Raw genomic sequence first — 144,179 nt, 5'->3', positions numbered from 1 at the left:
ACATCAAAAGAAAGCTGGGGTGGCAATCCTTACATTAGTCAAATTAGATTTTAAACCAAAGACTGTAATAAGAGATGAGGAAGGACACTATATCATACTTAAACGGTCTATCCCACAAGAAGTTCTAACAATTGTAAATATCTATGCCCCAAACATGACAGCAGCCAATTATATAAGCCAATTAATAACAAAAGCAAAGAAACACATCAACAACAATACAATAATTGTGGGGGACTTTAACACCCTCCTCACTGAAATAGATCATCTAAGCAAAAGATCAACAAGGAAATAAAGACTTTAAATGACACACTGGACCAAATGGACTTCACAGACATATTCAGAACATTCCATCCCAAAGCAACGGAATACATATTCTTCTCTAGTGCCCATGGAACATTCTCCAGAATAGATCACTTCCTAGGTCATAAATCAGGTCTCAACTGGTACCAAAAGTTTAGGAACATTCCCTGCATATTTTCAGACCACAATGCTTTGAAACTAGAACTCAATCACAAGAGGAAAGTCAGAAAGAACTCAAATACATGGAGGCTAAAGAGCATCCTACTAAAGAATGAATGGGTCAACCAGGAAATTAAGGAAGAATTAAAAAAATTCATGGAAACAAATTAAAATGAAAACACAACTGTTCAAAATCTTTGGCATGCAGCAAGGGCACTCCTAAGAAGAAAGTATATAGCAATACAAGCCTTTCTCAAGAAACAAGAAAGGACTCAAATACACAACCTAACCCTACACCTAAAGGAGCTGGAGAAAGAAGAGCAAATAAAGCCAAACTCAGCAGGAGAAGAGAAATAATAAAAGATCAGAGCAGAAATCAATGAAATAGAAACCAAAAGAACAGTAGAACAGATCAATGAAACAAGGAGGTGGTTCTTTGAAAGAATTAACAAGATTGATAAACCCCTGGCCAGACTTATCAAAAAGAAAAGAGAAATGACTCAAATCAACAAAATCATGAATGAAAGAGGAGAGATCACAACCAACACCAAAGAAATACAAACAATTATATGAACATATTATGAGCAACTCTATGCCAGCAAATTAGATAATCTGGAAGAAATGGATGCATTCCTAGAGATGTATCAACTACCAAAACTGAACCAGGAATAAATAGAAAGCCTGAAGAGCCCTATAACCACTAAGGAAATTGAAGCAGTCATCAAAAATCTCCCAAGAAACAAAGCCCACAGCCAGGTGGCTTCCCAGGGGAATTCTACCAAACATTTAAAGAGGAATTAATACCTATTCTTCTGAAATTGTTCCAAAAAATAGAAATGGAAAGAAAACTTCCAAACTCGTTTTATGAGGCCACCATTACCTTGATCCCAAAAACGGACAAAGACCCCATCAAAAAGAAGAATTACAGACCAATATCCTTGATGAACATGGACACAAAAATTCTCACCAAAATACTAGCCAACAGGATCCAACAGTACATTAAAAGGGTTATTCAACAAGTGGGATTTATCCCTGGGCTGCAAGGTTGGTTCAACATCTGCAAATCAATCAATGTGATACAATACATTAATAAAAGAAAGAACAAGAACCATATGATCCTCTCAGTAGATGCAGAAAAAGCATTTGACAAAGTACAGCATCCTTTCTTGATCAAAACTCCTCAGAGTATAGGCATAGAGGGTATGTACCTCAATAACATAAAAGCCATCTATGAAAAACCCACAGCGAATATCATTCTCAATGGGGAAAAACTGAGAGCTTTCCCCGTAAGGTCAGGAACGCGGCAGGGATGTCCACTATCACCACTGCTATTCAACGTAGTATTAGAAGTCCTAGCCACAGCAATCAGACAACAGAAAGAAATAAAAAGCATCGGAATCAGCAAAGAAGTCAAACTCTCACTCTGCAGATGATATGATACTTTATGTGGAAAACCCTAAGGACTCCACCCCAAAACTGCTAGAACTCATACAGGAATTCGGTAAAGGGGCAGGATAGAAAATCAGTGCACAGAAATCAGTGGCATTCCTATACACCAACAACAAGACAGAAGAAAGAGAAATTAAGGAGTCGATCCCATTTACAATTGTACCCAAAACCATAAGATACCTAGGAATAAATCTAATGAAAGAGGCAAGGAATCTGTTCTCAGAAAATTATAAAATACTCATGAAGGAAATTGAGGAAGACACAAGAAATGGAAAAACATTCCATGCTCATGGATTGGAAGAACAAACATTGTGAAGATATCAATGCTACCTAGAGCAATCTACACATTCAATGCAATCCCTATCAAAATACCATCCACTTTTTTCAAAGAAATGGAACAAATAATCCTAAAATTTGTATGGAACCAGAAAAGACCCTGAATAGCCAGAGGAATGTTGAAAAAGAAAAGCAAAGCTGGTGGCATCACAATTCCGGACTTCAAGCTCTATTACAAAGCTGTCCTCATCAAGACAGTATGGTACTGGCACAAAAACAGACACATCGATCAATGGAACAGAACAGAGAGCCCAGAAATGGACCCTCAACTCTATGGTCAACTAATCTTTGACAAAGGAAATATTTGACAAAGCAGGAAAGAATGTCCAATGGAAAAAAGACAGTCTCTTCAACAAATGGTGTTGGGAAAATTGGACAGCCACATGCAGAAGAATGAAATTGTACCATTTCCTTACACCACACACAAAAGTAGACTCCAAATGGTTGAAAGACCTAAACGTGAGACAGGAGTCCATCAAAATCCTAAAGGAGAACACAGGAAGCAACCCCTTTGACCTCAGCTGCAGCAACTTCTTCCTAGAAACATCACCAAAGGCAAGGGAAGCAAGGGCAAAAATGAACTATTGGGACCTCATCAAGATAAAAAGCTTTTGCACAGCAAAAGAAACAGTCCACAAAACCAAAAGACAACCGACAGAATGGGAGAAGATATTTGCAAATGACATATCAGATAAAGGGCTAGTATCCAAAATCTATAAAGAACTTATCAAACTCAACACCCAAAGAACAAATAATCCAATCAAGAAATGGGCAGAAGACATGAACAGACATTTTTCCAAAGAAGACATCCAAATGGCCAACAGACACATGAAAAAGTGCTCAACATCACTCGGCATCAGGGAAATCCAAATCAAAACCTCCATGAGATACCACCTCACACCAGTCAGAATGGCTAAAATTAACAAGTCAGGAAACGACAGATGTTGGCGGGGATGCGGAGAAAGGGGAACCCTCCTACACTGTTGGTGGGAACGCAAGCTGGTGCAGCCACTCTGGAAAACAGTATGGAGGTTCCTCAAAAAGTTGAAAATAGAGTTACTGTACGACCCAGCTATTGCACTACTGGGTATTTACCCCAAAGATATAAATGTAGGGATCCAAAGGGTTATGTGCACCCTGATGTTTATAGCAGCAATGTCCACAATAGCCAGACTATGGAAAGAGCCAAGATGTCCATCGACAGATGAATGGATACAAGATGTCCATCGACAGATGAATGGATAAACAAGATGAGGTATATATGTGTGTGTGTGTGTGTGTGTGTGTGTGTGTGTGTGTGTGTGTGTGTGTGTACAATGGAATATTATGCAGCCATCAGAAGGAATGAAATCTTGCCATTTGCAATGATGTAGATGGACCTGGAGCATATTATGCTGAGTGAAATAAGTCAATCAGAGAAAGACATGTATCATATGATCTCACTGATATGAGGAATTCTTATTCTCAGGAAACAAACTGAGGGTTGCTGGAGTGGTGGGGGGTGGGAGGGATGGGGTGGCTGGGTGATAGACACTGGGGAGGGTATGTGCTATGGTGAGCGCTGTGAAGTGTGTGAGACTGTTGAATCACAGACCTATACCTCTGAAACAAATAATATATTATATATTAAAAAAAAAAGACAGCAGGAAGGGAAAATGAAGGGGTGGAAATTGGAGGGGGAGATGAACCATGAGAGACAATGGACTCTGAGAAACAAACTGAGGGTTCTAGAGGGGAGGGGGTGGAGGGATGTGTTAGCCTGGTGATGGGTGTTAAAGAGGGCACGTACTGAATGGACAAATAATGAATCATGGAACACTACATTAAAAACTAATGATGTAATGTATGGTGATTAACATAACATAATAAAATAAAATAAAAACCCTAAAGAGCCATAAAAATCACTAATATTGACAAAGGGTTTCATGGTTCTTATCTTCAGAGTATATTAATAGAGATATTACGCTTTAGAGAAGAGGTGTGCAGAGGGCAAAGTTAACCGCCTTGTCTTCCCTACTTCCTCATGTGGACATAATATTACAGTTCACCCAAACAGCTCCCCATCGCCCGGATGTGCATTATGTCCTTTAACCTCTCCCTGTTCTTTCTCTTACTACTCCTTCCTTCTCTAAGGCCTGGTCTCCTTGTCACCCACACGTAACCCTCCTCACCACTACCTACCTACCTTATAGTCATTGTCCTTGAATTCCTACTGCACTTTGTGCATTTCCTCAAGACACCTAACACATCATACTTAATACTTGTTTATATGTCTCGATACCATATTTATCAGAAAAATCGTTAATACATGTCTCAAGGGTCTGTCCCAGCTCAGGTACTCAGGCAACACTAGACAAAAAGGTAAACATTGCCTTCTCTATTAAATTGCCACAAAACCAGCTCTCATTTCAAGCTGAGTTATATTTTTGCCTCCAGAGCATACCTGTATATATTTCCTTGATCCTGACATGCTGACACTTTTCTACCCTTTTCTTCTGGTCTTCTCAGGCAGTCTTCCCCACAGTCCCGGGACTCCTTCAGACTGCTTCAGTAACTGCCAAGTAGATGGTGGCTGCTACTCTGCTGCCCCCTAGGGGACCCTGGCTAACAAGGCTTTGCTTTGGTGATGTAATGAACTTCATCAACGGAAGCATCCGAGCAATTGATGGAGCTATGAGAACAGAATACCTGTTGCTGTGAACAACTGCAAGCCATTGACATAATAGTAAGCTAAGCCTCAGGGTTGAAACTGTCTTCCATAATGGAAGCAGTCTCTAAGTAGCTCAGATTCCATAGACTGTTGCAATAATTTGGTGTCAACTGGACTTCCTCACTATCTGGACATTATGTTTCTGATTAATTTTCAATATTTTCAAACAATTTTTCCAAAATGCTGCAGCCCAGAAGTATAAATGATAAAACAGTAGGTGAGTCTTTCAGCCTTCCCAGGACTTTAGTTTCTTCTGTTCCTGTTGGCCAAAAAAAAAAATGAAGTTGTATAGAATCTTAATTGTTGGGGATCCTTTCTAATAACATTCTCCACCAGACAAGGCCTATAAAATACTCTGAACATCTCTAATGAAAGTAACCAGTGTACAGAAATGCAAAATACTTTCTATATTACTGTTATGGGGCTGGAGGACTTTAAATAGATGTATTCCAATAGCTGTCATAGAAAGAACAGAAACCAAGGAACTGGGTATAAAGTGGAGACAGTTGTAAGTCACCAGACACTCACAATAAAGCCAGCAGAGAAATAAGTTGAAGAGATTTTTATAATGTTTAAAGTTCCCGGCCTGAGAAATTTTTTTTTCTTCTAAATTTGAAGTTATCTAAATTTTGAATTAGTGTAGGTGGTAGTCACTGAAGAAAATATACATACAGAAAAAAATATATTCTGAAATCATTGGTTAAATTCAAGATCAGGTTTCTTTCTACTAAAATGATGCTATCTTGAATATTTTGTTATAATAACCCAACTCTTGTCCCCAAAAGACACCATCTCTTAATAAAACTACTAGTTGCTGAACTGACAGAAGGGAGTATAACTGAAAGAAGCATACAATAAGGAACAAAGTAAGACCCTACATCCCTCACAAACTTCTTTTATAGAAGCACTTATGTCTGGGTGAGGAAAATCTAAGACGTTTAAAAATGAACAGAACTTGCAAACAATAAATCATGGAACACTACACCAAAAACTAATGACTTAATGTATGGTGATTAACATAACATAATAAAATAAAATTTAAAAATAAATGAACAGAACTTGGCTGGCCTCGTTAATACAAAACTATCATAAGAATAAAACAGAAAGTATGAATGAAAATATTTAGCTAACGAAAACTGTCCACCAAAACAATAGTCACCAAGTAAGGTAAACTGTACCAAAATGCTCCAATATGAATTAAAAACAATTAAACAAGAATTTGCAGATATGAAAGAGCATTTCAATTCAGAAACGTAAAAACCCAGAAGAGAAGTAAACAAAGAAGATTGTGAAACAAAAGTTCACTGAGATTGGGAAAGATTAGAGAAGACAGAATCTTCTGAGGTTAACACCATATTACAAGGTGCCCACAGAAATAGATTTCACTGAAAACATAATAAGAAAATAATTACTGGACAATTAAATTTAAAACATAACATTTATAAGAGCATGAAAAATGTCTAATACCTAAGAATAAATCTAATAAAATATGTGCCAAATCTTTAACTTAAAACTTTAGAATATACCTGAGAGAAATTAAGAAGATCTTTTAAGCACAGAGCTATACTATATTTATAGATTGGAAGATGCAATATTTTTTATTACATCTTCTTCCCAAATTATTAAATGTTCTTTTCTCCAAATCCAACATCATCCAATCAATCCCAGAAAGCTGTGTGTGTGTGTGTTTGTGTGTGTGTGTGTATTTGTGAAAATTGATAAGAACTGATTCTAAAATTCAAATGGAAATACATAAAACCTAGAATAGATTTTCAAGAAGAACAAGTTTAAAGGCCTTACACTTCCAGATTTCAGGATTTACTTTAAAGCCACAGTAATTAATACAGTGTGGTATTGGGCATAAGGATAGAGAAATCAACCATATAACAGAATTAAGTACTAGAAGTGTGTGTGTGTGTGTGGTCACTTGCTTTTCAACAAAGGTGCCCTTGCAATTCAAAGGACATAGGATGATCTTTTAATAAATGACACCAGGCCAATTGGGTAGTCATAAGGAAAAAAATAAACTTTAACCTCCTACTTCACACACAAATTTAATTTGAGATAGATTAAAAACCTAAATGGTAAAAGGTAAAACAATAAAGCATCTAGAAGAAGCAAAAGAGACTATCTTCATGACATTTTTGGGTAGGTGAAGATTTTTTGACAGGACACAAGTAACAATAGTCAGAAAAGAACTTGAGAAATTAGATTTTGTTACAAATAAGCTTCTGTTCATCAAAGACAGTATTAGGAGAGTGAAAAGACAAGGTATAATCTGAGCAGGATGTTGATATTTATATAATAAATGACTTGTTTGTGGAATATATAGAGAACACCAAATGTTAATAGCGAGAAAACAAACCAATTTCAAAAATGGGCGTAACTTGAACAGGCAGTTTACCAAAGAAGATATACAAATATCCAATAAGCATGGGGAAAATTATTCAATGTCATTAAGTATTGGAAAATGCAGATTTAAAATGGCAGTGAATCGCAATATATACCCACCAAAATGATCACACACACAAAAAAAGGCTAGCAATATTAGGTGCTGGCATGGATGGGGAAAAACTGGAAATCTCATCCATTGCTGATGGATGTATAAATTGGCACAACACTTTAGATAACTGGAATTATCCACTCTCATCTGAGTCAGAAATTCTTTTCATAGATATACACCCAGAAGGAACAAATGCATGTGTCTAATAAAAAGGTACAAAATGCATATAGAAATTTTATTCCTAACCATTCAAACTGTCAAAAATAGGCAAAATTTGGAAACAACCCTAATATTTCCAGATGGATTGTAGACATAAACTTTAAAAAGAAAAACTATAAACCTTTTAGAAGATAAATGGGAACAGGGCTTCAACCATCAGGTCCAGAAGAAATTGCTGAACAGGATGAAAATATTCATAAATTTTATATTAAGATAAAATTAAGAATTTCTGCTTATCAAACAATATCATTAAGAGAATGAAAAGGCAATTCACAGAAAGGGGAGGATATTTGAAACATTTATAACTAACAATTCTACTCCTGGATTTATGTCCAAAAATATATGCCTATAAGTAGCAGGAGGCATGGATAAGAATGTTCATACAGGTGTTATTCACAATAACTAGAACCTTTAAATAAGTCAAATATCCATCAGCAGTAAATAGTTAAATAAATAGAGGTGTATTTGTGTAATGGAATATCAGATAACACTGGAAATTAGCAAACTAGTTTCCTGAAGCAACATGGATGAATCTCACAAACATAAAGTTGAGTGAAAGAAATGACACAAAAGAATGATTCGTTTGTATAAAATTCAAAAACACAAACTAAACTATATCATTTAAAGGTGCAACAGCATACAGAGAAGCTATAAAGAAAGCAAAGAAGAACTTATAAAATTTAGCAAAGTTACATTTGTTAGAGCAAAAGGGGGTTGTAATTGGAAAGAAGCACAGATAGGTTTTGAGGGTGTTAGCAACGTTCTATTTCCTGATCTGGGTGATAAATGGTGTTTATTCTTTTTTTAAAAAAATTTTATTTATCTATTTGACAGAGAGAGAGAGAGCACATGTGTGCGTGTGTGAGAGAGAGAGAGAGAGAGCACGTGTGCACACACACACCCGCGCTCGCACAAGTAGGCAGAGCAGCAGGCAGAGGGAGGGGGGAAAACCAGGCTCCCCACTGAGCAGAGAGTTGGACTTGGGGACTGGATCCCAGGACCCTGGGACCAATGACCTAAGCCTGGATCCCAGGACCCTGGGATCATGACCTAAGCAGAAAGCAGACACTTCGATGGTGTTTATTCTTATAAAAATTTGTCAATTAACTTAAGTTGTATATTTATATTCACATTTTATGCATTTTTCTAAATGGTATTACATTTCACAATAAAGACAGTATGAAAATGAACTCTATTTTCATTATCTGTCCATAATTACATGCTACTTTTGAAAGAATTAACTGAACTCACTTAAAGACTACATTCCCAAAGGTATGAAATAATTTCAAAGTCTCCTTTCCTTATAAAATACAAAATACAGCAGAAATTATATATCAATGATACTTATAATCTCAATAATATAAAATTATATCTCCCTATTATTCTCATTACACAGACTGCTTTTCTTTTCCCAAGGGGGGAAAAATACAAATAATAAATTGGGATAAAATTAGACAAAGCTAGAAGGTTAGCAAGATGTCTTCATGAAGAAGCAACTCCTATAATTTCTATTAGGACCCAAATATTGAATTAGAAAGCTGGCATAATGGCTTTTTCCAGTTCATCTTTTAAAGATTTTATTTATTTATGTATTTATTTATTTGATGGGTGAGGGGTAGAGGAGGAGGGAGAGAGGGAGAAAAAATCTGAAGCAGACTCAGCACCCAGTGGGAGCCCAAGGCGGGGGGCGGGGCTTGAGCCCATGACCGTGAGATCCTGCAATGAGCCAAAACCAAGTGTGAGGCTTAACCAACTGAGCCACCCAGGCGCCCCTTTCCAGTTCATCTTTAAAAGGAAGGCTAGATGCCACTGCCAGACATTGAGCAAGAAATTTCTCAGTTACAAGATAATTCAAAAGGAACTGTAGTCACAGTAGAATTTAGGCCCGTACAGTCAGATCATCACTCCATGTAGTGGAAACTAGGTAAATTAAAAACTACTTTCTTCACAGACATGTGCAGTGAGGAGCCTGGATCCCTGAATGCTGGTTTGCAAAATGGCCAGGACGGGGAGGGCGACGAGGGGCGGGGAGGAAGAGCAGACCGCTCTGATCTGCAGGCGGCAAGAAACAGATAGGAGGACTGTTTTGGGCTCCACAAGACCAGCAGATCTCCACACAGCTACCAGAATCTCAGACATTTACTAGAGACCATACATACCCGGATTTAGTCATAGAAGTGGTCCTGAAGGTCTCAGCAACACCTCACTCTCTCAAGGCTGTGTCCTTCAAACAGCCCCACTGTGGGAATGGGGGGCAGAATGTACATTCCAAGGACAGGGCAGGGGGCCCGCTCGCAGGTCAACCGCAGGTCACATCCCCTCAATGACCTCCCCCCACATGCCCTTTAGCTACCACTCATCAGCTGTGTGACCTAGAAAAAGTCATCCTGTTCAAGCCATAGTTTTGTGAATTGTAAAATGAAAGAAGTAATCTTTGCCCTAACTCTCCACTAGGATGTTCTAAGAAACAAGCAAACAAACAAACAAACAAAATAATTGTGAATTCATCTTATACATAACAAAAGGATAAACATATGTGAAGGATTCTTGTGAGTTTTATAAGCTCTAAAAAGGGGATTTAATATGTGTGTAGTGGGTGGTGGGCAATCAACATGGTGTTTCTTAAAGCAATTCAAACACTAACCCAATGAATCACTGGCATTAATGGTATTGCATAATATCCCTTGGGTAAGCTGGGTTGGGACAGAGATTAGACTGACAAATGCTGCTCCAGAAATTACAATGGGGACTCAATTAGTAAGCTAATCAATGACTTATTTTAAGATTATAGCAGTCAACCTTCCAGAATTAGTTTAGGTAGTGATAACATCAAAAGAAGGACTTGTCAAAAGTACTGAACCTCAGATTATTTTGCTAGTTTGTTATTTAATATTAGCATATTTGCTAGTTTATTCAGTTAAAATAAATTCTAGAGACACTAAGAAGCAAAGAACATTTCTAATGTCAGTATCCCCAACACTGTGCAGTGCTTGGCATATGATGTTTATAAAATGACTGAATTAAGTGGATGGTTTTGTCTCTCTTATGCCCTATAAAATCTATTAAAAACTTTAAAAAAATGCAAATGTAGCTCTTCCACAACATGGCATTAGTCTTAGTTAGGTTTTAATGGAATTTCCTCAAATATTCAAGGAATAGAAAATTCTTAATATTTAAACTCTTTAAATGAATTTTTAATGGCAGTCTTTACCATTAATTTCACAAGGCCAGTCTTATCTTTTTTTTTTTAAAGATTTCATTTATTTATTTATTTGACAGAGAGAGAGAGAGCACAAGCAGGCGGAGCATCAGGCAGAGGGAGAGGGAGAATAGGCTCCCTGCTGAGCAAGGAGCCCGATGCAGGACTCGATCCCAGGACCCTGGGATCATGACCTGAGCCGAAGGCAGACCCTTAACCATCTGAGCCACCCAGGCACCCAAGGCCAGTCTTATCTTGATATTGAATTTTTCTCTATAGCTATAGTAACTATTAAGAAACTATATAATGGAACAAGAGTGGAAATTACATTTGCAGTAATAGGAACCATGGGAAAAAATCAGAATACTTTGCTGATATACTGACATAATAGAAATGAATTCCATGTTTCTGGAAGGGTGTAAAATAACAATTTATCAGTTTAATAAAATCCCTCAAAAATAGCTGGAGTGGCTAAAACAAATTTTGGAAAAATAAAGAGAGTGAGATAAACTTATTCTTTCAAATAACAAAACACATATTCAAGATAAAATCATTAAGACACTGTGGATCTGAAACAGAAATGGAATGACAGATGACTGGAATAAAATAGTACATTGAGCTCCAGAAAGTCCACATTAGAATTTAATACATTTTATGACATTACATAAGAGTGGGGAAAAGACAGATACAAACAAATGGTAGGAAGACAGACCAACCATTCATAATAGTACATAAATCAAACATATAATTTAAACCTTACATAACAATAAATTCCAGTAGGATTAGGGAATTAAATATTTTTAAAATGTACAAAATAAAACATGAAAAGGAAATATACATGAGTATTCTTACAATCAAAGTCCTCTCTAAGAATAATTTTAAAATCAGTAATCATAAATGAAAAGATTGTTTGGTTTTAGGTAAAAAGCCTCAATGCTTCTGTGCATAAACACATAAACAACAGCTGAAAACTTGTAAGTAGTGAAGTAAAGACATCTCTGTTCACTTTTTTAGCCATCAGTCAAAAGCAACAATTGAATGGAAAAAAAAAAACAAAAATCCTTTCTGAGACAAAACTAGGAAACACCAATGCCCCAAGTCAAATATATTCGACGAAGAGCAAGCTGTCAAGAGCGAGAGGAGTGAACTGGGGAAGGGAGGATGTGCAGGGAGCATGCTCACTGTGGAGCTCCAGTGGAAGTAGCTGACCTGGTTGCCTCTAAAATAGGAGGGGACATGAAAGGGGGCAGAATCAATGACCTTTTGTTTGGAGATGAGGAAGCAGCACCTGGAACGTCGTTGAATCCCTCTTAAAACCACAAAGAGGTGAAGGAAGTAAGGACCAACGAGGAAAGAAGCAAAAGAAGGTTCAACATCCAGCTCTGCTACCATGTGACAGACTAGGAGAGACTCCATGGTGCAGGAGGAACTCTGCAGGTGCTACTCTTTCTCAGCCAAGGGAAGAACAGGGCTTAACCCCTGAAAAACACAAACCATGTTTCACTGTGGGGCTTCATTCCAAACCTGAGAGAACTGAGAGAATTCCTGGCCCTGCTGTTTTATTCTATTGCCAATAACTGGCCCAGGAAGAATTAACTTCATTCAAAAACCAGGACACCGGTAGTGGGTTGGCACTGAATCATGTGGTTTTCGATTTCACCAACACTTCCTGAAAAGGAAACACATCCACTAATACAGAGAGGGTAAAAGGAAAACATCTTCAACAAGATCTCCCTAAAAGTCATTTGTGACCAAACCATCAATAGCAGCAGGACCTGCACGAAAGTGGAAATCCACCACTGTATCTTAAAAGCTATCAAACTAAAAAATTACCAAATTCTATCCACAAGAAGAGAAAATACCATCCTGATGAGAAACCAATATGGATTGTTCTGAGAAATACCAACAGGGAAAGACTCTCACAAGGTCAGAATTTTGGTAAGTCCAAAAAGGAAAAAAAGGTCATATGGTTCAAAAAATGCTAAGGACATCTGGGACCTTGAAAATCTCAGAAATAACTATCAAGCATTCATTTCCAAAAGGATAAATTTCATCTTTTTTTAAAAGATTTATTTAATTATTTGAGAGAGAGAGAAAAGGAGAGAGGGAGAGAAAGACAGAGAGGCAGGGAGGAGCAGAAGGAGAGAGAGAAAATTTCAGCAGATTCTGCGTTCAGCATAGAGCCTGACACGGGACTCAGTCTCACGACCCTGAGATCATGACTTAAGCTGAAACCAAGAGTTGGATGCTTAACTGACTGTACCACCCAGGTGCCCCAAGGATAAACTCCATCTTGAGGGAAAAATACTGGAAACAAAAACCAAGTTGCAAAGAGCAGGACAATGAAGATAAAAAAAGAGGAAAGGCTCTAAGGAAGCATATCCCAGGAAGTTCTGTAACAGCAAAGCACAGTCTATAGAGCAGAATTCCAACATGGAAGCAAAGGAGACTGGAGTCCACAGGGCTAGAAGCAGGAAAATGTTATTGAGTCCAACTTAGCCCTTGAATCCAATATTACTGAATCCAACTAGGCTACACAGAGAGGCCATATAGTAAGCTTTTCATGGCAGTAACAGAGAAGGGAGTCACTGAGTTCTGAAGCTACAAATGCTACCCTACTCCAGCTCTCCCACCCAATAAGCAATTCCTTCTAATAGCCCAGAAGAAAACTCCCCTTATCCAAACATGAAAGGAAAAAAGGAATACAACTTAACCCCATAAAACACAAATTATAAGAAAAAATATAAAAATAAACCTTATAATATTCTATGAAAATACAGAAAAATATGCCCACAAATCAGATAAAAACTAAGAATCCAAAATGAACTACAAGACATTAAGAAAATTACTGCACTTTTGAAAGAACAGCACATATCAGATATAGAAAATCTCAGAAGTTAAATAGTTGGAAATTATATGGAGGACATGAAATGAGAAGCAAGAGATCACTGGAAATAATTAAGAAAGAAAAAAAATTCTCTCTCTTCAAACGATTCAGTCCAAAGCTACTAGACAAGGCCAAGCATGGTAGGCATCCACAGTATGTGTGTGGGGTGTGTGTGTGTGTGTGTGTGTGTGTGTTAGCCTGAAGAAGGTGCACTACCAGGTAAGGAGAGTGTCTTACTGGGGAGGTCAGCAGCCCAGGGGGCAGGTCAAAGCTCAAGTGAGATGAGGAGGGCATCCACTTTGGGGAGTGGAAGTGGCTACGAAGTGGCTGAAGGAATAGGAGATTGGTTATATACAGAAACAATGCTCACATAAATGTATTCAGACCAATTTTCTCAGAGAATAAAGATACAGTATGAAAAGGTGAAAAGGGAGAAAACAGAAATCAACTCTATGGAGGTGGATTGGAATTGGAAATGTTGGAATGACTTAACAATTTTCAAAATATAGATAGAGAAATAAAAATAAGTGTGTGTGTGTGTATACCCTAGTTGTCTACACTGGGAGGGCCTGGGAGAAGTATTAATTAGCAGCCCAGCACCCAAATCTTGGCTTCTAATTACGATTTTCTTTTCTTTTTTATTGCTCATAAGCTTTATTTGGAGAAATGCTTATTTCCTATGGTTAATAAACTAGACATGAGATTATATTTACAATAGTAAAATCTCAGTGGTGAGAAGAAAAAAGTCACTTAGAAAAAAGAAAATGCTAATAGTGTTGTCTCCGGTTATTTGGAAGGGTTACTTCTTTACATTATTATTATTTTTTATTGTTATGTTCATCACCATACATTACATCATTAGTTTTTGATGTAATGTTCCATGATTCATTGTTTGTGCATAACACCCAGTGCTTCAAGCAGAATGTGCCCTCTTTAATACCCATCACCAGGCTAACCCATTCCCCCACCCCCCGCCCCTCTAGAACCCTCAGTTTGTTTTTCAAAGTCCATCATCTCTCATGGTTCATCTCCCCCTCTGATTTACTCCCCTTCATTCTTCCCCTCCTGCTATCTTCTTCTTTTTTTTTTTCTTAACATATATTGCATTATTTGTTTCAGAGGTACAGATCTGTGATTCAACAGTCTTGCACAATTCACAGCGCTCACCATAGCACATACCCTCCCCAATGTCTATCACCCAGCCACCCCATCACTCCCATGCCCCCACCACTCCAGCAACCCTCAGTTTGTTTCCTGAGATTAAGAATTCCTCGTATCAGTGAGGTCATATGATACATGTCTTTCTCTGATTGACTTATTTCACTCAGCATAACACCCTCCAATTCCATCCATGTCGTTGCAAATGGCAAGATCTCATTCCTTTTGATGGCTGCATAATATTCCATTGTGTATATATACCACTTCTTCTTTATCCATTCATCTGTCGGTGGACATCTTGGCTCTTTCCACAATTTGGCTATTGTGGACATTGCTGCTATAAACATTGGGGTGCATGTACCCCTTCGGATCTCTACATTTGTATCTTTGGGGTAAATACCCAGTAGTGCAATGGCTGGATCATATGGTAGCTCTATTTTCAAGTGTTTGAGGAACCTCCATACTGTTTTCCAGAGTGGCTGCACCAGCTTGCATTCCCACCAACAGTGTAGGAGGGTTCCCCTTTCTCCACATCCCCGCCAACATCTCTTGTTTCCTGACTTGTTAATTTTAGCCATTCTGACTGGTGTGAGGTGGTATCTCATTGAGGTTTTGATTTGGATTTCCCTGATGCCGAGCGATGTTGAGCACTTTTTCATGTGTCTGTTGGCCATTTGGATGTCTCCTTTGGAAAAATGTCTGTTCATGTCTCCTGCCCATTTCTTGATTGGATCATTTGTTCTTTGGGTGTTGAGTTTGATAAGTTCTTTATAGATTTTGGATACTAGCCCTTTATCTGATATGTCATTTGCAAATATCTTCTCCCATTCTGTCGGTTGTCTTTTGGTTTTGTGGACTGTTTCTTTTGCTGTGCAAAAGCTTTTTATCTTGATGAAATCCCAATAGGTCATTTTTGCCCTTGCTTCCCTTGCCTTTGGCGATGTTTCTAGGAAGAAGTCACTGCAGCTGAGGTCAAAGATGTTGCTGCCTGTGTTCTTTAGGATTTTGATGGACTCCTGTCTCACGTTTAGGTCTTTCAACCATTTGGAGTCTACTTTTGTGTGTGGTGTAAGGAAATGGTCCAGTTTCATTCTTCTGCATGTGGCTGTCCAATTTTCCCAACACCATTTGCCGAAGAGACTTTTTTCCATCGGACATTCTTTCCTGCTTTGTCAAAGATGAGTTGACCATAGAGTTGAGGGTCCATTTCTGGGCTCTCTGTTCTGTTCCATTGATCGCTGTGTCTGTTTTTGTGCCAGTACCATACTGTCTTGATGAGAACAGCTTTGTAATAGAGCTTGAAGTCCGGAATTGTGATGCCACCTGCTTTGCTTTTCTTTTTCAACATTCCTCTGGCTATTCGGGGTCTCTTCTGGTTCCATACAAATTTTAGGATTATTTGTTCCATTTCTTTGAAAAAAGTGGATGGTATTTTGTTGGCGATTGCACTGAACGTGAAGATTGCTCTAGGTAGAATTGATATCTTCACAATGTTTGTTCTTCCAATCCATGAGCATGGAACGTTTTTCCATTTCTTTGTGTCTTCCTCAATTTCTTTCATGAATATTTTATAGTTTTCTGAGTACAGATCCTTTGCCTCTTTGGTTAAATTTATTCCTAAGTATCTTATGATTTTGGGAGCAATTGTAAATGGGATCGACTCCCTAATTTGTCACTCTTCTGTCTTGTTGTTGGTGTATTCTAATTACCATTTTCTACTAAAATGAACCAGAGTTCTTTGAGAAAATGAATGACTGCAGGCCTGGGGCAGGGGAAGTACAAGATTAGCCTGGGACATGGTATTGTACATGAAAAATAAAGAAGTGCTCAAAGAGTGATGGGGTCAGGTCAAGAGAACACAGAAACCATCATTAAGTGACTCTCACTTGCCAAATCTGGGATTGTTTAAACATCAAAATAAAGAATGATAATAATGGATTATAGGCCATTAAGTAAAAAAAACCCCACAAACCCATCTTAATGTAAATAAATGATTTAAGTAGTAATATGATGAGGAATAGGATATTTACATAGTTTGAAAATACCTCCTTACATAATACGTGAAGAAAGAGGTTGCCTTTATGATGGAGAAACTTGGCAGACAATACTTTAATCAAGTGGCCAAGTTAACATTACCAGTAATAGGAAAATCTAAATAATGTATCACAGAATAGAATGCCTTAAGAACTCAACATAGATCTTACTTAGATCATGTGCTTTTACTGCCAATGATGCAAAAATTAATTCTAAACGTGCAGGAAAATTTTGACTAATAAGTCAAAATTGAGGGGCATTCTACAAATTTACTAGCTAGTAGTCTTCAAAAGTGTGAAGGCCCTAAAGCTGAGGAAAGACAGAAATGGTTCTGGGTAGCAGGAAACTAAAGAAATGTCACAATTAAATACAGTGTAAGAATCTGGACAAGATCCTTTTGCTACAAAGAACAGTATTAGGGATATTTACCAAACTTGAATGAAGTCTGAGGATTAGATGGTCATAACATATGAGAGTCAATCTTTAATCAGACAGTTGTGTTGTGGTTATGCAGGAAAATGTCCTTGTTGGTAGGAAATCCACATAAGTATTTGGTGTTGATGGGGCATCACATCTACAACTTAATTTCAAAAGGTTCAAGAGACAACATATCTTTGTATTGTACTTTCAAATTTTCCATAAGTTTGACATTGTTTCCCAAAAAAGAGAAAATAGTAAATTAGAAGGAAAATAAGAATAAACACAAAGAAAGCATAGCAAAGAAAATGAAAATTGTAAGAGATAAAAGTAAAAAATAAAACAAAATAAGAACAAGAAATAAGATTTTAAGACAATGACAGATATGGAAGACTAGCAAAGGAAATAGAATATGGGTATTGATAAAGCCCCAGAAGAAAAAAATCAAAACAAAAACAAATATTTAAAACTGTATCTTAAGAAAGCTTTTTAAAATTAAAAAAAAAAAGCCTAGATTGTATGCTGAAGTGAAACTCCAGGGAACTAGAAAATATTTCCCTTTGGTATTTGGAAATACCAAAGTGTTTCCTAATGTGGAATTTCAATGCTAGAGAAAGTGGAAAAAAACACACACACACAAAAGAAAACATGGGAGGGGATAATCTGAACAGAAGACAAATGACTTTGAGAGCAAAATCGATGGCCAATTTAAAAACAAGACAAATTAGTTTGAGTGGGTTTCCTTGCTCTGGAGGAGTTCATAAGTGTTAGTAATATTGCTCAGTTGTTTATTTGAGGAGTCAGTGCAGAGTCTGACATGACCAAAGAATTAGCCTCTTTTAGTTTGTATGGAAAAACTACAAGTGAACATATTTTCAAAGTTAAAAAGCAAAACAAAACAAAAAACTAATTCTGTACAATCTGAAGTGGAATCTGCCAAGATGTGTGACAGCTGATGGTGGTGAAAATAGGTATGGAGCAGAACCAAAGCTTAGATGGATAGATGTACAAAACTTGTGAAACTGGACTGTTCAAACCTATTATTCATTGGACTACTGATCAGCAGGTACTTTGAAAACAATATTTGAACTGATCATGTGTTATAAACACAATGGCATCAACAGCGAACTTTGGGTACTCTTATAGACTTAACCATTGGCAATTCTGAGAATTTTTGTTCAGAAATAGAAGTTGAATATCCTGAATTGCCCAACCACACAGAAACTCAATGACTTAGCACTGGTAAACATTTTATGACTTTTCACGCACAGGGCAGAGATTGAAATTTTTCTGAATGAGAAGAACTGCTCAGGATGGCTATTGTTTAACCTTGTGTGGCTTTGGAAAACAGCTGTTGCTACAAACTGATAATGTTTCTTAATGAACTGAACCAAAAACAACAAGGCAAAACAGTGTGAGACTTCTTCAGCAGTAAAGTCATTTCAGTGACAATGTTTGAATTTCAAATACTGTCAAACTGCTTTGTATTCTTCCTATGCTGTCAAAAAATTAAGCAAGAAGATTCCATTTCCATACAAATTTGCAACAGATATATTTTCCAAGTTCAAATTACAGTTCCAGTAGCACTTTTCAGACCTCAATCTGTGAAAGAACAGAACTATCTGGATTTCTTATCCTTTATTCCTGTATGTAGCCCCTCCATGCCTCCCTTTCTAAGACTCTCCCTTATTCTACATTTCCCCAGCCATCTCCGTGATTTTATAAAACCTCTTATCCTTCGAAGTGTTCCTTAAATGTCTCAGCCCAAGATTCTTAAGCCCAACTCCTGTGATAATTATTATCTGGTCTTTCATTTGACCTTTCTTTATACTCCTTTTTCTGCTAATATATATCCACTTATGCAATTAATACCTCCTTACATGCACTGTGTCTTAAGGAGAGAAGCTACAATTCAAAGATAACCCACAGCCGCTGTTGGCAAGACGTGAAATTTTAGAAAATGTTGGTTGATTACCTGCTTGCGCAAGTATTTTGGTAGTTACATAAAAGTGATTAGTGAAGGACTATGGAAAGACTCACCAACACGTTGCTCTTACAAATTTAATTCAGCTAACATTTCCTAGGTATTTACTTGCTTTCGGCTAGTCACAGAAATGAACCTGAAATTATCTCCATCCTCAGGAATTGAATGGTAGGGTAGAATTATTTACTCCAGTTGTTCTCCACTAATGACAGTTTTGCTCCTGAGGGGATGTTTGGCAATGTCTGAAGACATTTTGGTTTGTCAAAACAGAGAGGGGCAGGATGCTACTGGCATATAGTGAGTAGAGCCCAGGGGTGCTGCTAAGCATCCTAATGCACGGGGGAGTCATCCACAACACAGAATTGTCTGGTCCAAAATGTCAGCACTGAGGTTGAGAAACCCTAATTTACTGCGCCAATGTGGGTTGAGATGTGGGAAAACAGTTTTCAATACTTGTTTTCTTCATCTTCTAAATTATGAAATTGTCATAGGACTTTTTTTTATATCTGAGAATCTAGGGCTGATGTCTTCCACCTTATTCACCATCATTTCACTAGGCTTAAAACTTCACAAGATTGGAAACCAGTTCTCTTCTTTCTTTGAAGTGTCCAGAATGTTTGATGAGCCTATGTGCTCAATAAATATTTGTTGAATGAGTAATTAAGTGTTGAGGTGTTATCTGCTCTTCCTTCACTCCCCAGTGCATTCGTCTAACATCTGCTTTCTAGAACTACTGTGATCAGAGTTCTAGATGGACCTTTAGAGATAATCTCATCACACACAATTTACTATTCATTAAGATGGTGACACTTTTTCTACAAATACTTTCTCATGGAAAATTCTAACATATGAGGCAGATAAGAATAGAGATGCTCTAAAGGTGAGGAATCTGGAGCCCAACCACCAGCACATTGTGGTGTCTCCTAAGGCGGGCATTGAAAAATCAATGCAAATTACACTCAAATAATAATAATAGACAAAACTAAAGTAGGGAGAAAAGGTGACCAAAATAAAGTCACATAGCTAGGTATTGGTAGCTTGCTAACTGAATCCACATTCATTCATTAAGTACCCTGAGAGGCAGGTGCAGAGCAAAGATTCCTATTTTGTTGAAAGAATCTAATACCACACTATGTTAATGTGTGTGTGTGTGTGTGTGTGTGTGTGTGTGTGTGTGTGTGTTTAGAATCTCTGTTATTTATATCTGATCATCTAGGGCTGATGTTCTCCCCACAACTTCACTCCATTTCACCAGACTAAAACTCCACAAAGTATCTCTCCACAATGGGAATTCAATACTTAAACAAAACGTGTGGATTAACTAGCTATAGAGATACTTCTTTGTGAATCATTTTCCCCCCATTAAGACAGGTTCTTTAATGAGATCAATTAAAGCAGAAGAAATTTAGGAAAGTCCTTCAACATCCACTTATCCTTCCATGTAGATAAACGATTCTTAATGGAGAGAGGGTTGTTGCATAATGGTATTTTGGAATTAGGAGAATGTGTAGTCTGAAAAAGCATTGTCCCTAAATTTATTTTTAAAACCTCCTGATACCTGTCTTTTTCATAATACAAACCTCAGATAAAGCTTGTCAAAATATTTTTGGCTGGCTGGTGGGAATACTTAGAAGATAGTCATTCTCTAATGAATAATAAGAAAGTGAAAAGGGGGTGTCTAAGGATCTTACAACGAAAGGTTGAAGCATGAGGTTTTTGTGTTTATCAAAAAATTACAAGATATTTGAAGGTGGGAGGTAGAAAAGAGGGAATTTTATGTATGACCTGGGGCCATTCAGTGCCCTACATAGCTGTTGTTAAAAACAATATAAAGAGGGTTGAGTCTGGGCATAGAACATAGGGGAAATAATGCCAAAGTTCAGAGAACTTCCAGGCCAGGACCTTCGTGGTGAAGATGAGGAAACCATTCTTGAATAATGTTGCTTTGTTCTATTCCCTGTTATACTTTGTTATGATTCCTCTCTACCCTATCAGCATAAAAAGCCTCCACAGAATGACTGGAAGGTCATTATGACAGCCAGGAAGGATCCCACAGGCTGGAGTCATGCTGGGATACTGTCAGAATCACAGGATTATCATGGGAGACATAGCCCCAAAAGGTTTTATCATGAGGTGACCTTGTGGTAGGTAGAGATCAACTTTACACAGATTATATACCCAATCTAGATTTATCTTCTTCTCACACAAACCCCCAAATGGCTTCCTTTGTCTCAGAACTTTTGTATCAAAAACCTGAAAACAAAATTGATGTATGAGTTATCTCAGGTCAATGCTTGAGCTATATTTAGTGATCTGAAAGTCAAAAAAAGGTTTCCACTTTCCGGTAAAATCTTGTAAGCAATAGCTTTATAAAATACCACTAACACAGCTGTATGCAGGGCCCAGAGGGATCTATACCTATGAACATGAGATGAGCCCTAGGGAGCTCTCAGAACAATGATGTCATCCTGGAGAGCAGAAGAGAGAAGAAGGGGACAGCCAAAAAAATGTCCTATCATTAGTCTTGCCTGTCTGAGCACCCTCTGCCATTTCCATCCCCCTCAGTTCATCTGGAACTCCTGCCTGGGCCTGCTGATCCCATTTACCTGTTATAAATTGTCATTGATTAATCTTCCCTTGGGTCCAGCTTCTGTCTTTGTGATTTTTTCTTCTATAGCCAACAGTTCTTCACAGAAGGAGGTGTCCTTAGAGGTCACAAATCTCACTCCTCAATTTACAAATGAGAAGAGTCAGAGTAGGGACAGTCTTTGCCCAGAATCACACAGCTAATGTCAAACCTGAGTGAATCTAGGTGGTTCAGCTCTTGGTCTGGTGTTCTCACGACTGGTGCTGGTTGTCTCAGCCTGACCTTTCCCACCCTTTACTGTTGTTCTTGCTTCACCAGAGTCCTCTTTAGAGGACAGTCATTCCGTGAATCTCAATAAGCATTATGGAAAGTACCTGCCAATCACCGCAAAAGATCAGATGTGTTTAATTTTATCATGTGAAATGGAAGACTTCTTTGCATTTATTCCCATGAATAAGGAAGAGCTTGGCTCATGATGACAGATACTTGCTTCAGTCCATGAAGCGCAGCCTGTGTCGAGGCTGGAAAAAACGAGAATCGGAAACAAACATTTATTTAACCAGGAAATGCCATCTTGTCCCTTGGGTCCACCACTTAAGTCATCATGAAAATCATTTCACAGTCTTTAATTTGGTGATAGCCTATAAAAGCTGGTTTAAGAGTTTGATTGCTATGAAAAGGTTTATAAATGCAAATGGTAAGTGTATTGATTTATAAAACATAAGTGGTAAAATTTTGTAGTGAGTTTCATCAACCATAGTTCTATCAAATGCCCAGAAATTTTTTACAAACACCATATTACAAAAACCCTAAACTACAGAAATAGTTTTAAAAGTATAAGATGGTCTATTTACATATATTTCTTTTTTACCTCAATGCCAGCAGACAGATCCATTAAAATTGTCGGTTATGACTTGTAGCTAATTTTTTTTAATGCAATTAAGTTCCTGACGACACATTTTTTTTTTCTTTTTGAAGACAATACCTCTCTCCGTACATCTTGAAAAAAAATAGTGTTTTGCTACTCGTAACAGTTCTTCCACTGCACACGCTGTGAGCTCAGGAATCCAAATGATGGTGGAGACATTTGTTCATTCCCTACCTCAAGCAGAAACTTTCCCCAGAGTGATTATCTCTCTTCTACCAGAGACAGAGAATTAACTTTCTCTAAATAATCTGTTTATTCTGCTGATTAAAAAAAGCTCTAAAGGAAAGTTTGCTCCAGGTTCTGTTATATAAGGTTTACCTTTTAGCTAAAGTTAGGTCCTCTATAAATGCACATAATGGAATTTATCCTAAGTAATAGATTCTAATATGAGAGGCAGGGGGGGATTATAGAAAGTTCTTAATTTTGGAAACAGACTAATGGGTTCAGATCCTGGCTCTGCCCTACCACTCAATTATCTATGGAACCTTGAACAAGTTGTTTGATTTCTGAGTCTTGGTTTCCTTAAATGTTTAGAGGTCTCATGAGACTTAAATAGGTTCATGAGTACAAAGCATCTAGCAAGAACATCTGTACTAGAATATTAAAAATAATATTCTGGCAAAATGAATACGCTAGGTGTGTAAATAGATGGATCTGCAGATCCAAAATTGAGATTATTTTGGAAACAGAGGCAATCTTGGATTGACCCAGAAAGGAAGAGAATAGCTACCCCAATTCTGCATTTTACAAAGATATAAAGTCAAAAGATGTAAAATCAAAGTTTAACCTTCACCCACACTTACCACCCTTTAGCTTCTGTGATTAATAGGTGGAGAAGATTGCATATGAAAAATATATCAATGTGTCCATCCTTACCAAAGTCACAGTTAAGAGTCCACTCATCCTTAAGAGAGGGAAAGTGGTCTAGAAATAAAACATTCTCATCTCAGCTGCTATATTAAGGGTAAATATGTCTTTTTTTTTTTTTTTTTGAGAGAGAGAGTACGCAGGGGGAGTGAGGAGGGGCAGAGAGAGAATCCTAAGCAGACTCCGAGCTGAGCCTGACTTGGGTGGGGCTTGATCCCACGACCCCGACATCATGACCTGAGCCAAAATGAAGAGTTGGACACTTAACCAACTTAGCCACCCAGGCGCCCTAAGGGTAAATATGTCTTTAAAGATATTTGAACGACAGCACTTTTATATGGGGGATAGACTTTTCTCAAATTTCTTCATTATTCTAAACCACACTGACACAGGTATATGGTCTCCCTGATGTTTGATGAATTTGGGACCCAATTGTGGATTAAAAACCGTCAACCCAAACTTAGAAAACCAGGGTCACGCTACATTGGTCTGAAAGTTTAGTGCCATACAGCAAATGGTAAACTTTGTGAACCATAATGCTTTTGGATGTACTGCTAGTAGGGTATGAATGCTATGACATGGGCATAGAGAAACACAATTATTGTAGATAAATTATTACAAGCTTGATTTCTACTGTATATACTGTATGTTTTCTTAAAAAGAATAAAAAGTATATTTTCCAGCTAATTAACAGAAGGTAGAATTTTAGACATGTTGCAAATAATTCTCCAATGGCAAATATCTATTCTAAACAATGTAGATCATACGCTGTTTACCTATTGAGGAAACTACACACATTTCTAAAACTATTTTTTTCATAGAGGAGCACTAATTATATTGATTCAATCAGCTAAAAAATACATATTATTTACCTGATATTAATAACATAACAGTAACAGAAATGATGCCCATCCTTCCTTTAGTGTATGTAGTAGTTAGTGCTCCATTTAACGGCAAAAAGCTTTCACCCTCCGGGTCAGAATATGGGATGGAAAGTATGAAGTAAAAGCCTTTCCCTAACCCCTAATAACGACCAGTTGGGAAGTGAAATAGCCGTAACACCCCCTTGGGTGACTCAAGGGAAGAGGTTTTGGAGAGAGCAGATCAGCGTGGAAGTTCAGCTACTTCCCCAAAGACCAGTGCAGAGCTTTGAGGCAGCAGGAAGCCACCTAACCCCAGGACCGCACAGCTGCTGCTAAGCACCAGCTTCCTTTTCCTTCCCAGCAGTCTCTTCCAAGGCTGAACTCCAAGTCAGGAAATTTTTCTCAGCAAGGTAATGATCTGATCCAAAATAATCAACACTTAGCTGTGAACAGCCAATGTGCTTAATCCTCCCTGGAAGTGTTACAAAATAGTCTAGAGAAATTTCCAATTGGTGAAGTGAAGGCAAGCGTGTGTGCATGTGTGTGCGTGTACGTAAGGGGATGATACAGAAGTCACTTCAACTAGCCCCAAAAGACTGCCCCCTGCATCCTCACATCTCCACCCGAAAGTAAAATTAGCCACATGTGCCTGCCACTCTTCTCTGAAATAATTCTGTAGAGATATCTCAGGGGTATTTTTATTTTTATAATCTCTGATCCTAATTGGCTCCTTCTACTCTGAAACCAACCTTTATTTGCATCTTTGGATCTTCCATTTCAAATGAGAAAGGGAGAGTGTAGAAAATAATCTTCTTTTGAAATATGTGAAACCAGATCTCATCAGGGAATTAAAATTCTATTGAGTTGCAGCTTGTAATTTCCCACAACCAAAAAATAATCAGTTATAAACTATTTTGAAATTAGGACTCCAGTCTTAAGGCTTTTTCTATTGTACTTGAAACAGAAGTGATTTTAACCAATCTTCTGGGCTTCGGAAGGAGAGTAGGTTAGTAATTCAATTACTTACTAAGTTTCAGATAAGAAAGGGTATCAGACTACATACCATTTCTATCCATTTTTCAACAATTCCTGACCTGAGTCCTAGGTTTATGGTGCTGACAGAACTAAAAAATATTTAAGTTTTAAAATTACTAGGTCTCAGGGGGCGCCTGGGTGGCTCGGTTGGCTCAGTTAAGCATCTGACCCTTGATTTTGCCTCAGGTCATGATCTCTCTCTCCTTCTGTCCCTCCACCTTCTAATTAAAAAAAAAAAAAATTACTAGATCTCAGGAGCCTCTGGACTTTTTTTATGAAGTTTAACCAAGAATTTGGCGAAAGTGTTCTTACTAGGACTAGATGTGGCAAAAAGAAAAACACGCTAAAAGGATCACTGAAACTAGGTTTTTATCACACCTGGAATGAAATTTTGTCTGCAAACACAGCATTTAAAATATTGTAGATGTTGCTAATTGTATTTGAGAGGCCAATTCAAAGCACAGTTATGGCGGTTTATAGTTGACGTTAAAGGGAAACGCCTTTGAATGTGCTCGCTACTTTAGCGGTTTATAACAATTTCTTTTAATCAAGGAAGTGTAACATAATGGTCAAAGTATAATAAATCTGAACAAACTCTACCAGATGCATATTTATTAGTTACAGAGGCTGTGATACTCTTTGGACTTAATCAAGTCAGATAGCATAGACCAGCGTTTAGATAATAGGTATCTCTGATACCTATCCACAGAAAGAGATACACATCCACTGAAATAGTTTGGTATGTCAGTTTAAATATGTTGATGAATTGAACTAAATTCAAACTGGCTAAAAGAGCTAAATGTTGACTCATTTAACAAGAAAATCCAGTGTGTGTGTGTGTGTGTGTGTGTGTATGGCAGGGCGTGGCAGTGTCTGGTGGCTCATGGTTTTCTTTCTCTTCTCTCCATAGTATCACACAATGTCAGTTTCATCCTAAGGCTGGCTCCAGTCATGATTACACAATAGCTATCAGAGTGACAGAGGACAAGTGCTTCGTCTTCCACATCCAGAGGCCTGCGTCTTCCCCAGAATTTCAAGCTAGAATCCTGAGCATGTCCCTGATTGGAACAGCTCACATCATATGACAAATCCCTAGCTAATCATTGTGGCCAAGGAAATAGTTATGTCAATCGGTTTATACCATGTTTGGAACTGGGGATGGAGTCATTTCATGAGAAGGACATAGATTATGTGGCAGACAGGTAGATACTAGGAGGAAAGCTAGGGAAATGGACAAATGAATACTAAATGTTCACTACATGGACATCTGGTCTGAAAGACAATAGCAAACCCGGTGCTGTACTTTACTGAAAATCATTGTTGGTATTATTAATAACAGTTTCTGGATCACAAACTAATAGCAGCAATAACAACAAAATTCCAAGGCCAGTATGTTTCTTTTATTATTTTGTGTTTGACTTAAGATGGTTGAATGATTTCATTTTCAGTTATAAGCATTACATTAATTCCCATGCAAAAACCCAAGACTGCATATGCCGGATTTCAATTGGCCAAAATTCAACCTGTGAGTCTGGACATTCGAGATCAAATCCAAAATGTTGCTTGACCTTTCCAATAGTAGACATCATGGTCATCCTTTGAGATATCAGCAGGGCCCCTGACCTCTCAAACACCACAGTTTGCCATGAGTCCATACCAAAACAAGGAGCCAATGCCTTGCTGTATCTAAACCTGATAAGTGATTTCATTCATGAAGATAAGACACCTCCACACGAAGCTACCACCCATAGATATGTCCTTGTACCTGCTCTATAGAAACACCTGCTTTTGAACAGGCATGCTATCTTCTATTTGGGGATTATAAATTCTTTCTGCCAGTTTTCCCCACAACTCCCAGTAGAAGCAAAGAGACTTTACAAAAAAAGCTTACCTCTATAACCCCAAAAGCAGTACATACAAAGACACCTACTCTATCAAGTATATATTTTCTCCAGCTTTGGATGGTCACTAAGCAGGTGTAAAGCTTCACAAACTTCTCTCAGTGAGGCAGGAACCAGGAATATCAAAGAGGGCAAAACAGGACCCCACAATTAAAGGAGAATGAAACAAATGCAAAGAATCATTCTATTGATTGAGAGAAATGGGCTAAATAAAAAACAATGATAGCATTTCAACAGTGGATGTCAATTTATATTGAAACACACACACTGGAACTCTGACAATGGCCAAGATTTCATTAGTGCAAATAACAATTATAATGGTATGTTCTTTAATAGGATTTAAATAAGGCTTCAAATAATTACACACGCTAAAACTACCATTTGGAAACCTTAATTCTGTTTGGAAAGTTGTCAAACACAGCCTCCAAACCATCCAAAGTTCTGATCTGAGGACAATTACATTCAATGAAGTTGCTCCAAAACACAACTAGTAGCATTATCACTTTCAAAGTCTACATTGTTTGGTGGAAAGAGGGAAACTACTCTGGTCACTGGTCAAAAGAAAGAAATCCAGCTAGCATACCAGGTAGTTTCCAGGTTCAGATGATTTTGAAATATCTGTAGTGATGAAAGCTCATTTAAAAAAAAAAAAAAAGACTCCTGAAGCGTCAGAAAGAGATCTCTTGCCCTATCCTCATTAACAAATTTGCACAAAGCATGAAACAGTAAAAAGCAAGAGAATTCATGGGCATTTTCATCTATGGCTCAAGTTCTCCTTAAAAAAAAAACAAAACCAAAACCAGTGTGACAATACCGACAAAAAGTAAACAACAAAATCAGAGGCAGAATATGAAATAGTAATATACTGTTTCAGAGCCTGCACTGTCCTGCAGAACCAGGAAACTTAACATGTGTTCTTAACAGATCCAATCTAGGCTGGATATGTAAAAAACGGAAAGTCGGCATCACAAACCACACTACACATTATGAGAGTTTTAGAACCAGGAAAAAGAAAAAAGGCAGCAAAATGCTCAGAAAAATTTATCATCGATTCTGAAATGGGGCCTCGTGACATCATCAGGGTTAATAAAGACAGAGATGGACTTCCCCGGGTTCTCAGTCACTAGCTGTTGCAGTTTTTTGGCCAAACGGTCATCGGGCTGGTTGGGGTCCCCTCCGTCAGACTGCGGGGAGGGGATGCTAGTGGTGCTCCCTCGCCTCTGGAGCTCCAGAGTCAGCCGGTTGGCTGCCTTGACGTGCTCGATGGCGGTGCGCAAGTGCTCGGCTGGGTCTGAGCGGACGGAGGAGAGCTTCCGCGCGTGAAGCATGACGGTCTCCTCTGACAGGTGCTCCAGCATGTTGCACTGAGGGATGAAATAATTGGGGCACATCTTGTTGACCAGACAGTGTTGGAGGTCATCAATGAGGCCCAGCAAAAAGTGGGCTGCATAGTCTTCTTGGGCCAAGTAGTTGGCAGGAAGTCTGTCACAGGCCCAGAGCATCATGCTCCGCAGGTGATAGGGGCTGATAGCCTTGGGCCGGGACAGGAGTTTAATGATGATGGCTTTGCACGCCTGGTAGGCCTGCATGAGGCTACTGGAGATGCACTTCTTCAGCTGCACCTCGCTCCTGGCGAAGGACAGCCGCCATTCATTGTCCTTCTTGCCCTTGTAGGAGCAAGCAGGCACCAAGTAAAATCCACTGATGACCTCTTCCTCAGTGATCTTCCCATCCCAAAAGTGGTTCTCCATGAGCCAGCTCTGGGCCACTGCAGGCCAGCCTTTGAAAGATACCACGGGGACAATATCATACAACATGCGACTGCTCCCCACACCCAGGATGATGGAGATTATGGTCCCGTTCTTTTCTACCTTTTCCACCTTCGGCATCCCTCGCTGGGGTTTCTTCTGGATCTCGGACAGGACAATGCTGATGGAGTCATGGAACCAGTCGGCCACTTTGGTTGGGGAGAAGAAGTAGTTGGTGGCACCATTGATGTGATCCACAATGGTGCAGCAGTCTTTCCACTTACTGATTGTCCCCTCATCAAAGAGCCGGAGGCTCAGCCAGGAGTGGCACAAGGCTGAGTGGCGCATATCGAGTGTCACAGGCTGATTACGGTCATGCAGCTTAAGGGCTGGCACCAGAAGAGTGAAGTCCATATCATAGTCTGTCCCCCGGGCATAGACATTAAGCTCATCTAAGTCCAGGTCCACCACACCTTCCCGGACTCCCCCAGAGAGCAACAGGTACTCATTGGCCACTGGAAGTTTTTGGTCCAGCTTTTGCACCATTCCTAGAAACAGAAAGAGAAAACACTATTACAAGAAACACAGACAGCAGAGTCCTTTGCATCAGAATTGAACATGTTGAGTTTCTCAGACCCACTATTCATTAGAAGTACAAAATCAGACTTTAGGCTGCTACACGGGCCCAGTCAGCAGTATACTTTCTTTCTCATCAGTGATAGAATACAGCCTTTACCAAGTGGGAGAATTATGACAGATTTTCTCTTGTGGCAAGAGCAGTATCTTTTTTAATCATAAACCGGGGCTCTTCTTCCCCCGGTCATCACCTTGGTTAGTGGCATTGCCATCCACTAGGTCATTCAAGCTGAACACCTCAGTAAGCTTCAAGTTTTGTTGGCTTCTACAGCCAAATGTTATCTATATAACCCCTGTGACATTTCTCACTCCTTCCCTGTTCTCCATCTCTGCTGCCATCATATAAAGCCAGGCTCTTTTATCTCTTGCCCAAACAGCCTCCCACCCCTAGGCTCTTCCTGTTTAAACCTTCCTCTATCCTGGCGATTCTCAGTGTGGGCTGTGGACACTGAATGTGGGGCACTGTCAGGGAGTGGTGAGGTCACAACTCTTTCCATAATAACACTAACACGTTATTAGCCTTGTTTACTGTGTTGAAATTTGAACTGACTTGATGGGATGAACGCAAATGGCGGGTCAAAGTGCTAGGCATTCGTGAAGATAGTGGCACCAAACTTACAATGGCAGTCATTGGACTCTTTATTGATGACATGTACTAGCATCAAAAAAAAAAGTTCAGTTGCACTGAAGAAAATCCCTAATGGAAAAGAAAAATGGGTTAATTTTTCTTAAATCCCAACTCTAGAGCAACCTTTCTAGTGTTCTGTGCAACAAAATGGCAAGTGACCATAGAGCACTTCTGCCTCATACTGAAATACAAAAGCTGTCTTCAAGAAAGCGCCCGTGTTGGAGTTGTGAGCTAAGTTAGTGGCTTTGTTCATGGAAGACCATTTTTGCTTTAAAGAACAACTGATCAATTATGGGCATTCAGACTTGAGTATCTGCTAGACATTTTCATTAAAAAATGAACAAAGTTAGCCTGTCTTTGCAAAAACAACTAAAATATTTATTGATAATGAAAAAAACTGGAGCTTTCCAAAAAAATGCTAAATTTTAGAAAACTCATCTCTTGTACCATGAGCTTAATATCTTCCCAAATGGTATGTGTTCTGGTAAGATTGGTGGTGACATAAAAAGTGTGATTTTTGGACGCTAACGTGAGCTCTTTAAGAGCACGGACCACGTCTCAAATCTGTATTAGGCAGGCATTAGGCTCTGCACCCAGCAGGTGCACAACTGGAGCTAAGACTGGATGGCAAAGGAACAAACAGAAGGAATTAATGGGACTTAACCATGAAGAGCTTAAATAATTATGGACTAAATGTAAATGACTGCTCCATTGACATACAAATGTCCCCTCCCTGCCAGCATCACTCTCTGTGGCGTATTTAATCTTTTCCCCAAAGATCGCAAAGAACTATCGCAAACTACAATTCCCTTATTCACCGCAATTACTTTTAATCAACATAAGTTTATTATTCATAGGATAACTCCAATACAAATAAATAAGTCTTGTGTATGTGTTTATGCTACCATTTTATTTCAGAATTTAATACTCAAATGAAATAAAAATGTGCTCTTTTCATTCTTTAAAATCCTATTTTCCAAGCCATATTAACCATGAAAAATTCTTATTTAGTACCATTTCCTTACATATAGCTAGAAACACAGCAAACTATCACTTTTGTTTTAAAGCAATCAAAAACTGTCCAACTTTAAAGAATCCACAATTAGTCAGAAAGAGAATCCAGTGTACCTGACTTCTGAGGCTGTTTTTTACATGCCTTGTGCTATGCCACGCAGAACCCTTTTCAATAAAGGACTTCTTGTCTCAGTGGCTGGGAATCTGTCAACGCAATCCCTTAAGGATTGGCTGCAAAAAGTCAGCTCAACCACAGTCATGTCCTGTGTTTGGGGTGAGGGTGGGGGATACACATCGATGTGAGAATGCCCCGGTTCAGGATACTCCGAAGAATTATTCAAATCCAAAGTTCCCAGGGGGTCAGCTAAGGCTGACATTGTGGCCTGCAAAGAAACCTGACTTCTCCCTCTGCCTGATCCCGCTTTAGGTCCCTACCTTCCACAGTGGCTGATCCCAGGGGGGCGCTTCTTAATAAATACCCTAGGGGCACCTGTGTGGCTTAGTTGGTTGAGTGTCCAACTCTTGATTTCAGCTCAGGTCATGATCTCATGGGTTGTAGGATGGAGCCCAGCATTTGGCTCTGCCCTCAGTGGGGAGTCTGTATGAGATTCCCTCTCCCTCTCTCCGCCCCCCCCACTCATGCATGTGCATGCGCACGTGCACTCTTTCTCTCAAATAAATGTTTTTTAATAAATAAATATCCTAACTCCATTCGAAGGGCTGCTTCCTGAGGAACCCAATCTAAGACCCTATATTCTAAACAAGCAAAAAAAGCCTTCACTATAAAGTCAGCATGGAAAATTTATCTTTCTTTTAAAAGTGGTTTTCAAAAACCAAATTTAGTAACCAAGGATTGAAAGTTATCATAAACACCAAAAGCAAGATTCATTTCTCAATTGTCATGTTTCAGTATTAAGCTCATCTTTACAATTGTAACAAATATTACCACTCCAAGTATTAAGATAAGATTTGCTTCTCAGAATCCAGGGTAGGTTGGGAAAATGGTTTTCACTATATTATAGGTTCATAAATAGGTAGTTCTTTCAAAGATAAATGTTTGATAATGAAATTTATCATTAGTTCAAATATTTTTAAATTCTAGCATTTGGTGCCATAAATACACATAGGAACCATGTTGAGAAGTGTTATGATTAATAAGTAAGATCTGAATAAATCAGAAGTGGTATTATAATTTGGATGCCACATCATCAGTATTCCCTCTTAGGCATGACTCAAAACTCTGTACATTCTTTTTTGCCCTAGACAGGATCAAACTGGCTCTGAGCATACCAGCAAGGACTTGTCTAGACAACCAGAATAAGTTGTGCATTAACAAGCTGGGTAGAATTTGTTTACAAACATGCCACTGAATTTTGCCTTGGACTGTCAATTTTGGTTTGGATAATCACCAGGTTAAGAAAAAGCTAAAACTCCCTTCTGCCCTCTACTGGATTAAAGAAGTTTTAACATGTTTTCACTTGTTAGCATATACACTAGGAACATTCCTGCCAGTAATAAAATATTCTTTTTCCTCCCAGATGCAGCTTATGCACCTAGTTAAAATGTTGCCCCTCCCTTCAGGAGACATAAAAGTATTTGGCTAAATTCTGTTATGAGGAGTTCGGTTAATTTTGGACATTTACTCCTTTAAAAGGGGCAGAGAGAAGTTTAGCAGCAAAAAAAATATTGCAGAGGTTCATTTGCTAAGCTCCTAAAAGTTAGAAAGAAAGTCCCCAAGGCCACATATTTTGGGAAGCTAGTCCCCTGTGACATCCACATTTACATTTAGCCCACCTGAGCCCATTAGTCCGCAGTTTTACCAATGATTTGGTAACACAAACTGGAGCCTGCCCAGCATTCTACTCAAATGCCCTCCTTGAAAACTTTCCTGGGCTAAGTTTAAATGAAAATGAGCTGACATCAGCTATCATGGCAGATGGGTTGCCATGCAACTAAAACACAGCCAAGGGCTGGAAGGAAAAAGGCAAAGGAGAGAAAAAAATTCAACCATATACTTGGGCCATGGGTACCAGTTCCAACAAGTGCCATCTCTGAATTTATCCAAAGATTTCTGTGTAATTACAGGAGGGTGATATCAAGTGACTGGCTGCTTAGCTATTAGCAAATTATCCAAAACCATGAATGAGAACAAAAGGAAGAATCACACATGACAATGCGCCTGTTAGCAGGAGAAATGCCTTATTCCCCAGGGTGGGTCTCTTCTTTTTCATGGAAGTATGGGCATATGGGTGCTCTTAAAAACACAAAAACTGTCTCCCAGCCTCCCTTCCTGTAACTGATTCCTTGATTTTGCTTTATTTCATAGTTTCTACTTAAGAAGACCTTAATATTACTGGTGAAACAGGTAACTAAAGAGTTCACAGGGCAGCTAAGCCAGGCTACAACTCTTTTACCCAAATCTGCTTGTTCTCAGGAATGCTGTCTGCCACCACATTTCTGTAGCCTAATATTCTTGCCTGATATTGTGATAACCAAGTGTTAATTTTGTTGTTTTGCAGAGACTCAAGATTTCATCAAAAAGCCAGCCAAGCCAGTCAGGACCTCTGGCCTCCTCTTTGAGCACACGGAAATGAAATTAATACTCCCCTGCTCAGTAACTTCCTCCGTCCGATTTTGAGTCACCATAGCTTCTCTCCCCATTACCCAGTCCCTTTTCCACTTGCCTTTAGAAATCCTGGACCCTCCCCTCTGGGAGGTGGATTTAAGGCTTGCCCTCCCACCCCCTTATTTGGCTGCCTCTTGAAGAGACCCCTCCTTGTTGCACACTCTCTCAGTGATTGGTTTCTTGGTGCAGGGGACAGGGGAACTTGGGTTCTGTTTACACTGGAGCCTCGAGTTTAAGGAACGACTTCCACATCATCCACTTAGTCCTTTGCTGATTATCTTTAGAATATCAAGTGAAAAATGGAACTCTGTCCCTGACACCCTTATATTCTAGTGAATAAAACTTTTATCAATTTCCACTGAATTCAAATTACAAGCTGCCATCACTCAAGCACATAATGCCAGATTGTTAACACGGGCACACATGAACCAGGTGTGGTTTCCAGCCTCACAGCTTCTCTCCAGTAGGTATGTGGGGACTCAGGGAAGTAACTTATTAAATACTAAGTACATACGGGAAATTGGTGCTTGTACAGATTCCATAAAAAAGCAAAACAAAGCCGTTACCTATGCTGAGGGGAGAAAGATAGGCCAAAGAGGTAAAATGTTTATGTCTTACTACTGAAGCTACAGAAGTAGATACATTTTGTCTCTATATCTTTGTGTATATCAAGGATTTCTATGCAGATTAAAAAAGACCTGGGAGCCTGGGTGGCTCAGTTGGTTAAGCGACTGCCTTCAGCTCAGGTCATGATCCTGGAGTCCCGGGATCGAGTCCCACATCGGGCTCCCTGCTCAGCGGGGAGTCTGCTTCTCCTTCTGACCCTCTTCCCTCTTGTGCTCTCTGTCTCTCATTCTCTCTCTCTCAAATAAATAAATAAAATCTTAAAAAAAAAAAAAAGACCTGAGTATCTTGACAATATTCATTTCATTAAAAAATGTTATCTTTTCCACCCAAACTCATGTGGCACACTAATGACAGACAGTGCCTTATACAGCGGTGACGCTCAATAGTAGGAAGGGTACGGAATGGGATGATGCTGACAAAGTGCTTCTGCGATTCGGATACGTCTCCTTGGGGAACAGTCTATTGGTTGTTAATAAATACTATAAAACCTTCCTATAAAAACTGATTTCTACTTCAAAGAAATAAATATTTTTGTCAAGCTTATTGACAACCTGAGCAGTAGGCATGGCCACCTTCTAAGAAAGGCACCAATCTATGGGATTTTTAATGACTCTCATTTGGGGAAGATTTTAGTATTTTCCTCATTTGTGGCCAGAAATCATATATGTAGAATCCCTCACCTTGCAGGTGAAAAAACTGAGGTTCAGAAAGGAGAAATAACTCACTCAAGGACACACAGCCCTAGTGACAGATTAACAGCATTGTCTTTTTCCCACAATTGTTGCAAAGGTGAGAATGGCATAAACCTATTGCTTTCCTTATGACAACAACGGAACTTGACATTAATGCAGAACGGTCTGAAAGAGAAGCAGCAGGGGGTCTCAAGGCAAAGTGTCACTTTGTGCTTTCATTGGTCAAAGCTGTGGTGTGACCTTGGACAAGCAGAACATGTCTGAGCACCCACAGTTATCATAAGGAAGAACAGACCTTATGTCTTGTAAGAAGCTATTAGTATTACTCCAAAATAAATTGACTATAAGACACAGGAAATAGAGAAGGAAGACACAAATGGAACTTCTCAGCTTTTTCAATACCTGCTGAGTGATCATTAATATTAACAGTTAGAGCAATATATTCTTAGGGCAAAGAACCTGTTTTATTTGCCATAATTTCTGAGACAACCGCATATAATCTTATTTAAATCTTTTAGAAAACTGATTAACTCACGTATGGTAATGACCTATAATTTTTTTTTAAGATTTTGTTTATTTGAGAGAGAGAGAGAAGAAAGAGAGCAGGAATAGGGGTTGGGGGGCAGAGGTAGAGGGAGAAGCAGACTCCCCACTGAGCAGGGAGCCTGATGCAGGGCTTGATCCCAGGATGCTGAGATCATGACCTGAGCCTGAGCTGAAGGCAGCCGCTTAACTGACTGAACCACCCAGGTGCCCCTGGTAATGATCTATTGATCAAATATATATCGCCATAGGTCTGATTCAAAAGATGACTCTTCAAAGGAGTCTCCCTTGCTTGATCTCTCCTTGTTTCGATACAGATATGTGTGCGAGAGCACTGGAATAAGACAGGCTTGGGTTTAAATCTGGGTTTGTCATTAAGTAAGCCAGACAAGTTACTTAACCTTTTTGAGCTTCCAATTCTTCATATATTTAAAACAAACAAACCATAAAACCACTCTTTTGGAGTTGATATGAAATGTCTAAGCACATGGTAGATATTTCGCCCATTTTCCCCATGTGTTTTCCCCTTTCTCCACCACCTATAAAACTGGAAGAGCAAACAACACCTATTCCACAGAGTTGTTCTGAAGATTTAACTAAACCAGTCTAAAGCCTCTAGCACATGCGAGGTGTACAAAACATGTTAGATGAAGGGAAATGAATGGAGTATGCTCTCCCCTCGCTGCACTCAGGCTGCCGCTAGCCTACAGATGCTTCCTCTGATAAATGCCATCGTGTGGCATGGCGCACAGCTTGGCAAGTAGAGGGCAGGCTGGATTCCAGCCCTTTCTTGTTCCTTCTGAACGAGTGCCCTGCAGAATAAATAACCTGCATGCCCCTATGCAGGGCCTCGATCTGAATTCTTACATTAGCACTTTCTACGCCTATTGAATAGTGGGCTCTACTTCCCTCCTAAATAGGATAACGATATAAAGCATTTGACACAGTATTTGGCAAAGAAGCTCAGCAAATGGAAGATACTGTCACAGTCAATCATCCATAAGCTCCTATAGTCAGGTTTTATTACCGCAGTGGCAACACAGATCTTGGAATCAGAAGGTAACTGCTTGTTGAGTGTACCGATGGTTTCCATCAACTCCAATGCCCCAATAACCATATCTTGGGGATCATAGATTTTGCTGCACAATATAATATGAAATATTGTCAGCACATATCTATAAGATCACTTAGTAATAATTCAAAAGTCAGAGTGAAAAAAAGGCCTAATTTTTCATTATTTTCTTTTTTAAAAATTAAAGTTCTAAAAATTGGTGGGCTTTATCAAGGTCTACTAAGCTATTTTGATCACAGTGAGCATGAGTTAGGCCTGGATTCAAGTCCGATCCACCCATGACCAACATAATTAACCCACTCTGGGCCTCAGCTGGGGAATGAAGTTGGGAATGACAACTAAATTTGGTGGGGTGGTCACAGGGACAAGACAAGAAAATGCACACCAAATTACTTAGCATGTGCTCTGATACCTACTTGGCAGCCAATAAAGAGAGGGTTCTAAGCACATGCACACAACACACATTATCAATATATTTTCCCTATCTCATAAGTCTTGGCTTTTTTTTTTCTATTTAGTTCTTAAGACAGTTTAAAAACTCATGGTTTCTGCCAATCAGAACTTAATGGCAAGACCCAAAGGGGCATCTTATTAGTCCCACTTACCAGCTTCCCACAGCCACAACAGGGCACGAAAGCTACATATTGTCAATTTACAAGGAGTCTTCACTTTAGAGGGCTCATTCTTGAAAGATAAAAACAACAAGCAGTGGACAGCAAGTGTAATGCCAATATGGTATTAAATAGCTATCTAAGGATACAGAAATGTATCAATGATGACCAGATCACCTTTCTGCTGATCTGCAGAAGAAGCAATAAGCTTGTGATGATGTTCAGAATCAAGTCAGCTGTGCCCCATTCGCCTCTGCTTGTGATCCCCTCTGGGTGTGGTTTGCATTCCTTTCCCATCTGAGGATGTCTATGCTACGCAAACCATTTAACTTCTCTGAAACTGGAAAGCTGGGTTGGATTGGGGGAGACGGCTGTCTACAATTCAGAAGAGAAATAATGAAGTAAGCCAAGTTCAGGAACTGGCAGAAATGATGGAGATGAGATTCAAAACTCAGGTTTAATTTATTCATGCATGCGACACAGAGTCTTAGTGCCTCCTCTGAGCCAGAACTATGCTAGATGGTGAAGAGAAACACACAGCCTTCACTGCATAATGCTTCTCATGCAGTGAGAAAGCCAGATATAACTGTATCAGTCAGGAGAGAAGTAGTTATGTTGAGTAACAAAGCTAAAGCCTCAGTGACAGGAACAAAAGTCTTTTTTCATTTAGGCTTTGTGACCATCTGGGGTTGGCTGGGGGCTCCTCTTTTCTTAATCCAGGACCCAGGTGGATAGAGCAACCCTTATTTAGAACTTCACGGTTACTCTCCTGTAGGAAAAGAAAGCCCTAGAGAATCTCTTTTCAGCAGGTAAGTGCTCCAGCCTGGAAATGACAGATATCATTTTCATTCATAAATCACTGGCCCAAACTAGTCACATCGTCTCACCTCACCCCAGGGAAGAAAGTGCAATTCTCCCTCTGGCTGGGAAGATAGAGAGCCAGAAATATTTGATGAGCAGTGTGAAGAGCTCTCACACTAATCAAATAATCATACACTAATGAACATATAATTACAAGCTGAGATAATAACACTTAAGGAAATGAATAAAGATCCTAGCCAAAACACAGAAGAGGAAGAGGAGTGCAAATCATTTAGCCTGGAGAACAGAAAATTCAAGAAGGCCACGAGACCCACCTTCAAATATTTGATGAGTCGCCCTGGTAAAGAAATGGGCTTTATCTATGGGATTCCAGTAAGGAGAAGACAGAGAGAGAAACAGTCTCTCTCATGTGTCAGTGAAAGACCTGTCTTATCAGGTAGAATTTTCTGACAATGCTGCCAGTGGAGAGTGGGCATTTCCTGTCCCAAGAGATGATCAATCAGAATCCTGTGGGGTGGAATGGGAGACTAGAAATACAGCCATGTGATGGAGTCTGAGTATAGATGTCTTCTAAGGTGGCCACTCATCACAAAAAGCTACTACTAAAGACAGACAACTACAACACAGACTCCTAAAGCCACCTCTGGCCATGCCATGGGGGCCCAGAGACAGTGGCAGTAAGAAATCCAAGGGCGCATCATGCTGGATGCCACTCTTCTCTCTCATTGAGTTTACTCATCTGCATTTTTAACCTGCAGCCCAGCTGCGGTCACATCCTCTAAACTCCGCCAGTGTTAAAAGGGGAGCGAGCACAGTACTAACAATAATACATAATGGCAAAAGAAGCACTGACTTCATAGAGCACATTTTCAAAGTATGCATATCTCATGCCAAAGGCTCTCTGAGAAGGGCACAAACATTTATTGGCTCTACTATGCATTAAGGCACAAGTGGAATGTTTTACCTATTATCTCATCCAATGTTCTTGGCACTTTCAAGTACATAATATTGTCCCCATTTTACAGATGGGGAAATCAGGATAAATAAGTCAAATAAATTGTTCATGGTCACGATAGCTGAGTTGGGATCCAAATTTAAGTTGATTCGATACTCTTTTCACTATCCCATGCTCCTTTCTAGCAATAAGAGTGCTCTTCTAAGAGAACAAACAATTTAATATCTTCAAGCCTTTAAAATTGCCATGTACGACGCTATAGGAAATAGTGGAAGCTTATTTCTCTATCTAAAAATAAAACTGATTCTATTTTGGAACAAAATGATTTCTAAAGCAGATGAATAGCTGATTTTAGCCATCCCTGAGGAATGAAGTGCATGAGCAAAATGGGTCATGGATCATAGGAAAGGCATGATTATAAATAACTAAAAAAAAAAAAAAGCTATCTAGTGCTGTGACACATAGCTACGTGTGCATGCACGTGTATGTATTGCACACTCAACTCTTAGGCCATTTTCAGAGAGCATCCCACAAGTGTTTTCATCACAACAACATCCTTGGCATTCTTTCAGGACCCCAAGACAAACTCTGAGAATGTTCCCATCTATTTAGATGCACAGTCTAACTTAAGGATTTTAATCTAACAGCGAAGCCTTCATTTTAAAGTCAAATACCCTAAATTTCTATGACTAGGTTGGGGAGCCAGACTGATGGTGGCTGAGAACGTCATGACCACAGGAAGTCAGAACCACAAAGCCATAAGTTCTTTCTGAGTTCCGAAAGCAGGAACATCTTTTTCCTCTGTGGACACAGTATCTACCGTAGTCACCTCTCTTCTCTGTGTAAAACTATGCTCAGACACACTGAGAAAGCAAGAAAGCAAGAGGGGGAAAGAAACTTGAGGAATTCTGTGCCCTGTCTAAACACAGCCCCCTCCCCCACCAAAAAAAAAAAAACCAACTGGTATCCCTGAGCTTGTATGAAGAGATATCCTGCTTGCGACCCAGCAGCCTAAGAAAATACAACACGGTGGATTAAAACTGGACTTTATGGTTGTGATACCTAGTGTTGCTACATCATCTCAAAATGATCCCAATGTATATAAAGAAGGCCCCTCTAGAGGATTTTAAAATCATCATTGGCCAGCGACAACCTCGTCTTAAAATTAGTTTACTTTTGAACATTTCAAACAAACACAATAGCAGAGATGATAAAATAACAAGTCACCATGTGGCCATCACCCGGCTTCAACAATTATGGTTGCCATTGCCGTTTCATTTATGCCCCCAATTTTTTAATTTTTAATTTACTTATTTTTTGCTGTCATATTTTAAAGTAAATCCCGGGCATATCATCTCACCCCTAAACACTTCACGATATATGTCTAACTGCTAAAAACCTTTTTAAAAAGGCAACCACCATTCTCATATCTAAATAAAATTAATAATCATTGCTTATTATTATTGACTTCACTTTATGTTACCTCTCTTCCAATGTGTGTGAAAATACGAATGTGTGGTGTGTGTGCGCATGCGTGCTCATGCGCACGCGGGCAGCAGGCACTGCTGATGCCCTGCCCCGCTCGTACAGCTGTGTGGGGCAACTTCCTTCCTCGAGGCCGGGGATTCTGCTCCTTTGCCTGAGCGCCATCTCAACTCCAGCACCACCAGGAAGTACCTGGGACTTAATGCACAAGAATGGCCACCACTGGGGGCAGCCTTCACCCAGTGGAGGCCAGGAATCCGTGAACAAATGTACCAGCTTCCCCATACCTGCTGAGACAATTCTAAAATGGGTTCTACACAACTTCCAGAGGCTCTCACAAGATTACTCTGCGCATTAGCTCAGTAACAAACACTTTATTGGCTTTTCTCTCTTCTCTGTTTTAACTGCTCTATTCCCTTACCTGTGCTTCTTAGTACTACACCAAGGTAGTCTTGTTTCTGGAGCTGTGCGTGCGTGCCTACGTGTGTGTGAGTGCGTGTGTGCATGCCTGTGTGCGTGCATGCATGTATGCATGTGTAACAGTGCTAGACAGGCTCATCTCTGATAATTCTGGGTGAAATTATAACATGTCAGATGTATAATTGGCCATGTGAACAGAAGCATAAGCTAATGATAGTTACTTGTTCTTTCCCACAATCAAAGTATAGATCTAGTATATGTGGCTTATAAAACTGTATCTGAGCATAATTCTCAGAGTTCATCATCTTTCTTCACTCGGCAAGCCTGTTTTCCCCTGCATTTACAGTTAGTACCTTGCCTATTCATTTACTGCTTTGTTGATATTCCAATTCTGATTTCCCAAAGGACATTCTAAAACCTCTTCTAATTCTGGAAAACTCTGGAGAGATGAAAATTTATATGTTACTTTGGAATAGGCATTTCTTCCTCAAACTACAAAGAAAACAATGGGGAGTAAGGTTTGAAGAGAAAAAGCCTGGCTTCCCAGTTTACTGCAGGAACCAATCTTCAGAATGGAGCTTTGTTCAAGTGCACCAGCCTTATTCATATGTAAAAGGTCAAACCAAATTCACAAGCCAAAATAACATTTCTCTTTTAGCCTCCACCTGGGGTTATTCTGCCTCTGTTCCTCTAAACTGTATGGAAAAAATTGCGAATGACATATTTAGTCTCTCCATTCAATGACCTTTGTCCACACTTTCTTTAGTGTAGTGCTTAGACCAAATATCAATTATCTGTTGTCCTGTCAGTGTCCCTCTGTCTGATGACCGGGGTATCTCCTAACCTTACACAACAGAGGTTCAACAAATGTCAGTTGAATGAATAAAGAGATGGCAGAGCCCAAAGATGGAGTTTATAAGACTCTTCCAGGATGAAAATCGCAGGGTGATATGCTTAGACTGATAGAGCCAATTTGACATTGTCATTTCCAGACACAATGAAAGACTCCAGAGCCACTATATCTGCAAGCAAAGGAATCCTATTACATCCACAGAAGAGATGGCAGGGGGAAGCCAGGACCCTGTGAATGAGCTGACCATAAACTAACTATATGGTATCTATACAAAGGCATCTCTTATTCTCCAGGAATAATTTAAGTCTAAGACATTTTCCAAAGCACCAGTTTTTAGCCAACAATCATAGCCAGAAATTAGAAGAAAAGCTACGATGTAATTACAGTGTGATCTAAGGTCAAAGTCTAATACCTACTTTTTTAAAAAAAATGATAATAGTGCATTTTTCCTTTGATGCGCAAGAACAGATCCCGTAAATAAATGGATTGTCTCACCAAGCAATTTCTAATGACTACCAGGAGATGGCACCCACACCCTATTCATCTACCTAGCATTTCTAGCTGGGGCCCAGGGTCTAAAAATCCTAAAACAGGCTTAGCAAGGGGCTAAGATTTGATAAGACTGTATTACAAGCAAACCCCCTGAGGAGGGGGAGGGCTGTAATTCAAGATACCACCCAGGGATTCGTAACTTTGCCTTTTTGGTTTCCCAGAGAAAATCTGTTGGTAATTCAAGAGCTCACAGGCTCCATCTAGGTTGAGCCAAGACTAAAAGATGCTTTGTCTGGACAAGTAATGTGATTGACAGCTGATTCTCAAAGTATACTGAAGACCTTGCTGCAAGGTACAGGCTTGCAAGGCCCAGCTTCACTGAATAAAGCTTCAGGTGGCAGGAATAAGGGGTATAGAGAAGGTAGAGGAAATAGTCCTTGATGATACGAGGTTAAGGCACCGCTCTTTCTGAAAACGGATTCTGACTACAAGTAAGTAAGTACACCAAAAGATTTTAGCAGACAAGGTTATTAATAAAAAGGAAATTGATTTTGACCTGGCTTCAATCGATAAAATCAAAACAAATACTGATTTACACTGTATGCACTGTATGAATGCATGTTTTGCAGTTCCCAAAGAATGGCCCCAGTCTTTTTCTCATTGTTCCCAGTAGTCATTCTGGGAAGAGCATCAGAGTTCTCATTGCGTAGACATGAGAACTGAGCCTCTTGGCGGCCAAGTGGCTGGGCAATATAATTGCACAAAATATCTGCATGGCTCTTTGGCCTAAATTAGAATGAAAACTAGTCCGACCACCCTCCATAATCTTCAAGAAAGGAAAGTTGGGTCATTTGGATTCCTTACCAGGTTACTAACTGGTTTGTTGCGGGGCGGGCAGGAAGTTCAAGAAAGGGCTCAAAATGTAAAGCCTGCTCTGCTAGGGGCAATCGACAGATGATATACCCAGAGGTCTTAGTTATGTCTACACCGGCTGGGTTATTGATGACATGCCCTCTTTCTTTATCTACCTCAGCAAAATAAACATAGATCATTCCTAGAAGATAACTCGGCTTTAAGTGTCAATAGTTATTAATCAATTTTCCATATGGCTTGTTGCTGTAATGCCTAATACATTAATCATGACCCCTTTACTACATTGTCTTTATCTTCATTTAAATAAATCTTACTTCAAATACGAATACCCTCAATCAAGTTTCCAAACAACCAAGTAGTAACATCCTAAAAATCTGCATTTCAAAAAATAACTCCGTTAACAAGTCTTAAAAGTTTTCCCGTTACATAAAAGCAGAATGTTCCGCACCAAAGTTCGGATTGGTACAGCTACACCCATACCTATAATTTAAGGAAGGATTAGGGGATCAAATAAGTATTTCCAAGCAAAACAGACATAGAATAAAAGTACTGACAGTATGACAGACTAATAAAAGAGCAGAATCTACTTCAGAGCCACAATTGTCTACCTGATAATTACTTTCAGCATCTGGGTAAAAACATACTTTATTGTTCGAGCTGGGAAACGTTCACATCAAAAGAAGCCAGACTTAAAAAACAACCAGCCAAAGCCCTGTGCAGAGGTTGAAATCTGCAGTTTAAAAGCATGAGTAGATCATTTGAAAGGGGGTCAAATTGTTGCAGTTTTCTAAATCCACGCCCACACAATAAAGAAGGGAAAGTCAAAGAGAAAGTCAAAAAGTGAATCTCTTAATGATGAAGTGGGAAACTGATATTTTGAGAGATGGCTTTTTTCTTTACTTCTACTTGTCTTCCAACCATCAAAAAATGGGGCAAGGGTCAGTGGTGTGGGGTTGAAAAGGGTGATTCAATATTCTAGCCAGGAATTGTGGACTCACATGGTGGCTATTAAGGGCGAAATAAGAGGGCTCTTTCTTTCTTTCTTTCTTTAATTTTGTAGTGTTGAAGATTATTGTTTGGACTCTTGGGCTCCTGCGGACGAAGTTTAGGTTGTATGTGTGTACCCCACACAAAGAATGATGAATCATCGATGACTAGAACCAGATCGAACTTTCAAGGTTACATACTCCAACTGTCAGGGGACAGATCAGGTTGCTGAAGCCCAAAAGGCCAAGGTGACACAGCAGGACATCTGCCACAGGTGCTAGGAATTAATTTAAAATCCTGATCCTCAATCCAGGGCTCTCTCCACTCCATAGGTGGGTCTCTAACCAGGAGTTTGTGAAAAATATGGGTCCCCAGGCCCCAGTTGGGACTGAAACATAATCTCCGAGGATACATATGTGTTTTAAACTAGCAATGTTGAAATGCTTAAAAAAAAAAAAAAATTGAGACTGTCTGCTCCCTCCCTCAACTTCAAAGCAGAAGTTTAATTGGAAGGACTCAAGAAAGGCAAAGCTTTTCAGAGGAAGGGGTTTGCTGTCCCAGTAATTCTCCAAAATCTTTAAGAGCTGAGGTTACCTATTCTTCAAATCAAGAAAGACATAATTTTGATGAAACTTTTGGAAACATGACAGTATTTGAGATTCAGGAAAGATAGGACATCTCTAATTCCTCATGTCTCGGGGATTCGTTAACATCTGCAACCCCCCACTTGTTCATTTTGCTTTGAATGAAGAAGATCTGTTTTTTTGCTAGATTTCTTCCAGTTTCTTTTTTCACGCCCTTGATCTTTCCCCACCTGTCAGATAGTGGCTGATTTTTGTCCTCTACTTCAATCTTAAACTTGGACAAAGCAATTGTGTAATCAACTGAGAATCCTTAAGGGCTCTTGGCACACGCCACTCCTCACTTGGGAGCATATAGGTGGGTCAGTGAATATCGGCTGTGGGTCTGACTTGGCAGCCAAGCAATAAAACCTGTGGTGATGGGCACAATTATAGGTCCATCCCCGAAACCAAAGATTACACAGTTTGAATAGAAGTGTACAATTTCCAAAGCTATCAACTGACCCGAAGGCAAATTTAGACACAATGGATTAAATACAGACACTCATTTTCATACAGTGTCCCTTCCAAAAGTCCAGTCGGATTAGGATTTATAGTTAAGTGGGAAAAAGACTAAACGACAAGAATTCTTTTTAAGAGATGGTGCTTGCTTGAGAAAGGTCATTAAAAGACTCAAACCCAAGTATAGGGTGAAGTTGAGATGCAGAAACCCCCTTTTTAAGGTAGTGACAAAAATGGTCTTTGTGCACAGACCCAAGTCTTATCCTGAGAGGAGCTTTCAGATCAGAAATTCCAGAATTCCAGTGGTCTGGAGAAGGCCTCCAGCAAAACCACAGGAAGTCTGCAGTGTTTCCACTAGAGGTCGGGCATTCCTAATTTTCTTTCTTTCATTCTTTTTTTTAAACAGTTATTGGACTGACTCCAACCAAAAAAGTAAGAAGAAAAAGGCCTGAAGATTGGATAGATTGGACATAATTTTTAATTCACACTTGATTGTACTGAGATGATTTCAAAGTGAGTCATAAATGGATTTGGGTTTCAGAACAGTACTACTCACTGAGGAATCCAAAATGCCCACATGCTGTTTGTGGCAAGCCTGTTCAAGTGGTGGGATGTCATACATCCACTGACAGAATTCCTTAGCTTTGGGATGAAAAAGGCACATGGAAAAAGAAAGATGCCTGAGATAATGTGGCTGATGTGACAGAGAGATTATGAATTTAGGATACAGAAAGCTTGAATGTGAACACTTGCTTCATGATTTATTAGCTATGTGACACTCGGGTAAGTTACTTGCCTTTCTGAAACTTTAGTTTCCTCTTTTTTTTTTTTTTTTAAAATGAGGATACTACCACTTCTTTCACAAGGCTATTATGAGGGTTGGTGGAGACAAAGTTTCAAAAAGCTTTCAATACGGTTTCTAGAAATTTGCAGATGTTGAGAAAATGGAATTTTCTCTTTAAAATTGCATCTGTTCACACTTCTCTAGGTCAATAAAGAACACTGGTCTTAGTTGAGCATGTGACACTTTCTAAAAAAGAAATATAACAGTATTTGTCAATTCAACTATCTCCCTCCCTCCTTGTTCTTTTCTTTTGGTTTGTTTCCCCATGCTTTGTAAGTGTCAGGTAAGGTGGGCTGAAAGAATGAAAGCTCATGACAAACTCTGGCAGCTTTGTAAGGAACAGAATACACTTTAAATGAAAAGTTACCACAATGTACTTGGTTGGTAGGATGATGAAGGAAGGGACTAGGTGGGGCAGGTGGGAGGGAAATGGAAGAGAAAAAGACAGATGTACTAATTTTTATGGTCAGTTTTAGCTTAATACCATCTTTTCTGTTCTCTGATGACTTTGATATACAAGCAGAAGGTAGTGAAATCACGGATATGGAATAGATTCTGTCTTGTTACCACAGTGGTTTTCTTTTTCTTTTTTTTAAGATTTTTTATTTATTTGACAGAAGAGTGAGCAAGCAAGCACAAGCAGGGGGGAGTGGCAGGCAGAGGGAGAGGGAGAAGCAGGCTCCTCGAAAGTAGGGAGTCCAATGCGGGACTCGATCCCAAGGGATCCTGGAATCATGACCTGAGCTGGAGGCAGACACTTAGGCAACTGAGCCACCTAGGTGCCCACTACAGTGGTTTTCTAACTAGCATAGAGAATCATCTGGAGAAAGTATTAAGACATAGATTGCTGGACCTTGGCCCCCAGAGTTCCTGCTTCACTGGTCTAGTGCAGGGCTCAAGAATTTGCATTTCTAAGAAGCTCCCAAGTGATTCTGAAGCTGTTGTCCAGGACCACACTTTGAGAACCAGTGGTTTACCACAGCCACAGAATTTACAATCCAACTGTGGGAAAGAGAAGGGAATCATAAGAAACCTAGGCTCTAGTTCTGGATCTTCCATTAATTCCCCAAGTGATGGGGAAGGTCATTACCTGTCACACCTTCCTTCATTTGCTCACTTGTGAAAGGAACAATGTCTGTTTACCACTGAGGCCAAATGAGGGTCAAAAAAGAAACAGGTAAATTAAAACTTTGGAAAGTTAGAAAATCCTCTGTAAGAACAAAGTATCATGGCAAACAATTCCAAACAGCATAGGACAGTAAATTTGCCTTGTCAACCTGAGAACATCAGGGAACGCCCAGATTTCTGGTTGAGTGTTTCTGTGTACGTCTGTGAGGGTGTTTCTAGATGAGATTAGCATTTGAACTGGGCTCAGTAAAGTAGATTGCCTTTTCCAGTGTGGGTGGGCGTGGATCAAAAAAAAAAAAAAAAGGTGGAGGAAGGAGGAATTTGCCCCTTTTTTCTGCCTACTGCTCAAGCTGAGGCATCTCATCGTATCTTTTCCCAGCCCCAAACTAGGGTTTACATCATAGACTCCCCCTCGTTCTCAGGCCTTCAAAGCAAATTGCCAAATCACACCACCAGCTTTCTTGGGCCGCCAGCTTGTAGGCGACAAGTAGTGGGGCTTCTCAGCATCCATAACTGCATGAGCCAATTCCTCATAATAAATCTCCTTTTATATTCTATTGGTTTCTGTTTCCCTGGAAAATGCTAATACACAGCCATTACTTAAGAGGTTTTCTAAAAATGAGTGAGTGACAGTCCTAGGTTCTATTCTGGTTTGGCCTCTGACCTACTCTGGATACACACGTGACTTTTCTGGGCCACAGTTTCCCAACCAGCAAAGGTTTTAAAGATGATCTCTAAGGTCTTTCAAATCTAAAAATGCACGGGTCTATGGTCAGAACATGAGCAGGGACAGGGGCTCCAGGCAGGTCTCAATACAGGGAACACCAGAAGCTGGCATGGATCACCCAACAGTAACCTCAGGGGCATGAGCTTTGCCCACACTTCAGTATTAACCAGTCACAGAACCCAGGTGTGCCCTAGCCCTGCCAGCCCTCAGCATGAGCTCTCCAACATTCCAAAATCAGGCTCCACACTAGCTATCATTATGATACAGTAAACATCATCACTGGAGAGGTACTAAAGCCCTATACCATCCCCTCAGTTGTTCAATGCTTGAGATTCTGCTCTAAAATGTCTCGCATTGTGCCCTCCCCACACACCCCACTGGCACTGTGTGTCATCATCACTGTGCAGCCCAGGCCCTCACATCTCTCACAGGGACTACTTAATTGGATCCTACCCCCAGCACTATCAGGCAGCATAACCTGCCAAAAGGAGCTTCTTACAGGACAGCTCTAAGCATATCATTCACCTGCTCAAAATTCTTTGATGGTGCTCCCATCCCCGTCAAGGCCTCCAACATTCAGAGGCCAGCCTCTATTTCAACCTCCTCCTCCTGTTCCCTTATGTTTCTTGTGGCTCCAGCCCCAAAGTGAAACCCCCAAACCATTCCAGTTCCCCCAAATAAGTCCTGTGCTTTCTGGCTCCCAAGCCTTTGCTCATTCTCTTCTTTTTGCCCTCTATTTTTGCCTGGTGAAATCCTGCCAATTCTACTCCTTCTATGAGCTTTTGCCTCCTCGCCCCCCCACCCCCACAGGCATATTCTTTCCTCTCTTTGCACAGCCTTTTGATTCACCTGATATAAAATTTCATGAAATTTACAGTGTGACTGGCATTGCCACTATTTGAGTTCATTTCCATGTCTCACACAAGATCATGATGTTTTCGAGGACAGGGATGGAGCCTTATTCACCACCTCTGTCCTTGAGTTCGCTGCAGAGGGGTGAGCTACTGAGCCCTAAGAACAGTCTGTCTGGATACAGAATGTGTCGCTGTAACATGAACTAGCCTGTACAGGAATCGCATTATGTCTGCACAATGAAAGTAGTGTTAGGTTCATATGCAATTTTCCAAGAATGTTAATATTTTGTACAACCAAGGAACAGCCACTAAACAAAACATGCTCAAACAACAGCAGAATGTAGCACCCCACAGAGAGAATGATGCTCACATTCCTCTTCACTCAGGCTGGAATGTGATCTGTAATGGAAATGCTTTTCTTTTCTATTTATGATTTCAGGACATTTTATCTTTGTCTCCAAAATTCAACAACTTTTTTTTTTCCTAAAATGCTCTTTGTCAAGGCTTCAACCTTTTTCTGTTCAAGGTAGAGTCCTATATTGGAGTGATATTTATTTTTAAGTATTGTTATTGCTTTTGTGAATGTCCTGGTTACAAAGTCAAATAGGTTTTGAGTGATTGGCACACAAGCCCTGTCACTTTTGGAACGCAATTCGGCAGCATGCGAGGATTTTAAGGAATGCTCCTTATTCTGTAACTGCATTGTTACATAAATGTCTAGACTAGTACTCAACCAGGCACAGAAGTCAGAATGCTGTTCCTAAGAAAGGAACCATTACCAAGTCCCTCAATACAATTCCCTTGCATGTCAATTATTCGGCCAGTTCTCAAGGAACTAAAACTCAGAGAGGCAGAAATGGAACTGTTCTGCTAGACTCCAGAAGTGCCGAAGGAAATGCTCCTGGGGACGACAGAGCTGCCCCAGGCTGCCACTTGAATACAAGTGACTCAGTTTTCCTGGAGAGCTGAGCGTGTCTGGAGAGTGCTAGTGCCAGAGGCCTCTGGGTTTTCAAAGAGGGAGGGGACATCTAAGGGAAAGCAGCATAGACAAGGGGAAGGGAAAAAAAGATAAAAAGAGAGGTGGGGGAGCAGGTCTCCCTTGAAGCCCTGAAGGACTTGGAGGTTGGGGGTGGTGAGCAATGTAAGGAACCCCCCTGCACCCCAAGGGCAGAACCTGGGACTCCCATCCCTACTTCAGCCACCTTTTTCTGTTTTACATATGGGGCCTCCTCTGCCACCTCTATTTGAAGAAAGAGTACTGCAGCTTTAAAAGAGAGGGAAAGAAGGTTTGAAAATCCCTGCATCATATCCAGCTGGCTAGTCCCCAATTCTGCCTGAGACTGGCCTTTAGCAGAAAAATAAATCGGTGCTTACAAAAGATCACTCTATACCGAACGCTGTTGGGGGGGCTCCCAATTCCCTGCTCTAATCATTCTAAAGCTGTCTAAAAAAGACTTCGCTTTTTGCCAGCTTTACTCTTTTGCCAACTTTACTCGCTCATTTGACTATTTCTACCCCTTCACAGACCCTGCAAGGCAGGTCAGGAGCTTGCAGAAGTGCAGGCAGCATGCAGAGTGGACCCTCCAGCCCCGCAGCCAGTGCTCAGGAGAGAAGAGAAGCCGTGGATCCCCAAAGAGTTCCGAATGTGAAGCCAGACACCTGATACTCCCGAGGTGCTGATGCTCTCTAGGAGGACGTCACTTCTCCTCTCTGGTCCGTGTCCTCACTACCAAGTGAGGTGGTCAGACTAGATGGTCTTTACTGTTCTTTCTGACTCCCAGGAGTCCAGGCAGAAAAAGGGTGCTGTGTTCCCGAGTGGAGGGAAAGCAGAGCTGTAGGAAGAGTGAGTTTGTAGCAAGGCAGAGCGAGCAGGTGTAAAGCACATGCCTCCTGGATCCATGCAGAGGCAAACACACAGACCCTCCAGACAGATGATTTCTCTCCAATTCATGCATAGCAAGGAACATGTGGAAAGAAAAAGGAAACGAAGACATTCTGAGTGCTGATATAACTTAGCAGAATGGAACAGAATACATCTTTAATTCCCTTGAAATAACAACTCCTAACAACCCAAAAGGTAATTTCAGACCTTTCCAAAGTCCTTTCAAAGTCTAGAGGTGAGTCTCTGTGTTGCAGGGAAAAGACAGGTGTGGAAGTTTCTTCAGAGCAGTTAGAGAGAAAATAGCAGGCGTTGGATTTATAGACAGTCTCTGGTCAATGAACGATCTGGCAACTTCTCCTTCTGGTATTGATTCTTGCCTCAGACAGACGATGAAGGCCTGCCGAAGAAAGTGTGCGGTCCCAGGGGTTGCTCAAGCTGGGCGTGAGCTCTCCTCCAGCATCCTGCCCTGGGCTTCTCAGCCGCCCCTCCTGGGGGCAGCCTAGCTGGCTTCATCTGCACACATCTGGAGGTACCAACCCCTGGGCTACCCGCATGGCACTCAGCTTCACCACCGGTTTCTTTTCCCAGAAATTGATTTAAAACAATCAGAAGGGTCTCTGACATTAGGCACCTTTCAAATAGCAACATCTGAAATAACAAACCACTTATCTGAAATCTCTGATGCTGCTGCTTTCCAGATATTGCTAATGCCACGATCTAACCACCCCTGGCCTCCTAATAACATAACCCATTTACTGAGCATCTACTTAAGGCCAAAGGTTGTTTCTGTATTAATCTTTGTGATGCTCCCAGATAGTGTGAAGAAATGGACGCTCTGACGTTAAATAATTGCCCAAAGTTACATAGCCTATAGATCTGATCCTTGAACCCAGGTACATGACTTAAAAGACAAAATTAACTTACAGATGTCACAGGGGTTAGTGGTGATGACTCTCCACATCTGCTTTCCCCATTCCTCCAGCTCATCCTCACAACACATCCTCTGCTACTGCCCGGGGAGAGGGCCAAGTAACTGAAGCTTTCAAACACTAAGGCGTCCAGAAATGAAAGAAACTGGGAAAGCTGGGGGCAGACAAGGAAAGTTGAACCAGGAGACAGACTTTCAGGCCAAAATTTTCTGTCTTTTCCCTCTCCTCTTGCCAGAAATTCTACCAATTCGGTTCATTTTCACAATTACAAAAAGAAAATGGAAACTTGCTTCTTGGGAGTTAAGGCTCGAATTACCATGTACCCCTTAGTATAAACGTGTTCAATCAATCAGAGTGCAACCTTCTCACTGCAATGGAGAATGGAGACCACCTGCCCTGCCCGAATGGGAGTTCTGATTCAGAGCAGAGGGAGTGATCTGTCGATTAACAAAGTACCATGGTAGGGCATCGGAGTACTGGAGGGCCCCGAAGTACTGGAGGGCCCCGAGGACAGAAGTTAGAGACAGGGAGGCTGCAACAAGGGGGTGCCAGGGAGATGACTCTTGTCAATTTCCAAACTGCTCCCTTCTTTCCCTCCCCCTCCCTGCAGTACCAACTCCCACTCCCCAAACACAAGCTGGTCAGACTAGTATTACAGTTCAGCTGCAAATGGAGGTAACATGGCACTTGGGAACCTAGACGCTACTTGGGATGTTTTTACATAAAATATGTAATTTGAGGGGTGCCTGGGTGGCTCAGTAGATTAGGCATCTGCCTTCGGCTCAGATCATGATCCCAGGAACCTGGGATCAAGCCCTGCATCAGGCTCCCTGCTCAGCGGGGAGCCTGCTTCTCCCTCTCCCTCTGCTGCTCTCCCTGCTTATTCTCGCTCTCTCTCAAATAAATAAATAAAATCTTGAAAAAAATAAAACATGTAATTTGATTCTAAACAAATGAATACATACCCATCATATTGCTAAATGTGAGGCTACCAAGAGACATCGTTAGTAGCAAGCCAATAGATGCTAATTACACATGCCCCAAACAAGCTTGATGGTATTAATCCAAAGGAAAATAGGGAGTGGGGAATCTGCTTAAATTCTTCGTTCTTAATAGAAGCTGTTTCTAAATGTAGTTGAGGAGAACCGTGGAGAGTGGCTTCCACTGCTTCACTTTAATTATTGGTTTCTCCCCAAAATAAGACTCAATAGAAAAGGTATACAGGACCCCAATTTTGATCGCATGGTGGACTATTAAAATGGGATTTTGCCAACTAACTACTACTCTCACACTTTTTTTTTTTTTAAGATTTCATTTATTTATTTGACAGAGAGACACAGCAAGAGAGGGAACACAAGCAGGGGGAGTGGGAGAGGGAGAAGCAGGCTTCCCGCGGAGCAGGGAGCCCGATGCAGGGCTCGATCCCAGGACCCTGGGATCATGACCTGAGCCGAAGGCAGATAGATGCTTAACGACTGAGCCACCCAGGCGCCCCTACTCGCACACTTTTAAATACCCACCTAGAAGTTATCCTAACAGACATAGGAGCAAACGTCAATGACCAGGCTTTGTAAACAGCACAGTACAATCCTGTAGGTGTTACCAGGGTGGCTGTGAGGGAAGTATGAGGTCCAAAGGGATGAGGAGCACCAAGCCAGCTGGAAGAGTCTGGCCACTCCTATTGAACTGGTGAGTCTCCAGTTGTCTGTCGGGGCTTTTCCTTCTCTGTGTGCAAAATGGAAACATTCCATTGCTCACATTCATCCATTCAAAAGTGCACGAGTCCTTAGAACTTCCCTAACCACTTCATTTAGCATTCATGAGAAGTGATTGCCCAAGAGGCACCAAGAGTAGAGGAAACTCACAAAGCTAGTGAGCACTGGAGTCATGATTACTAGACCAAGGTTTCCAAATTCTTCAACCTGTGCTCTGATACCCTGGTTTAAGAGTCAGGTACTACCACACAGAGGTGCTGAAATGGGCTATAAGTGTACAAATATAAAACCTTTATAGGACAGCCTGACCAACATACTAATGTCAACATATCAGCTGACATTTGACTTCTACAGTTTCTACTAAACAGAGGTGATAGAATATGATAATATAATGATAGATTTTTGACACATTTATAAGCTAGTAGTTGTTCAAAGTTGAATCTGCATTATTATGCAAATTATTTTCACACTGACTATTCTGAGCTCTGGTTTATTTACAGGTGGCCTTAACCAAGCACATTTAAAATAAAGAAAATCAAGATTATCTGCAAAGAAATTCTGCTTAGAACAGCTTTAATATTAATTAATGCCATACAAGAAAAAAAAAAGGGATCCAGCTGGCTTTAAAAACATTGAGTAAATAAATGTCTGATAATCTCTAGAATGACTTGCAGCTGGAGAATGCCTAACTGCATCTCCTCACAGCTTAACAAAATGCATTTCTCCAAGATAAATCTACTCTTCTGACTGAGATCTGAAGAGAAGGAAAAAGATTATTCATGGCTGGCTTGGACTTCAAGATGATACAAAATCATATATGTAAGAGGTTAATTTTGAAAGTCCAGGACTCATGCCAACCCACTTTATTCAAATTGATTTCTGGCTTTGAATAAATTAACAGAGTAAGAGGATGAGAAAATATAAAAATCGTGGAAATAGTAACAGAAATATTTCTACTAGAAGGGTATCCTACAGACAGCCTACTGATTTCTGGTGCAAAAAAGACAAAAATCACTGTACCTCCTCTCTATGCTGACACGTTTCGTTTCTGTGGGAGCTCTGGGAGTACAAGTAGCAATGTCTTGTGTTGGCAATACACCCAGCTTCATCAAGAGAATCCTGGACAGTCAGAACAGGGTCAGATCACCAAGGGACTTAAATCCCAGAGGAAGAACTTAAGAGTTCATCCTACAAAACCATGTCATCCATCTTCCCTCAGACTGCAAGCTTGCGCAGTGCAAGAACAATGTTCCTTGGTACCTAAGGCCCTCAGTGTAAAAGTTCAGTGGACATTTGTTGGATTAAAGAAGAAAAAATAAATTACTAAAGAATATCAGGAAGTGTAGTAAGACTTCAAATAACTTGGCAAAAACTATGAGGGAAAGTTTACAGTTGGAGTTTGTTAGCAAAGTGGGAAAGAGTAGCGTATGGGAGAAAGCTTTCTAGAAAAGGTAATATCTTGAGTTAACCTTTGAAAAAAGAAGGTGGTTTGGCTATGTGGGGTGACTTCTAGAGCTACTTCTGCTATTAAACTATCTGAATTCTGGGGAAAAAAAGCAATTAACTTTTCTGGACAGTAACGGCCGTGTATAAAATGAGAAGAGACAATGTATAAAGGATTTTCAACTCTAACAGTTTGATTAAAATAGCTGATGTTCATAAAGATGTGATCGAATTCATGTGTAGTACACAGACCATATTTAAGGAGGAAATTATAAAATAAATATTTTTAAGACTGTCATTTACAATTTTTAACCTTTTAAAAGCATCAGCACTTTGTTAACTTTTGCCATCCCTTCTCCAAAAATCACTTTTTTTCCTCCCTACTTTGTGTTCCCACATCAAGCCATGCCTGTGTTTTAGGATATTATTATAATCCCCTTCTAGAAAAGATGCTCACAAAGTCCTGGGAGGGACACAGAAAAAAGTCCATCCAAACACATCTTCTTCCCAGTCTTCATCTTCTTATTTCAAGGGGCAACTTAAAATATTACACGCTCCAAATAGCTTTCTGTGAAAATGTCCAGCTTAGGGACCCTCCTGTGTGCTTGGATACTGCCGTGTGCACTCCCAGCACGTCCCTGACCTTCTCTGCGTACTTACTTGTCTCCCTGTTACAATATAAACTCATGCGAGAAGGGGCCTAGTGGTGCCCTGGCCCACTTGCCACTTTATTACTAGTTCCTTGCACTGTAACTGGCACATCGTAAGCATCCCGAATGCTTTTTTGAATGAAGAAGAAAATGAATGGCCTGGATAAATGTGTGCGTAGGGGAATGCAATTCATTCCAGGCAAATTCTCTTGCCAAGGAAGTAAAAAAAATGGAGCATGGAAGGGACCTCAGAGATCATCTGCTCCAACCCCCTCATTTCCCAGAAGCCAAGTAATCTTGGCATAGTGCCCCATGAAATAGAATATTTCAGGAAACATGCAAAAGAATATTAGGAAAACCAAACATTCTCTCTAATAAGTGAGGATACCAGCCCACACAATCTGCAAGTGGAACTTAAATAATTAAAAAAATTTTCACGGCGCTAATTTTATTTGGTCTTTATTACTGCCTTCAGCGAGTCCACCTATTACCTAGCAGTGTCAAGTCTACATCATGCAGACTCAATTACTTAGTATGTAGATCAGGCAAGATTCTCCCTTGTCTCCCTCCTGTGTTTCTCCAGCCTTTCAATGTTCATTAGCACCTCCAACAGAAGGCTGAGGAAATGAAACTCCAATTTATCAATGTCAACTGTTGAACCAGCAAATTGCATCAATCCCGCCCCCACATGGAAGTGTTTGGACAATTCTGAATCAACAAGATGTTGGCAGCTGTGTTCCTATGGTTCAGTAATTGCATTGTTTCCTACTGTGCTCTACGGGTTGTGAAATGAATTTATTAAATAACCAACACAAAAGGAATGTGGGGTGGGCTAGTGGAAACAGCTCTGGGCTGGTGTTGGGATTCTGTCTTTATAGTCTCCCACTTTGACCACCAGCCTTGACAATAGCTTTTCCGGTCCTCAGGCTGTTTAAGAAGACAATTCTGCCCTGGGTTGTAAAGAAATCTACGGTATCTAAAATATCCTGTGCTTTTCACCCCACGTACAGATTTAACACCGATCATATTCTCTATCTACTGGAACCCAGTATGCTTACTTTCAGCTCAAATTATGCCCTGTGTGTATAATATCCATGACATGAAAACGGTACCCCATTCTTGATAGGATGCACTAGGATCTATATGTCTAACTGGCCACGTCACACTGGAAGACAATGGTTTGGAAAAGGAAAACTGTAGTGTGCCTGGGTGGCTCGGCTGGTTAAGTGTCTGCCTTCGGCTCAGGTCATGATCCCAGGGTCCTGGGATTGAGCCCCATGTTGGGCTCTCTTCTCAGTGGGGAGTCTGCTTCTCCCTCTCCCTCTGCTGCTCCCCCCTGCTTGTGCTCTCTGTCAAATAAATAAATAAAATCTTTAAAAAAAAAAAAAGAAAGAAAGAAAGAAAGAAAAGGAAAGCTGAGTCCAGGCACATGAAGCACATAATGGAGAAATTTAAACATCCAATTGTATGGTCTTTGGTAAGTTTGCCAGTTGGTATTTTCCTAGTTGTCTTAGGTTATTAAAACGAGTTGGTGTTTTGTAAATCTAGGCTGATACTGGCTGTGTGACAGACTGAGAAAGATTTTTAAACGAAGATGGAAAACTTACTTGGTATGTTATTCCAGCTATCAAAGAAGAAAAACAAACAAGATGATAAAATCAACCCTATTCAGTTAAGTCTTAAGCCAGCCTCTGAATCTCAAAAGACAGGCAGGGTTTGAGAGTTCAGAGAATGTCTGCAGAGGGTCAGGCTGCTGAGGGGTAGATGGAAAGTCTCCTTGGCTCCCCGGTTTTAGCTGGGCCCTAAATAGCACAAGGTCTCTTGGGCTGTTGGGGTATTTCTCCTGGACAAAGAGAGGAGGCTAAGTGAAGATGAGACCGGGGCAGACACCTTCTCTTCAATTGGGAGTTAAACACTCACTCAGGGCCCTCATTTTAGCCTCAATTGTTTTCCCATTCTTTCTTAAAAAGCAAATAATAATAACAATAATAATGCTTTCTTTCAAACTAAGAAGCAGAATTTCACTTCTTCCCAATCTCCCTACCCAATTATTTTAAAAACAGGGCTCAATTCGGATCCACCATCATTCACTGCAATCTACACACAGCCCAGTGGTTCTGGCCAGGTGGTCTAATTGCTGGCAGATAATCTACCGTCAGCTGATCATCTCCACAATGGGGATGGTGGCTGTTAAGGTTTCAGATAATGTATGTAAAGCACATGGCCCAGTGATGAATGTCCTAGAGAAGTTCATCACACCCAGGCTTGGAGTTCTATTTCCCAATCTCTGATTTACACATCATAAAAACCTTGTGAGGTAGGAATTATGGTCACTATCTTGCAGACAGAGAAATTAAGTGGCTACCCATGGACATGATATTAGAAAGGAAAAGATTTAGGAACTAAAATCGGGACTGGCTTCACTCCAAATTGCACCTGCTCTCTGCAACAAGATATTGGTGTAAATCTCCATGATATTTTGTTCTTTCTGGACTGACTGGGTGGTGATGTCCTACAAGGCACCATTCCAAATCCATTAACATCCTGTTTTGCCATTTTCCCCCCTTTCCCAAAAAAGTGGAATGGAATATGTACATAGAGGTTTATTATTGGATTTATATATTCTTGGATTCTGGCTAAATGCAAATTTACTTTTTTTATCCTAATTAGGAGCCCTCCAGCCCACTGCAGGTCAACAGCCTGATGAGCAGCACAGTAGAGGGTGTTTTTTTAAAAGTCACACTCAGTGCTGCACTGATAGCTGGGCATCAGCACTCCTGGCCTACCTACAATGTACTGTGTGGTCTAAGACAGGAGGCCGAGGTTCCAGCTTACTGTGGCCTCAGGGGTGGGGCCAAGAAACCTGTATTCCCAACTCCCATCTGCTGTAGCAAGTCATTTCCTCATGTGGGCCAAGTGTTCCCATCTAGAAAATGGTGGGTGTGGACTGGCCAATATATTTTTTAAAGTTATGTTTACTGAGGTATTAACTTATAGACAATAAAATTCAACCCCTTGATACAATTTGATGAGTTTGACAAAGGTTTAGTTTTATAACTAGAGCCACAATTAAGACACAGAAAATTTCCATCACCCCCGCCCCCCCCCGCCAAATTTCCTCATGCCCCTTTGCAGTCAATCCCCTTCCCAGGCCCCAGGTTTTTCTGACTTGATTTCTGTCCCTATAGTTTTGCCATTTCCTGACCCAAGCATAAATGACAAAGCATGTAGCCTTTCATGGCTGGCTTCTCTCACTTAGTGTGACACTTTTAAGATTCATCCATATCAATGAATTCATCAAATCAATAGCTTGCTCCTTCTTATTGCCATCCGTTGCATGGATATGACACTTTGTTTATCCACTCAATAGCTGACACACACTTGGGCTGTTTCTAGTTTTTGGCTAATATGAATAAAAGTGTTGCAAACATCGGTGTACAGGTCTTTATGTGGACATATATTCCACTTCTCTCACATAAATACTCAGGAGTGTGACAGCTGTGCCATTTGTTAAGTGGTGTGTTTAACTTTCTTACAAAGTGTCCCACTGTCTCCCAAAGTGGCTGAACCATGTGGCATGCCCACCAGACCCGCATGGACTGGTTGGTATTTAGTGGGCAGCCTCAGCTAATGACCGCGATGTCTATCCACGTCCCATTAACGTGTGGACTCTTGCAGCTCAGGAGCCCCCATAGCACCAAGGGCAGATGCAGAGTTAAGTAAAGCAACTCAATGTGGAGAGCCCGTCCAGCTTTGATAGTCTGCCATTCTGTTGTCTTCTCTGGACATCTTATCCTGCAATGGCGGGCACCAAGTAACAGCTTTAGGCTGAAACCACCATAATTTGGAGACAGACCCCACAACTACCACCTACTAGCTGTATAAGGAAATCTCACACGCCTGGTTTCCTCTTTGCAAACCGGGCATAATTATCTTCCTCTCAGGCCGCTGGAGGATTAATGGTGGACGTGCTTGGCACATAATAAGTACTCAGTAAACAGCTTCTACAGTTAAGGGGGACTGGTGTGGCTGATAAGGAAGTGGTAAGTGGTAAACTGGATCCCCTTCCCAAGGTCCCCACCAAGGTCCCCAGCGACCTCCGTCTGGAGGTGCCCGTGTTCCATCACCAGTTTCAAGGTCTCCCTTACATGTTCGGATGGTTTATTCACTCCTCCGTTCATTTATAATGTATGCGCATGTGTGTGGTATGACATAGAGAGAGATGAACAAAAAAGACACAGCCCCCCCCTTGCCGAGCTTACCATCTAATAAGCTCCTCTTAACTGATGTGTAGAAAGACACAGGGCAGGAGGTTTGCCGTGGGCAAGAAGAAAGGCAGAGTGCCTGGACCAGCATTCTAGATCACAGCAAAGCAGCTTAAAGTGGGAGCACTTATGGGATTTCAGCTCTGATTTTCAGTTTATTCAGGGAAATATATATTGTGGGTCTAGAGGTTTCCTGAGTGCTCATGTGTGTGCATAAGAGGGAGAGGGGAGAGGCGAGAAAGGAGGATGAGGAATCCACCGATGGGCATCTGAGCGCTGAATAATGCACTGACACGTTTCATTTTAAGCACTGTTTGTGTTCCATCCCCCCCAGCCCCCCCGCCCTGCAAGCTAATTACCTCACCATTTTGAGCACCCAGCTGTTGCTGTCTGAAACCTGACCTTCACCGTGAAGAGGCTCACAGCTGCAGTGAACTGCCTACCCAATAACGCAGGGGCTCTTACCCGCGCTGTACCTCTCCTTCCCTCCACCAACTTAGCGAAATAGGCTGGTTCCCCGCGTTCCTTCTCCCCAAACCATCTGCCTCTCAGACAAAAAAAAAAAAGGAGGAGAGCCAGAGGCAAGGGCATTATAGGGGAGCCGGTCAGAATGCAGAATCTCAGGCTGCCTTTTAACCAACCAGGTCAGAGTCTGTTTTAACAAGAGGCCCAGGGAATTTGTAGGCACATTAAAATTTCAGAAGTGCCAGAATGGGACATAAATCCCAGAGTTTTCATTCATTCCATTCAAGAACCTGACCTAAGAATATGAGAGGGCCAAGCTGATCAGGACAGTACAATATTGGAAAAGCAGTCTGGTGTGAAGGAAAGAGCCAGCCCCCAGTGGGCCTCACTTTCTGATATCCGTGCCCTTGTGCGGTCCCCTTGAACAGAGTCAGGTCTGTGTTCAGCACTGACAGCATGTAACTTGTGTAGTGAGGTCATAAAAGGCATTTAACATTTCCCGGCCTCGGTCCCTTGGATCACCTGCTCTGGGGGGAAGCTGGTCATTATGTTGCGGGCACTCTGAAGAACTCGTGGAGAGGCCCACACGGAGATGAATGGAGGCCTCCCTCTGGTATCAGCACCAACTGGCCAACCACGTGAGTGAGCCCGTCTGTACGTGGAACCCTCGGCCCCAGTCAAGCTGTTAGATAAATGTACATCTGACACCATATCTGCAACTTCATGAGTGGCCTCAAGCCAGAAGACTCCAGCTAAGCCAATCCTAAATGCCTGGCCCCAAGAAACTGTAGGAGATAATAAATGTTCAATACTGTTTTAAGCCACCACATCTTGGGAAAGCCATTAATAACTCCCTCATTAATAACTACCTCAAGGACAGAGTGCTGGGTCTGAGACTGGGCTCCCCCAACTGGTGGTGGATCTCCACGGTCACATCACCTCCTTGGTGTCTCAGGTGCCTCCTCTGGAAAAAGAGCAACTACCGTTTATGAGATCTCTGACACCGTTTGACTAGAAAGATGCACTATTATTTTATATATCACTAAGACAAAAAGTGCCACCAAATTCCTACATCATCAATTCTAAAATGCATATGAATTTTAGAGATGTAAAATGGATGAAATACGGTATTATACTTGTTCTGCCCACCACACGGAGATGTTCTAAGGATCAATGGCGTTACAGATGAGAAGGCACCTGGAGGGGCTGACGGGCAGCATCCTGAAGCACCTCGGCTGGAGGAAGCGGAATGACATTATGGCTCCAGACCAGCTAATTAAACTGGCTCTGCTGGGCTTCCTCACCTCTCTGGCCTCAGGCGCCTATCACCATTTATGCTCAAAATGACTGTTACAAAGCCCAACTGAGGGGGGGAAAAAGTCAAGGAAAAGCCATTTGTGGCAGTGCTCGCTAAACTTGCTCGAGCCTAAGAAATCACCCGGTGCATTTGCTAAATATACACCCGGGCCCCTTGCTAGAGACTTTGATTCAGCAAATCTGGAGCAGGCATTGGATCCATATTTTAACAAGGCCCCCAGGCCGTTCTTGTGAACACACAGGTTTTCAAACATGGATTGAAACACAGTGATATCCATCCACTTACTGATATTTTTCCTTGTATCAAATCATAATAGAAAACTGCAAACCTGGACTCCTTAGCTATGTCCCCACATAAAAAAATGCCTTCGACCCAGTATAAGATTTTACCGAAGGTCAATGTAAAAAAGCCCTCTCTCACTGTCTGTCAAATAAAGAAAGAAAAAAAAAAAAGGCTGTCTCACCCAGGAGAGTTTGCCATTGGCTGGAAAACTTACGGAAGCTATGGAAACTTCTATGCTTCAATGTTTACAGTATAAAAATCAGCATAATAAATGTATTAAAGACTAGATCTCCTGACAGGCTGACCTGCTTTCTTTTTTATCAGTCAATGCAAGTTGCTAGGCAACCATTTTTCCCTTTTTTGCTTAGACTGCCAGGATTCTTTCACCTAAAATTCATGCCCCCAAACAAGAACAATACTAACAATAGTTCTATACCTTGGTCAAAAAAAAAAAAAAGCAAACAAAAATCCAGTTGCTGCTAGACAAAACTTCTTGTGAGGTTTCGGCTCTGTCCTGTACTTAATGTGTATACTCAGGTTTTTTTTCTTTCGAGACCTTCTAGTCCTTTTGGAAGGTAGGAAAGGGAACACATTTTACAATCAGTCCTGTTAGTTTTGTTTTGTTCTGTTTCTCATCACATTTAGATTCAGCGACCACAACCCAGTTTCCAGCAACACTTCAAGCTGCGTGGGCTTTCTCCTCTCATGCCAATCCCTTAAACACTGCAGGAACGCTAACTGTATCTTGGCAAGGAGACTCTATTTCCTATTCAAGCCAAATACTTAAGAAAATCAAGAGAAAATAATTTTAGAGCATCTCTAAAAAAGCTCTTCTTGTCTTTCTCTGGTGGATAACAGAATATTCTGACAATCTGACCCAACCATGGAAGCATAGAAAAGCTTCCTGACAAAAAAAAAAAAATTTGAAACAAAACCCAAAAAAACCCACAAACAAGACAAAACACCCTTTGCACTTATTTTTAAACATCTTACTTGTGTGCCTTCAGTTCTGCAACAGAAATTCATCCTTGACCTGAACTTTGAAATATCCCACAAACAATAATTAAGTGGCTAGCACCCCGCTGTGTAAAGGGCATTTTCTGACAGATGGGAAGCCAAGCCAGAGCATGGGAACCATTTCCACTCTCCCCAGCCTCCCCAGCAAGGAGATTAGGGGCAAGGATTTCCACAGCCGTCCTTGGAAATTGGGGTGCATGCAGAATCCCAAAAGGACATGCCTACATTTTCAATACTTCAGAGTACAGAGTAGTGTTACTCAGTATTGTCCCAATGAGCATTTCCAACCTTCATGAATTGTTTCATACCCTGCTGGCTGCCCAGGCTGACTTTGCCCTGTTTTCTGGGGAAAGGTCTTTTTACTCAGTGAAGTCCTTCAGGCTGCCATTCTCCTCCCACTAGGGCGAATCCCACTGTCATCTGTCTTCCCGTGACACTCACAACACAACACCACAATTGGTTGCCTCACTGTTTGTCTCTATGGCTGGATCGAGCTGCTTGAGGTCAACGATCCCAATTAACTTCACCTTTGAATCACAGGACCAATCAGACTGGTACACAGCAGGTGCTTGAGCAATTTGTGTAAATAAGAGAATCTAGTTCAGGGCCTCTGAGGTCCCTCAGATTCTCTGATTCATGCAAATAAGGACATGAGGTCCAAATAAGTGAAGTGATTTTTCCCAGACACACAAAAATCCAAATTCTCTCCTTCCCAACCTGGGGTTTTCCAGGCTTCCTCCTCCTCTGTGTGACCCCTGCTGCTCTGGCCTTCCCAGCCCAGAATGAGGTTCCCAGGGAAGCCTTCCAGCCTGGGGCAGGCTCCTTGGTTAACTGCTCCTGTAGCTCCTAGAATCAGGTTCCTTTCTTTTGGGAAATTCAGCCTGACTTGCAGTTTTACTTTCAAAAGTGAAATTATCTTACGAAGTCCTATCTTCCTCCCTAAAATAAAAGCTCCTGAGAGCAGGAGTGGGTCTTTGTGGTGTTTGTTCGCTGCTCTGTCACTAGAGCCCAGCACAGGAAGCCTCGCTAGGTAGTTGTCCAATGAACAAATCAATTTGGAACCCTCTACAAACAGGGAGTGGATCTGTGGTGCAAATATTGTGTCTCACGAAGAGCAGACATACAATAAAAGTGGCAAATCATTCTTGTACACTATTAAAGATATCTCTATTTCTGCATTCAGATGATTCACTTTATAAATAATAGGTAGCCAGCGCTTAAACACAGATGTCCCTGTTTCAGACTCTGGGAAAAGTTGGCAGCCTTTCTCTCAGTAGGTTAACAAGGATATATTATTTTATCTCGGGAGTAAGACAAACAGGGACCACCAATGTGATGCTCACAGAATTTCTTTCAAAAGACAAATGGAAATGTCTGTTGAATTAGGTAAACAATTGTTTTCTATCACAGGTACAGATATTTGACAGGATTATTCTTATTTGATTTACCCGTGAGCTTTAAAAAAAAATTCTTAAAAGTATATAACAGTATTCGCAAATTTTATTCCACTTAACCCAGAGAAAGTGCCAGGTCACATCTCCTATTCCCAAGCCACTTATGGATTCCAGAAAGAAATAATAACAATTTGATGTAACTTCTCAAAACATTTCAACAGTCTGTTGGTTTCTAAAAGAATTAGACATCAAAAATCGTTCCCAGTCCTAACCCCGAAATTAAACTAAAAAATTCCAGTGGATCACTTCTATTATTTTTTCTTGCTGTTCTTCACCTGTTTAAATATAACAAGACTCTGCCAATTTACAGATTTACTACCCTTGATCCTATATCTCATGGTGAGAGACCTGCCCTGCTCGGGAGACCAAGAAGAAAGTGTTGAAAAAGGCCCTCTCCTGGACAAAAAGCTTTTGATTACAGAATGTCACTATTTTTGGAATGTTCTTAGCACATCCCAGTGAAGTACCATTGTATCCTCCCCTCCTTGGAGCTTGGAAAAATGTCATACCACTCCTAAATTGGGGTGTCTCAGAGGTACTGGAGTGAAGCAACACTGAGGTCAGAAACTATGGTTATGAACTCTGATTTGTCTTTGAGCAGATGTAACTGGATTATAATCAAGAGACCTAATTATAAACATAGTGCAATCCCTCTCTCTAGCCCCCCCCCACTTCCTCTAATGTTAAATAAGGGCATTACTTGAAGGTCCCCTTTATTGCTAGCCTTCCATGACTTTGACTCTTCTGACATACAGCGATACTCTCAGAACCTGTTTCTAGAAAAGCAGGGAAAGGACCAGGTGTCTTGAGGGGGTTTACGCTGTCTGTTCTACCTCTGCTATAAATACCCAAGGGGGCCCCACACTTACCCCCAGGCAGCACTGCACGGTGGACCTCTAGTAATCGTGAAGGTAAATCCGGATGCTTGTTATGGGCTGAACTGTATTCCCCCCCAATTCATTATTTTTACGCTCTCACCCCCAGTATCTCCAAATGTGACTGTATGTAAAGACGGAGCCGTTAAAGAAATTAAGTTAAAATGAGGCCACTAGGGTGGGCCCTAATCCGATTTGACTGGTGTCCTTGTAAGAGGAGGAAATTTGACGCACAAAGAGACCTAGAGAACCCACGTGCACAGAGGAAAGGCCATGTGAGGACACAGTAAGAAGAAAGCCATCTGCAAGACAGGGAGCGAGGTCTTGGGAGAAATTAAACCTAATGACACCTTGATGTTGGATTCCCTGCCTCCAGGAACAAGAGAAAATAAATCTGCTGTTTAACCACCCAGTCTGCGGTATTTTGTTAGAGCCGCCCTAGTCAGCTACTATGGTGCTGAACTGATACACCTGTTTAGATGAGAACTTGGATCATCTGTCTACATCTCTCCCTTCTTCAGTGAAAAGACTGGAGTTCTAAAGCAGGAAAGGACTTTCCCAAGGCCACACACTGACTTAGTGCCAGTAGAGATTCTTGATCAGAGCTCACAGGGGAAATAGGTACACTCAACCACTGGAGTTCCTCTCTTTGAAAAATGCAGATGAGACAACAAACATTGACACTTTGGCATAGACATCCAGATGGTGCACATCACAGAAACTACACCCAGGGCACAGTAATAATGTTTGAAGAACTAATTTTATTTGTTTCTTTTGTTTGTTTTTTTGAGGATCGGAGTCATATTTAGGATCTTAGCCAAAAATTACATTTTCGTATCCTAGATGTTGTCTGTGTTATTTCTCCTCACCATCGTCCATAAGAATATGCAGGTGCAACTCCAGGCCCAGCTTCATCTCCACCGTTGTGTTAAAGGCCTGTACATCACAGGGCTCCTCTATGGCTCCTGGACCCAGGAGCATCCACGTTGGATGAAGAACTGATTTTATATTAGGATTATAATATTTCATTGAAGAACTAAAAAAACACCTTCAGAACATGCCCTGTTTCTGCCAGAACTCTGTCAGCATCTAGTGACCAGACTATGGGATTAGGACTTCTTCCTTCATTTTAGAAGGCGAACAAGTTTCCCCCAGAGAGTGCTCACCATAGCTACCGACTCTCCTCTGTGCTCCTTCCTTTCTCAAAGGAAACTTCTGAAGTCTGTATACATAAGGAGATACTCAAACATAAACACGCCTGATTTTGAGACTAATCCCAGGCATTAGACTCAACATTTACACTGGAACCTGTCTCTGTTCTCTGCTCTTGGTCGCATGCGGTGCCTGGACAGGCAGTCCCCCATCCCTGGTCTGACATGGGCTCAATGCGAAGCACAAGATGGAGCTTGTGGGGAATCAACCTGCAGATCTGACAATGATTCTTCATTCCAAGACACGCTTCCCTACCGTGGAAGACTCTAAGATGAGGTGCTGCAAGAGAACTCGATGCAATTATCCATAGCAACCTTGATGATTAGAACTGAAATAAGGAAAAAGCATTCCAGTCCAGTGGTTCCCAAACGATACTCCTTGAACAAGCAGAGGCTGTCTGCATCTGAATCATCTCCACTTTTTTTTTTTTAAATATAAATTCCCACAATCCATCCTTAGGATGTTCTATTTCATTGAGTTAGATTGTGGGTTTTTAAATGATCCCCAGGTAACTGTATAATTTGGGGAACCCTTGAAACTGCTGTGCATTTTTTCAGAGTTGAAAGAAAATAACAGAGAAATAGCTGGTGTCTGTAAATCACAGTTTGTATCATTAAGTCACTAACATTAATGACCAGAAACATCATGAGCCTGGAGCTCTTTGGGTGAGTGTCCATTCATTTCTATATTAGTTCGTGCATTATTACATAACAAAACTTAAACCAAGCATTTATCTTTCAGTTTCTGTAAGGCGGGACTTTGGGCATGGTAGGGCTGGCTATTTCTAACTCAGGGTCGTTCGTGAGGCTGCCGTTAAAGTAATTAACTGAAGGCCTGACTGGGGCTAAATAATCTATTTCCAAATTGTTGACCAGGGGCTTCAGTTTCTCACCACAAAGGCCTCTACATAGGACCTCCTAAGTGTCCTCATGACATGGCAGCTAACTTTCCTCAGAGTGAGCAATCCGGCAGAGAGAGCAAGGAGGAAGCCACAGTGCCTTTTATGATCTAATCTCTAAAGATACACTTTGCCATTTTCACTTTTTTCTACTTGTTAGAAATGGGTCACTGAGTCCAACCCACATTCCAGGAGAATAGGCTCCACCTTTTGAAGGGATTGTCAAAGAATTTGTGGACATATTTTAAACTACCATGATTTCTAATGTCTGTCAATGCCTGTCGTAGTCTGAGAATGGAATAGAAACTAGAAATACAAAAGGATCTATGCTCTTGACTTCATGAAATATGGGAGCAGAGGTGGAAGAAAGAAGCAATAATAGAACCAAAAATATATTATCCTCCATTTATGAAGTCAAACTAGTGAATGCACAGTTAGGTTAGGGACAGAGACAGGTGAGTATACTAAATCAGAAGTCAAAAAGGCTTGGGTTTGGGGGGGAGATAAAAAAGGCTTGGTTTAAAATCCTACTTTCCCAGTTTGAGCTAGGTACATCATTTAGCCACTGAGCTACTACTACCATCTCTCTTTACAAAATGAACAGGACTTAGTGCTTCATGGTGGTGAGGGAGTGGAGTTAGGGGGCAGAGATTCTGTGAAGCCAAAAAAGGTGACCCATGACAGTGCTGGACAAATAGCTAAGTGCTTTACATACTCATAATTATGATTGCTAGCATGTTTATTATATTTGAAGGTAGACATATCAGAAGGGCCTGAGGACAACATACCACGTCATCTTCATTCCTTTTGCATCCAGTCTCTGGATTCGTGTACTTTCCTTCTAGGGGCAAAGCAGCCCCTTGGGTGCTAAGGAAATCTTAACCAAAAGGGAAACTCACCTTCCTGCTCCAAACTGTGTTTTCTTTCTGGTGGGCATGTCTTACCTGCGGCATTCCTAGGAATTGTGTCTGGGTAGGCCCCGTAACATGTACCTCAACTGACCAAAGCTACCTGACCAGGTAACTTCTCTCAAGGATTTAGAGTTGCTCCCCTGAATATTTAAATGCCCATTTATATCGGGGGTGAGAGTGAGAAGGAACTGCAAATACACATGGACGTTTCTGAAATAATTTGTGCTTAAGGGTATGTTTCCACATAAATATTTAAGTATTATTTGCATATAGGTATAGATACACGCAGACCTGAAAACAAATAGTGAGACAGAATTCTACTGTTATCAGAATGGGAACTTTCTCAGAGCTCCAGAGAAAAGAAATTGACTCCTGAGTACTCAACTCAAGTGAATGTCAATCTACGCCGGAAACAATTTATAACGCCGGAAACAATTTATAACCACCTAGGAGTATGAAAGTATCTGAGAAAGCTCATTCCCAGTTCTCTTTCAAATCCCTTTCTCATCCTCTCCTCCTCCCCAGTGTTTTTGTTCTCTTTAAAGAGATCCAAGAAATTCCACAGTTTTGGGAAAACTCAGTGTGGTGAGACATGTAATATTTAAACCACTCCATGGCCATGACAGGGCGGGGGGGGGGCGGGGAGTAAAAAATAAAAAGCATACCTATGCAGAGATAAGAAAAGAGCTTGAAAAACAATACTGAAAACTTTTCCAGGCCTAAGGGTTGGAGGACATACCTAAATCACGAATATTAAAAGAAAAAAAAAAGTATCTTTAGCCACTAAGTCAAAAATCCAAAGGAGCATTACTAGAATAATTCTAAATGCCCCCTGCAGACATAAAAGATGATCATGAGAGGGAACACAAAAACTCGAGGGGTTCCAGTTTTCGAAAGCCACCTGCCGTGTTCCCCTTTCTGCAGAGAATAAAGGAAGAATGACTGAAATTAGAAATACTTGTACTCATTCCACACTTTGAAAGTCAACTCTGGGAGCCAGAGTTTTGTTCAAAATGAAAAAGAAAATCAAAGTTCCTTTAATTCAACCACCAGAACTTGTGTTCGAGGGCACAGCAAGGACTTCCCTTTTCCCCTTTATTCTCTTCTTTTCTTCCCTTCCCCTACCCCACCATCACACCAACCTCCCTGTGAACGGAGTCACAGTATCTAGGACAATTTATCAGGGGATATTCCAACTTCAATTATAGCTCCATCCCACCAAACCCAGAGTCTGTTCTCATTCTGTTTGAAGCAGATGAGCAAGGTTTTGTGGTAGGCAGTGTCTTATGATGGAGGGTACCAGGTGAGACCTCCCCCAAGGACCGAGTGTGAAAAACCTGATGAAACATGGCACTACTATGGGCCTCCTAAGCATCCCTGCCCAGCAGAAGAGTCAGATAGGGCGCCTGGGTGGCTCAGTCGGTTAAGCGACTGCCTTCGGCTCAGGTCATGATCCTGGAGTCCCGGGATCGAGTCCCGCAATGGGCTCACTGCTCAGCAGGGAGTCTGCCTCTCCCTCTGACCTTCTTCCCTCTCGTGCTCTCTCTCTACCATTCTCTCTCTCTCTCAATAAATAAATAAAAATCTTAAAAAAAAAAAAAGAAGAGTCAGATAAAATCAGGGCTTTGATTAAACAGTTGCTGAATAAATGAAAGCCGAGAAGATGAGGTTTCAGTTGATTAGGACAACTTCTTAGAAACTCTTCCTGTCTTGGAATTGCTTTATAGAAATACTTCCCTGCAGGAGGATCAAGATGGCGGAGGAGTAGGAGACCTAAATTTCCTCTGGTCCCAGGAATTCAGCTGGATAGGGATCAAACCATTCTGAACACCTACCAAATCAACAGGAAATTGAAGAAAGAATAGCAGCAACTCTCTGAACAGAAAAGCGACCACTTTCCGTAAAGTAGGACGTGCGGAGAAGTGAATCTGAGGCAATATTCGGGAGGATAGACGGTGGGGGAGGGGGCCTCCTTCGGCCGCTTCTGGCAAGTGCTAGAGCCGCGGAGCACAAAATCGGACCTTTTAGAAGTCGGCTCTGCTGAGGGACGTCGCTCCAGTGGCTAAGTGGGGGGTGGAAACCTCGCGGGAAAGTGGGGTCTCAGGACCCTGGGGGTCACAGAAAGACCAGGGGTGCCTGAGTGCGGCAGAGCTCCCAGGTATGGGAGCGGGGAAGCCGGCTGCAGAGACAGAGCCGAGGAGCGGGCTCTCAGCTCGGTGTTGCCATAAACCGTGATCCGCGGCACAGTCGGGCCACTGCTCCTCCAGCAGGGACCCAACAAGCGGCAGATCCGGGGACACTCCCCTTCCTCCCCTGGGAGGAGCGGCGCGGGAGCGCACCTCAGGGATCTACTGGGTTTGAAGACTCCAGACGGGGTCGGGTGCCAGAGATATAAATGCTTGGTCACAGGCCGGGTGAGCACAGAGTGCGGCTGGAGACTGGGGAGACGGGAGTGATTGACTGCTTTTCTCTGGGGGCTCACGGAGGAGCGGGGCCCCGAATTCTCGGCTCCTCCAGGCGGAGACTGGGAGGCCGCCATTTTCACTCTTATCCTCCAAAGCTGTAGGGAAAGCTTGCAGGGAACAAAAGCTCCCGAGAGCAAACCGGAGCAGATGATGTAGCCCGGACCCGGCAAGGGCAGGACAATTCCGCCTCCGGCAAAGACATTTGGGAAACACGGTAACAGGCCCCTCCCCCAGAAGATCAGCAAGACCTGCCACCCAAGACCAAGTTTACCGATCAATGAGAACGGCAGAACTCCAGCACTAGGGGAACACAGCACATAGAATTCATGGCTTTCCCCCCCCTGATTCTTTAGTCTTTCAAAGTTAATTTTTTTAATTTTCTTTTTTTTCCTTTTTCATTCAGTTTTTTTCTTTTTCCCTTTTTAAACCAACATCTTATCAATCCCCTTTTTAAAAATCTTTTTTATTTTTCATTTTTAGAGTCATACTCTATACCTTCATAGTTACTAGTTAACCTTATTTTTGGTATATATATATAAGTTGTTCTCTCTTTAAAATTTTGGGATAAAGTTTCTTCTAACAGACCAAATATACCCTAAATCTCTAGTGTATGACTTTTTCCTAGTCTTCTGCCTAATCATATTGTCTCCCTTTTTATTTTTTTAATCCTCTTCTTTCTTTTTTCAACCAACTTCTTATCTTATAAATTCCTTTTATAAAATCTCTTATAATTTGCATCTTCACAGTCATATTCCATCCCTTCATCATATTTACCCTTATCTTTGTACATATATAAGTTTTTCTTCTTTAAAATTTTGGGAGGCACTTTTTTCTAAAAGACCACAATACGCCCCAAATCTAGTGTGTAGCACTGATCTATGCACCAGCCTGATCATCTCTGATCATATTCTGTTTTTGTTTGTTTGTTTGTTTTGTTTCTTATCTTTTTCTTTTTTCTTTCTTTCCCTTTCTTTACCCCCGGTTTCAGGTCTCTTCTGATTTGTTTACTGTATATTTTTCTGAGGTTGTTGTTATCCTGTTAGCATTTTGTTCTCTCATTCATCTATTCTCCTCTAGACAAGATGACAAGATGGAAAAAATCAACTCAAAAAAAAAAGAACCAGAGGTAGTACCGACTGCCAGGGACCTAACCAATATGGACATTAGTAAGATGTCAGAACTAGAGTTCAGAATAATGATTTTTAAAGATACTAGCTGGGCTTGAAAAAAACATGGAAGATATCAGGAAAACCCTCTATAGAGAAATAAAAGAACTAAAATCTAACCGAGTTAAAATCAAAAAGGCTATTAATGAGGTGCAATCAAAAATGGAGGCACTAACTGCTAGGATAAATGAGGCAAAGGAGAGAATTAGTGATATAGAAGACCAAATGATGGAAATAAAGAAGCTGAGAAAAAGAGAGAAACAACTACTGGATCACAAGGGCAGAATTCGAGAGATAAGTGATACCATAAGACAAAACAGTATTAGAATAATTGGGATCCCAGAAGAGAGAGAGAGGGGGGCAGAAGGTATAATGGAGCAAATTATAGAAGAGAACTTCCCTAATTTGGGGAAGGAAACAGGCATCAAAATCCAGGAGGCACAGAGAACCCCCTCAAAATCAATAAAAATGGTCAACACCGCGACATCTAATAGTAAAACTTACGAGTCTCAGAGACAAAGAGAAAATCCTGAAAACAGCTCGGGACAAGAGATCTGTAACCTACAATGGTAGAAACATTAGATTGGCCACAGACCTATCCACAGAGACCTGGCAGGCCAGAAAGGACCGGCATGATATCTTCAGAGCACGAAATGAGAAAAATATGCAGCCAAGAATACTATATCCAGCTAGGCTGTCATTGAAAATAGAAGGTGAGATAAAAAGTTTCCAGGACAAACAAAAACTAAAGGAATTTGCAAACACAAAACCAGCCCTAAAAGAAATATTGAAAGGAGTCCTCTAAGCAAAGAGAGAGCCTAAAAGTAACAGAGACCAGAAAGGAACAGAGACAATATACAGTAATAGTCACCTTACAGGCAATACAATGGCACTAAATTCATATCTTTCAATAATTACCCTGAATGTAAATGGGCTAAATGCTCCAATCAAAAGACACAGGCTATCAGATTGGATAAGAGAACAAGACCCATCGATATGCTGTCTGCAAGAGATTCATTTTAGACCCAAAGACACCTCCAGATTGTAAGTGAGGTAAATGGAAAACCATTTACCATGCTAATGGACACCAAAAGAAAGCTGGGGTGGCAATCCTTATATCAGACAAATTAAATTTTAAACCAAAGACTATATAAAGAGATGAGGAAGGACACTATATCCTACTTAAAGGGTCTATCCAACAAGAAGATCTAACAACTGTAAATATCTATGCCCCTAACATGGGAGCAGACAATTATATAAGCCAATTAATAACAAAAGCAAAGAAACACATCAACAACAATACAATAATAGTAGGGGATAGGGGACTTTAACACCTCCCTCACTGAAATGGACAGATCATCTAAGCAAAAGATCAACAAGGAAATAAAGACTTTAAATGACACACTGAACCAAATGGACTTCACAGACATATTCAGAACATTCCATCCCAAAGCAACAGAATACACATTCTTCTCTAGTGCCCATGGAACATTCTCCAGAATTGATCACATCCTAGGTCACAAATCAGGTCTCAACCAGTACCAAAAGATTGGGATCATTCCCTGCATATTTTCTGACCACAATGCTTTGAAACTAGAACTCAATCACAAGAGGATAGTTGGAAAGAACTCAAATACATGGAGGCTAAAGAGCATCCATCCTACTAAAGAATGAATGGGTCAACCCATGAATTAAAAAAATTCATGGAAACCAATGAAAATGAAAACACAACTGTTCAAAATCTTTGGGATGCAGCAAAGACAGTCCTAACAGGAAAGTATATAGCAATACAAGCCCTTCTCAAGAAACAAGAAAGGTCTCAAATACACAACCTAACCCTACACCTAAAGGAGCTGGAGAAAGAACAGCAAATAAAGCCTAAACCCAGCAGGAGAAGAGAAGTAATAAAGATCAGAGCAGAAATCAATGAAATACAAACCAAAAGAACAGTAGAGCAGATCAACAAGACTAGGAGCTGGTTCTTTGAAAGAATTAATAAGATTGATAAACCCCTGGCCAGACTTATCAAAAAGAAAAGAGAAATGACCCAAATAAATAAAATCATGACTGAAAGAGGAGCGATCACAACCAACACCAAAGAAACACAAGCAATCATAAGAACATATTATGAGCAACTATATGCCAGCAAATTAGATAATCTAGAAGAAATGGATGCATTCCATGGTTGTATCAACTACCAAAACTGATCCAGGAAGAAATAGAAAACCTGAACAGACCTATAACCACTAAGGAAATTGAAGCAGTCATCAAAAATCTCCCAAAAAACAAGAGCCCAGGGCGAGATGGCTTCCCAGGGGAATTCTACCAAACATTTCAAGAAGAATTAATACTTATTCTTCTGAAACTGTTCCAAAAAATTGAAATGGAAGGAAAACTTCCAAATTTGTTTTATGAGGCCACCATTACCTTGATCCCAAAACCAGACAAAGACCTCATCAAAAAGGAGAATTACAGACCAATATCCTTGATGAACATGAATGCAAAAATTCTCACCAAAATACTAGCCAATAGGATCCAACAGTACATTAAAAGGATTATTCACCACCACCAGGTGGGATTTATCCCTGGGCTGCAAGGTTGGTTCAACACCTGCAAATCAAACACTGTGATACAATACATTAATAAAAGAAAGAACAAGAGCCATATGATCCTCTGAATAGATGTGGAAAAAGCATTTGACAAATTACAGCATCCTTTCTTGATCAAAACTCTTCAGAGCATAGGCACAGAGGGTACATACCTCAATATCATAACAGCCATCTATGAAAAACCCACAGCAAATATCATTTTCAATGAGGAAAAATGGAGAGCTTTCCTCCTAAGGTCAGGAACACGGCAGGGATGTCCACTATCACCACTGCTATTCAACATAGTATTAGAAGTCCTAGCCACAGCAATCAGACAACAAAAAGAAATAAAAGGCATCCAAATCAGCAAAGAGGAAATCAAACTCTCACTCTTTGCAGATGATATGATACTTTATGTGGAAAACCCAAAAGACTCCACCCCAAAACTGGTAGAACTCAAACAGGAATTCAGTAAAGTGGCAGGATGTAAAATCAATGCACAGAAATCAGTGGCATTCCTATACACCAACAACAAGACAGAAGAAAGCCAAATAAGGAGTCGATCCCATTTACAATTGCACCTAGATACCTAGAATAAATCTAACCAAAGAGGCAAAGAATCTGTACTCAGAAAACTATAAAATACTCGTGAAAGAAATTGAGGAAGACACAAAGAAATGGAAAAACGTTTCATGCTCATGGACTGGAAGAATAAATATTGTGAAGATGTCAATGCTACCTAGAGCAATCTACACATTCCATGAAATCCCTATCAAAATACCATCCACTTTTTTCAAAGAAATGGAACAAATAATCCTAAAATTTGTATGGAACCGGAAAAGACCCCGAATAGCCAGAGGAATGTTGAAAAAGAAAAGCAAAGCTGGTGGCATCACAATTCCGGGCTTCCAGCTCTATTACAAAGCTGTTCTCATCAAGACAGTATGGTACTGGCACCAAAACAGACACATCGATCAATGCAACAGAACAGAGAGCCCAGAAAGGGACCCTCAACTCTATGGTCAAGTAATCTTCGACAAAGCAGGAAAGAATGTCCAATGGAAAAATGTCTCTTCAACAAATGGTGTTGGGAAAATTGGACAGCCACATGCAGAAGAATGAAACTGGACCATTTCCTTGCACCACACACAAAAGTAGACTCCAAATGGTTGAAAGACCTAAATGTGAGACAGGAGTCCAACAAAATCCTAAAAGGAGAACACAGGCAGCAACCCCTTCGACCTCAGCCGCAGCAACTTCTTCCTAGAAACATCGCCAAAGGCAAGGGAAGCAAGGGCAAAAATGAACTACTGGGACTTCATCAAGATAAAAAGCTTTTGCACAGCAAAAGAAAACAGTCAACAAAACCAAAAGACAACCGACAGAATGGTAGAAGATATTTGCAAATGACATATCAGAGAAAGGGCTAGTATCCAAAATCTATACAGAACTTACCAAACTCAACACCCAAAGTACAAATGATCGCATCAAGAAATGGGCCAAAGACATGAAACAGCCATTTTTTCCAATGAAGACATCCAAATGGCCAACAGACACATGAAAAAGTGCTCAACATCGCTTGGCATCAGGAAAATCAAAATCAAAACCTCAATGAGATATCACCTCACACCAGTCAGAATGGCTAAAATTAACAAGACAGGAAACGACAGATGTTGGCGGGGATGTGGAGAAAGGGGAACCCTCCTACACTGTTGGTGGGAATGCAAGCTGGTGCGGCCACTCTGGAAAACAGTATGGAGCTTCCTCAAAAAGTTGAAAATAGAGCTACCATATGATCCAGCAATTGCACGACTGGGTATTTACTGCAAAGATACAAATGTGGATCCAAAGGGGTACATGCACCCCGATGTTTATAGCAGCAATGTCCACAATAGCCAAACTATGGAAAGAGCCAAGATGTCCATTGACAGATGAATGGATAAAGAAGATGTGGTATATATGTATACAATGGAATATTATGCAGCCATCAAAAGGAATGAAATCTTGCCATTTGCAACGACATGGATGGAACTGGAGGGTATTATGCTGAGCGAAATAAGTCAATCACATAAAGATATGTATCGTATGATCTCACTGATATGAGGAATTCTTAATCTCAGGAATCAAACTGAGGGTTGCTGGAGTGATGGGGGGGTGGGAGGGATGGGGTGGCTGGGTGATACACATTGGGGAGGGTTGTTGAATCACAGACCTGTAACTCTGAAACAAATAAGACATCATATGTTTAAAAAAAAAAAAAAAAGAAGATAGTAGGAAGTGAGAAATGAAGGGGGGGAAATCGGAGGGGGAGACGAACCATGCGAGACTATGGACTCTGAGAAACAAACTGAGGGTTCTAGGGGGCAGGGGGGTGGGGGGATGGGTTAGCCTGGTGATGGGTATTAAGGAGGGCACGTACTGAATGGAGCACTGGGTGTTATATGCAAACAATGAATCATGGAACACTACATCAAAAATTAATGATGTAATGTATGGTGATTAACATAATGTAATAAAAAAAAAAAGAAAGAAATACTTCCCTGCATCGTTGGGTGCCACCAAGTTGTTCTTAATTATCACCAAAGCTGACAGATAGGAAGCAGGTTGTAGCCAATATTTTACAGAAGTCAAAATCAGAAAATTATTTGTAAAATGCAAAAAACATAAGTTTTAGATCAGAAAGACCAAGGAGTGAAATCACAAACTGTCATATAGTAGCTGATTGACTTCGATTAATCCCTCTGGGCTTTAAGTTTCCGGCATCTGTTTTAATTAATTAGTTTTTAGAAAGCCCAACAGGTTACGGTGAAGACAAAATAAGCATCTCCATGAAAAGCACTTTGAAGTATGGCAGTAACAACAGTGAATGAGACTAGTCTCTGATCTCTAACAGTCCCTAGGCTTGCTGGAAAATCAATATATACACATACAGAAAGACAAGGCGGGTGTAGTGGCCAACCTCGAAGGTGGCCCCCAATGACCTCAGCCTCTGCTAGTCACATTTTCGAGGGGTCATCTTCCACAATGTACCAGGGTTCGTCGGTGTGCCCAACAGATGTGATGGTTTTTACTTCCAAGCTTAGGTTACACAAGGCACTACAGCTTCCATCTTCGTCGGCTTCTCTCTCTCTCGTCGCTCTCTTTGGATAAGCCAGCTGCCATGTCACTGAGCAGCCCTATGATGAAGACTAAGTGGAGAAGGACCGAGGTCTCTTGCCAAAAGTCTCTTGAGTGAGCCCGGAAGTGGATCCTTCCCCCAGCCAAAACGTCAGATGGTGCAGCCTGACTAGAATCTCATGAGAAACCCTGAGCCACAACCACCCACCTAAGCCACTTCTGGATTCTGAACCTTCAGAAACTACGGGAGACAATATATGTTTGTTGTTTTAAATTGTGGAGGCATCTGTTACACAGCAGTAAGTAACCTGTACATTAGGCCACAATAAGAGTTGCAAGGTTTGGAAGAGGAAGAAATCCCCGAAGGCTGGGAGTTCTTGGTCCCAGAAGTAGGCTTGGAAGGGAAGATGAGTTTGTGAGGGGCGGGGGAGCGACAACAGGCTGCAGACATGAGTGAATCAGACAGAGGGGCAGGGAGGTATCAGACAAGTTCATCAGGTAACGTGGAGAGGGGCTCAGATGCCAGGCCCGAGGGTCATCTTCTCACTCAGGCAATGGGGAGCAAGGAAGGATCCTTGGGCAAGGGGATGACTCGGCAGTAACGAGGACCGGGAGGTGTGACTGGTGGGCTAGGTACAACCAGAAAGTCAAACAGGAGCCTTCTGTAATGACCCAGGGGAGGAACTAAAGAGCAGCACCAGAGTGTGACTGACATAGGAATGGAGAGAAGAGATGAATGAGAGGTACGTCATGACCATGGTCTAGTGTGTCCACACTGGTCTCCCACGGCGGCCTGCCAGAGCCTGAGGTTTCTGAATGCTCACCTGGTCATTGAATCTGTGTGCATATTTAGTTACATGCCTGAGGACAAAGCTACCACGGGACACATACTTCAGTCAAAGCACCACCGTTCCTGTATATAACATGCTGCTCCGCTACACAATACGTTGCCTACAAAATTAACGCCATAAATATCATAGACATTACAGACACAGAATTAGAGTAAAGGGGTAAGATTTGTTTTCTCTTAAATCACCTCAACCTCAAGAACTGACTCCAAATTACACTGTTATCTTTAATAAAATGAAGTCAAATATTAATAAAAGAGGACCCACTGTGGGAGTGATACACAGGAAATTCAAAAACAATCCTTCACAACAGTGGCAGGTCTGAGGAGGAAAGCACTGAGAAACAATATTGATATTATCAATCTCGCCCGGTCATCCTACGTAACAGGAGGAAAATCATCAAGATGCCAATGGAGATTCAAAGAACATTTAGATTGTGGGGTCTCTGGGATCTCAGGGAAGTGGGTGTGTCCAATTAGTCAGAGGCTTTCGAACTGCTGCTCATGTTGGGTGCGTAGTTAGGGCCATTCTAGTGAAACGGACAAAAGGGCCCCACTCTAAGGCACACAGAATCTTACAGGATGGAGGCAAGGAAGCCAATGGGTGGACCGATGCATAAGGCTAGAGCCCACCTGGCTTAGCGTGCATAGAGGGTTGTCGGGCTCATATTCATCTCATAGCTGGGGGAACCAAGGCTGCTCTGGCCCAGGTCACAAAGGCTGGACAGTAGATCAGAAGTAGCATCCTGGGGGCGCCTGGGTGGCTCAGTAGGTTAAGGGTCTGCCTTCGGCTCAGGTCATGATGCCAGGGTCCTGGGATTGAGCCCCTCCCTGCTCAGCGGGGAACCTGCTTCTCCCTTTCCCCCTGCCCCTCCCCCTGTTTGTGCTCTCTCGCACGTGCTCTCGCTCTCTCTCAAATAAATAAATCTGTAAAAAAAAAAAAAAAAAAAGAACTAGCATCCTGGTTTCTCGAACTCCCAGCCCCGTACTCTGTTTCACTCGATCCTGTGGTGGAAAGGAGGAAGACGATGAAGGAAGATTCTTCCAAAGAATCTCCAAGGAATGCACCGAGATTTATTGATCTCATGCAGAAACAAAACCTGAGCCCTTCAAGTCAGCAAACGCTTACACCCAGCAGTCTGCGAGGTCCTGTGGGACAGGGTTTGGTATGTGAGCTGAGGGAAGCAGGGGCTGGGGAAGCCCAGGAGAGACAGCAAATGGTCACAGCAGATGAACCAAAGGCTGGTCATCAAGGGCGAAGCGGAAGCAGACCCAGTGGAGCAGGCGAAATTCAAAGGGCAGTTAGTGTCCTGACAGGGAGGCAGTGGCAAGGGCCATTTGGCAAGCCTGGAAGGCTGGCTCCATGGTGGCCTGAGATGGAGCTCCCTGGGAGACCGGGTGCAAAGGGAGGCTTGGAATTCCAAAAGAAGTTTGAGCCTTACGTCATAAACAATGGGGGGGGAACACGGACGCTTTAGTACAGGAGTAACGTGATTCAGCCCTGGCCAAAATGTGGCTCAACCAGCCACACCTGTAGCTTGCTAGAGGGTGGTGGTCTGCCGCTCAGTCAGTCCTTTCGGGGGAACTGCAAAAGACAAATACTGAAAGCAAGCTCCTTCCTGTCTCTGGCCTGTCGGAGAAGAATGCTGACCAGCCTCCCCAGGAGGGAAGGTGCGGAGAGCCCCGCTCGAGGAACCCGTGCCTCTTGGCCCGCCATGATGAAACAGGACTGTCAGCGCAGCTTAGGGGCTGGCTCCGCAACACCGCACTGTGGGCACCACAGAGATGCATCCTTCTCAGTTCAAAAGCAATCAAGGCAGGGACATTTGCTCATGAAAACTGGATTTGTTAAATTCACAGAACTATAAACATATCTGTATTTGGGTAACATTGAAATCTGTCAAAGGAAGTGTGTACAGTATGTACATATAAACTAGAGCTGGTGAGGGAAGAAAGCACTCCGGACACTGAAACACAACACCTCTATTCCCATCCTGGGTCCGCCACTTCCCAGCTCCATACACTGCAGGTTATTTTGCTTTCCTGTGCCTTGGTTTCCCCATCAGTAAATGAGAAATAAATACCCCCCTCCTTGTCCGCCTGTCAAGAAGACCACAGAACAGAGAGAGGTGCCTACACAGTCCCCAGCCCAGGCTTGTAGGCAACCGTGGATGGCCCCCCTCCAAGCATATCAGACAAGGAGCCTCCTGGAATTTGCTCCCCATGTGCAGACTGAGTCCAAACTGCCAGACTGGGGCAGAGCTCTGTTCTCCTGGCTCCTTTCATACCATGCTCACTTCATCTGCTGATTATGAAATATGCTCTTACGGTCCAGGGCTTGGTATCTGCTCAATCCTGTTCCTTGCAGTTCAGCCTCCCTTGGCCAGAAACCCACACCCAAACCACCAGAATGGGTCCCTTCCCAGCCAGCAAGCCCGAGAACAAAAGCAATGCAGCCAGGCCCTCTCATTTACCTTGTCCCTGCCTCTGCAGTGATGGGGCCCGGAGGCACAATGCCCATCAATGTTCAAGTTCATTTTTATTTTACTTTCAACCTTTTAGGAGGGAATGAGTTTAGACAATTATTCTCCTTTGCGGCCCTCCTCATCTTCCCCTTTCCCTCCCTTTCACAGACTGACTGATGGGTAAATTAGCAGACGATACCCCATAGCTACCGTAATGCCAAAGCTTCAAATGCAATCCAAAAACAGAGGTGAGGGAGGTCAACAAAATGGCACCACCTACTTCTGTTTACAAGCAGATCGCCCCTGTCAGTTCTCTCCTCCGGCAAATGGAGCCAACAAAACCCACTGAGAGAGATTAGGTGGATGTTTCAGACACCCCCATGACAGTGCTCCCAAATTCCAACAGGTTGGGAACTCCAGAGGGAGGGGAGATGCTTCAATACCCTTCCCCCCAACATGACCCCTTCCCCTCATTAACTCCCCAGCCTGATTCCTGCCGGTTCTTTCACAAGGACACCATTCACACACACCACATTTTGCCTGAAAAAGAGAAACCTGAATTAAGCAAAGAGTCTCTCTTTGATCTGCGGGAGAAAGTCCACTTCTAAGCCTCCCATCTCTCAACCAGCTGGCTGGCAGACACTCCTTATTTCCTCCAAGGGAACTCCAGCAAGACTAAAGCTCTGGCCCATCAGTTCCCACTTGGAACTTGTACAATTGGTGATTAACAGCCTCTTGAACAAGTGTGATCCTCTACTCACTATAGACTTGGCTGCTAAGTAAATCGGATTCAAAATTAAAAGAAACACATGTATTCATTGTTCCATTTCCTTGGGAAGCTCAAAAGTTACAGAGTAAGTGAGGAAGAAGCCTAAAGAATGTGAGAGGATTATAGGGTGACCAGGACACATTCTTCAACTGACATAATTTACTGAGTAGGGTTTTCTCCTTTTGTAATTAAGAGCCAGGGACAAAGAGACTCCAACCACTTTCATTAGTTAGGAGTCACAGGAGGAACAATGTACCATCCCTAACTCAGGCAGGTGGTCTTGGCACCCAAAAAGGTTCTCCCGTCACAGTACCGAGTCACTGGTGATCTCTGTGGTGGAGACTACCTTGTGTCTATGATCGTGACCGCCATTTAGAGCACATTTCCTTTCCATCCCCTGACTTGGTGGATGTCCTCATCTACACTCTAGTCATAAATTTCCACCACAAGACAGAAGGGTCACAAAGGTGAGGAGAGTCTTGGCCCCCTCAACCCATAATTCACATCTCAGCTTGTTAGTGTTTCTCTACCCTACCAGGTTGTTCCTCTTTGCCATTTCCCCACACCCCAAAGGCCTCGCAGGAAGGAGGTTCAAATTTCACTCTGGGCCACTCACTTTGCCCTCTCCACCAGAGACTTTGAGCAAGTGGCACCCAAGAGTCCACACTCATTTTATTGTCTAAAATAATGCCCTTCAGCCAAATCATTATAAAGATCTCATGGGATACCCTCCTTCGTCTGGCTTATACCGTAATCACAGCCATCACCTAATTCTATCAGTTATGTTATAAAACACAGCATATCTTAGTAATTCAGAAGTCTTTCTCCTGTGTACATTTAATGAACATATATTAACAGTAATAGAAGTAATAGAACAGCATCTATTGAGTACTTACTAGATGCCATTCATATGTATTATTTCAATAAATTTTTATAATAACGTAGGCTCTTTTGGCATTTCTTTTGTTTCGTTTTATTTTTATATCTAATTACCTGGTGCACCACTCCTTCTTCCCCCTTCCCTCACCCCACCACCCCGACAAACCACACACTCGGGTCAACATGCTCTCGTGCACACACATAAATCCATACCCCTGACCCCTCTCCCATCCACCCACAGCATTACCTCTGATAGAACTCAGAGATTTGGGACCCCAGACAAATCTCTTCCTACTAGAAACACCAGAAATACCCTGAACAAAGAGTCCAGGCAATTTCATTTAAAATGAGAGAAACAGCCATCATCTGACCAAGCTGCTTTCAGACACTGCTGGGAAGAGCTTCCTGAAATAACAAAGCCAGGGACCACCTATCACTCCTACTCCACATATCATAACCTTTTAGTCTGTGTCTTCTTAGGACTTAACCATTGTTACTTTTCTATCACACCTGTGTCAAGATGCAAGCGTGTGGTACAAGCCCAGGCAAGTGTGTGTGTGGGCACCTGATCCTTGCAAACATTTTTATTAAAAGCCAATTAAGTTAAGAGCCCCCAGGTGATCTGGTTTCAGGGTTCCCTGAACCCTTTTATTTGGAGGTAGCAATTACAGCCCAGTTGGAGAAGACGAACCACCACATGGAGGCAGACACTCTAGAAATATCCTGGAAGGAGCCATTGTTGAGTCTTCATGGTCTTGGGGTCACAGCGCTGGAAGAAACCTAAGGATTTATTAGTCCCCAAGATAATCACACAATTATTTGTCCGAACAAGATCTGGATGATGGGTCTCTGAGGACCAACATTACTTTGCTGATTAAGTGTTGAACATAAAGTCATAATCAGGTAAAGTCCTGGGTTCTCCATTAACTATCTAGAGATTAAGAAACATAAGATCTGTCAGACAAAATCTTTTGGGGTGTGATTAACAAACATGACCTTGCTCCTTCCCTGGAGATAACCAAAGACAAAGGAACATGGGCTTTTGAGTAGATTAGAACTAGGTCCAAATCCTGGCTCTGTCACTAACTCTCAGTTAGGGATCTTGGGACTAGTGTCTCTCAAAGGCTAATTCTCCTCATTATAAAATAGGAATAAGATCCGGGCACCTGAGTGGCTCAGTCGCTTAAGCGCCTGCCTTTGGCTCAGGTCATGATCCTGGAGTCCTCAGATCGAGCCCCACATCGGGCTCCCTGCTCAGCGTGGATTCTGCTTCTCCCTCTACCCTTCATCCCCTCACCCCGCTCTCTTGTGCTCTCTCTCTCAAATAAATAAATAAAATCTTAAAAAAAAAACAGGAGTAAGATCAACCCACCTAAAGAGATGGATTTAAGAAGACAGTATGTGACAGGACCGTTCTTGATCCAGAGCAGTGACTTTACCTTCCTTCAGTTTTAGGTTATAACACTATTCCTCATAACACCCACAATCAAAGTTCTTGCAGGACAAGCAACTCCCAATTCAACACAGCAGACCAGTTGCCCATACTCGTAAAAACTCAGTAACCTACCAACTCAGCGGACAATTTCCTTTAACTACAATATCCTAAAGCTGTTTGCAGAGCACTTTCCCCAGGGAACCAGAGATGGAAATGATAATCTGGACACTATCTGGAAAATGTAAACATCTGTATTCATTTTACGTTGGGAAAAAAAAAAAACCTAGCCAATAAGGAAGGTAAAATGGACACAAATGAAAGCTCCATCAACAAAATTCAAATAGAAACTCCGTTTGGGCTTCGCTTCAAAGTCCTGAACACTCTCAAAAATAAAATATGACCAACCAAAGTGTATTTATGTCTACAGCTGTAACATTAGTGGCAGCTTGTTTACATTTATCGGCCAAGAAATGCTCTTCCATCTGGTCACATACCCAACATTACACACATATTTCAAAGTTATTCAAATATTTCCTGTGTGAAAACAGAGAGGTTATTTCATGTAGACAAATTTGGAAGAAGTCAAGTGCTAAATATGCTGCAAAGATCCTGCCTAACCCACAGAAACTGACATTTCCCTTTCAGTCTGCCAGTTAAATGCCTACTCTGCTTTTTAATTCATTCGCCCACCTCTACAAACATTTGCATTGACATTTTGCCAAGGAACTATCCCACAAATCTCTAATGGGGAGGGGAGAAGGCAGTACAACAAATGTAGCATGAATTTCAAATACTGGAGGCATCTTTGAAAAATTCTGGCCTAGAGAAGGCCCCACAGTAAGCCAGACAAAATAAGTGACATCAGTACTTTTATACATTTATGCTACAAGAAGGTGTCCATTCATAGAGGAGATAATGTGACTACTGTCTGATCTATTTCCTACTCCCAATGGAGTAAGTTGGGATTGCATAAAAGACCCAGTATTTTTGCAGACTTACAAGAACACTTTTGCATTCATATTTCCAACCTGAAGAACACCTTGTGAAATGGAATAAATCAACCTAGAGCAAAATAATACATTAGCATCCAGGTGTGATGTGCTATATACATATATCTGTATTTCTTTTTTTTTAAAGATTTTATTTATTTATTTATTTATTTATTTGAGAGAGAGAACACAAGAAGGGGGAGAGTTAGAGGGAGAAGCAGGGAGCCCAGTGCGGGACTCGATCCTGCAACTAGGGATCATGACCTGAGCAGAAGGCAGATGCTTAAAGGACTGAGCCACCCAGGCTATATCTGTATTTCTTAAAGTATATGCTTAATGTATGTAAATGATTCAGTACTGACTGCTAAGTCTGACTGTAGCAAATAAAATCCAGAGCCTGGTCATATATACAGCCAGCAGCAGGAAAACACATCCACCATGACCAAGGCATGGCAAAGCTTCTGCTGCAGAAGGTAGGCACGTCCCCCTTGAGGTTCTGATTGACGACAGGCAAGAAATGTATTTGGAGGGACCCTGAGGGTCTACCAGAAGACTCCAGAATTCCCTAGGCTCTGTACCTATCACAGGCATGATTTTTAATTTTTTGAGCAGTTAATCTGTCTACTCAAGGAAGTGCACTTAGCATATTACAGATTCAATATCACTGTAAGATTCTCACTGCTGCAGCCAGGGGGATGATTTTAAAGTTCATGTGCAAATGTGCCACTCCTCTGTTCAGTCCTGAAATGCTGCCCTTTGTTCAGAGGAAAAGCCGGAGTCCTCCCAATGGCAGAGGGGTGATTTAATCTTGCTCCTACTACTTCCCATCCACGCTCACACTTGGTATACTCACCTTCCCACTGTTCTGTGAACATCTTGAAATTCTGCCCTGGGTGGAACACTTCCTCTGATGTTCCCATAGCTCATCCTTAACCATCTGCAAGTTTTTGCTTCAACATCACCCTCTTATTCTATTTAATATTTCAACCTCCTCCCATTCCCTTTACTCTACTCTTTATTTAAGAACACTTAATGTATTAAATAAAAACCAAAATGACAATGTATTATCATGTCAATTGTTTATGGTCTGCTTCCCACCATAGAATGTCTAAGTTCCAAGGGAGAGAGAGTCCTTATCATTTTGTTCAATGATGTGTGTCTCAAGGGCCTTGAATACTTCTGGGCACATAGAAGGGCCTCCAATATTTGTTGAATGAATAACTGAACTGCCAGGGACAGAAGTATTCTATCCCACAATAACACCCAGGGGCTCCACTAAAGCAAAGACTAGGCCTGGATCCAATTCTCATCTCCCAGACATTCACTCTATAATGCCATCGGAAAGGACCTGGATAGTTTCCCCCCAAGCCAGATGCTGGACAGAAGCTCCAGCAGAGTACCAGAAATCTGGATGGACTTGGGCACGACAGACACCACTCAAAAAGCCAGTATGGTATCACCACAAGTTTCCAAGCCCCTCAAAGCCCCTCACTGCACCGACTCTTCAACTGGATGTTCAAATCTGGCACCCACCCGTGGTTATCTCTCCTTCATTCCATCACTCATCACACATGCGATGAGCTGGATGTGACCCTTTGCCCTGCATGTACTCCTCTACATTCCAGCAAAAAAGAGCTGCTTGCTATCAAGTTCCTGCCTGCCCAGCCCCACCCAGGTGCACAGACTGTCTGAAAACTCGTGGCCTGAGGCTCAGCCCCACCCACGGCCTACGTCAGTTGTGACCAAACCTGGCAGTGAATTGAGAGCTCCACCCATCTCCATGTGGCCTAAACACTTTTGCTGGCCTCAATCCACTGTGTGCCATAATCCAAAGGGGGCGTGGGAATGGTTCCGAGTACAACACACATTACATCAGCCACCCCACACCTCAGGCCACCCCCAACTCTGAGCTACTCACCCTCACAGTAGAGACCTGTGTAACTTTCTCCCATGTTTATAATCGTTTTTAAATATGTCTTACATCCTCTAACTTGTAGGGTGGTGGGGGAGGGGTGTAGATTATGAGGTGGGTAAGAGCATAAGACCGTAGTTACACCCAGCCTACTCCGCCAAGTATTAGCTGTCTGGCTTGTCTATGCCTGCTTCCTTTGGTATAAAATAGTAATTATAATTGTGGTTACCAAGTAAGTTTGATGTGAAGACAAATGATTTTAAAAAGATAAGGCTCGGGGCACCTAGGTGGCTCAGTTGGTTAAGCATCCGCCTTCAGCTCAGGTCATGATCTCAGGGTCCTGGGATTGAGCCCCACGTCAGGCTCTCTGCTCAGTGGGGAGTCTGCTTCTCCCTCTGCCTCTGCTCCTCCCTGCCCTGCTTGTGCTCTCTGTCAAATAAATAAATAAAATCTTTTAAAAATATATAAAAAAATAAAAAGATAAAGCTCATGGAACAATGAGTATAGAAAACATTCAAAGATACTACTCAAGATATTACTCCTATAAAAGAATGTGATTATCCACACCATGGAATATTATTTGGCTACAAAAAGGAATGAAGTATTATTATGGCCTACAACATGGTTGAACTTTGAAACCATTACACTAAGTCAAAGAAGCCAGACACAAAAGGCCATGTATTACATAATTCCGTCTATGTGGAATGTCTAGAATAGGCAAATCCCCAGATTCAGAAAGTAGATTAGTGAATGCCAGGGGGTGTGGGGAAGGAGAAAGGGAAAGTGACCGCCACTGGGTATGGGCTTTGTTCCTGAGGTTATGAAAACGTTCTGCAATTAATTAGATCGTGGTGATCGCTGCACAACTTTGTAAGTATACTAAAACCACGACATCGCACACTTTAAGAAAAAAAGGTATCATTCCTCTTCTTTCTCCTCTAGAGCTACTTCCAGGACTGTATCCAAGTCTTATCACTGTATCCCCGGCAGTTCCTAACAGAAAGACAAGCTAAATGTCAAAGAAACTAAGTAACCAATGACAAATGTGGAGGCAAAATTTTCTAGGAAATATCAACAAAGACTACAACAACCGAGCGGCTGTGAGGAATGACGGGCCAACTTGGGCAAAGTTTTGTCCCCCAGGCATCTGGAATAGCGCCAGCACACACTCATTCACTGTGGCTGAGGGTTAGAGGCAGGTTCTGCCAACAGGGCAAATGACCAAACAGCAGAACTTGGACAAACCAGCTCAGGAGGAGAAAGCGGGGAGGGGGAACCTGTCTCATCCTTCTGGCTGAGCACATAACCAGAGATGGCAATCGGGATGCACAGCACCAGTTCCCAACATGAGGCAGGATTTATAGTCCCTCTTTAATCTGTGTAATGGCTACAAAAATAAAGGAACTAGAAAGGACGCGTGTAAGGAGACAGAATATCATAGGAAACAAACAGGCCCATATTTCAAAGCAACGGTTTCTTTGCCTGAGCAGGCAGGCAGTAAAGAATTCTTAAGTATTTTCTAGCACTCAGCTGAACCATCCTTGCAACCCGTTCCATATAGATGTCCTAAGGTCGCTTTCTTAGAAATTTTTAAAGAAGGGAAAAACAGAAGAAGGGAAAGTAAAGGATCACTTCAAATAAGAAGAGAAAACAGTCTCTTCATTTTATAATGGAGAGAGAAAAAAAAAAAGAGGAAATGTTCTTTCGTGCATTTCCTAGAATCCAAAGGCTGTAAACATAGGAAATTTAAAACAACTGGAACAAAAGAAAATGCACCAGTGTGGTTGACATAATCAGGAGATGGCTAAAGAAGCCGGCGAAGCCCAGTCGTGCAGCAAAAGCTTAAACTGTGTCTTAGAATCTTCAGAACTACGTCCCCACCACAGACCCTCTTGCACAGTGTTTGCAGGGTCACTTTAATCACCATGCCCCTGATTCTCTGCCTGTAGCACTCTTAACTACATTTCCACGTTACCCTGGGTTTGCCTGTTTCTACTTCCATGACCACCCAGAAATCCAGATCCTTGAAAGTGCTTTGAAATCATCTTACCACCTTTGATTTCTCTCAGCTACTTTTCTTCCCCATCATCACTGCCCACGAGTCCCGCCCTCATCAGCTCTCTCCCACTGAGCCTGTTTTAATCACCTTTGCCGCAGTTTAGCATACTGACTCTGCTCCATCCTCCACACACCCCAGCATCAGAAATGAATGAATGATAATGCAACATATGTTAAGAAAAAAGAAAAAGAAGAAGATAGCAGGAGGGGAAGAATGAAGGGGAGTAAGTCAGAGGGGGAGACGAACCATGAGAGACGATGGACTCTGAAAAACAAACTGAGGGTTCTAGAGGGGAGGCGGGTGGGGGGATGGGTTAGCCTGGTGATGGGTATTAAAGAGGGCACATTCTGCGTGGAGCACTGGGTGTTATGCACAAACAATGAATCATGGAACACTACACCAAAAACTAATGATGTAATGTGTGGTGATTAACATAACAATAAAAAATTTTTAAAAAAAGAAATGAATGAACGAAATGGGCAGAAGACATGAACAGACATTTTTCCAAAGAAGACATCCAAATGGCCAACAGACACATGAAAAAGTGCTCAACATCGCTCGGCATCAGGGAAATCCAAATCCAAATCTCAATGAGATACCACCTCACACCAGTCAGAATGGCTAAATTAACAGGTCAGGAAACGACAGATGTTGGCGGGGATGTGGAGAAAAGGGGAACCCTCCTACACTGCTGGTGGGAATGCAAGCTGGTGCAGCCACTCTGGAAAACAGTATGGAGGTTCCTCAAAAAGTTGAAAATAGAGCTGCCCTACGACCCAGCAATTGCACTACTGGGTATTTACCCCAAGGATACAAATGTAGGGATCCGAAGGGGTATGTGCACCCCGATGTTTACAGCAGCAATGTCCACAATAGCCTAAAACTATGGAAAGAGCCAAGATGTCCATCAACAGATGAATGGATAAAGAAGATGAGGTATATATACACAATGGAATATTATGCAGCCAATAAAAAAAACCACGAAATCTTGCCATTTGCAATGACGTGGATGGAACTAGAGGGTATTATGCTGAGTGAAATAAGTCAATCAGAGAAAGGCATGTCATATGACCTCACTGATATGAGGAATTCTTAATCTCAGGAAACAAACTGAGGGTTGCTGGAGTGGTGGAGGTGGGAGGGATGGGGTGGCTGGGTGATGGACATTGGGGAGGGTATGTGCTATGGTGAGCGCTGTGAATTGTGCAAGACTGTTGAATCACGGATCTGTACCTCTGAAACAAATAATACATTATATGTTAAAAAAAAAAAGAAGAAGAAGATAGCAGGAGGGGAAGAATGAAGGGGGGAAATCGGAGGGGGAGACGAACCATGAGAGACGATGGACTCTGAGAAACAAACTGAGGGTTCTAGAGGGGAGGGGGGTGGGGGATGGGTTAGCCTGGTGATGGGTATTAAAGAGGGCACCTATTGAACGTAGCACTGGGGGTTACACGCCAACAATGAATCATGGAACACTACATCAAAAACTAATGATGTAATGTATGGTGATTAACATAATAAAATTAAATTAAAAAAAGAAAAAGAAGAAATGAACAAACAAACGAACAAATGAATGAGGCCTAAGTTCCTTAGCCTGGACTCTAAGACCAGTCATTCCCACTGGCCATGTCAGCCTTCCAAGCTCTTCTTCGCGTTCAGGCCACTGCAGTCCACAGCCCTACGCCAAACCGCAGCCACTCCAGTCCATGACGACCCTGTCGGAACTCAACCCTCCTTTCTTCATGGGGCACTTCCGTGACAACTAGTTCTTCACACTAAGGTAGCATTTAATGAAATGTGACTTTCATCATTTGACACTCAACCAAATTTCAGTTCACCACAAATGTAACCACAATAGAAAAATAATGCCTGCAAATATTTATTCTGCACTCTGCTAAATATTTCATATATGCGTCTGTGTTGTTACTAGGTCTGTCAACTCCAGAACCCATTCTCTTTAATGTTAGCCTCTCCTCCCTCCCTCCCTCCTCCTTCTCCAAGCCCTTCCATTTCATGGATAGACAATGGAGCTTCAGAAAAGTTGTAAAGCAAGAAAAAGGGAGCACCAGAGGTCTACATGCCATAATGCTTCCAGTGCTCAGAAGAGAGGAAATGAGGAGAGACTCCACCTGCACTTGGGAAGGGCCGCCTCCCTACGCATCCGATTAGAGGTCAAGTTGGAATATCCCCCTTGAGCACGGGCTCTAACACTTTTGGGACCTCCACATTTGGGACCTCCACATTTGGGCCTGAAAGCCACCTCCAATCCTTTTTGACTGTGTGAGCTCAGACAGATGCTGTCAGCACTGTTGGCCTCAGTTTCCTCACAGGTGAATGAGACTCACAATGCCTCCCCCACAGGAAAAATGAGGAAATACAGAGGAACCCAGACTCTGAGCACCATGAGGACAGAGACCCAGATTATCTGTCCCACAGCTCTACCCCAGCACCTGGAGTTACGCTTGGCACGTTTTATGAAGTCTGGAACATGGTTTCCTGGGTGTTTTTCTTGTTCACTGATAACCTGCTGCCTACTTGAGGTCTAAGTGCAGGAACAGACTTAAAAAGGAAACATTTTAATCATGATGATCATCATTATCATTATCATGAACCCTATCCTAAGGCATAAAGAAAAATACTAAGCTCCCAAAAGAATCATAAGCTACGGTGGCCAGAACAGAAAAAGAAATACTTGCATTTCTCACGACTGCATGTTTTTCACCGTGGAGGAGATTTAAAGGGGGAAGAGAAAGGCAAAAATAAATATGAATAAATAGATTAAGAAACCTAACGGATACCCTAAATGCATAATCAGAAAGAACAGGCCTTGGAATATAAATTGAAAGATCTGCTCAGAGAAAGCCAATTTAAGGCCCAAATTGAACAGCCTCAGCAAATGGTGGGAGAAGAGATATTTTGAAATGGCATAATGCAGGAACAAAGAACAAAGCATTTTTATCTGGCTCCCAAACAATTAAATGCACCTGCCAATTCCATGTGGAAGACGGGCTTTAAAGAACTGCAGCTGAGTGGGGGGAGCATTCAAAGTCACTCAGAATTCATTAGTTGCCAGAGGAGAAGCAGCTACAGATTTCCTAAGAGGCGTCTCCAACCCCGGCCAGAAGGAACCCAAGGCAGTCCAGAGCCGCCGAAGCCTCAAAGGGAAACCACTCTCTTATTATCCGTCCAACATGCACATCTTGCCAGCTCCTGGACAAGCTTCTCTCCCCGTAGGCATTACCAGTCCACTGTTACGTGTCCCCCGAGGAATTACAAAAACGAGGCTCACGAGGAAGAAGCCCTGGTTGCAGGTGAGGAAGGCATATGACCAATTCTCACTCGGCCTCCCATGCAGAGAGAGGAGGAACATTCCTCCCTCCAAAACCATTTCCTCATCTGTGACGTGGGAAAAAGTGGGAATTTTTATACTAGGAACTCAGTTCCCAAGTCATAGGTAAGGCAAAAATCACATATGTTAAAAGCAGCCCTGGAAATCCCTAAAATCACCCCAAAGGTAGGGACCACATGATTTAATACATATACCATGAAAGGCACATGGGACCTGAGACCAAAGCAGAGAACGGACCTATGTCTCCATCCCCATCTCCTGCCTCTAAGGACACTGTCTTACGGTGGGACTCCAGACACCAGGCCACCAGCACAACTGAAATTGATTGCTCTTGTGTGCTCTCTCTCTTTCTGCCAAGTCATATTACTGCATTCCTATAATTTAAAGGGCTCAAAATATAACTTCGTATTATAAGTTCTGCCTCAATCATAGGGATGTTTGAGGATCAATAGGGTAGCAAAAGTGAAAGCACCAGGAAAACAACCAAGTGCTTTACAAATAATATTATTCATCTGACATGTTGTGAACTTCTAGAGGACTCATGGGAAAAGTATTTCCAGTATCTATCACAGGGCCGATCAGACTCTCCAGGCACTCAATAAATAACGGAGAGAAAGATGCATGGAGCTATTAATTAACTAACCCTGAACACAGAGCCTACTACTGCAGGTTATAAAGGGGGCAAGGTATGTTCCCAGGCTTGGCACGTGGGTGCTCATGACCTGGTTAGAGAGGACACTCTCCTAGGATGCAGGATGCTGTCGGTAGGAGGTGCTCCCTACAGGGTGCAGACTGCACCATAAGCAGTGGGGCAGTCTGTGAGCTGGCATCATCAGCCAAGGATCTTGCACACCATGCCACCTGAACTAGAATTTCATAGGATCAAGTGCAGGGACTTCAGAACTGGGAGCATGCTCAGGAGTCATATATTCAACTCCCTTATTTTAAGGTTGAGAAAAAGAAGCCTTTGGAAGGGGCTTTTGTTTGCTGGGCTTACAGAACAGCACCATCACTAAAGACCACGGACCCAGAGGGATCCCTGACCCCTCCCTGAACAAAAGGACACAGTACAGAACACATCTTGCTTCAGTTCACTAGGAATGTCAGTGAAATAAGCCGAGGCAACAATAAAGGCTCCAAAGTCACTTCATAAGCACCGAAGACAAAATGATAGACAGCAATGGCAAGTGTGTGCACAGCTTCCTTTCTCCTGACCCCCAACATGTTCCCATTCACATCAGAAGAAAGCAGAGGGAGGGAGAGGAAGGAAAGTCAGAGGAAGACAGTACTTCTATCTTCAGATCCTAATTCAAATATGACCTTGGCAGTAAGGCCTCCCTCCTGGACCATTCTACTTCAAATGACCTCCCCGTCCCCACCTTACCATCTGACATCGTACATATACATATTCTCTCTCTCTCTCTCTCTTCCTAAGTAGAATGGAAAGGCCATGGGCAATGATCTTTTTGTTTCTTCAGTGCTTCATCCACAGCACAGAGCATAGCACAAATGAGATATTCAATAAAATGTTTATTGAAAACAATGAATCAATGAATAAAAACAGAAATTAGAGGCAGCTTTATGAAGCAGACAACACTGATCTCATTTTTAAGTGATGGATGGTCTTTAGAAAAAAACAGACACTGATGTGAAGTGGGGACCAGAGCAGACATCACAGGTGGAGGGAACAGTGTAAGACCAGTGAGGGGTTCCTCTGTCTGAAATGTAAGATGTACAAAGAAAACTAAAGCAGAGATCATGCAGACTGGAGCCCCAAGCCTCCGGTAAAATGTATACAGATAATCCTGTATAAGTAAGGGTGGAAGGGTATCACCCAACTCAGAAGGCTACTTTTGTGTCCCCAAACTCGTAAAGCCCTGTAAGAATATAGCAATCCAGCTGGTGGGAGAGAGGGGCCATGACTCCTGAAAGCCAGCGAAGACAGCACAGGCCTTCAAACTGTTGTGCACAAGGCAGCCAAGTCGTTCTCTGAGCCAAAACCCCACCTCCCTCTTCACTCTGCCTGGGCTCCGAGTTGACTGGCCCAGAAAGGCCAGCCAGGGTCTCTCCAGCCCCGCAGAGCAGTGGTTTCTTTACCCCCATTTAGATTCAGCCACAAAATTCCAAGCAGAAACTCATGGTGATATAGAGAGGGCTTTGATTTTTTTCCTTTTCTTTTTTAGTTATTTTATTTTATTTTATATATGTAGGTATGTATGTATTTTAATGTTGCAAAGACTGATCTGGGAAACAAGTACATTTCAAAAGGAGAAAAGCCATTAGCATGCATAAGAAATCAAAGCAGTGGAATACTGATTGTGGCAATTTAGGAAAGCTGGTACAATACACCTCTCCAATTCACAGGAGACTGAAAGAAAATATAGTCCACACGGCACACAGAAAATGGAGAGAACATGGCCTCAGGATGCAGGCAGTTGCTGAGTGCACACAGACAGTGGCCAGGGCTGCCTGGCAGAAGTGGGTGACAGGACCAAGGTCTGGGGCAACTTCTTCACTTCTGCCCCTGTCCCAGAGGGCAGTTGTGCCCCGCTGGTAATCTGGACACATGTGAAATCCATCCAAAGAGGCTAGAGAGGAACTCAATCCACGTTCTGATGAGGGAGGCTTTAAGCACCAATTTTATTTCCCTTTCTTTATTCTATGGACAAAAGCAGATTGGTAGACAGATGATTTCTGAAGTGCTGGAGAGGGTTAGACCAAAGAGCCTGGTTTGAGGTGGCACACACCGAGTGACCTTGGAGAAATCATTTGACTTCTTTGGGCCTCAGTTTCCCTTCCTGACTGCACCTTAGCAAAAATTATTTGGATCCTATTATCTCATTTAATTATAACAACCCTCTGAGTTGACACTATTATTATAATCCTATTCTACAAAGTCATATTTTCCAAAATCACAAACAAACCAGGAGTGCAAATCTGCCTGATTCAGGCTCATGTACTTAATCTAGACCCTTTACTGCCTTTAGGTTAATAGTGCCAAGTCTTTTCTGGTTTTGACCATCTATGGCCTTCATTTATTCAAATTCATTCAATGTAAATGTAAATTCATTCCAAGAGAAAGAGTTGGGACCACCAGAGTCTACTTGTATCCAACTAGTACCTAAGTATCAGAGGAGACCCCCCCCATCCAATGGTATGAAGGAGCTGCCCCCAAATCCTAATGCCTTTTCTACAGTTAGCGCCCAATCATATCTAGGTTCTGTGCTGGTGAGCTGCCTAGGAGTGGAGAAGCAGCACAGTGGCCTCTAACACGGACCCATTTCTAGCGATGGTCCCTCCCTCTACCCTCCCACAATGTCATCCATCATCCTCCAGTGTGCAATGACGATTCCGTGATAAAGCTGCTTCAGCAGGCTGGGGCTACGGGCCAACGCCACAGGCCAAGGGCAACAGAGAAAAGTATAATCACACAAGGGCCAGGTCCTCCTCTTGGGGTCAAAATGCTAAATGAGAGGAACAGGGCTTAGCAGCATCACATACGACCAAGAGTCGGTGTTCCGGGGTGCATGCTGGCCGCCAAGACAGTATGACTGAAGCTATATGAAAAGAAGTGGATTCCCTGGAAGATGTGTTGGCTTCGATCTGTGCTCATACCACACCTGGGAGAGTCTCACCTAGTTTCATCCCCACACTGACAAACAGGAAGCTTGGTAATGAAACTATAACCTGGATGAAGATTCACAGAAATGGAAAATTTCAAGAGGGAAACCCCTGGAGGACAAGAGCACCATCTCCAAAAGCTCCCTTCCTCCCCCTAAAGGAAGCAAGCGCATATTCCATATTCACCCCAATTGCACAGTGATGGGGATGGCAGGCAGGTAGAGTCGGGCCCAATTAGAGGAAAAATTCCCCCCAACACTGCTGTCCACATACAGAAAATCTGCCTCTGAAGGAAGTAACTGCCCAGTACCAGAGATGCTGAAGCAGAAGCTGGACAGTCACCAGGAGGGGAACGCGGAGGAGTTAAGGAGTCAAGATTCCAAGACAGAAGCTCAAAGTGCTGTTGTGTTTGAATTGTTCATTCAATGAACATGACCTTATGTGGAAACAGGGTTTTTGCAGATGTAATCAAGTTGACATCTTCCCGAAGTAGGGTGGGCCCTAAATCCAATGCCTGGCGTCCTTTAAAGAGGAGGGAGATGTGGACACAGGCACGTTTAGAGGAGAGGCAGCTGTGTTAAGACAGAGGCAGACACAGAAGTGATGCAGCTAGAAGACAATGAAGGCCAAGGTCACAGGTGAGCACCAGCAGCCAGGAAGAGGCAAGGAAGGCCTCTCAGGAGCCTTCAGAGGGAGCAGAGTCCTGCCACCTCCTTGCTGTCAGACTTCTGGCCTCCAGAACCGTGAGGGAGGAAATTTGTTTTCAGCGTCCAATGAGTGATAATGTGTTAGCACAGCCTCAGGAAACTAGTGTATGTACCAAGGCCCGAACCTGGTAACATTCTGTCCGTATCTTAGGAAAGGAAAGTTGCTTTCCAAGTGGGAACTTGGATGGGGCACTAAGATTAATTCTTGAATCAGAAGGAATGTTAAGAAACTAATTTAGCTATTTTTCTTTTTAACGCACTCATGTACTGATTAAACATCCGCTGAGTCCTTAATATGTGGCAAAAATTCTGCTAAGCCCTGAGGACACAGGCACAGATGACAGGAGTCCCGCCTTCAAAAAGCTCACTGTCCACCTTCCACCATTACTTGGCAGATGTCTTCACAGGGGTGCTGTAACCGAGGCATTTACAAACACAGAGCTAAGGAAAAGACGAATGGTCATCTGTGACAGTGGGAATCAGGGAAGACTTTCTGCCAACGTTACATCTGCACTGGATCTTTAAAGTTTGTGCTCTGGTGACCAAGACGCAAGCACTTTCTAGACGTGACAACCCATATTCAAGGGCCTTGACCTAAGTCCCAGGTATGGGTAGAGGTAGGGTAGAAGAAGGGACAAGAAATGAAACTCAAGATCTATGGAGAAGCATCTCCAATTGTACACAGACTAGTCCGGGAAACCTCACGGGTGCTTGGACAACCCCAGCTCCAGTTTTGAAGAGTCCTCTTTAGTTCCTACCCCGATAACCAGAGCATCATGTCATTTTCCTGTCTGGTTTTGGAGTGACCAGACCACTACGTTCCTTCCCCAACACTGGATCTATACTCCCCCTTACAGCTTCAAAGGGAATATCAAACCTTAAAATACTCACTGATGAAAAGCTAGGCAGAAGACACATCAGATGGTCTCCCCCACCCCCAACAGAGTTTTAATCCATTCATTCCTCCTTGCTCTGGCATATGGAGAAGGGAGCGGCAGAAATGAAGCTAACAGCTGCTTCCCAACAGTGAAGGAGCAAGAGAGGATGTCAGTGTGTCATATTTGACAGCTGGGAGCGTTCTCAGAACATAATTATATAACCTCTTGCGTATAGAGGTTCCCCCCTTCCAGAGCACCCTCACATGTCACTGGGTTTTAGTCCTACAGCAGCCTAGGGAGCTGGCAGCCTAGATGAGGCCAGGGGGTGGCCCAGGGTTACGTGAACTGCAAGTTAGAGGCTGACCCAGATTAGATCTCAGTTCCCGACCTTAGACGCCATTGCCTTCGCAGTTTTGTGTATTCTTCTTTTGAAGTGTGTAAACGGGCTTCTGGGATTCCCTATGGAGACAGGGATTCAGAGGGACTAAGTGGAAATTACTCAAAGACACGAACAAAGAGTCCACTGGAAGGGCAAAGAGAGCAAATCCTATTCCCTTCACCTGCAAGTAGGAGGCATTTCCTGCACATGATCAAAATAACCACAGCTTGGAATTTGGGGGTCTTAAGAAATGAGTTGAGGGCTGAAGTAGGGTGCAAAGCTGTGGGATGTATGCAGCTGTGATGGCACCTGGGGGGCAGACCTGGCTAGAGCCCTCTTAACTCCTCCCTGACCCGGCCCGCCATCCAGTATACGACCTCTCTGTCCAACGTACCACTAGATCTGCCCCCTTTAAAAAGCAAGGGCCTAGAAGTGGCTGGCACCAAGGGTAACAATGAAATCAACTCATCAAAAACTGAGAACTGAGCCAGTGACCCTTGTGCCCCCACGAACTTTCCCCAAATATCATTCTATTAAGCTAACTGTTCATCTCCAGGGATCAGAACTTCTCCCAAATGCTCAGGTGGAGAACGAAACTGCAAACTTTAAATACAGATTAAAACTATCAAGTGCAAGTAGGAACCACACTCTTCCTGAAGAATGGAAAACACTGTTGGCCTGATCCCTTCACTTTGTGAAGATTAAAAAACAAAAGAACATCCAGTAGATTGCATCTTCTGGTTATATCTGATTAAGGAAATTAATGCAAGGAAATAAATGAGCGTTGCTTGCATTTAAATAATCTCCTTGCTTTCTCCTACCCCCCAACCCAATATGTGTGTTCTGGGGATTTCTTTGTACCCAATCTACGATGTTAAGGACATGGCGTATCTCTGCGTGCAGGTGCGCATGCGTATGTACACATACACACACATGCACATGGGATTCACAACTAGAATCTTCTTTGCCAGGTGTCCCAGATTGTAAATAAATTCTAAACTAATTTAATTATCTTATATTTCCATGAAGACAGTGCCTGCTTTGGAGGCATTCTGGGCGATCACATGAAACATAAGGATATAAAGAACAATATGTCCTCACACCAGGTATGAGATAACTCACAAATGGGAGAAAGCTCCCATCCTTAAAAGAGGGGTGTTCACTGGTTTCCTGAGAAATTGCTGAAACCCCTGCACGACCACGTTCGACTAGCTCTTTTCTGCCTCACACACGTCTAGAAGGAGACGTCAGGCTCTGTGTGAGGAGAGGCTGCAAGTGTTCCCTCCTTCCAGAAGAGAAGGAATGGGGACTCTCCCCCTTCTCTCTCATCTCCCTGAGTGCATGCACACATAGCACATGGGGCACAGCCACAGGCACAGGAGACAATCAAGTCAGACAATATTGACATCATCAGGTTTTGAAATGAATGATTTCACACAGAAATCTGTCAGTGGTCCAGTAAGTAACAGGAGGAGCACTCGACGAAGGGAGGAGGAGGCAGCTCAGACAAGCCGCACGTTGGGAGCGTCTTATTCGCAAAGGGGAAGATAGATACCCGGGCTCACCCTGCCCTGTGATCCCAAGACTCATGGAGACAGCACAAAGAAGGTAGCAAAAGATGGTGAGTGCAGGTATTCTGGCTGGAGAGGGTATGGACTTTTCCCTCGGTTGTTGTTGGCTTTCATTTTATTTCTGAGAAGAGGACTCTGAGAAATTAGGTCAATCACTGCTTCTCTGGGGGGGGCCTCAGGTAATTCCATCTGGGGATAGAAGAGGTCCTCTCCCCTGGAATCTAGGTGGGCTCTCTGACTGCCAGGTCAACCGAATACCATAGAAGTAATGCTTCGCAGATTTTCGGGCCCAGGACTTAAGAAGCTAGCAGCTTCCACTTCCTGTCTCTTGGAGCATTCTCTCTCGGATCCCTAATTGTCCATGTCAAATCTCTAACTTACACTGAGGCTGTCCTGCTATGAAGAAGGCCACACTAGTCACAAAGGAAGACTGGAGGTATGGGGCAAGACGAAGGAGCGAGGGAGAGAGATGTCTGGCCAGCTCCCAGCTGAGGTACAGAAACCACAGAGCAATTATAAGCCATCTCTTCGTTGCTCTGCCTGAATTCCTGATTCAGAGAATCATCAAATATAATAAGTTGTTATTTTAAGCTACTAGGTTTTAGGGGTAGTTGTTATGCAGCAATCAGTAACCGAGACAGGGACCTGAAAAGCCTTCCCCGCTCCAACAACTCCATAACCTTCATGCATCTCAGTGGCCTCCGCTTCTTACTCCGTATTCACTAGGAAAGCCAAATTCAGAGGCTAGTGGGACTGCGTGCCAAGAAGGCTGGAGAAGAGGCAGAGCTTTGCCACCACCCGTCCCCCCGGACTTCAGATAGATAAGAGACAGGCAGAGCAAGAAAATGGAGTCAATGCAATGGGAAACAGCCACAAAAAGGAAAGACACAAGGCCTGATGTGGACTGAGAACATCGGACTCTTTTCATGTAGCCAGCCGTCCTGGACTTTTCAGTGCCACAGGTCACCAAATGCATATTCTGCTGAAGCAAGTCTGTTGGGTCTTCTGACACTTTTCAGTGCCTAACTGCCAGCTAACCGAAGAAGGGCTGTCACCGGCCCTTGCTGTCGGCCATGCCATGCCAGTCATCAGTAGCAAAGGAAGAAGTCACCTCAGGGGGACTGATGATGGGGGAACCTATGGGCACAATTTTTCAACACATCAGGGCTCCGTTTCTCTGGTGTTTAAAATGAAAAGATGGGACTGAGCTATTTCCAGGGAAGGAAAGATCCTAACGTCCCTAGGATTCGGTGGCCTCAGCTTTTCCATGCTATGGCAGTGGCCACATAGAGTGATGAAAAACAGGTAGCCGAGCAGACTGGCATTGGTGGCTAGCTAAGCAAACTACCATGGAAAGCACAGTGGGAAATGGGGCCAATGAAATGTGAGTTTGGGGACCAGGCTACTAACCAAAAATGAGTCCATCAAATAAAACACTAAAGGATTCAGTAGGTCACAGACTAGTTGCTAAAATAAACATACTGTATTTAGTAACGAAATAAAGGAGGAGGAATAATGTCGCGGGATTGGGTGGTGGAGGAGACAGGCATGGTGCATGAAACAATCCAGAATCTAAAAAGCTGGCTCCAGCTGAGGTCTAAGGCTCTAACCATCCTGTCTCCCCCTATCACCAGAACGAAGCCCAAGCACAACCATCTAGAATCACACAGTTGTGGCTGACCCTACCCACGCTCGAATCACAGTTGAGTTTCGGGCTGTGCCAAAGGAGACTGAAGACTGCCAATTACCCTGATGAGACCTTTGCTCTGCAAAGCCCTTATCCCCAACAGCCCTTGACCTCAGCTTCCATCAGGGCTGTGGCCAGTTCCACAGGAAGCAGCTGCACCTGCTGCCATCAATGAGCCCATTCCAGTCCGCACAGGCCAAAGCCAACAACCCGCCACTAACATCATGAATAATGGAGAAGACTCCTGCTCTCCGGGCAGCCACCAGCACTCTCTACAATGGCTGAACTAAGCCAGGGAAGGGAACTGAGCAGCAGGAAATAAGGCGGCCGCAGCCTTCACATTATATTAGAGGCATGTGGAGCAATTCCCAGAGGAAAATAAATTGTACAGCAATCACACTTGGATGGATGATGCTTAACTGGAGCTAGGGCCTGCCATTTATTAGGATGGCTCGCTGAAGAAGGCTAATAATCATCATCATGAAATAAATTACACAACCAAATAGCGATGATTCTTGGTCCAGGACTGCTTAGACACACAGTGATCCCTAAACCATGCATTCAAGGCTGCCCCTCACTCTTAGTGCACAGAGAGAACCTCCCTAACATGAGTCAGGAAATCTGGATCTGAATCCCAACTCCATTCCCCAGCTGAGTCTTTCTAGTTAATGACATCCTCTGACTCTCAGCTTCTCATCTCTAAGATGGGTAAATAAACTAGAACATTTAAAGCATCGTGAGCGCAGTGAGTAAGTGCACCAGATCATCTGGGCATTTCGGTCATGCTACTCTGGTACTTAAAAATGCAAACCCATACTGAAACAGATAGCCACGCATCACATGACTCGTTTAAGGCAAAAATATATCCAAATGGAGAATGGTTTTCTGTGGCTACTGTAACTCTATACTACTGTCCTCCCAGTCAGTGTGGCCTGATGTCACCTCCATCCTCAGAGCGAAAGTTCGGTACAACTGCTCAACCACACCCTGTTTGGGTACTGTCAGGAACGTCTCTTAGCCTATAAGGTGGGGATAAAGACGTTTGCTCTGCCAAGTTCAGAGGTTATGATGAGGCCATCTGTGGAGATGATGGAAGTGAAAGTTTCGTACTGTAAAGCTTCACTTCACATGGACTGTGAGCATGTTCACGAGGCCAAGGGCTGAGCCAGTCACTTGCACACACAATCCACCTTTTGCCCGCTCCGCCTTGTGCCAACAGTCACCTGGCATGAAAAGGTGCCACTATGTGCAGATTGAAGATATCCAAGCTTATTGGAAAAGGAAGGATACTAACTGGTTAAAAATGATAGTTATCTACAAGTTGATAGTACCTACCAAATATGGGTTACTAATGTCAACAAAACCTGACTACTGTAAAGGACACATTTCATTTTTTTCAACAAATCTTTCTTGAGCATGCACTGTTTGCCAGGCACTGAGCAGGAAGCACGGCATACGGTAGTAAACAAGAATGATACAGAATCTCTCTTCATGGGGACTATCTTCTATGGAGAAGGACTGACATTTTATAAGGGATAAGTACAGGTACAGATGGGAGTATAATGAACGAACCCAGCGAGCCTCACCTATGGGCTGAAAGTGACAAGGGGGAGAGGCCAGAGAAAGTATGTTCCAAGGTCTCAAGTCCAGAGTGAGTGAGTCAGGCTAAAGGACCTCAAAGAAACCCAGAGTGGAGAGAGCAAACAGTGTGGAAGAAGGCGAGGCTCAGCAGGTGGGCAGGTGACCAGGGATGACTTTTAATCTGATGATAATGGTAGCCACAGGAAAGCTTCAAGCAGGATGGGGACAAAAGCGTTTGTGGGGAGAACAGTTAAGGAGACTCTCTACTTCAATAACGGGAAATGCCTTTGGCACTGAACAGAGATATTATAGGATGCTGAGGTATAAAGAAAAATAATCAAACACTGTGATAGATAAAGGTAGAGCTGACTTAATCCTGTGACATTTCCTAGACATTTCACTTTTTTTTTTAAATAATCATGACCCAAGTTTGTCTCTCATAAAACTGAGGTATGGAAATAATTCTTGCCTAGCTTCCTGATTGTTTAGATTTAGACAAAGGAAAACAATTTACTCATTTATCAGCTAATAAATGAATAAAGTCCCACCTGCTTCCAAAAAGGATTTGAGGTAGTTTACAATACGAGATAAAGAGAGACAAACAAACCAAAAGATATCCCATGGTCAAGGGGAGGTCACTGTTGGCCTTCTGTCTTATGGGGGGGGGGCCCTCAGGATCAAAAGTGGCCAAGCTCTGACTTTATGACTGAAAATTTCAATACTGACAAAGAATTATGGGTAATGGGATGGCTGAAATTAAGAAGCAGAATCAGTTTCCAGGTTTTCTCTAGGCTCATCTCTGGACAAGTCTCTCTGCCTCCTAGCAGTAAAGACCCTACACCATGTCTTTGAAAACGGGAGCCAAAGTCAAGGTTTCATTCATCCAAAGACACAGACACAGACACACACAGACACACACAGACACACACACACACAGTTACAGCCATAAAGATGCCACTGGATTCTGACCTCTATTCCCTTTTCTCTTACGAGGCTCAGCATAAGTGATTCATTAGCTCCCCAAAGCCAACAGTTCCCCAGATTGGCGATGCTCAGCAAAGCACCCAATGCGAAATTCACAAGTTTAGAAGACACACAACCCAAGTAAGCATGCTCCCCCCCAACCCCTTGTTCTATATATATCCCTCAGGGAGGGAAGTGCTTAGGTGCTTCAATCTGGAAGCTCTCCAAAATGAAACCCTTCCCTCGGCCCCGTCAGCCTCCTGCAGCCTCGACAATGGGAAGACCGCCGCACACACAACTACTACTGGTATGATTACGTGAGAGCTGAGTAATGTCACGGGTGCTCAAGTGTACAGCTTCAGACAGTACAGGGAGAATTTCTAGAATGACAGCACTTGATAACTGGGAAGAGGGTCCCTGGACACTTCCCAACTTTCATCCTGTCACAGCACACAAGACAGCACTGATATTTGCATGACATCAGGGTGAAGGGGAAGAGGCCTCCAGGGCCCCAAGTAACTAGTCTCAGGAGGCCTCCCTGCTCGTTCCCCTCCCCAACTAGAACCCATCCACAGCCCCAAACTGAAAAGCTCTGCCTGAAAGAACAACTAAGCTCAAGCCAGTCTTCCCACCTGCCCTTCTTCCCACCCCCTCCATTTAGCCAGTTTCACAGCTGGAGAAACCACAGGGCCTCCCGCGTGCCTCTTTCCTGTGAGCCCACCTCTGCCGCTCTGACCTGCTGTCCTGCTCTTCACTGTCTGGAGGCAGAAGACCCCCCCTAGTACATTGCGTCCCTTCTCTTCAGCACTGAGCAGAGCACCTACCTAACACGCTGAAGGTATCTGTACAATGTCCACTTTCAAAATGTCTCTTCCTCTGGTCCTTTAGGTGAACAGGTGTTTTACAGTCCCTAGCACTGGAGCACTGCATCACCCTGGTGTGACTGTCCCCATATGAAAGCCGCCTCCATTTACCCTAATTTGGGTGTGCCGCCCATTTCCTCCTGAGACCCTGACTGACACAATGAGGAAAAAATAAGTGGGTAGTTATATTACGTCCACAACATCAAAGCAACATGATTATTAAATCAACTGCAATTGTTTTTCTATTAGGTCTTACTTGTTACCTGTATGTTACCCACCCAACCATTCCTCTATTTCCCAAATGTTAGCTTCATAAGGACAGACACTATATAAACCCAAATACCATGCATCTAGAAGATACTTAGATGTTTGCCAAATGGATGGATGAATGAATGAACAAACGAGCAAACAATATGGCAAATATTTGGTGGGAGAAAACAGTTAGAAAAATGAATGTAAATTAGAATTACCATATGGATGTGGAGAGATAGTAAAAGAACATAAAGCCTGAATTTTGTCGTTGTTGTTATGAAAAGACTGTGGGCGGATTTTTAATTTTTAATTTTTCATTAAATTTGCCATGTTTATATAGCAATAATACTTCAAAAAGAAAACATTTTTGTGCCACTGAAATCTGGGATGAAAATGGAAATGGAACAGATATGCATTTATATATTTTATGAGTACACAAATGGAATACCAAAATAAACTTCTTCGAGAGACAACCAAATTTAAACGTGAAGGTCGACTTTCCCTCTGTACATAGCTATTAAGGAGTAATTAAGACTTTCCACTGTGTTAAGCAACCACTTGCCTAACAAAGTTGCCATAATTGTGTTAAGACAGGGCAGATGGAATCAAATGAGATGCAAATGGGGCATAGTCCCCACGTGGATTTATGGCCCACATTTTTACTATCAACAGTTCTTCTCAAGCAAGGGACAACATGGTTACATAAACATATCTCTACATGTTTTCCAGAGGCTACTGAGCCAACAACCAGAGCGGAAATACACCTAGACAAATGCTGGAGACTTAGCTTCTGGACCTGGATTAACCAGCAAGTAGCTGTGTGACCCTAAGCAGGTTGCTCCACCTCTCTGGACTCTACTTTCCTCATGAGTAAGACTACAGTTCTGACATGCTGTCCCCACTACCACCAGGGCCAGGCCATATCGTTTCCTGGGTGTTTCCCAGGGACTGCGACCTCAACAGGACCAGTGGCAAGCTCTCTGTTTCACCCTGAAACGTGTCTCCTTTTGCTTTCTGTACCCTTCTGTGAATGGCTCCAGGATGTGGTCTTGTGCCCAAGACAGCAACCTAGCCATCACCTTAGATTTCTGCCTCTCCTTTACCACCCACATCGACAACATGCATCTGAGCAAGTGTACCTTCTAATTATTTCTGGAACCTGCCCTGTTTTCTCTGTAACTGCTGCTCCCACTCCAGTTCAGGCTCCCATCAGCTCTCTCCTAGACTACTGCAACACAATCCTCACTAGTCGGCCTTCCTTTAGTCTGTTGAGCCCCTGCCCAGCATTGTGCCACAGTGCTCCTCCCCAAGTGGGTTTCATTCCCCCGCTTAAAGCCCATCAATAGCGACTGCGTTCTCTTGAGGCTAATGCTCTACAATAAGGTTGGTGCACGAGGCTCTTCATTCTCTAGCCTCTGTTTATCCTTCAGCCTTGCTTCTGGCCACTTCTTCCTGTTCGCTCCAACTGTCACACACATTAAGCTACTTTGGCTCCCGGAAGGGCCATGTTTTCCTCGGGCTCAGTGGCCTTTGAAGAATTTGCCCTCTGGTTAAAATGCTCTTCCTTTCCCCTTCTTTCTTCCTCCTTGGTCTGCTTCTTTCTACTGGCCCTTCAGGCTCCAGCTGTCTCCAGAAACTCTCTTAGGGCACCAACCTGGGGTAGGTGCTCCTCCTGTACGTGTTCTCATAGCACCTGATACTTCCTATTCAGAATTGTAACAGTCTGTTTTCTGAGGGAAACCTGATGGCAGTGGCTTGCTCGGCATTTATTTCTGGGATCTAGAACAATCTCTGCCCACAATAACTAATATACGTTTGTAGATGAAATGCAAGAGAGAGAGAGAGAGAGAGAGAGGAAGGAAGAAGGGAAGAATGAAAACCCACTTTTTTTTTTTTTATAAGCAAGCTCAACGCCATGTACTACACAAGATGTGTGTTAGGACCCCGAGGATTCCACAAGGGCCTTAGCTGCATGCTTATATCTTCTTAGTTTTCTAACTAAGGAGATGGAATGAATTCCAGAGATTACAATATCTATTATTTTGTTTTTAAACTGTATTTTACCCTCAAATCATTCCAGATGATTCCAAGCCCATCTTTAAAAGAGCACCCATAACAACATACATCATAACTGAAAAAATCAGACAATCATCCTGAGTATTCAGAACCATTTCAAACTGGTTACCTCCACCAAACAGGTCATGCATGCCCTTTCCCAATATCCCGAAACTTAATTCACACGATTCCCACTTCCCTACTCTAAGCTCCGCCCATTTCAAATATAAACTCATCCATGAAGCTTCCCTGGCCACCCGTGTCAGAGCTGCTCAAGGTAGGGTTCATCTCGCTGACCTCCCACAAGGCTTCATACAGACATCATCCCATGGTCTACCCTGTTCATCTGTAATGACTCATATATACACTGTTTACCTGTACTTCTGTATTGTACATATATATTTTACAACATCTATCCATAGTCAAATGTCTGCTCAAAGAATCTAGTTCAAACTCCTAACCAATGCATCTTCATTAACAAGAATAAGTAACAACTCAGTGATACCGGGTTACTCAGATGTGGGGCCTGAGGGTCTAGTAAGTTCACAGGCAAGTATTCCAAACCAGATACATGTTTTGCACATCTTTCTCTCCAGAAGTTTCCACGTCTCAATTTGGATGAGTATTTTATTCTCAAAACTTGGAAGGGCCAAAGATACCAGTTGTTGGGAATTTGAGGTTCACAAATAAATCACAACCTTCCTTTCACGCAAACCTATTGTTGAAAAAGGAGGAAAAAAAAAAACAAAACAAAACACTGGAAGAGAGCACGAGGGTATGAAGAAGACATGAGATAGGCAGGCACTGTGCCTAACAAAAATTTGTCTTCAAGCAGTCCCTCCCCTTCTTCCCACCTCCCAGCACCCAAAATGAAGAGTGAACTAAATGATTTCAAATGGCTTTTTGACTCCGTGGTGTATCATCTACTTACGAGTTTTCTTCCACCAGGCAAATTCAAGAGCATGACTAAGTTATTAAGAAGGTGGACACAGATGAGTGGCTTTATAGACCTTTTCCCCCCACAGAGAAAATTGGACAAGAAATAAAAAGCTTAAGTTCTTTGATATCAGGTCTTTACTTATTGCTGTCTATAGAATAAAGATTTATTCAGCAGCATCTTCTGGTCTAGTTTGCCCTTTCATGAAAAACTAACTTTTTTTTATAGCTTTAAAAAGCATCCATTAAGTCAAGTGAGGCTTTTGAATTTCTGCATTTATATGAACTACGACTTGCAGACCTTACTGTGAGAATCCCAATTCCTCTCTACAGTCCCAGCTAACATACGTGCTGATCACATGGGGGGCATGTGGTGCTGAAGAGCAGGACCCCCGGTGTCAGCAAAATTCTAAAGGAGCACCTCCACCCCCACCCCAGAAAAAGACAGAAGGAGGTGCTAAAGAAGCAATGGCCAAACCTTCTGCAGGCCTTCCTTATCTCCCTAAAATACACATGAATTCTGAAATGCACACAGCAGGTGCCAGCCAAGGCTAGAGGTTAAGGGCAAAATACACTCAGTCTTGGGGATTAGGAGGGGAGATCAACAATGACTCTCTCAGAGAGGGGAGATTCTGAGGGGGTGCAGAGCACACATGGCTCTCCTTAAGCCAGATTCCACCAGCACAAACAGCCTTGAAATAAAGGTCTCCAGAGGGACCTTGAGAAGAGAGGCAGGGCCCATCGGTGCTCTCAGTACTAACCAAGGTGACACAGCATTTGAGCACACGTGATAATTCGAACAAACCTCCTTAGGCCTCAAAAAGGCACTCTGCTTCCTTCACCTTCCATCACTGTATTTCTTTCTAGCTGATTCATGAGATTGTAAGTTCTGCTGGAAATAAAATAGTGATTGGAGAGGTTGTGCAAATAGGGATCTTTCAGAGAGGACACCATTCATCCTGCAGCAGGTCTGAAGTGGGGAGAACCAAAATAGGGGGTATCTACTGGAGGCAAAAAAAAAAAAAAATCTTCATCAACTCTTGAGCAGGAGCTTTCAATGGTTCCAGAGGAATTTCTCCCAAAGCAGATAAATCTTCAACTGATTAATACCATAAACAACTAAAATAGATTTTTATTGTAGAGAATACCATTAGCAAGAAAGTCTTTTGAACTTTCCTTAAAACCACAGAGCAGTCAGCTTTAGCACCCGCGCAGGGCCGAATTCTTCCAACCCCACACCTCTGATGTGGGGTAGCGAAAGAGAGTAGGAGCTCACTCTGAGAAGAGTGATGGATCAGGGCATCCTGAGCTCCCTAGGATTCCACTGCTCCCAGGAGCACAGCCAGAGAGCAACTGTGTTAGGAGCTCCGGCCGCACCCGTGGCTACTAAGCCACTTCCCAAACAGCAACAAGATCCACTGCTGCAGGCTGAGTTCTCCAGAAGCAGAAGCTAAGATGGAGTTTGGAGATCAAGGTATTTGTTAAGGATCAACCCTTGCAAAGGGAGGAAGAGGAAGCAGATTGGGTAGAGGCAGACTGGGCAACAAGCTTATCAGCAGGGCCTTCTGGTATCCAGGGAGACTTCATAGCCCGTAGTGCCAGATGTCATCAGATGTCACCAGATGCAGATGCCAGAGGGAGGGCATGGCCTAGGGCGAGCAGGTCTGTGCAGCCACAGCCAAGGGGGTTGGGGGGAACTCTCGTGGAGCTGAGAGCTAGCACTAGGCTGTCTGCACGCTGCCCTCTCCCCAGCTGTCAGCAAGCCCTTCCCTCAAAGGGAACCTGTGCGGTGCATCTCTGCAGTGAGCCCACTTGCCGCTTCCGAAGACATAACCTGTCTTTCGAATTATGATTTAAGTAAGAATAGTAAACGTTTAAGTTCTATTCCTAGAGATATATTAATACGAGTAAATTACAATCCAAGAGGAAAATACTTCCTTGTGTAATTAAAAGAAGTTGAGTATCATTTTTCAAGTTAAAGAAAAATCAACTGCAAGAAAATGATGCTCTTCCCATTTACTGAAAATTATAAAGAGATATATACATCTATATCTGAAGGCAAATATAGATATAGATGTAAATACTGGGAGGACTGCCTGGAAGGATGTTCCCAAAAATGTTCAGTAAAATTATCTCTGGAGGGAATGATTTTGGAGGATTTTTGCTTTCTTCTTAATATCTTGAAGTATTAACTGAATTTTCTTTAACAAGCGTCTAGCATCGGGGAGCCTGGGTGGCTCAGTTAAGCATCTGACTCTTGGTTTTGGCTCAGGTCGGGATCTCAGGATGGTGAAATCAAGCCTCCTTTCGGGCTCCAAGCTCAGTGCAGAGTTTGAGATTCTCTCCCTCCCCTTTGCCCCTCCTCTCTCTCTCTCAAATAAATAAAGTCTTAAAAAAAAAAAAAAACACAAGCATCTAGCATCTATCTTTGTAAACAGACACAAAGATGTAAGCTCAAAAGAAAAGCATCCTCTCTGGAGGACTTCTAAATGCCACCAATAAATCCAGGTCAGAACCACCATTATAGAAGAAGGAACCCAAAACTAAACAAAAGCTTCAGATCTAGTATTGACTCATCACGAGAACAAAGGTTAATTAATATCCAGCTTCTCTGTTCTTATTTCCCCATCTTAGCGGGAAAGGGGCAAGCCAGAAAGAGCGCTAAGGCTCCTTACAGCTCCATCTTTTATGGTTCTAAGACAAATGTCAGCCATGCCCCCCCACACACTATTTTTTGAAAGGAAGAATTAAACTGGCAAACACCCCCAATACCCTAAATAAATGTATATATATTGGCTGTAAGGAAACTGTACTGACAGCCATGAAATTTGATCCATCAGTTACCAAAAACCCTTCTGGGAAAAAGCAGCCTCTCTGGCAGGTCCTTGCTGTTCCAGAAGTTGCTTAAATTTATGTCACAAACTGGTCTAACCAGTTAAAAGCACATCTATACCTGGGGAGACAGAGGACTCTGGAGAGATCTGGCAGGATAGGCTATAGGGAGCCCTTCACATCAGAAAGCAAAAGTCTTGATTCTGTGAAATTTTATCACTAGAAAGGTATAAATGCCACATGAACAAAAAGAAGTGGCATGGATATTTCCTCTTATCCCAAAAAGTCCTGGCTCTGGTTGTCATTCTCAGAGATATTTGCATTTTATCCTAGTCTTGTAAGCACTGAGACCCCAAAAAAAGATGATTCCCATTGCTTCCCCCACAATAAAACTGATTCCTGAAAAGAACTCCCTGCCTCCCTTATAGGATGTGAATGGAACAGCCTCTGAGCCCCACGAGAACAAGGACCATATGACTCATTCAGTTATAGACCTCGCAGTGCCTACGTACTACTTGCACAAAACGGATAGTCAATAATTATTAAACAAAAGAAGAAATGAAGGAATGCACACACTCCTTGGCTAAGCACAACCACAGTGGGGACATTAGAAAACACGATGCAGGGGCGCCTGGGTGGCTCAGTCGTTAAGCGTCTGCCTTCGGCTCAGGTCATGATCCCAGGGTCTTGGGATCGAGCCCCACATCGGGCTCCCCGCTCCGCGGGAAGCCTGCTTCGCTTCTCCCTCTCCCACTCCCCCTGCTTGTGTTCCCTCTCTCACTGTGTCTCTCTCTGTCAAATAAATAAATAAAATCTTTAAAAAAAAAAAACAAAAAAAAAACACGATGCAATGCTTGGAAATAAGGTAAAAGAAAGGCGGTATGTGCTTTCGATGCCATACTAGAGTATTACCGGACGGGTGCACTCAAGGATTATTTTATTCTCTAGGAACTGCACCTGTGTTTGATTTGCCTCAATATGGGTTCAGACTTTGTGAAGTTACAGGTGAACTTGCAGATTTTTTTTTCCCATTATAGAACCGTATGACTTCTGATTGGTAGAAATGAGAGCCCCAAATGTTGTTGTTTTATTGCCCTGCAGGGTACTAACCAGTTTCCTATCTAACCTAGCAATCTCACCAAAACAAATTATGTAATATATGGTGATTAACATAACAATAAAAATTTTTAAAAAAAGGCTATCTAACCTAGCAATCTTACTTCAACAGTCCTCAGTGCCTCTAACAACACAGTTCCTCAAAGGCTCTTTGAACCAGCTTTAACTTCCTGTTGGTTCCCTCATTCATGAGTTAAATATTTCTTTGACATGTACTCATTTACATTTGTATGAGTCATGTTTGTAACTTTAACAAAAATTATACATTCACAAGAGAAATACAGGAGAAAAGATCTAGTTTCTAGCCCAGCATGGAAGTAAAACATGTATGTCAACATTTATATTTTAGGTCAGAAAGAGTAGTAAAGGATATACATATAAAGAGACGCCAAAGTACAGGGAACTATAGAAGACTGCTTCTAGTTTAGTTCACAGCTAGGTTTGGTATTCATTGTCAATGATGTAAATTTTTAACCATTCCCTAAAAGGGTTCCAGGAAAGGAAGCAATCCATTAGAAGTTACTTAAAACACAGCACAGTAGTTCTATCTCTGCTACAGTTCAGGGGGGAGAGTCCGCAGACTGAAATCTCAGTCCTGGGGATGCTACTGTAATTCTAGGAAAGTCACTTCTCTGAAGGCCAGCTCCAGCTACGAGATTATATGATCATTAAATAGTTTCCAGACTTGAAAGAGTGAAATTCACCTCTATTGCAGGTACCTCCATTCTCCATTAGAGGCACATCTTTAAAGGAGACCCAGATAGGAAAGTTCCATTTGCTTAAAAAAAAAAAAAGTCAGTTCTAGTAATTTCTCAGGCTTGGTCTGTTTACAGGGTTGTGTCTGGGCCTCTGGGACATCTTGTCACGGCAAAGGAGCTAGCCATGACTCAAAACCACTTTGATTCACAGGGACAGTTTCACACACAGGAAAAGCCAGGCCCAAAGTCCTTGATATCGGAACATATCACATATATCAAATGAGACATCCCCTTACCTTTCAAAGTGGGTGTCTGGTGTCCATGCAATGATGTTAACACGGAATTGCACTGCATCTCCATAGTTGCTATTGTTTATATTTTAAACCAGTCATCACCCTAACGTCTCCACCTTTCAAACAGTCATTCTGTAATTTCGCACTCACCCTCTCTCCCTATTATAAACTATCTGTGACTGAAAATGAAAGTGAAAGACCACAGTTCTGGGAGGTCCAGGGAAGTAGAGGTACACGGGTATGTTTCAAAACCAGCGACTGTTCCGTCCTGACCAAAGTCAAACAAAAATTCTGAGGTTGCTTCAAGAATCTCTCTCAGCACGAGGATCTATGTGCACATTGCCCCTTTCCCGTGACTCTGAGGGAGACAGCACCCACCGTAGCTCCCTACACAGAAGAGGTGCTCAATAAGTATCTGATGAACACCTGAATGAGAGGACAAATCCATGAATCACTGAGAGAAAAGGACAGAGTATCGTTCCCACTCTTAAGAGAGCAGACCTGATACAAAATGATTTAGTGTTGTGCAAGAGCCAGGAAGCAATTCTTCCGCTACATCTGGCACGATTCAGGCCCTTAAAAGATAATTATATATGTTTCTGGAAGATTAGAGATATTTGAGAGTTGAGATAAGAGCAATAAATATGATTAAGGGGACAAAAATCGGTCTGTGAGGGAAATAAAATCACAGTAGCAAGGGTTACATTAGACTAGAGGCAGGCCTCCGGGCTGTCTTCAGGTACCGGATGTGACTACACTTGTAGGCTCCATTTAATTACTAACAATAAAACATCCGCAACTAAGGAATCTTGATGTTAGACAATCTGAAGAAACAGCACATTATTTAAGCTCTTGGCATGACATATTCCATCATTCCTGTCAATGGGGCTTAATTAACATGTCTGCTCCCCACCCCCAGCACATCTACCTTGGTATAAAAGCCCAATCTTCCCCGTTGCCGGAAGAACATCCCCAGTGAGTGGTTTCCGTTCTACACTCATGAATAAATATCAAATGTGTGCCCTTTATCATACCCTCCAGGCAGGATTATTATAATGAGACCACTGATCAGTGGGATCCACCTGCATAGCAGGAAAACCCAGATGTAAGGAAAAGGTCATTCAAAACCAACAGTCCTCCAAGAAGCCCCTTTCTCACTGATCTCTGAAACCACCGGCTGTCTCCCAGGACTCCAGAGTCCTGCTGTCTACAGATAGGACAGCGGCAAAGGGGAGTGAGGGCGAAGTGCAGGCTCTGTGGCCATAAGATGCTTTCGAGGCTACACAGCCACAGTGGAGCTGCTACTTTGCCACCTCAAATCTTCCTTCGAAGCAGCAGAGCTATACATCCCAATATAATAAACAATGGCTCTAGCCCACTGCTACAACGCCTCCATCCTTCACCAGAATCCACACAGATGAAACAGGCAGGGCGCAGAAGACGAGTTGAAATTTTGAACGACCCCATACACTTCCCAAGTGGCTTTTCCTAATTTTTGTTGACATCTTTACTACCACCAGGAACCCCACCAGTTAAATCATTTTCATAATTTTTGTACCCAGCATCAAATTTTTTTCAGCTTCAAATTTTTGTGATGAGCTGCGAGTATAAATAAAACATACTTAATAACATCTTTGAGCGCTTGAGTCTAAAAAATATTTGCACATAAACTGGCCAGCTTTTAAAATGTCTTTCTTTTGCCATTATTTCCGGACATACATAACAAATAATGCCACGAATACCCATCGGGCAGCTTTTGCAAATCTTGACCTTTCACCATACTTCCTTCAGATTTTCAGATGATAAAAAAAAAAACTATAGATACAGTTATTCCATGTTACTCTGCTGTTCACTGAGGGAGGGGATTGCTATCCTGAAATGTGCAGGCATCATTGTGAAGCATGTTTTCATGCTTTTACCACATGTGTGTAATCATAAACAATTTTTAGTATTGTTTTTTGTTTAACATTAAATAAATGGTGTTATGTTGTACAAATCATTCTGCGACCTGCTTTTCTAAACTGTTTTTGAGAATTATCCACCCGGGAAATAAGACTCTAGGTTCATCCATTCTAATGGCTATATGGTATTCCAATTCAATTCAATTTTCATAAAAATCTTGTGCCTGAAAATAAGGAAAGAGTAAATATTTTGCCCAATTCTAAGGAGCAACGAGTGACTCAGATTTTGTTCTTCTTAATCAAAGTCTATGCTCTTTTTAACCGAAAAACGCTTGATTTCTGAAAACAGAATATTGGAAATTACAAAATCTTCATACAGAATCCTGGCTACCAGGTGGGAAAGAAAAAGCCCCACTCTCACCACTGTCTCTAGATTCTTCACTGAACAAACAAGGCCACCAACTTCACAGTGAGAAGATGAGGAACTGGATGCCTTGATTTCTTTAAGCTAAATAAACTACAGTGTGGGGAATTTGAACATTAATTGGGGACTGGATGCTGTTAAGAAATTAATATAACTTTTTTTGAGGTGTGATGGTACTGTGGTTATGTTAAGAAGGAAAAAGATAGAGCCTGGTGATGGGTATTAAAGAAGGCACGTATTGAATAGAGCACTGGGTGTTATACGCAAACAATGAATCATGGAACACTACGTCAAAAACTAATGATGTTATATATGGTGATTAACATAATAAAATAAAATTTTAAAAAAAGGAAAAAATATTTAATGTTTATAGAGTTTCAGTTTTGCAAGATGAAGAGTTCTCGAGCTTGACTGCACAAAAAATGTGAATGTACTTAACACCATTGAACTGTACACTTTAAAATGTTAAAACAGTTAAGTTTTATGTTATGTATATTTTACCATAAATTTTAAAAAGGGAAGAAGAAATATTTGGGGATAAATTATATGGCTGTGATTTGTTTTAAAATAATCCAGGGTGAGGTGGAGTGGAGTGAGGTTGAGAAAAAAATTAGTTGGGTTGATAGCCGTTAAAGGTAGGTGACAGGTAAACAGGGGTTCATTATACCAGCCTCCCTACTTCTATGTTATCTGAGGTGCTCCAAAATAAAAAGTCTTAAATGAAGGTTTAGCCCAACCAAAACACATTTCCTTTCATTAACAAGTTGTTTTACTTTTAAATAGAAACAAAAAAAGCAACATATTTTTCAAGTGCTAACAATTCTGAGACTTGCTTCACCTGCTGTGGTTCTAGAGTGAACAGTGCTTCTCAAACTTGAATGTACATACCATTTGCCTCTGGACCTGCCTCCGGACCTCGTTAAAATGCGTGTTCTGTTCAGCAGGCCTGGGGCAGGGCCTGAAATGCTGCATTTCTCACAAGCTCTCAGTGGGTCATGCATTGAGGAGCAAGGCAAAGGTGGACTTCCCCTGCAGCAAGCAGTAATTTGCAAGGGGAGAGGCCAGCTAGGCTTTCTTGATTTTGCTTCTCTGGGGACTAGAAGGGCACCAACACTGCCATGTTCTGGAGAGAGGTCTCCCCACCCCTGTGTACCCCAGCACCAGGCATCGCTGTTCATTCAGTGGTAACCACCAAAACAGAGGACGGTACAAAAACAGAAGAATCCCAGCAATCAGGTTGGTTTTTTTCAGGGCCAGCCCTGGACATCTAAACTCATTAAATAACAATGAAAGATTACTGCCCTGATAGATTTGTTCCTGAATCTTTAAGTAATGACTAAGCAACAAAACACACACACACACACACACACACACACACACACACACACACACACACACACCCCCAACCATATCTAGATGTCAAAGTTCAGAAGCCAAGGCAAGACTTGGGAATCATTAACAAACTGTTAAGAAGGTTAAGAACGCAAAATAATATCTTGGAAACTCTAGTAAATTCCATCTGATAAAGAAATAAAATCCATTTAAGCATGAACATTCCTAAACAACCATCAAATCTCTGAAGAACAACATCAACAACAAAATTTCTACTCATAACAAATCTTGTCCACAAAATACAATTAGTTCCTCTAATGTTTTATGGTCATTGGGTGAACGTGACCAAAGTCTTCCGTCCTCAGAGACTGCTCTATTATGTTAGACTAGGCGGATTATAATTGAGGATTCCCTCCTTCAGCCAGTATGATACATGATTAAGCCATTCCCGTATGATCATACAGTTCCCACTTGTTGAGAGCTTGCTAAGTGCTAGGCAAGCACTAAGCAGTTTATATGAATTACTTCACTTAAAATGCTTTGTCTTCACTCATTGTCTTTTGAAATCTAATTATAAAAGCTTCTAAATCCCTCCCCTCTTTGCAAATATGTTTCCTAAAGTATTAATTCTTGCTTCACTCAGCAAGGAGTGATATAAAGGAGAAGGCACTAAGTAAGCCCTCTGCCCTGTGAACTTCAGGTCCAAGCTCCCCAAAGTCTAGAGGAACAGCTCAGACCATGCCTCTCCCTCATCGTTCACTCAGGCAGGACAGGGACCAGCTACAGGGAAGGGTACAGAAAAACCCACAGTCCCACCTTCCACAACGGGACTGTAGAGTCCAGTGGAAAAATTAACAGCAGAAAAATTAAAATATAACTTATTTATCTGCTCAAACACACACACACATACACACACACACACACACACACACACACACTCCAGAGTAGGCAGAATCCTGACAAAAGGATTAAGGAGGTCTTCACCAAGATGGTTCTCAGGCTGGGCCTTAAAATACTGGTGCGTAGAATACATGAAGAAGGAAAAATACAAATGAAGCCATGGAAGCATGTGAGAACCGACACCAGTGAGTAGCTTGGAATGCCTGGAATGCAGAGGCCTGGGCAGCTGGAGCTCCCTGGAGAAGAAAATTCAATGAATTGGCTATTCCATGCGGTTTCTTGGCTCTGAATCTCTCATTTCACACTTAATACCTAATTTTTACTTAACATGCGTTATTCTTTTTCAAAGTTTGTGCCTAGTCCCAGAAACATTTCATTGAGACAACACCCTGCAGGGAAACTACAAGACTCCTGCCCAGGCCAGGCCTGATCTGGCCCTACAGTGGATCACAGGATGATCAAACAAACAAACAAACAAAAAACATCTAAAAACAGTTTCTAGAGTCTTGTTCCAGGGTGGCTCAAGACCAAACCCAAACTGTTACCCCCAAAATGAAGAAACAAAAAACTATGCACCCAGACTACCAGAACTTCAAAAGTATTTTGTGGATTATTTGCAAAATGTACAACGTGACAGGGGCACCTGGGTGGCTCAGTCAGCTAAGCATCTGCCTTCGGCTCAGGTCATGATCCCAGAATCCTGGGATTAAGGCCCGCATTGGGCTCCTTGCTCAGAGGGGCGTCTGCTTCTCCCTCTCCCTCTCCCCCTCTCCCAGCTTGTTCTCTCTCTCAAGTGAATAAATAAAAATCTAAAAAAATAAAATGTACAACGTGACAGTAAAACATTATGCTAAAATTTTCACCCACACTAAGAAATCACTCTACCATTTGTAAGATTAAATACCGTCTAAAAACCGCCTCTAAAAAGACATCGGGTCCTGATCACCCACAGCCAGAGAGTCAGCACTCAGTTTCATAAAATAATAAAAATGCTGCTCAGTCAGTAAGAAACCCAAATAATCTAAAGTTTGACTTCAGAAATGTCTTTTCTGTGAAGGGTGGATTTTAAGAAGTAAGAAATGTCTAATGCGATTTCTGAAACTACAGCTTGTCAGAAAAACATTCCTTTTCACTTTTCTTTATTCCCAGAATACACAAAAACAAGAGCAACCTTTTCTTGACATCCTTTGATGCTTCTGGAAAAACAACTCCTTGGAATAAGTAAAGAATGTTCCTGCCTCCATCACCGAAGAGGTATGAGGATCAAACATACAAACGTAGCTCGGTTAATGGTAGAGTAATGTACACATGAGCACAAAGCCTCATCACTGTGTAGTTTATTTTCACAGATCACACTTGCCAGGGGAAATTCCCATCAGAAATAAAAGAATGAAGAATTTTCCTAGATTTGGGGAAATCGTGATTTGAGTGAACCTTGAAAATTCAAGACACTAGATAAACAAAGAGCTTGTACCTGTCCTTTAAAGAAAGCCTGGGTTTTAGAGGGTAGCAGGCTTAGCTTTTAATGCCTAATGGCCTGTCATGACAAAAGGTAAACCTGAGCTTCCTGCATGATGGTTTTCTGGGTACTGAAAAAGTCTAATGCAGTGTGTTTTGTTAAGCAATGATTAAAAAAAAGAAAAAAAAACTTTACCTATAAAATTAACAGTTGGCATACCATGCCTCTTCCTGACTGCATGGGTACAAACTCATAAATTCGGACAGCCACGAAGCCAAGTGATTGTGTTATCTTGTAAAAACGTTTGGAACAAGTGAATTTCAGTAAAAATGATATATGGTGTGAGGATATGGCATGAAGTCATAACGGCCACCCTCACGTTACCCATGGCAGGTGGTTACTGATACAGGATGCATATACCTCTCGGAAGTCCCTAAATATCACGTCTAGGCAGAGCAGTGGAGAGAGCAGAAAGAATGGTGCTTTTAAAATATTAATAAAAATTCAAAGGTTGTCTTGAGTGGGGGAAAATGATGGCTGACATGCTCAAAGTTCTTGTATGTTTAGAGATAATTTTCGTCTTTTCTTAACACCTTATCTCAAAGAACAAGACCATCACTCAGTAGAAGATGAAACTAAAACCTTATTGGGCATACAAAATACATCATCTTTTAACTTGCCTGAAGTTCCTCTGGAAGCTTCCTGCTCAAATTAATTCGGTGTACCATTCTATCTCCAATAGGTAGGTAAGGTCCTGCCTTCCTAAACATGCTGTCTTAGCTCACTCCCTAAAAAAGACAACTCAATCTTGGCCATAATAAACACACATGTCCTGCCCCACCACACCCCCACACGGGGAAGGACCAGCACCAGCTCTAGACCCATAGCCACTGCTTTTCACCAGCCATTCCTGTCTCTCTGCCTTTCCATGACAATGAGGGAAGTCCATGACTTCCACTGCCTTTCCATGACAATGAGGGTCACTCTTTTTCTTGGGTACCAAGTCCATCTCAGGCATTCTGCTAAGAATGCTTTATACTTCATTTAAGCCTCACAAACTTCCAGTGAATGAGGGTCAAGAGAGTTAAGACTCATGCCAACAGTCAGATAGGAAAAGGCAACCCAGGGATTCAGACCAAGGGCTATCCAACTCCAGAGTCCTTGTTCTTTGCTCTTTCCACATCTCTACATAGCATTAGGAACGAGAAAGTGATGAGCCTGATGGACTAAGAAGGGCCCTTCTAGATCTGACCTGTTATTTCTAATAGTTTAATCTCTAGGTCCAGAATTCCATGCGTCTGAACTCACGTTGCCCCTGCCTAATCATTGGCCCGTAGCACGCTCCGGATGGAGAAAGGCCCAGGGATCCGAGCAACAGAGCAGGTCTGGCACTTGTATGAGTTTGCTTCTGTCCATCCAGCATCTCACACACAGCCTGAGGCTCTGTGGCCTCCTGTCACCTGCCGGCCGGCACACCTGCCGGCCCTCCAGTCCTTTCATCCAAGAACATAGGTTGTCCCCTAGTCCGTGTCCGGGAGAAAGTTTTAGAAAACTGTCTAAACTAAAAATTGCAAGCTAACATATGTTGACTCTTTGCTTGATGTTTTATGTACATTAGCTCAGTAAGGTCGCAAAAATCCCCAGATCTACCTGTTTATTTATTTATTCACTTATCCAGCATAAATATCGAGCACTTTCTCTATACCAAGCACCGTCCTGGGTGCTAGGAGATAACATTAGCTACATTTTGATATACCTACAAAAAAGGCTCAGAGAGGGTAAATGGTTTGTCGAGCAAGGTACAGAGAGGCAGAGAGCAAAGATTTAAATGTCTGTCATAAGCTTGAAATGATGATAAGATGGTAACACTCCCAAAACATCTCCAATAACTTATTGGCTTAATACTCAATAACATACAAAGTACTTTCCCATACATTATCTCATTTAACTCATCAAGTCTACGATGTGTTTTAAAGAAAATAGTTTCCTCATATTGCCAAATGCTGACTAGTCCAATAAAAGTAATTTTATCAAGAGTAGGTCTAAGTACATCTTTTAGCTTTTGATGAGTCATAAACCTTCAAGCAGAGGGATAGAGCCTTTCTTTCCTCCCTTAAATAATAGATTAAGTCTAATATGCCCATCTGCCCAAAAAGTATCATGAAAGCAAGTCAGCTTGCAAAGAGCAAATATTGTATTACCAAACTAAGACTATTTCTTAAGCCACCAACTTTAATTCAATTCAGCATACACTTCCTAAATTTCTTCTGTCTTACGTATACGCTCCCAGGTACCACAGTCCGATAGCTATGTGGGGGGTGGAGAAAGGAGACAGGGAGAAAAAAATGGAGGCCCTTCCCAGTCTAGAGGGAGTAGTTTGATGTTGGCAGGTGGATAAGCAAATCCCATACTGACACAGTCTTTCATAAGAAATCCTAAATCTAGATTTTTTTCCCATAGTCACATGAATTTTTAGACCTAACTCAATTTCGTATTTGTTTTTAAGACAACCAGGGCCAAGTGCGATAGGTCTACAGACCAAATTTAGGCTGCAGACAGATGACATATAACATCTGGATTAGGAGGGGAAGAGAAGCCTCCGTAAGAGGGAACATTTCCAGATCAGGAAGAGCAAGCAAACGGGAGATGTTGCAAATGGACTGTGAGGCAAGGAAGGATGAGAGGAGTTTCCCGCCTGCAGAACACTGTCCAGGGTCTCCTCCACGGGGAGTGTGCCGCCAGACGAGGTTCTGAATGGGCATTACTTAACGTGGTGCCTGGCACCGAGGATCCAGTCAATGCTTTTAAGCATGCTTTTATTCCCAGTAGTACAGAAATAGCTCAGATGGGCCTGCCACATTAGCTGTGTAACCTCTGACAAGCTCTTCACATCCCTGTGCCTCGCTTTCTTCACCTGTAAAATGTGCTGGCAGAGGCAGGCTGCAATAAATGTCAGCTGTTATTACTGTTACAGAGGTCGCGGAAGCCTTTCCAAAGTCAAATGTGACAGATGAGAAAAACTTCCAAAGGTTGTAAACACAAGCCAAAAGTTTAGCGAAGTATTTTCAAACAGCTTAATCTGACTTTAGGCACATAACGTAACCCATTACACCTCAGAGAGTTTTGGGGGTACAGGTACTGTGTACGTGATAATGTGTCCAGCAACTATCACAATTATTAGCCCAAATATTAAGTATAAAATTTCAATTCACAAAACACACACGTAAGACCGCCCAGAAGCACAAGAGAAAGTGGAAGCCCCTTGTTGCTCACACTTTAGGAACCGTGCTAGCGGACACCCCCCAACACTTGGCATTTGTCCACCCAACATCAGCTTCCAACGTGCTTTCACACCCAGCGGGCTGTCTGGTCCTCATGTCCACTGCGAGTTCACAGAGCTGTGCCCCCCCCCCCTCACTTAGAAACCGTGTCTCTGAATGCCTAACCCATACCCCCATGGAGCAGCCTCCCCACCTAATAGTAAGTAGCACGTAAATGCAAGGGAGAAAGGCTTGGAAAAAATCTTAAAATCTTAAATTAGAAGGCTGCTGAATTCTTTTTAATTTTCAGTCCTTACTTATTAATATGGCCAGTACAGGAAGACTGAGGGCTAGTATTATGGCAAATGAAAAGCAGAAAGTAGCGCTATAATTACCCTAATGTTTCTAAGAGAGTTACACAATGGGCGTAGAATTATGTACAGAGCGGGGGAAATTGTATCAGACACCTCTGAACCTTTGAAATTGTACTACTCGGAACCTTGGCAAATGAGCAGAAAGTATTTAAAGAAGATAAAGATGAAGTCCGCATTTGGCGTGCTACTTAATTTGCACAAAGATATTTGTTCATCACCTTCAGCGTAAACTGCCTTCTTGGTGCCTTTCCACGCTGCAGTCACAATGCATGGAGCCCACAGCTTCCAGCTTCTGTACCACTAATGCCATCAGGAACCAGGTCACCAACCCCTACCGGGGGCCACACTGCCCTGCAGTTCAGGAAGTCACCCTTCAGGGAGCCACAGGAGGCCATCCGGGCTTCCCCGTGAGTCCTGTGACCTGACGCCACAACTTCCTCAAATGAGAACAGAAACTGCTCTCCATACATTCCCTGGAGAAATAACTGCCCCCAAGCCAACTACCCTGACCAACCTCCACCTAGCCCAGGAATTTCAAAAGTATTGCTATTTGATGCAAGTTTTTGGTATCAACGAGAGAGATGGTTCTACTTACGGAATCCTAAAATCATAGACTCTGGCAACGCAATTTCCTTGTTTATAGATGGGAAAGTGAGTGCTGGAGAGGGGAGAGTGACTTACTGAAGACAACACAGTAAGCAGGAGAGCAAGGTCTCAAATGCCTGTGAGATCACAGGACAACCCTCCATCTCCTGAAACACCTGGGAAGCATCCTTAGCAATTCCTAGCCTTGCTGAGGCAGGATCAGCAGCCTCTTCCTCAGGGCCCCGCGCAGGCTCTTCTGTCCCCGACTGGTTTTTGAATAGAGCCTGGTCTCCCCAGCTTTATGCCCAGCCCTCCACCTGGCTCCTGCTGAAGATAGGTACATCTCTCACCTCAGAGATCTCTACCTATCTGTAACAGCAGAGTGACAAACAGGTAATGGAAGCAACACACCCAAGAACATTTAAAAGCCACCAGAGCCTTACAAACTTGTTGCCCATGGCCCATAAAGTTCAGTCTCACTTCTTTTCTGAGGAAAAGCTTCTTACCAGAGCTTCTGCTTCCATCCCCAAAAGCTTCTATTCTTGAAACCAGAGATGAAGCTCCACCCCTCCATTCCTTAAGAAGCCATCTTCCCTGCCTTCCCCAGCACCCCACCCCTCCTTCTCCTGCCCTAAGCAACAGGGGTGAGCCTTTTGATAAGGGGTACAACTAGTTCACAGGGCAGCTGTCCCTCAAGGGAAAGACTGCCTTCCAGGTTTTTCTCACCCAATTACAACACAAAAAGGTAAGATTAATAAGAAAGAAAAACATTGGTAAGAAATCTCCTCTGTCTGAATCTCAGAGAACATTCAGCAGCTTTTCTCAGTCTCTCCAGGATCCTTTTTGGTATCCAACTCATCATCAACTCCAAGTTCACCAACACTCTCCACAAAACTAACCAGTCACCAATTCCTGGAGGCTGGGTGATGGGTAGGTGAGTGGGGGATCTGCTAGGACCTCTCTGCATGGCCCCCACTTCTCAAGAAACCTGGAGGAGCAGGAGTCTCTTCTTAATACCCTAACTTCGGGGCCAGGGCCCACCTCCTTCATTTCACCAGCAAGTGCCCAGCCTCAAGCACCACCCTAAATTCTCAGACGTATTAGTGCAATCTGCAACTCTGATGCAGATTCCTGAGTGTGCATGCTACATTCTCCCACACCTCGGAGCGTATACCCCAGTCAGCACCAAGTCAGGTCTCCCCTACATTATCTCCCTCTCCCTCTCTTCTGGGTGAAAATTAGTATGGGTTTCAAATTTAAAATCTCCACTTTATTTCAGTTACTTGAATCCAGGCAGCCCATCATTGTGGCATGGGGCGGGGGGGGCCTCTGTTCCCCTCCTGGAAGCCCCGTGCACTGGCTTTACAGAGTGGCTGGAATGAGCATCCTGTTTGGCCAGTCCTACGCTTTTTTGAAATGTCTGGGAAACTATTAAAGGCAGAAAAAATTTCTTTTGGTTCCCTGGAAAATCTACTTTGGTTTATTTACAAAACTTTAAAAAAAAAAAAATGACTAGGAGTTCCATTCTACCTACTCAAGACAATGTGGAGCCCAAATGTTTGCACAAAGAATCACACTAGACCTCTATTCAGACAACTTTATGCTACTTCTCTTGTTCAGAGGCTGACCCACTAATCCTAGTTAAAGGAGGGGAAAAAAAGGATTTTCAGTGAAATAAATGGATGAGAAGGACAGTTTCATGTATAGGCACACATTTTATTGTGCTCCCCTTTATTGCACTTTGCACATATTTCTTTTTTTTTTTTTAACAAGTTGAAAGTTGGTGACAACCCTGCATCAAGCAAATCCATGGGCGCCATGTTTCCAACAGCATCGGCTCACTTTGTGTCTCTGTGTCACATTTTGGTAATTCTTGCAGTATTTCAAACTTTTTCCTTATCACTATCTTTGTTATGATGACGTGTGATCGGTTAACTCCACTCGCTGAAAGCTCGGATGATGGGTAGCGTTTTTTAGCAATGAGGTATTTTTTAACTAAGGTGTGTGCATTGTGTTTTTAGAAATAATGCTTAACTGCACACTTGGACTGTAGTATAGTGTAAACATAATGTTATAAGCACTGGGAAACCAAAGAATTCATTTAACTTGCTTTACTGTGATACTCACCTTATTACAATAGTCTAGAACTGAACCTGCAATATCTCCAAGGTGGGCCTGCATAAAATTAAAAGATGAAACATGTTCTTTCATCCCCGTTTTATTAACAAAGAAACAGGCTCAGGAAGGACAGTTTGCCCAAGATCACACAGCTATCCTGTAACAGACTGAGATTCGCCCGACTCCCAAGACAACATTCTTTCTTTCCACCATATCACCCTGCTTCATGTAATCCCAGAGGCTGACACTCCTGTTTATTTCCTCTTCTGTGGCACTGATGCCTACCATCCCTTGAAGATCCAGAAGGACAAAAGCACTGGTATTGCTCCTTTCAAACAGTACAATTTAACACAGAACCACAAATTTTGCCTACAAGGACAATGTCACTGAAAACTAAATCCTCCATGCCAGCCTGGTATCCTGTTAGGGTTTGATAGTTATTAGCAATGCCACAGGTGGCTAGTTACTGAGTATCTCAAGAGGCAATAAGGCAACTACAATTCTTTGCTATTTGGAGTTCAACTTTGGGGTGTCTTCTGTGTCACTGCTGGAGCTTACTTATGGCTGTGGGGACCCCCTTTCCTCCCCACAGGAGCAGAGGACATGGGATGAAAGGAGTAGAGTTGCTCCAGACAGGACAGGAGTAAAAAATGGTTGAACGCACAGCTCCCTTCTAGCATTCCTCAAATGAACATCAAGGTACAACAATAAATGATAGATCCCTCCGTGAGAGAGAGAGACAGAAACAAGGAAAGAGAAGATGGGGGAGTCCATAGCAAACATGTCCCATTGTACGAATAGACCACACAACTCTGTGGGGTCCAGGAGGTATTAAGTTGGTGACAGATGACAAAACTGAGTCTTGGAGAGATTGCCTATCTTATTCAAGGTCAGCACGCTAGTCAGTAACAGCAACAGGACAAAGACCCAGGTTTGCTGACTCCAGGCCCGGGGTTCTTCCTGATCACAGGCCTCTGCACAGATGGTCAGGAGGCCTTCTTCACCTAGGGGTGAAGTCACCAGGTTTCTAGGTCCCATTCTACTCGCCAGTCGCTATACAACAACAGAGAGAAGTGAGCACCATGACAAACAGAAGAAAATGTAGCACTTTTAAGGAGGCACTTACTGTTCAGTACCAGATGATTATGGCCATACAGGAAATAGGGCCCAGGCCCTCTAATTTTTCAAGTTGGAAATCTGATTTTGTGAAAAATCTCCCAGCTTTTTAAATGTTTGCTCTAAATTTGTAAAAACACTACACTGGTCGAATTAAACACACATACAGAGAAAACTGAGCTCACTGGTAACCAGTTCTAAATCTGACGCAAATGTAAAATAAAGAGTCAGACTGGATGCGAGTTCCTGAGAGATCACAGAAGAATAGAGTTATTGGTGCTATAAATCCATATGCCCACGAAGCATTCGCTTTAATGCGTACACACTATTTTTCAAATACATGTAGATGCTATTACAAAAAAGCTCAAAATTGTTTGCATGGTTAATCTAGCTCCACTGTAGCTTTGCATAACTACTCATTTTTCCCCAACGAACTGACGGTAAAAATATAACCACTACCATTTAAACCTTTATAACTTTTTTCACTGGAAAGAAAAAAAGACCCTTATGTTTAGAAAAAGTTGGAAATGATTAAGACTAAATAATTTCTATAGTCCACATTTTTATAATTCCATGCCTACATGCTGCAGAGAAGTGGGAGACAAAGAAAGGAAGGAAGAAAAGCCCCCTAACCACACCAAGGTATATACTCAAAACTCACTACACACAAGGCCATCGTGAACTTCTCATGAACTGTATACCACCTAACTGCTAGAACGAAATCAAAATAGCCACCAACACCGCCACTGTTTACTGAGCCCCTCCCAAATATTTTTTGAACAATCATATTTCAGGCAAGCAAAAAAAGAGGAACAAAACCAGATACCCCAGGGACTGTCATCAAGCTCTTATGGCAGTGGGAAAAGTCAGACATCCATCGCAAATAATTGCAAATTCATAGCTGACCGGTGTGACTAAGACACCTGTGAAGGTAGAATGCCCGCCTATGAGAATTTGGCTTGTTCTGGGCTGGCCTGAAAGGCCCCCTAAGAAGGGCTGAGTTGATGGAGCAGAGATCTTCTGGGTAATAGAAGTCAGTGAGCTGTGGGGGCACGTGGTGGGCGGGATGGGACATTCCAGCAAAGGGCCTCAGTGGGTGGCAATGTGGTATTTCCCAAGAACTGAAAGGCCAATGGGACTGAAACCAAGTCAGTGAGGACATCTGAAAAGATGAGGCCAAAGAGGCCATGGGAGACAGAGCCCTGAGGCCTTCTGGTCACACTCAGAATGTTTAGGATTCTACTTTAAGAGAGAACGTAGTGTCAGTGCCTCCCGTAGGGCCCACCTCACAGCAGGTATACAGGAGGTAAATGGTAGAACTGGAAGGGGATGAAGCCAGACAGGAGCAGCTGCATCTCTGAAGGCCTTGTGAAACAGGAGTGTGAGTTTCATGTGAAGAATGATAGGCTGCCCCTTGGGGATTTAGGCATATTTGAAAGATAACTCAGCATGGACAATGGACTAAAAAGATGCAAGACTGGAAACAGAAAACCCAATGAGAAGATTAACCGCAGTAATCCAGGAAACAGATGGTAGTGGCCCCCACTAGGGTGGCGACAAGGGGAATGGAGAGAAGGAAGTGGGGCCTGAGAAAAGGAGGCAGAATTGACAGGCCTCCGTTCCTCATCTGCTCTGGGACAGGAGGATGAGCGGGGAGCTCAGGATGACTGCCAAGGTCCTGTCGTGGGCACTTGGGTGAATAGTAGTGTGGCTGACTGAGGAGGAGCTGCTCTGGAGCATAAATTCACTTTGAACACTCAATCTGTGGCACCTTGGGGTCACCCAAGTGGAACTATCAAAGAGGCAGTAAAGAGTTACAGGCTGGGACAGGCAGCCGCAGAGACAAAAAATAGCACTGTAAGACAGCTCAGCGCCAGTGAAGGAAGAAGAGACAGAAACAGTCACCAAGGGTTAGACAAAAGAATTCAAGTCTGTCCTTCCCCTGGAAAACTGAGAAGAAGGAGAAAACCAAGAGTATGTTGCCACAGAAGCCACGGGAGGAGAGTTCAGGGGAGCACGGCCAACCATGTCAAACTGGAGAGGGAATGACAAATCACAGCAACATGTTCTGCTTTGTTTGGGTTTTTCCTTCAGGGCTTTGGTCCCAATCTCTATGGGTTTTCTCATCGTCCATCTCCTCCTAAGACTTGTGTCAACAACATGAAGGTTTGTTCTGCGTTGTAGTTCTACTGCCTCGCGGAGGACCTGTTGTAGAGGTCCTCCAAGATCTCTGGTGAAAAAATAAGAGAATGCATGCATGAATGTCTCAGAAGGAGAAACTGCAGTCGAAGGGGGCAGAAATAATCCCTGGGGCAGAGGGCTGAGGTAGTCCACAGCGAGAATGAGATCCAGAGGATAGGAACAGGGGTCAGTTGGTCTTGAATGACAAAAATACTGAGTAAAATCGTTTCCCATCAGTCCTCTCTTCCCCAAGAATTAGGGATGATAAAAAAATCCTCTCCCATGAGTTGCTACATTGTGCAGATGGGTTCACCAAACCAGGATGCTTCCATTCCCACCAAAACTTTTATCGCGGGGAAAACCATGAGTCAGTAGGTTGGAAATGAGGCTTCTCTGAGGATTCCAATTCCAATCTTCTGTATCATGAGCACTAGGATCTCAAGAAGTTGTTTCATCCCGACGACTGGCTTTGCAGCACGATGCCCATGCTGAAGACAAGTCAATGAACAAGCATCTGCCCTTACAGAGCAGGGAAACTGGACAGGGTTATTTACTTTAACAAGTAATTACTCACTTTTCAAAAAGAGTCACAACACTAAAGAGGCAGATGCACATAAAACCCAACTCAATTTACAAATTTTTATTTCAAAGTAACTTTGTCGAAAGTACATTTGGCATCCGCCTTTCACTGAAAAAAAGATCTGCTCCCCATTCTCCCCACAACGACAGGCTACATTAACTACGTCCTAATTAAATGTTCTAAATCTGGAACGAAACCCACTGGGGAGGGGGGTGGAATCAGAAGACAGAGAGGAAAAAGCCTTCATAAAACTGCCCTAATTTATTGAGTATCAAGGGCCTAGTTGACCTTTATACAGCTTTAAAATCAATCACTTAGCTGGGACACACCTTCCTTCTTTCAAAATGAGACTGTGGGTAAGATGAGATTTAATACAAAGGACTTTCAATAAACATAAACCACAAGTATCAGAAGAATGTTGTCCTGAGTGCTGCCAAGGAAGGCTAAATGATGGAATGACAAGGCTCTGGACCAGGAACCTGAAGAACCGTATGAGCCACTGCTTGCAGGGAAGCACAATCACAATCTTCTCTACCCTGCCCACTCTTCCCTTCCTTCCAGCCTCCCCTCAGTGCTCAGCACCACCTCACGTTTCGATGCCAGCAATCAACACAGAGCGGGAAAGTAATGCTTCTTGACTTTTGGAAAGGTGCAAGGGGGGAAGAGGCAGAACTCCTGAGTTGGAATGGCGCCCCCATTGCCAGCTCCAGCAAGTGACTTACCCGCTATAGTTTCTTTATCAGGAAACAGGATGGTAACAATACCCTCATCACAAGATCGCTGTGAGGATTCAATGGGTTAATGATTTTAAAGCACTTGGAACAATCCCTGACCAACAGCTGGAGCATATTTCCCAACCACCACTACTTTGACCTTGAGCCAATCACTGTCCACCATGGGGTTAAATTTCTTCACCGGCAAAACGCTGGGTTGGATGAACTGATCTCAGGAAGATCCCCACTGGCTTAACTCCTCTATAATTCTTTGAATCCTATTACAACTCTCTAAATCCTCCTAAGGCTCTGAGCCCTCAGCCCAGCAGCAGACAGGGGACGGTAGTGGTCGTTCTCCTTCAGGCCCAGAGAAGGCGTCCTAGCCCCTGGAGCTTCACCTCCTCCCAACAACAGGCTGACCCAGAGTCCTGCATCCACCCAGCCAGCCCCTTCCTTACCACACATACAGAGCGTTCAGAGAGGACAATGTTCATCATGATGCTGAAAGCTGTGGAAACAGCACAGGTGTAAGAAAAGGACACACTCCACAGGAAAGAAACCAGACAGAAAGAGACAAGGAACAATCAAAAGACAAAGGCAAACACGACAGACCAGAAATACGCTGTGCCCATGAGGTTATTTATTTAGCGCCCCTCATCTAATGGCAATTAACAGAAGTGCAAATGATGCAAGGTGGCTCCGGAGCAAGGGGGAATGTTCCCTACCTTGAAGCACAGCCCCTCGTCGGTGACTTGCCCTCCCTTCAAACCCAGGCAGACTCTTCCTTCCGGGCGAGCAGAGGCTACTGAGTGACCCGTCTCAGGGGTAAGCACATTTCTCAGGAAGCAATCACTTGCTGGACACTTACCTAACCTCCACTCTGCCCAAAAGTAAAATCAGTGTTCACGACGCTTAGGTCCCCTTTCTGGGCCTCAGTTTACACTTCTGTAAAATGGAGGAGGGAGGAACTTGAGCCAGCTAATTTCCAAGTTTCCTAGCAGCATTAATTAAAACTAATATTCCATCAATGATTTCCATTTCGCAGGAGGAAAGGGTTTTTTGTTTGTTTGTTTAATGAGATACAAAAGAAAGTTCGTGATTATTTGCTGCTTTCTGCCTGAAACTAGATCTCTGGGGTTCAAATCCCCACTCTACTGGTAACTCTGGGACATTGGGTAACTATCTAACCTCTCTGTGCTTTGGAAGGCTCATCAGAAAATAAGAATAGGAAGAATAACCTTTCTTCATAGGATTGTGGTGAGGACTAATTTAGTCAACTTACACAAAATATAAGGTATTTGGAACTGTGCCTGGAGCATGGTAAAAAATTATTTCAGTGTGATTATTTTCAAAGTTATGTAGATAGTTTTTCCATTTGAAGGGAGAATTTATTTGGTATATTAGCATATACAGTATGCTAGGACTAACACCGACACACACACATTTGGCAAGCAGACAGAACACCTGCCGTCTAGTCATGATTCTGCCCCCAAACTAACTGTATGCTATCGATGAACTACTGCCCCTCCCTGGGCCTCAGTTTCCAGAGCAGATAGCACAAAGATTTCTCTGAAAGTATTCAGATCAGAGGGGATACACCAGCAGCCACAGTGTGCTACGTGACCTCCCGTTTTAAACCACATGATGTTCTTTTAATATTTGATTTTAGTCTCAATATTCAAAAACCAAGAGTTCATGGAACAATCCAGATCCATCAGGTCCCTTAAAACCTCCAAAGTCCGATCAGCCCTACCTTCTCAGCAGTGGTTCTTCGAGTGTGGGCTCTGGACCAGCAGCAGTGGCATCCCCTGGAAACTCAGTAGGAATGCCAATTCTCAGGCTGGACCCCAGACCTACTGAAGGAGAAGCTCTGGGAGCAGGGCGGGCAATCCGCTTTAACAAGCAGGGGGCTGATGCACCATAAAGCTGGGGAAGCATGGCAGCGCAGTGCCCCCCCTTTAGACAAGAGGGGAGAGTGATGGCAACCCCCCCCCGATGTACCGCCCACAACCCGGTATCTCTGATTCGGCCACCAAGGACCAGCTGGCATTTCTCGAGCTGCCACTACTTGCTGTCCTTACTGCCCGGTCCCTGGTGGGCCTTTGGCTCACCAGCCCTGATCTCGAGGGACCGCCCCTCCTGACAGCAGGGTGAGGGGTCCCCCTGCACGGTGCACAAGCAGGACTGCGCTGTTCCCAATCCCAAACAAAGCCCATCTTGGGAGCAGGCTGCACACACCAAGGGCACAGTTGAAAGAACAAACTGTTGAGTTTCCTTTATTAATCACAACACACTCTACACAAGCAGCTGCTATTAAGAACAGCTGCGGCCGCTAAAAGGGTGATCTTGAAGCAGCCTAGAAAGTGCTTACAAGTTGAATATCGGTACCAGGCACGTGCAGACTTGCAGTCTGTTGGCTGGTTCCTCCTCCTGACCCTCAGGGCCTCTCTCTGGACCAGAAATCCTCTGCCTCCACACCCTGGGACACAGTGGGGTGGGGCAGGGAACAAGGTTTTTAGAATTAGCATAATACAGAGACTCTGGGGTAAGCCTCACTGAGTTGGATCCCACCTCAACCTCATAGTGACTGTGAGTTACTTAACTTCTCTTGACCTCGGGTTTCTTGCTATGTGAGAGACAAAAACAACACCTACTTCAGAGGGTTGTTGTGAGCAGTCAAAATGAGATTATGCATCTGGAAGTATTTTGTAGACCATGCAGGACTAGATACAAGTAAAGCCTTATTTTTATTATCCCATGAAAACTGCAGTTTGACCCATAAATCATCCAATATAGGCCTTACTGTTTTCAGCCTCGGGCTATCAAGGGTGAAATCAGAGAATCACAAGACTACAAAGGGCCTTTTGAGGACCTGTAATCCAACCTTTCTACATTGTCCCCCGCCCCCTAACCCCTGAATACTGTGAGCAAGCGCCTCGCCAAAGGGTGGGTCCACCTGGAAAACTTCTACCTGCAGGAAGCTCCCTATAGTCCAAGGCAGGCAGGCTCATTCCTCCCACCTTAGGCTGAAATCTGCGCATAGACCACTCCTTCTTGGAGAGGCCAAGTCAGACTGGCTATAATTTAAGCAGCTTTCAAATTTACCCCCACCGAAGGGTCTCTGCACATGCTGTTCTGTCTACCTAGAATACTCCGAATTTACTTAGTCTTCGTTTCAGATGGTTGGCTCCTTCTCATCTTCCCATTCCAAATGTCTCTGCTTCCCATTTCAAAAGCCTACCCAGTTAACACCCTCTATCATAACTTTCTGTGCTTCTTTAATAGCGTGCGTCCCTGCTTATTTGCATACTGAAATCTTGTTGAATCCCCCCAGAGAACATGAGTCCCGTGGAGGCAGTGACCTTGCTTCTCTCATTCAGCACTCTGTGCACTTACACGGTGCAGTAATGAACACTAGTACATGGCAGACACTCCCGACTATGTTGTATGAATTCATGAATGAATGCTTACACAATTCTACACACATTGTAGATACGCAAACACTAGTTAGGAGAAACAAAAACCAAAACAAAACTTATACCACCTCCCATTACTGACTCAACTCACCAACACTAATCATGTCTTCCTGTGTTGAGGGAAAAATATGACAAATAAACAAACTGAACAACAGCTCCCTGTTCTAGCTTTGTTCGTAGCAGCACTGTACCTAGTCATCTGTCCCTTTATCTTGTGCAGAGGGCATTTATGAAAAGACACTTAAGTGAACAAAAAACCAGGTAGCTCTTTCCTAGAGAAAGGCCTCACATAACAGCATAATTACGAATGTCCTTAAAGAGATCACACAGCGGCAAGTACTCACCCAGGTCCATTGTGAACACCATCACAGACCCTAAGAACCAGTTGGGCAAGGCCTAACAATCAGACCTGGAGAATGCAGACCTATGGGGCATGTACTTACCCATTCCAATCTCAGCCAGCCTCGCTCACTAGCTATCCTCGGCCCAAGGGGAGAGCAGTAAAGCCCAGAGGGGAATGAAAACTGCTACCCTTGCCCTTGTCTGGGAATACAGATTCACCCCAGCAACGCATGGAAGATGTCCAAAGGTGGAAAAGCCCGCAGGTTCTTTGCGGACCATGTGCTGCAGCAGAAGACACTGGAGAGCTGGGTTGAGTCTTACTCTACAACAACGTACTCCATGACCTCCAACTCCTCCCAGAATCTCAGCACCCCCATTGGTGAACGGGGGTTAAGAGTACCTACAGAACCTTTCCCAAAGGCCTGTTCAGAGAATAATACCATTCCACATCAAATGTGAATGTGTATTATAATCTATAAAGCACTGCACAAAGGTAACTTACCATTACAGATGTTAAAGAATAGCAGTTTATAATAAAGAATTGCTAGAATTCGGGTTCCAGAGCAGGCATCTGGAAACTTGGAGGTTGGCTGATACGCCTATGAAACACCTCCGTGGGAAAGATGACTTGTGCCCTCTTTGCATTTTGTAAAGCCCCAAAAGCAGAACTTCCACGCAGGAGTTCCACGAGGACCCCTGTTAGCCGTGGAAGAAAAGTCAGGATCTACAGGAAAGGGGACATTCCCACAACTCACTGTTTGCTGTTTTTAGTCAAAAAGCTACAGCAATCAGCTGGCACATTTCTTAAATTGCCCTACAGTAAGTCTTAAGGTTATTATTCTTGGAATCGAGAAAAAACTCCGCTACCAAATAAAAAGATCAGATCAAGATTTTCTTGACTCCAGAAAAGCCCTACTTAGCATGGCATTCCAGAAGGGAAAATTCTTACAGACAATGTCAGAAAGGTGCTCACTCCTGAAATTGAGGCTGAAATAAGCAGCTTCATACAGAAAGGCTCTTTCAGAGTGAATCAAATCATTTTACTCTCTGGTGAGCACCTACTGTGTACCCCACTGAGGGCTGCAAAGATAAATAAGCCTTGGATTCTTTAACCTAGCATGGGGAAGCATGTGCTAAGGGCTATAAAAGCGGGACCAGGTGTTAGGAGAACACAGAGGCAAGGTAAGCTTTTTTTCTCCTTGGAGAGTTAGAGGAAAGCTTCATGAGTCAAACGGCGTTGGGAGTTGGAGCTGAAAGAGGCAAAGGAAGCAGAGGTTAAGGTTTCATTGCTTAGAAGCTAAAACTCTTTAACAGTCTCTGTGACATACATTATCTTGACAGGCTGGTGAAGCCTATGAAAATGATAAAAATACACAGGACTTTAAAGAAAATCAATATTAAAGCAAAACCATACATTTAAAAAATAAATTTGTGATCGAATACATGTGATTCTTGACTACTGCATTACATGAAATCTAGCAGCAAATCTAAGAGACACCATCATTTCACAGCAGAAGTAAACAACTTTTTGAGATATCTGCAACGATTATAATGTGAAATGAAAATATCTGATTTCTAGTGGCAAGAGAAGGAGAAAACATAGGTCCTGCTAATACTACTGTGACTTATTACTTACTTTTATAATGGAAGAAAAATGCTATATTTCAGTTAGGGATTAATACAAATAAAGCCGTAATTTTCCCCATTCAAGTTCATACACTCCATGTTATTATTTCCATGGACCTAAGTTAAGAAATCCTCACAGAGAAAACAGTCCAAGCAAAGGAAGGAAGTGAGAAGTATGGGTATATTCTGTGACCATCCACAGCATGCAAAGATACAGCTAGGAGATGGTCCTGGAAGGCGGGTAAAACCCTCACAAGTCAACAATGTCAAGGTTCAACACCCTCAATGATTAAATCAGAGAATGTGCCCTAAATTCTCGAGCAGTATCTTCTTTTGGGATAAAAGATGAATGAAAGAAGCTAGAAGAACATTTGTTTTAGGTTAGTACTCCTTTTTCTAAAGTGTGGGAGATGACAGCATATTGATAAATTTATCAAGAGAAATCATGCATCCATATTATGTAAAACTGTGTGCACGTAAGTATGAGTGGGTATACGTGTGTGTATAAACACAGATGTCTAGGGAAAAAAACGTATGTCAAAATATTAATAGTGAGTGGAATGGGGGAATGATTTTGCTTTATTCTTTGTATTTTCTATAATTGGAAAATGGACAAGAAGAAGTTCCAAAGAGGCTAGGAGACGCAGTCCGGGTAACACACATCCCACACAGTACAAAAGAGCTGGTACTAGAATTCAGACAGGTCCTTCATTTGTCCTGCTCAAGGGTTTTCAGATTCAGAACTGAATGCACCCAAACACATGAGGTAGCTATAATTATTCACCCCAACATACATATTTAGAAATTGAGGTTCAGAATCTAAGTGACCTGCCCAAAGTCACACAGCAAATAACCGGAAGAGTGGGGGCTAGAATCCAGGTCTCCTCCCACTCCTGACAGCAGAGTATCTTTTTCAAAAGCAAGGGTTTCATCAGCCCGACCCCGGTTAAGTCCCGGCTGTGCCACCTCCCTGTTGGTACACTTGGGAAGTTACTGATTTTGCCCTGTAGTTCTTTTTCCAAGGGCTATGGTGACAATTAAATGATATAATGTTGTAAAGCCCTATGACAACCTCTGGCGCAGTCTCCATGCCTCCCTGACTCTGTCCCAGGTGGAAGGACTCCATTTTCCAAGAACTAGCAGCCATACAGACTCATTAGGCTCAGCCTGGGATCATACCCATTGCATAGGAGCAGTTCTGTTGGATGGGAAATGCACGACATCAGGCCTAACCCAGGAGAGGATATCAGAGTGCTGATCAGACCATTTGGGGAACTCCAGGGATTCTGATTCAAAAGGTCTGAAAGGGGATCAGAGATTGGAAATTGTTTAAAAAAAAAAAAAAAGAGCTGCAGGAGAGTCTAAAGAGCTAGTATTCAATGACAAGTTCTCAGTTTGACAAGAGAGAATCCAGTATTTCTGTGTAAGCAAAAGGGACCCAGTCTAATCATGAGCAATGCATTATCCAATGGGCAGCGAACAAGGCATTGTGGGAAGACCCAGAATCATCCACAGTTCTAGAACTCTTCTGTCAAGGATGAAGGTCAGCAATGCCCAGAGCCACCGAGGAAGCACTAAAACCAACTGAACCAGCAGCAAAAATAAATATTCAGAGGGCTCTCCCAGCCCTAGACACATAATACTTTCAGCACTGGAGTAGACTTCAAATATGATCTTGCCCGTTATCCAGATACATCACATTAGTGACTACAACTCTAAGGGACTTAACCAAGACTTGGAGGCCCACGAGGCAATGACAGAATAAAGTCCCTCAATAAACATTGCTAGATAAATTCATTAAGAGAAAAATGTCATTCAAACACTGGAAAGGCCGGGCCTCAAAATGGTCTACTGTGAAGACATAGAAAGTGCCTAAAAACACAGTAGGTCTGGAAGCACCACACGGTAGGATTCTGAGGTGGCTACAATGTATTTAAGGACCTAAGAGGACACAGGAGCTAGCAAACTACTTTCGTGAAGGCTCTGGGCAAAGGAGAAGAGAGAGGGGTCTCCAAGGGCCTATATGAATTTCTCCAAGTTTCCACTCACTATGCGATCCTCGGGACCCTGCATCCTGTTTGGCAGGCAGTATAACATTCAGTAAGTATTTGTTGAATGCAGAGGCATGAGAATATTTATCCACACAAAGTTTTGGAAGAAAATGACATAAGCTGATGGATTTATGCAAAGTGGTTAGCACAATGGCCAGAGCATAGTAGCAGCTTAACAAACGGCAGTGCAAGGTAGAATTCGTCATGCCTTCTACAGCCAGAGCCTATATTCTCCTAGGCTGCCTCTAGTGGTACTCCCTAGTTCTTTCTGATGCCGACCTACAGAAATGATCCCAGCCTAAGTTCACTAGATTTTCTAATAATGCCCATTTCTTTAAATAAATAATAAAATCACGTATACATCCTTTTCAGTTTACAAAGTTACCCATGTTCAATAGATGAAAAAACTAAGACCACCCAGCTAGCAAAGAGGCAGACTAGGACTAGACCTACAAGATTTCCACATTTTATTAGAATGACCATTTTCTCAACCAGAAATTCAAACAAGTGATTTTATTATGGAATAAAATACTTGAACTCGGACTGTTCCAGAAATCAGCTCAGATGCTGCTTGGATCACTCTAACACTGATAGCTGAAATCAGAAACAAAATCCTGAAAGAGGTAGCAATTTTTTTAAACAAAGCCCATCCTCTGGACTTAATGCATTTATTCTTTTTTATTATTATGATGTTATGTTAATCACCGTATATTACATCATTAGTTTTTGATGTAGGGTTCCATGATTCACTGTTTGCGTATAACACCCAGTGCTCCATTCAATATGTGCCCTCTTTAATACCCATCACCAGGCTAGTCCATCCCTCCACCCCTTCCCCTCTAGAACCCTCAGTTTGTTTCTCAGAGTCCATAGTCTCTCATGGTTGGTCTCCCCCTCCTTTATTCTTAATAGTTTCTCAAGTAGGATAAGAGGAACATGTCTTAGAGGCAGGGTGTTGTGAGTTTGAGCAACCTCTGTACCATTTATTGGCCCTAAGACCCTGGATGGGTCTTAACCCCAGGAAATTTCAATATCCTCATCTGTGTAATGGGAAAGCAATACCTACTCCTAAGACCATGCAAAGTTCCTGTCACTGAAAAGGCAATCAGTGAATGAGAGCTGTCCTAATAACTATGCCATGATCTACCATTTGGACTGTAGGGTAAGTGACTGCTTGTCTCCTTCCTGGCTTCTACAGCTTCTGCATAGCCCCTGTTCCACATCTGTTCAATGGGGACACAACCAGTCTCCATCCAACCTCGCCAGGGAATGAAGATAACAAAAGAGCTGGCAGAGACATTATGCAAATACCAAATATTATTAAAACATTAATGAACTCTGGCAATTTCCCTGAATTTTGATAAATGGTGTTTATTATGCACTGCCAGCCTCTCACACAATCTGGGCTCTCAAATATTAACTAGATAATAACAGCAATCAGTCTCCTAAAAGACCAAGGTGTAGAGCAATAAAGAGTGAGTCTAGATGTTTCCAGCCAACATCTGCCTCAAAGGAATGAGAATGTCTGTACAAACACAAAATGTCAGGACAGATCACAGAGACCGCAGTGACCACCAACAGGCTCAGACCAACTCCACAGCCTATTAAGAACCCTGCTTTGATAGGACAATGGACTTTCTTGGGGCTGACAGGTCCACTGATGATGACAACTGTCTACCACCACTTTATACTCTTCTGCATAAAGTAGCCTCCAAAGTAGACCATACAAAAAGGGCCTGAGAAGGGGCCTTGGGTCCAGACTGACAATTTTATACAGAGAGAGTGGCTGCTCCCCATCACCCCAGCTGCCTAAAAACAGAGGTAGGGTTATCCACAGCTCCATTAAAGTGGCTTGCACCACATTCCTCTACCATTTCACTCTGTCTGAGGGGATAATGTTTTTAAGCTGCTGACAATCCTCAGGTACACACAGTTCAGACAGAGGCAGAACAAAGCCAAGATGAGTTGTGCCCCCCCACAAAAAAACTCCCAGAAATGAGGGCCTGGTGCCACCCCAGTGACACCTTAACAAGCTGAGGGTCATTAAGACACCTCATTTGCATATTCATGAAAGACTCAAGGCTGTGGCAAGTGAAACAAAGTGCACAAAAAGAGATTTTGTTTTTTAAGCCAAGCGAAAATCCGCTTTAGAAAAAGTAAATCCACACGGGGACCCTGGCTGTCGCCAACCACACGGGGACCCTGGCTGTCGCCAAACCTTCACTTGTCTAGAGCAGCCAGCACCTCATTAAAGGAAAGCAGGGAACTCACAAATGAATGCAGCACCACACACAGGCAAGCACATTTTGCCATCTGCCTTCTAGCGTCCAGAGGGGCAAAAGGCTTAAATGACACTCTCCTGAATTTTCTCTCCTGCAGGTGGAATTATCAAATTCCCAGGGGGGGGCAAGAAAGACTTCTCTTGCAAGGTCAACCAGATAAAAAGGAATAGAAGGTAATTTAGCTTACCTGTCAACACAATGCCTCTGGTGACATTAAATGTAGGTATACATTAAGCACCCTGGAATAATTCACCCTTCATGTGTGGAGGAAGGTTTTGCTAAATCTGTGTCTCAACCATGGGGTTAGCATACAAGTTCCTAATGAGCGGGGTATTTAAACTGACACCCCCCCCCCCGCCTCTCCCCTCCCATTTTCTGTTTCACGATTTTCCTAAGTGATGGTGACCCAGCACCTTTCTCTAGAAAACCACCTAGAGCAGGAGACATCAGAACTGATGCGGGGGCTGTAACAACACAATGGCAGGCTTCCATTATTTATGTCAAAGAGAAAGGCCATGATTAAGCAACTGAAATCACTGCCCTGAGCCTTCTCTGTGTATCCCCACCCTCCTGACAATCACCGTACTGGTTTTCAGATCTGGAAGCTCATTCCCACCAGGTTAAGGAGTTGTAAAAAAAAAAAAAAAGAAAGAAAGAAAGAAAGAAAGAAAGAAAGAAAAAGAAAAAGAAAGAAAGAAATGTATTTAATTCATACAGACAGTTCAGTGGTCGAGTAGCTCAATAGAGAGCTTTTCAACGCCATATAGAATTTAGGACACACTTGGGCAGTGTGGAGCAAAACCTAAAATCCAGCCCCAAGTTTTCATATACTTTCTCCAACTTCCCAAAGCATTACTATTACCGGCCCCAAACGTTCAATCTGTAAAACCCCCGACTTGGAGTTGGGCTTCGGGGAGGAAGAAAACCGAGAGGAAAGAGGGTACTCTAACGACAGAACCAGCAACAACCGACAGCCGGCTAAAATCCAAGTAAAAGGTAGCAGGAAGGCGAAAAATTGTCTTTCTCTGGGGTCAAAGCCCTTTTTCAAAAAAAATTTCCACGACCTGGAAAACTGGCTGAGTATGGATTTGTAGAGGGTACAGAGCACCGTGTTAGGACAGCCCTACACTCGAATCCCCGTTCTGCGCAACGTTAACGGCCAGGCCACGTACTGCATGCCTCCAGGGTTTCACTGGTGGAGCCGCAAGCTACGTGGGAGGGAGGCTCCCAGCAGCGGACACTCATTTCTACATCCCAGTAGCAATCATTCTAACAACAGGACACTTGAGGGATTTGGTCTCCAGGTCTGCTTAATTATTTTCCTTTACACACCATCCGACAATCTGTTGAAGGACCTGTAGGTGCCGGGCTTGGGGGTGGGAGTGGCGGCATTATTCTATCCCCCTGCGTCTCCGGGGTTCGAAACTCAAGGCGCCTCGCCGACCGGCGCAAAAACAAAGAGGAGGGGGCTGGCGCTTCTTGGGGTCCGAGCTCTGAGCCTGGTCACTTTCGAGGTTGGAATTAGAAATTCTGAGCTCAGCAAGAGCCCTGGAGAAGCACAGGAAATGCTTCCGAGCGCTTCAAAGGGAAGTCGATTTGCAAATCAAAGTTGCAGGAACTCCGGGCGCCCAGCCTACTTGAGCGGGTTACTAGGGAACACCCAACAAGTTTGGTCACCGGGGGCTTGGCATGACAGCGCCGCGCCGCAAGACTAGAGAAGCAACTTGTCGCTCGGGCGCGGAGCCAGAGCCCCGAGCTGTCTTCGCGCCCCAAGCTCAAGACGGGACCCGAGACTCGGCGTTCATCGGAAGGCGCAGGTCCGAACCTCCGGAGCCAAATCCCTTCATCGAAAGGCGCCTCCGGGTCTCACCTGAACCGCGCAGCTTCCAGGGGCTTCCCTCCAACAGTGAGATGTTTCACCACGAACACTTCACCGGCTTACAAGCCCCCCGGGCGGTGAGAAATTAACAAAAGAGCCAGCGAACGGGGGTAAAAGGGGAGCCGGCGCAAAGTATACTAGGGAAGGGAGCTCGGCTTGCGGCGGAGAAAGAAGGGAAGAGGCGGAACAGGGATGGGTTCTACCACAGACACCCGGCTCCGGGAAGGAAACCAAGAAGGAAAGAGAGCACGAGAAGGGGGGAATGGGTTCTCTACCACGCTTCCCACCACACACACACACACACACACACACACCTCCCCCTTTTCCCTCCTTACCCAGCATGGAAAAGATGAAATCCTTGGCTGTGTGAATCTCCAGCGCTCTCTGGTCGTCGTATTCCCGCTGGTCGTGCTTCGTGAATTCTTGGATGAGTTTGTTCAATTCCTCCACCCGAGCTCCTGACCTGAAATCCAGCTCCGGGAACGTGGGCTTGTTGTTACAGCCCAGGGAGGCTGCCTTGCTGGCGGTGGGAGCCGCCATCTTCATGCAAAACGCGCCGAGTAGCAGCTCCGCGGCGGCGGCAGCACCCCCCCCCGCCCCCCCCCCCGCCCCCCCGGGCCTCCTCCCCTCGCCGGCTCCCTGGCTGCGGCCCCGGCCCGTGGGCGGGCTGGCCGGCGGGCGTCTAGGCTGGCAGTCCCGGCTTCGGCAGCAGCTGACTGCAGCGAGGGTGCGTGTGGGGCCCCGACACCCTTCCCAGCGGCCCCACGCCGGCCCGGATGCTGCAGGTCCCTGCCCTCCCCTGGCCCTCGCTGGCAGCAGCGACAGCGGTCGTAGAGCCAACTGGAGCCTCCCTCGGAGCGAGGAAAGTGAAGTGGAAACAATGTGAAATTCACCAGCTCTGAAATCAACAAGCTGCCGGCTCCGGTGTTACGGAGCCAGCACCAGCGTCCCCATTTAAAGGGACAGCGCACCCAGTGGAAAGAAAAATAAATAAATGACAGAGGTCTGCGCGCCTATGCCACTTGCCAATCTGCACTCAGGCAGACGTGCGAGTTGTGGACGTATTCTTTCTCTACCTCCACCCCCTTTGGGGGCAGGGCTTGCCAACCTCATTCAAGGAGAGGGGAGTCTCCCTCTGATTTTAAGGGTGGTGTTCTGAGCGAGGACATCTCTATGGGAGCATTTCCATCTCAAAAACTCCAGTGCCTCAGATGGTGAAGGAACCTGCCTTAAGGAATATGAAACCAATCTTCTGCCCTTTTCTGCCTAGATTGCCAAACATGATAGAATTAAGCATATCAAAAAAAAAAAACAGTGCCCACCACGTGCCATATAGACTCTCCCATTAGCCACTATAGTATCTCTATCTTTGCCCTCGGTAATTAATTTTCCTGGATAACACCTTATTCAACTTAACATATAATGAGTTAAAGAGGCACAGCCTGCTCTTCAGAAAAACCAAAGTGTGGGTGGAGGGCAGGGGGGACAGAATGAATTGCCCCAGGTTCACAATGAATGCTGAATGTCCAGGTGATAATTCTCTCATTCAACAAATACCATTTGAGCACACACCATTTGCCAGGCAGAGTGCCAGAATCTGGGTGGATGGACAGTGATAAGACAAAGGAGTTCTTGCAATGGAGTTATACTTACTTTACAGGGCAGGTTCCATCTAAGTCATGGTCCTTTTAGACGGAATAGGATCTCACAGATGTTTTTAGTGTTTATGTGGTTTCAAATGAGGCAAACACTTAGAAGGCCTATTGGTTCTTAGAAACCAGTTATCTTCCTATTTCTCTAAGATCCATCTCTTCTCTATTCCACAGTCCCTGATTCAGATAGGAGCTTTTTCATTTTCTTACAAGTTCTCACTGGCAAGAATACAAACTGTTTTGTTAGTCCAGGTTCTGCCATGCCTTTCCCCATAAAATGGAGATGGTAATTCCTATCTCAGAGATTGTTTAATGATTATATGAGATAAAGTGGGTCAAGCATTTAATGCAATGCTTGACATAATAAGTAATTAATTAAACTGTTGTTATAAACTTAATTCTTTCCCTTCTCCAACCTGTTCTCCATATTGTTGCTGGCAGTGATGTTTACAAAACACAGATCTGGCCACTGACATTACCTTGGTATTTCTCTCCCCTCTTTACTCTCTTCTCAACCTTACACCAAAGCCAATTCCATACCTGCCTTCCCCAACCCTCCCCAACCCGGTGGCAAAGTCCCCTCCTTAGGACCTCCATTGCACCCTTTCAGAAACTTTCAGGTGGCACTCATGAATTTTGACTTTGCTTTATCATTGTTAATGCAAGTTTCAAACTATGAGATTCTTTAGAATAAGGACTACATCATATCCGTCTTCATATTTCCCATGGCATTTAGCCCCGGAGGAAGGTCCTCAAAGTTTATTGAATCCAGTAATGAGTGAAGAACTTTGGCAGAACCAGTTAATTTCTTTTGCTTTTGGTTTCCTTCTCCTTGAAACAAGCTTCCTCACCCACTCAATATTAAAGAGGATACATGCCCAA

General features: G+C 42.6%; 1 protein-coding gene across 2 annotated transcripts; it reads right to left on the bottom strand.

Moving 5' to 3' along the window:
* Positions 1 to 27,027: 27,027 nt before the first annotated feature.
* Positions 27,028 to 142,191, bottom strand: MB21D2 (Mab-21 domain containing 2). 2 transcript variants are annotated; one of them, XM_028101202.2, is made up of 2 exons: positions 141,981 to 142,191; positions 27,028 to 29,832 (listed from the first exon to the last, which is right to left on the bottom strand). In XM_028101202.2, the coding sequence occupies exons 1-2, from the start codon at positions 142,189 to 142,191 to the stop codon at positions 28,568 to 28,570; spliced, it is 1,476 nt and encodes a 491-aa protein (XP_027957003.1). In that variant the 3' UTR covers positions 27,028 to 28,567. The 2 variants fall into 2 exon arrangements, with proteins under 2 accessions (XP_027957003.1, XP_027957005.1); XM_028101204.2 differs by lacking the exon at positions 141,981 to 142,191 and adding an exon at positions 113,050 to 113,195.
* Positions 142,192 to 144,179: the final 1,988 nt, after the last annotated feature.

This window comes from Eumetopias jubatus, unplaced genomic scaffold (genome assembly GCF_037043125.1).
Source record: "Eumetopias jubatus isolate StellerSeaLion01/CBP00866 unplaced genomic scaffold, mEumJub1_p1.0 scaffold_1, whole genome shotgun sequence".
In the NCBI taxonomy this organism is placed as follows: Eukaryota; Metazoa; Chordata; class Mammalia; order Carnivora; family Otariidae; genus Eumetopias; species Eumetopias jubatus.
Note: the sequence above shows the minus strand (reverse complement) of the source record. Positions and strands in the feature narration are given on the sequence as shown.

Excerpts from the sequence above, each read along its gene's own strand:
- MB21D2 (XM_028101202.2), bottom strand. The coding sequence starts at position 142,191 with ATGAAGATGGCGGCTCCCACCGCCAGCAAGGCAGCCTCCCTGGGCTGT. Across the intron at positions 29,833-141,980 it reads TTTCATCTTTTCCATGCTGG|GAATGGTGCAAAAGCTGGAC; the intron begins GTAAGGAGGGAA and ends TTCTGTTTCTAG.